The sequence below is a fragment of the Magnolia sinica genome, chromosome 12 (genome assembly GCF_029962835.1).
Source record: "Magnolia sinica isolate HGM2019 chromosome 12, MsV1, whole genome shotgun sequence".
In the NCBI taxonomy this organism is placed as follows: domain Eukaryota; kingdom Viridiplantae; phylum Streptophyta; class Magnoliopsida; order Magnoliales; family Magnoliaceae; genus Magnolia; species Magnolia sinica.
In genome coordinates, this window is record NC_080584.1 from 74,535,080 (window position 1) to 74,679,258 (window position 144,179).

Below are 144,179 nucleotides of genomic sequence, written 5' to 3' on the forward strand. Positions count from 1 at the left end.
CCAAAAATAAACCAGACCAAGCTTTTGTTTCTCATGTACTCGTAAATCAACATCTTCTCATCTCCTTCAATGCAGCAGCCCATAATCTTAACAAGATTCCTATGTTGAAGTTTCGCAATCAGCAAAACTTCGTTTTTGAATTCTTCACTCCCTTGCCCGGAATTCTTAGAAAGCCTTTTCACTGCTATTTCCTGACCGTTCATCAGCTTACCCTAAAAATTACCATCCAACAAATTTGGGTTTTGGTTAGAATAAATCCACCCATTCTTAAAAGCGATAACAGAATAGCATTATACTAAACTTTCACATATAGTGCCATCTTTCTGTTAATGTGTCGCTTGTGTGGTGTTGCATAAAAACACCTACATAAAATCAATGCAAGCAAAGGAAAACCATGATGCTATGGTCCTTTCTCTCAGCCGGGGCTATTATCAAATTATTCTTGAATCTGACTCTAGATGTGTGGTGGACGCTTTCATTGGCAAATCCTCCCCTGCTTGGAAATGGAGATATTGGTGGACGAGAATTAATAGTTTGAGAGATAAGGGATGTTTTGTGATTCTCCACTCCCTGAGAGAAGGTAACGGTCCGGCAGACGAGCTGGCTAAGGAGGGTGCAACGTTCCAACGGCAATGTACATATTTCTCTGTTTCAGACCTTCCTTTCAGCGTCAGGGGGCTGTATAGGCTGGATAAGATGGGTCTGGGATCCTTACGGGAGAGATAATAGCTTGGCTCGTCAGGTTTTTTCCTATATAGTTTTTTTTTTTTTTTTTTTACCTCGCTCTCTTGGCCTCCTTTTTTGTCCCCAGGAGTCCCTCTTGTTGGTAGATAGGCTGAGGAGGTTTGTTTCCTTCAGTTTGTTGTTTCTGCCTCGGTGGGGTTAGTCTCCTTTTGTCGAATCCCATCTCTACGTCTGTAAATTTTGAGAAGTTCAGATTTTCTTTTGAAAAAAAAAAAGCAAAGAAAAACCATAGAAGAAAAGAGGTAAAACAAAACCTAAAAGTCACGCACACGCGCACACACACACTTTTCTACTATACAAGGAATATCTCTCTCTCTCTCTCTCTCATCATGTGTTTCTCTTATTATAAAGAACACATCATATAGAAAGCCTTACATAAACCTAGGAAACTAGGCTTCAAAGAGAAGGGCTTTAGTAAGGAAACTTGTATATGCGTACGCTGCCTCTAAGGCAAACAATGAAGATCAGTCGAGGGAAAATCAAACCATTCTGCTCTTCGTATGGGCCACACCTTCAAAATCAATTGACGGCTGATGGTCTGACTCAATATGTACAGGTGATCTTACCAACTTTTGGGAAAGGAGACCTTGTCCTGGACAGAACGGGCCTAAGTGCGGCTAGAATCAGCCTGAATCAAAATACTCCTTCTTAGTCTTACCTTATGAGGGTCACAATAGGCTCCCTGCCCCCCCCCCCCCCCGGTTTGTGAAGGGTAACCCGAATACAAAATGTGTATCAATGCTGTATAGTTCCCTCATCAATCAACTTTTGTATGTGGTGTGGCCCACAAAAGTCATGGATTGACTTGATTTTTAAGCCCGAGGCCCACCATGGAATGGTGCATTTGATTGATGGGGTAGATGTTCGATTAACTTGATTTTTAAGCCCAAGGCCCACCATGGAATGGTGCACTTGACTGATGGGGTAGATGTTCCACACACATCACAGTGGGCCCACACAACTCAACCTCATGGGAAGTTCCCATGAGGTCGACTGGATAGAACCATTTCCCTATGTGTGTGTGTGGGCACGCGTATTAGTTTAGAATCATCCAGTCATTGTGATTTTTGGTCTATTGTCTATCGTTCACTATTGGAGGGAACAAATTAAAGTAAATATGATATAATAAACTACCATCTGCATGTGTGTAGGAAGAAATCCGGATCCTCTGCTTGCCCTGGTAGGAAAATCTTGCTTTTCTTCAGCGTGATTGCTCTCATCGCTAACATTGTTAGCAAAGTTGCATTAAATGTAGTGTGTGATAATATGGTCCAATTAGATTGCAACAACGTATCCGGATTCATGTAGGAATGGTTTAAAACTCAAAATTGCCAAAATAAATAAATAAGTAAATAAAAATCAATGTGTGGATTTCTTCCCCTTTCCTCCTTTCCTAAAAGTCATCTATGCTAACGGGTAGGTCTCGGCCCAGACTTTGTACTGTTTTGGGTTGAGCTGTTAAGCAGGCCCTATTCAAAATTCTATTTTTTCAGGCTCGAGCACAGCCCATTGACACCCCTAGCTAAGTGGTTTTTTGTTTCATGTTTTAAGAAACATGAGTTTTGACTTGCTTCCCTACAAGTCACTAAGCTAAACTATCATGTAGTTCATCTTTGATAGACATTGATCAAGAATGAAAACTTGCACTTACATATCTTATCAAATTCTGTGAATCGTCACTGAAACAGATGTTGTTCCTCTTGCCATTAATGACCTCTAGCAGTAAGACTCCAAAGCTAAAGACATCTGATTTATCTGAGAAAAGCCCATCTATAGCATACTCTTTAGACATATTACCATTGCATTCAATTTTTCTCTGTAAGGTTTAGAGTCTGCTGGAGTTCTCAGTATGGTGAACCAAAGATACAACAATGGGTCTAACCGTGGATGGCTAGTGCACCGAAAAATTCCAAGACAGGAAAATTCTAACCTTTCAACTGGTGACCAGAAAATAATTAATGGTTAAAATGGAACAATGATCTGCATAACAGAAAGACAACATGGATTTGATGACTCGAATAGGTGCTTTTGTTCCATGTATAGGCCATCCATGCTGAACCCATCATATCCATATATTTGGACTGCTAAGTCACGAGTCCAACTTTCGCAAACTAAAAATCAAGCAGATCACTTGAGATATCCTTAGTCACTCATTGTTAAATACCTAAAGTTTTGAGTGTTCATCGATCATGGGTTTTGAAGTGCTTACAAAGTCCCAACAACTCTATTAGTACTTACGTGGGTCTGATTTCCACTAGTTATCCTTGCCAAACCAAAATCTGAGATTCTAGGGTTCATCTCATTGTCTAGAAGAACATTGCTAGCCTTTAGATCCCTATGAATAATTCGAAGTCTAGAATCTTGATGAAGATAGAGAACCCCATGAGCAATCCCCATGATAATCTTAAACCGCTGTCTCCAATCCAATAGCACTCTCCTTGTTTCATCTGCACCAGATTTTAATCTAGTTATAGGAAATTAATGTCATGTGTGTATGTACATGCATGTGTTTGTGTTCCACCAGAATTGAGAAATTACAATAAGGGAAGAGAGTCTTGTAATGATTTTGATGCTTTTTTGTGTAACAATTTTTTTTCCCCACATATCTATACACCAAGAGTAGGTTTATAAACCATATTTGCACATGATCAATACAGATTCTAATCAATCAAAACTGTTCATACAATGGGCCATCTCTTGTATTGGACATAACCTAAAACAGGGTTGATCTAATGTTCCAAACTGTAAGATTGGTATGGACTGTAATGATTAGGAGATTCAGTTTGTGTTTCTGCAGCCGACAACCTATGAGAGATGGCCCACTAATTTGATGGTGCTCTGGATCAATATGCACGCATGCATCAATTTGGCATAGAGATGGTAATTTTGTTTATAACTTAAGCTCAAGATCATTCCACAATTAATGCATACGCATAAAAGAATCAAACAAAGAGGGCTAGTAGTGATATGTAGATTTTTAAGTTCCCCGATCAGTTATCTTGATTTTGTCAGGGACTCATACAAATCAGGTGGGTCCCTTGTCATCCTTGAATGGAATCCGCCAATTATACAAATAAAGATGAGTAATCAGGCATTAAGAGAGTCAGACCGAAAATAAACCAGTCCAAGCCTTTGTTTCTCATGCACTCCTAAATCGGCATCTTTTCGTCTCCTTAAGTGCAGTGCCCATAATCCTAATAAGTTTCCTGTGTTGAAGTTTTGCAATCAACAAAACCTGATTTTTGAATTCTTCATTCCCTTGCCCAGAAATCTTAGAAAGCCTTTTCACCGCCATTTCCTGACCGTTCATCACCTTACCTTGAAAGTAACAATCCAATAAATTTGGGTTTTGATTACAATCAAGAAGCACATGAATCCACCCATTCTTAAAATGATCATATAATAGTACTATGCACGAACTTTCACATAAAGCTCCATCTTTCCCATTTAACAATCTGAAATTTTTATGCAAGTTTACCCATACATAAGAATATACTATTACACTTGTTTAACTGCATACTTGTAGATCCATTAATTTTAACTGTCTATCTGTAGTTAGCTTGATTCTAAACCATATGGAGTACTTTTCGACCATTTATTGATAGGACAATCCGTCAAATACACTAGTATTACTCGTACATTAAAACTAACAGTGATATAACCTATCATTATCAGATAAAAATATTTGACCGTCCACTTTGAATTTGGACCACCCAATCAAAGTAAATTAACTACCAGATCTTCATATCCACTCGTTCACACATCAAATTAAAATTTAAATCTACTCATCTTGTTTGTCACTTATTAATATACTTAACTTACCGTAAAAAATATGATATAAGTATTTTACACCCGTAACTAATCACTTGAATCTAATAATATACATTTGTAATATGAATTACTTCAAAAAATTACTTTATACGGATCATTTTATAAAAATGACCATACAATAACCCGTAAACATGATTAATATCCTAATCATCTAATTACTTAAAATTTAACCCTTCATCTGTCTGCTTATCATATTTGTATATGCCAAACGGGTCATCTAAATATCAAAATAAACTATTCAATTAGAAGATCATAGAGTATACATCAAAATTATCGGTTAATTTTCATTTAGTATGTTGATACATATTATTTTGAATTATGGATATGTGTATGCCATTAAAAAGGCATCTTGGCCATCCTAGTGAGATCAAGGCCCAAATTTAACCCATTGGTAGAGCACATAAAATTACAAGCCGTGGTGAAATTTCACTCTGAGTGAATGGTCTAAATAAAAGTTATTTTTGTTTGAAATTTTTAATTGCAAAAGTGGGATGTGAGGAGTATGGTCTCTTTTCTTTTTGGAATTGCGGGAATGGCCACCTAGGTTGAATATGTCATGAAATCCTAGCCATTATCATCCCATTCCACCATCTTATCAAGACTACTCACTTAGATATTACCTCAACTACCCATCTGTAGAAATTAAGGACCCAAACTGTTTACTTCAGTACTGCTCTTTAAATGCACCACTTCATATTTGTCAGTCACACCAACATCATTTGAGTAAATCTAAACTACCTATTATCAAGATCAAATCTACACTATCCCTTCATGAATCATCACTTGTGTGCACCTTATAGGTGTTACACCAAGAAACATTGAATTCATCAATACAATTGTGGTTTTGATAAAAGAATCAAAATACTTGTGGTGTTGTAAACTTTTATTTCCTTTGAAATTGGCTAGAATGTTGGGTGCACATCATCGTACCTATTCTTTTGTACGGTGCACCTAAGATTTAGTTCTACCTCATTTTTTAACCCGCATCCTAACATGTTATGACAAAACTAGTGATCGGTGTTGATTTCGTATAAACACCTCAGTGGGCCACACAAGTCCATGTCAATTCACAAAAAAAAAACAACGTATTGGTGAAGAATCCCAAGCCCGGTCATCTCTCCGGCTCCCTCCTTCGCCTCCTTTGATTCGCAACCCAACCCACGTTGCATGCCACCCATCTTTGTGGAGCCTACCTTGTCGATCCGGACTGCACATCATTAGTCACTAATGGTCGACATCCCATATTTGTTGTTTTTTACCGTGTAATCTGTTTTGATGATTTTGATATAAAGTTTATTTATGCTTCTCTCTAAGTATGCGCAATCTGTTTTGAGTAAGTAAAACTAAAGTCGTGTCTCGTTGGAGACATTTGAAAGCTTCAAGACATCTTAAGGATAGACACATGTCATCACACTACGTGTGTAATCCTTATACCACACTTCTTATTTCCAGATTTATGTTATCAAGACCGGTAGTATTTGTGACCATACTTAATCTCAATTCGCTTATATTAAATGTTTTGATGACTACCGTAATCCAATGCTAGTGGTCTTGATGGACCAAATTATTATAGCGTTGCCCGTATTATTCAACAATTGCATTGGTTAACCATCTGGATGTTTCTTCAAATTAAAATATATTTTCAAAAGATTAATCATGGACATTTATCAATGTGGCGCAAGTGAGAGAATGTAAGAATTTTATAAGGTGGGCCTGATTGATCAACGGTCTGGAATGTCCTAAGAGTTGGATAATGTGATCGGGTGTACCAGTGGACCCTACTAAGTTGTGATGCATCCAGAAATTTCGTGTTTGAGGCGAGATGCTAGAACTGTAATACACAATAGTATTCGAGGGGTATTGAGATTACATAATTGGTGTATAACCATAGGGAGAGGAGTTTCGATGAGTTTCAAACTCCTCTGCCATCTATATCTATAAGAAGAAGGGTGGGTTTCTAATCCAACACATCAATAGAAGCAAGAATTCCCATAAGAGCTTCTCCAAGGGTGTAAAGAGAGGAAGACTGCGACATCAATACTACATCGATGACATCCCAATAAGGTATGCCATTTCATTCATCTGATCTTCATACTCAATTCACAACAAGGTTCTTTTTCAATTCCGCATAAAATTTTACATGAGTCTCTCTTGAAAAAAAAAGAAGAAAAAAGCATGAGCATCTTAAGTTTGAATTGCCACATTAAGAACCATTTTAAAAATATTTTATGTTGCATAGGAAAGATAAATGACTACTTTAAAACTTGGTGGAAATGTTGTTCAAAAATAGGAGAAGGTAAATAAATAGTACTAAAGAAGAATGTATCTGGTAAATTATAAATGGGCCTTTCTTCCCCGGCTCAACCGGAGAAGCCGGAAACGCACCGGAACAGCACCGGGAACTCACTCCAGCTGGAAGAGATCGATTGCTAGCAGCCAAGAAAATTTAAATCCCCAATTGGATCCCAAATTGACAGGTTGGTGTGGGCTTGCTTTGCCTCTTATCTTTTCGGGCTTTGCTAATCTTCCCGTGCAACGCGGGGACCAAGCAAGAGGTTCATTTTGTAGTTGTGAAGAAGAAATACAACTTTAGGTAAACGATATCTTCTCGTTATTCGTAAATACAAAACACAATCGCGGTCCACATATGCATGGGTTGGATTTTGAAGATAAATGAAAAGTTTGTAGTTATCCAATGGCAGACTGTAACGTAACATGTAGTCCAACCGTCTGGACAAAAAAGCATGAGCGACTTTAACTCTTCGGACGCAGTGAGCTATTTATTCAGTCTTGCTGGTAGAAACTTTATGAAAGTCCTGTAACTGTGGCCCCCACGGGTAGACTTTTCTCGGAAGCCTTTCTACGGAGCTTGTCATTGCTACTGCCAATATTAATTAGCCATCCATATCCTACTCTTCCAGCTTCCATCAGGCAGATGCGAGGTGGTTGGATCCCGTGAAGTATGATACTTACATCCTCACCGCCCAACCATTTAGACAGCTCGGCGTGACCCAAAAAATATGTAGATCCAAATCTTAGGTGGACCACACCATAGGAAAGAGTTGTGATTGAATACCCAACATAAAAAACATCTTGGGGCGAACAGAACGTTTATTTTCCATCCAACCTGTGGATAAGGTCAAAAATATCGGGATGAATCGACCACACAAATATCAGCTTGATCCTAAACTTTTGGGGCTCACAAGAAGTTTTTAATTATCAGTCACTGCTGTTTCCTGTGGCGTGGTCCACCTGAGATTTGTATCGGCTCAATTTTGGGATCTTGCGTAAAAAGAATCTGTTAAAATGGTTGGATGGCGTGGATGTAAGGAACATACATCAAGGTGGGTGCATCCCCGAATCCACCGAAGCACCACTTAATGCAAATGTCATAAGTGTGAATTCTAGGCCGTTCATCATCTGTGTCCCATCATTAATCTCTATCTGTGTCCCATCATCTGGCTACATACTTTTAGTGTATCACGAGATCAACATCCTGGATAAGGCGAGTAGAATTTGGATAGCCACTCTTGCGTGCAGCAAACTTTTCATCCCTCATTTCCCTCCAACAAAGAAGAAGAACAACAAGAGAACATCCAAAAAAGAAAATCAAAGACATCGATGGAGTGTCCCTTCTCTATTCCACTGCTCATCCTATCATCCTTCTATCTGCTAACCTGCATCGGGGAAGATAGGATAACCCTAGGCCAATCCATAACAGCAAACCAAACCATAACCTCTCAGGGTGGAATTTTCTCACTAGGTTTTTTCAGTCCTCATAATTCCACAAACCGCTATGTTGGGATATGGTATCACAATATTCCTGTTCAAACTGTCGTATGGGTTGCCAACATAGAAAACCCAGTCACGGATTCCTCAGGAGTTCTTACAATTACCCAAGATGGAAATCTCGCCTTCTTAGGTACAACTGAAAACATCCTTTGGTCATCGAATGTGTCGATTCCAGCTCGAAGAAATACTACTGCAATACTCTTGGATGATGGAAATCTTGTTTTAAGAGATGACAGTCAGTCGGTCTTGTGGCAGAGCTTCGACTATCCTTCCAATTCCTTTCTCCCAGGTATGAAACTATCAGCAAACCTAAAAACTGGTGGAAGTACATGCATTTTTTCGTGGAAAGATGCCAATAACCCAACACCAGGAGAATTTTCTGTATGTATGGACCCTCACACACCGCGCCAGCTGATCACGCTGAGAAGATCGGACAAGTACTGGAGAAGTGATGTTGGGCAGCTTGGAGCGGTTGTAACGATGCTTGAGAAAAATATTGTAATCTACCAAGCTACTGTAACTGACGACCAGGAGACCTATTTCACCATTACAATCACAGGCGGTATGATCATGGTAGGGTACTTTTTGGCTCCTACTGGGCTAGTCCAGGCGCTCATATGGGAGGAAGATTCCAGGAAGTGGAAACCGATTATTTCATTTCCGACGATTGGATGTGATTTTTATGCCCCATGTGGTCCATTTGCTAGCTGTGATCGTAGAATGTCACTGACTATCTGTAAGTGTTTGAAAGGATTCAAGCCAAAATTTCAGAAAGATTGGGATATGGGGAAATGGTCTGGAGGTTGTGTGAGGCCGGAGCCGTTGGAATGTAAGATGGGAGATGGATTTATGAAGCTAGAAAATATAAAACTGCCTGATTTTTCGATATCCTTAGGAAACGTGAGTATGAGAGATTGTGAACTACAATGCCACAACAACTGTTCTTGCATGGCTTATGTTCACAGTAATATGACGGGCTCGGTTGTTTGGAGATGCTTGATTTGGAATGGGGATTTGATTGATCTTGTGGAGGGTTCTGGAATGGCTCCGGATATCTACATACGCCTTGCCGGCTTCGAATTCGGTACGTCTGAGATCTCTTCGAGGTGAGGAATGTTAATTCCAGACACCCCAAGTTCTAATACAAGTGCAAACTCATCGCATATGCCAACAAGGGACGTGTGAAGAATCCAGAACGTTCACGTGGCGGTCCCCACATGAAATATTTATTATGTAAAAGATTCATCTGACCCATTACACGGGTTGTACACACATAGCAACAGATGGACAGTCATTCACGTGCATATGTCTCTGACAAGTGGGCCAATATGATTTCAGGATAGAACATATGCACTGAGGGGAAAGTTTGTCCCAGGACGTGCACACGTAGACCATGTTGGCATGTGTGGTGGTACTTTGTTTTTCCACTCACAATGGGGTGGCCGGAATTTTCATTGTCCCTGAAGCTTCTTTTGCACTGTAGTTTAACCTTTTCGTCCATTCATGGGTCGACCCTTTTTTTTTTTTTAATTTTCTTTTATTTTTAAAAAGCTGATATTTTTTTTTCTTTTCAAAAAGGTGTGTTGTATTCATAACTGACAAAATTTATGTTCTTCAGATCTTCCTTGGAAAAAAGGACCAAAGGAAGATCTATTGTAAAGGCCGAACAGAGAAACAACCAGAAAATTACAAAAAATTGAAGGGAATCTTCCTTTCCCTTATCGTACCTAGCCCCACTTTGTCTAGGAAAAGGACTCCCCTGACCTGTCTAGGAAGGTCAGCAGAAATCGGGAAATATAATCGAGATTGCAAAAAACTTCCCATCTGAGCCAGGGCGTCAGCCGTGCCGTTTCCTTCCCTAAAGTTGTGCAAGAAATTCACCGACGCAAGACCCCGGAGCCTGTCTATAAGGGTTCTCCACACTTTCCATACCCAGCCAGTTTGAGCCCCATGATTAAAAATCTTAATCACCATACTTGAATCCGACTCGACAATGATTTGTGAGAAGACTCTCTCCAAGCATAAGAGAATTCCGTCATAAACCGCCCTGAACTCAGCGCCAAAGTTCGTCATTGAATTACCATACCCATAAGAAAAACCGAAAATAAAATCTCCTCTGTCGTTTCTACAAACGCAACCGCCCCCTGCCAGGCCCGGGTTTCCTCTAGAGGATCCATCTACGTTTACCTTTACCCATCTCATAGCCGGTTTCTGCCATCGTATGACCGCCTGCGCTATTTGGTTTGAACAGGTATTTCTAAGGCCGTCCACAGATTGGAGACTCTGGGATAACCTGTTCCTGATGACCTCTTCCTTGGCGGATGCCAACCACCAAGAGACTTTAGCAATAACCGATCGGTGATTCATCAATTTGTCTTCGAAAAATGCCTCATTCTGAGATCGCCAGAATTACCAGAAAATAAAAGCTAGAGTGAGGAGATATCGATTCCCATGGACTCTCCTGTCCGCACATGCGCTTGTCCATTGCACGATTTTGGATTCCACCGTCATTGCCTGCATGATGGAGATCCCTGCCTGCACACCAAAGAAATTCTAGACAGACTTTGCAATCTGTCCGTCCATAAAAAGATGCGAAAAGGATTCTGTAGCTGGGCCTGGTTCAGTGCTGGTTCTGCAGAATAGACATTTGGAGGCAAGGGAAACACCTTTTGCTTGGACTGCTAACTGGAAAGGAAGAGCTTTTTGAAGAAGCCTCCAAAGGAAAAGAGAGATTTTTGGCGAAAATGAACCGTGCCAAACCCACCTTGCCCAGCCATTTCTGGGACTGGTCATCCTGTTGACATCCCACGCCGATTTGATGGAAAAAGAGCCCGAAGAAGTAAAGGGCCAAAAGGGGGAATCGGGCTCAGGAGAGATGCAAAAGCCATGGTGGAAGATGAAATCTGTCACCTCATTGGGAAGCATAGACAGGGCACTTGATGGAGGAAGTGGACCCCGAGGGCCCAACACCTGATTCACCTTTAGAGGATGAATGGTGGTTGCCACCTCAGATGACAGAAAATTTTGAAGAGGGCCAAGTCCCGTCCAATTTGTCTGCCAGAAATTACAATCTCCCGCTCCAACACTCCGTTGAACCTTCTCATGAAGGAAGGAAAGCTTGCCAAAGATCATCTTAAGAAAAGGGGAAGCGCTTCCCCGGATGAGATCAGCCCGCATCGGATCTTGGGATAAATTATATTTCGCTGCTATAAAAGAGGCCAGGAGACTGGAGTCTTTGTTGAAACGAAGGACCCATGCCATTTTAAGATGGAAGGCGTGCAACACATCAGCAAGTTTCCTGATACTGAGACCACCTTCTTCCTTTGGCGTCGTGATAGACTTCCAACTCTTCCAATGTAGCTTTCTTTTACCCTCGGTCCACCCCCAAAAGAAAGAAGCAAATTTCCTGTCAAGATCGGATAGGACTCGTTTTGGAATAGAGGAAGATGCCATAGAATGAATAGGAATGCTGCACAACACATGCTTTATGAGGACCAATCGCCCTGCTTGCAACAAAAATCTGGATGTCCAACCGTTTATACAGCCCCCCACTTTGTCCACCAAAGGCTGAAAAGCAGAAGACCTCAGCCTACCAACGGATAGGGGAACCTCGAGGTAGCAAAAAGAGCCAGTGGATCTGGCAATTCCTAGCAGAGAGGTGAGAGCACGAATCCTGGAGGCAGGGATTTTGTCTGAGCAGAAAAAGGAGCTTTTGGCTTTGTTAATCAGTTGTCTCGACGCTGATTGATATTTCTCCAACAAGTCCACAATCTTACGCATAGATGCTCTCCCACCGTTAAGAAATAGAAGGGTATCGTCTGCATAGAGTAGGTGGGAAACCTGTGGGCAGCCCCTCCCAAGTGAGAAAGGCATACTGCTGCCATTTGACACCAAATGGTGAAGGCTACGACTCAAGACATCAGCCCCCAAAATGAAAAGACTTGGTGATAGGGGGTCCCCTTGACGCAATCCGCAGGATGACTTGAAAAATCCGGTCACTTCTTCATTAATGAGAATGGAGAACCAACATGAAAACCAGCAGTTTTCAACCATGTTGACCCATCTGTCACAGAAGCCATAACGCAACAAGACTTGCTCAAGATAGTTCCAGTCAACTTTATCATACGCTTTTTCCATATCTAGTTTTAGAACCACATTTCCTCCTCTGGTCTTCCAATTCATCTCTCGGAACAATTCGTGAGCCAACGCGATGTTTTCTAAGATAGCTCTGCCTTTGATGAAAGCACCCTGCTCTGGAGAAATGAGGGTGGGGAGGAAATAGCTGAGGCGGGCTGCAATGATCTTAGAGAAAATTTTGTAAAGGCAGTTACATAAACTTATTGGTTTGAAATCAGACCAATTTCTAGGCGCCTCCCTCTTGGGGATCAAAGAAATAAGAGAGGAATTAACTGCATGAGGAATCTTACCACCCTGGAAGAAATATGTTATGGCCTTGTGAATGTCCAAGCCAATGATATCCCAACAAGTGAAGTAGAATATTCTCGAGAAGCCATCGGGGCCAGGCGCACTGTCAGATAGGATGGCATGGATGGCTGCTTTAACCTCTTGAATGGAAGGCGGAGCAGTGAGGGAATTGTTCATGTCCTGAGTCACCAGCTTTGGCACGAAATCCAGTAATTCCAAGTTTGCTGGACTAGTTCTTCCCTTAAAAAGCATCTCAAAATGTTTGATGGCTTCCCTTTTTATATACTCGTTATCTGTCACAACCGCACCTGACTGAAGCTGAATGTTGGATATCCTGGCTCTCCTATGCCGCTCTGTGGCGCTTGCATGAAAGAATTCTGTGTTACGGTCCCCCTCCTTAAGCCAGCTTGATCTGGATTTCTATTGCCAGAAGATTTCCTGTTTGATTTCCAACTGGTTAAGCTGATTTGATGCCTCCCGAAAACTATTGATTAATGATGTGTACTCACCCTAGCTTAAGTCAGACTGTTGGAGCTGCCGATCAGTCTCTGCTACTTCAGCTTCTGCCACCAAAAGTTTCTCAAAGATATCACCAAAATGCTCCTTGTTCCAGATTTTCAGCTGCGCTTTCACGTTTTTCAATTTAGCTTGCACGTTGAAGACTAGGTGATAGGAGTCGACACTGTTCCAAGTTTGCTTTACTACCTACATAAAGGAATTATCCGTAATCCACATCCTCTGAAATTTGAACGACTTTGGCGCACTCGACGGAGGAGGAAGGAAGGAAAGGAGAAGAGGGTTGTGGTCCGAATTAGTCCTCGGTAGATGATCAACTTGAAAAGTCGGGAAGGAGGAGGCCCAGGCTAAGTTGATTAGCATTCTGTCGAGCTTAGCCCAAATTCAAGCAGTTCCAGACTGATTGTTGCACCATGTGAATCGTGTCCCCGAGAAACCTGCATCCAACAGGCTGGCGTTGTCTATTGCCTCACTGAATTCCTTGGCACTAAGCCGATCAAAAGTTCCTCTACTGCGTCTTTCTAATGCTTTAGTGATGGCATTAAAATCCCCGCAGACACCCCAAGGACCCTGCAAGAAAGTGGACAGATCTGCTAGATCCTCCCAAAGAAGTCTCCTGATGAGTCTGGAACAGCTGGAATAGATACATGTTAGATTTATGGAGATCTGCAAGGATTGAACATACATATTTACTTGCTTTAATAATTGAACAGGAAACAGGGTTCTTGTAGAAGAACCAGATTTTCCCCCCTCCTCGACATTCGAGAAGGAGAGGTGAAAACCCAAAGAAAGGCTAATTCTCACACGGCTTGTATCGCTAATCGTAGGTTCCAGAATCACCATGATCCCTAGGTGATGAGCTCTCATCAATCATTTCAGCTTCTGATAGTTCTGCAGTTTCCAACTCTCCTGGCATTCCACACAAGAATTTTATCTATCCGTTACGCATCCCATGTTTACTGCCCTGCGTTTGAGACGTCTTAGTCTGGATTCCTAATCTCCTTTACTGTATAGAATACATTGTCTTCTTGTAGGAACCTTGTTCTGCTTTGTTGATTGCTTTGTTGGAAACTTTGTTTCCTGGGTTGCCTGATTGTTCTGGTTTTCTGTTTCATCCAGTGATTTGTTACGCTCCATGAGTTTGGATTTGGCAACTGAACCAAGTTCCATCCTGAATTTGTTATCTGCTGCACGAACTTCCTTATCATGATCTGCGAAGAAATGAGAGATATCAACCTCCAAGTGCCGATGGAGCTGCCAATCCCTTCTCCATGTCGCCTGAGAATTTTTTTGATAACTGAGAGCCCTCCTGAAAAACATTTGGGAGTCCCTGAGTCATAGTCAGGCCATCTTCTGACTCAGATCCTGTATCTTCATCTTCTGACTCAACTCCCGGGTCTACATCTGAAAGGATAGCATTTTCCTTTCAAGGAAAGATTTGTTCCTCGAAATTAAGGGGGGAATTACCCTCCGATCTAGCACTCCTGCATTCATAATTAATCACCTTATTGATGCTGTGTATTGGCCCTAATTCCACACCTTGTTGATCGTCTCGATGGGAAGCTGCAATAGGATCGGAGTCCACGAGGAACAACACTCTAGAAATATCCATTGTGTCCCTCTGTCGCTGCAGGTTTGACTAGTGCAAAGGACTAAGAGGCTGACACTGTAAGATAGAAGGGCTGGGACATGAAACTGGGTTGTTTCCTGCAGGCCTGCTGTCAGGAAACAGGTGTTGCCTAGGGGCTGCAAGCATAGAAGATGCAGCTCCCGTGCCATCTGCAATACTGGAAGGAGGAAGACAATTTCCTGTCCTGATGAGAGGGTCAAGTAAAGGAGTAGTCCCGTTACCTTGAGCTGAGACTAGATCTGTTCGACAGTCCTGCACTCTTCCAGTCATAGCAAAATCATTCATCCTTTCCTGGCAATCATCTGGAGCTAGATCTGCATCACAGTCCTGGGACTATTGTGAGATGAGAGGTGTACCCATTGACTGAGCTGTTCTTCTATCTGCATTGACCTTTCCACTTTCATGGGTCGACCCTAAATTGATAGGAGTATGGGAAAGACAGCCATGATAATGTTATTAAACAATGGTCCAGAATGACTTCTTAGGTGAAAATTCCATCATGTAGAACACCTATGATGCGTAAAAAGCTATGCTAATTAGATTATTAATGTAATGATCCTAATTTTTAGTACACTTAGAACTAAAATAAATAGTTAAATATTTTTATTTTAATTAAGAAATAAAAGCAAGTCAATATTTAAGTTGGTAGATACATTTTGGTTGAGAAAGTGCTTGAGGATGTGCAAACAAATGAGAGAAAGAAAACCTTATAGAGAAAGAGAGAGGATATTTTAAGAGGGCTTGATCAGGTAAGTTTCAGCCCTTGGATCTTTTTTTTTTTTCTTTTTTCTTTTTGGTTATTATATTAATCTCCTCATGATCTATATAATGGATAATGTGGATCATTCACACAATCATTGTATAGGTGCATAGATTTTTTTTAACAAAAAGATGATTTGTATTTTCAAATATGGGCAGTAGTATTTTAAGAATAAATTTAATTGTTAACATACGATTGTGTTAAGATAAATATGAACCCGTCTTTGATCCTAAGTGGTAAAAGATACCGGTACCTAAAATTTCAAATCAATCCGATCAGTGGATGAACCATTTTTACTAGATTTGACCATACGGATTATTTATACCTTAGATTCTAAAATGGTGATCAAACAGATTAGAGTAGATCCCCACTACATATGCTTATTCTGGAATAGATCTAAATTGTTATCCAGAGAATATGAGTCGATCTAACCATTTGATGGGCCATAAGGATGAAAGGTTAGTATCATACCTATTATACTTTAAATAAGGTTAGTATCATTCTTAATTTAAAATTTTACGATGCCAACGGATGACTTAGCTCTGTACTATATGATCAGTAGATCGTTTAAAATAAGATAAATAATGAAACTTAAAAAGTTAATTAAAATTTTTAATTTTTCTACACTTTAATATTTTAAATTTTGTGAGTTAAATTAATAACAATCATTGATCATATAAAATTAACATGACGATCAGAGCACTTGGTTGATCGAGTGCACCCCACATGATAAGATAACTAACTACTAGTACGCAATCTAAGAGAATTCAGAATCGAACAATTGAATTCTCCGTGTGGACTATCCCAAATTGAGAATTTATTAACTAAATGTGAATTGATCAAATAGGTTAGAAAGATGTAAATAAGGAACTAATTGAACTATGTAATTAGGTAATTGCTAATTGATTGATCTCCATATAACAAATTGAAATCCACATCACTAGATTTCAAGTGAGTGATCCTAATATGTTTCTTCTCCGTTGTGATTAAATTAGTCATTTGATTATTTTTACTGATTGTGATTCTTTGTGTTGAATGCTTGTTTGCTTAAAAATAAAAATGATATTATTGTTATATATGTGACAATTGTCAACATGATATATAAATTATCCTCATGCATCCATGTCATGCATCGCATAACTGCGTTGAATACCTGTGGGCACTTCTCAGATTACCTGTAGGTACTTACAGTACCGGATAACTTAGGGGACTATTTTTAGATGCTCATAATATGTGGAAGCGTACCAAGATGGTAAAAGCCTACCCCAGAAAGGGGGAGATGTGGGATGATGGGATCCAACTTAAGTAAGTGGATTGATTAACCGACTTGATGCATTCACGCATCCATGCATCTCATGACATTCACACATTTCTATTTTAATTATGATGTGCACGAAATATGATGGGTTCACTCACTGGGCTTGGCCAGGTAACATTTTATTAATGGAAAAATCGAATATATTTAGTGGACGATGAAACAACTACTCAAATTTCAATGCAGTAAAGTGAATTGGTGGACGATTTACAAGGGCTATGGCCGTATCTTGATGAAGATGAATTGAATATGTTAAATCACTAACATATCTAGTTGAACTTATGTTATTCCTTGAATTATGTGTTTAAACAAATTTTAAGTTTAGCAACTAAAAGTTATGAATAATTAAAGTTTTTATTAGTAAATGGTTTAATAGAGTCCCAAATCGGTGGGTGGTGGTACCATGCTTAACTTTTGTGAATGTTATGAATATGTAAATTGAATGCCTACAAATGATCCCGATGGTAGATATATGTGTATATAATAAAAATAAATGAATGTGAGATGTTTTGCTGAAGGTTTGAGTTCGGAAACTTAGGGTACATTTTAACTAACCTTCTGGAAAACAGTATGAATGAATAATTTTAGTACACATGGTGTATAAGTCATGTGTCAAAACTCGGGTCTGAAGGTGCACTATCTGCATTCGAATTTTGGGGTGTGACAATTATAAGCATCCAGTTACGACTTGGAAAATAAGTCTTACAATCCCTTTTGCAAGCCCTTAATTAGGTTGTTGTGACCACTTGATCAGGGCAATTCTAGGACCATGTGCAATCACAAGTTGGCGTACTTGAGCTCTAGATCAATATGGACCTGAACACATTAACCGAGAATAATCAGTTAATGTTACCACAACGTCATTTATTAAATGGAAAGCAGGTGAAGATAGGTTTCTAATGAAGTGGTAAATTGTTTTCCCTTTCAATGCAGGTGGAAGCGATCGGATAAGCGACATCTCTAGTAAGAGAAACCGTTTGCTTCGGATTATACTACCCATAATTGCTACTTCCATGGTTGTTTTGGGAATGTTTGGCTATTTTTTATGGAGGAGACTCAAGAAACAAGGTAATTCTAGTATCTTCTGATCACCATTTTAACGGAAATATATGTATTTGTCGGAGTTAATATATATGCATCAGTATGACTAGGCCTTTGGGCAAAAGTGGGGCCAATGGTTTAATGATACAAACAAATGAGTTGTTGGGTGCTACCCAGAAATCTCCTAACTTGAAAGATTCTGGCCACCAATCACGGAACTTTTTTGAAGGTGACATTTACAGCATCTTCCATCCGTAGTTGGGGCTGATAAACGAATGGACTGGATCATTCATCCATGGTTACCACTTTCATGAGGAACTAAATTTCCTCTTCTCAAGGGTCGCATAGTTCCTCAATAGAGTAATTAATCCCTAGGTGTAAAATTTCAAACCTTCTTTGCATCACGGAGCCTTAATTACATTCTTGTTTAGTCTTAAAAGAACTAAACTAATTAGTCTTTTAGGGAAGAGAGATGCAAATACTGCAACATTTGATCAAAGAGCTAATTATTTTGCAACCGAGTTTAGAAGTGATGATACACTTCTAAATGGGGAGTATATTCCAGATCAGGTACCACTATTTAGTTTCGGTAGCATTGTAGCCGCTACAGAAAACTTCTCTTTGGCAAATAAGCTTGGGGAAGGTGGGTTTGGTCCCGTTTACAAGGTAATGTCCAATCACCGTGACTAAATTTGTAAGTTGGGGAAAACAAATGGGTGGTATAAAATATATATTGATGGATGTCCTTCATCTTCTTTTCCTTTTTTTTTCTTTTTTTTTTTTTTAAGCCTTGTATAGTATCTTGTCAGTGGTATAATAAATGGGTGTTTATAAAGTAGGGGTTGAACTATAAGTTACCGTTCACCCAGCGGATAATTCCACCTTTCTTGTGCAGTTAGTTAGAATCATCTTGTGTGAACATTAGCAACATTGACTAATCAAGTGAACCACCCATGCATATGTCTATTCATCAATGGATATATGGAAATTGTATTCTATGTTGTGGCCCACCCGATGATTATATGAGGCAGAATTTTGCAATAGGTGATCCTCATGGGGAGCAAACCCATCGGAAGGGTTGGATGTTGCATGAAAATAATATTTTCTAAGTTATCTGCTTGGTGAACTTTAACTTGTGCTCCAACCAATTGAACTTTAAACATTTCTGTATAAAGAAAGGTTGGTGGAAGTAGTGAAAGCAAAGCGCATTAATAATAGCGATGCTGGTGTTTTCAGGGAAAGTTGCCAGGAGGTTTAGAAATAGCAGTAAAAGCACTTTCTAAGAGTTCTGGGCAAGGCCTGGAGGAGTTCAAGAACGAAGTAGAACTTATTGCAAACCTCCAACACAAGAATCTCGTTAAGCTGTTGGGTTGGTGCATTCATGCGGAAGAAAAGATATTAATCTATGAATACATGCCAAACAAAAGCTTGGACAAACTTCTGTTTGGTTTGTTACTCATCACATGACAAAAGAATATCTCAATTCCATTTGATTTAGGAAAAAATGCTATGGGTGCACAGGTTTATTTATATCATTTTACTTTTAAAAAAAAATTCTTCTTCAATCAAAATATCTAATAAAGAATATCCATCAGATCCAACCCAAAAATCACAACTAGATTGGGGGAAACGCTTCTGCATTATTGAAGGTATTGCTCAAGGGCTTCTTTATCTTCACAAGTATTCGAGGTTAAGAATCATTCATCGAGATCTAAAAGCCAGCAATATTCTACTGGATGGTGAAATGAACCCCAAAATATCAGGCTTTGGTTTGGCTAGAATTTTTGGAGGAAACCAGATTGAAGCGAGTACTGATAGAATCATGGGAACATAGTAAGTACCATTTTTTGGAGACTCACTTGCATTCAAACGTCTGAATGCATATACACCACAAACTGATGCTTATTACTCAACCAATTTTCTAATTAGTTTGGTTGTACTAATTTCTGCAGTGGCTATATGCCCCCCGAGTATGCATTGGCGGGTCATTTCTCAGAGAAATCCGACGTATTTAGTTTCGGGGTGTTACTGTTAGAAATCGTGACCGGAAAGAGGAATGCAGGTTTTTATCCCACCGATCAGTGGTCAATACTTTAGTATATGTAAGTAGCATACAAGAAATTTTTTTTCCGGCCCAGCTTTTGTACACATGATATTGTGCACTAACACATTTTGTAGAGTGGCAATTTGGTTTGGGCTAGCTGAGGGCCATAGCTAGTGTTGGACCTTACCTCATGTTGAACTTGGACACGCCTCGGGGTAGCCCAGTTACAAACCAAACATTAATCCCAAACGGGCACCCATCCCTTTGAACATTAAAAATGGGATTGGAATGCACATCAATCCCAAACCGGCGACAGTCCAATCCAACTTGTTTTATTCATAAACGATTGCCATTTTTCATGAATGAAAATGTGGCAGCATGCCGTGTTTTCCATCTTGGGCTGTTTCTTGTTTTGCATATCCCATAAAGGTGAAATTTATTACGTGACACCAATGGTGGATTTTAATTTCTTCAGGCATGGAAACTATGGAAAGAAGGTAAGATCATGGAGCTGATGGATCCAACGATAAGCAGTTCACATGTCACTCATGAAGTCGAGAGATGCATCCATGTGGGGCTCTTGTGTGTCCAAGAAACCCAGGTGAACGCCCAACAATGTCTTCTGTTATCTCTATGTTGGGAAATGGAACTGTGCTACCACCAATGCCCAAGCAACCAGCCTTTTCAACTAGTAGGGGCTCCATTGCTGTCGATCCATCTTCCAGTGAATCCAGGAATTATTCTATAAATGATTTGACAATTAGCACGGTAGAGGCCAGGCCATAGTTATCACTTTGTCATGATAAGAGGTAACATAAATTTAAATTTTCGAATCATGCATGTATTTTAATCAAGCTTGTTTCTTGAAGGAATTCAATTAGGAACCGATGTCAAACCACAAACTGAAATGTATTTTCTTCCCAGATCAATAAAAGCGTCTTGATAGGGCATATTTGGGTGTATATCCTTGCAATGGAGTTAATTAATAATCAAAGTAAAATAAAATGCTATCGATCAATAAAAATTTATGTTGAAGGAATGCCTCTAGAGGACAAAGAAGAATAGTGGACGTATATAATTGAAAGCGACAGAGAAGAAGGGTGACAAAAAACCCAAATCGGCCACGTTTCCTGAAAGCGAGCGACAAATGAAAAGGAGATAGAAGAAGATAAAGATGAGGGTCAAATATAAGAAGAAATGCATGAGGAGGCTGAAGAGGAATAGCTAAAAGATAAGGCTGAGATCCAAGTAGAGACAAGTCAAGTATCTCTCCTTATGACCCCGTCATCCTTTCATTGGTAGGAAGGGATTTTTTAAATTAATCCTGCTTACTTGTTGGCGAAGGGGTACTTGAGGCAAGAGATGCGTTAAAGGTATCTGACTTTTAGTTTAATGTTTTGCAGGTTTTTGGTCTATGAATTCCTATTGGTGTATCAAGTTTTTTTTTTTTTTCTGAAGAAAAGGACAGGTGCCATGATTCCATTACTTCACTAAAAAATTACAGACCTTCGGGAGGGCCCAGCAAAAAAAGGGCGGGACCCACCTATCATGAGAAATGGACAGGACCAACCGGACACCACTATACAACAAAAAGACCACTATTGGTGTAGCAAGTTAAAATAGTTTTTATGGTTTTGTTTAAATCTTATATTGGTAACTTTCTTTACATGCTTTGGCTTTTTCTGGTGAGTGTATGATGGCATGCTTACATGGTTGATTGAGTTTTAATGTGGCGTTGATAGTTGTTGCTGATATATGGCTATGAGATAGATAATATGATGGGGAATAATAACCTCATTAAGAAAACATGCATCATCGGACCGCTTATTGAATCCATGGATGGATCAATTACTTAATACATGCATCATGACAAGAAAAAGAATCTACCATCAAATTGCTTGATGGATTGATGGTCGTCATACATAAAGTTGTAATCGAGTCAAAATAACAATTGATGAATGGCTTGATAGAAATAATCAATGAACCGACTGTTAAAGACAAATTGATGGCCAAGGATGTGGACAATTTCAGTCATCATGATGAAGATGAACCAAAGTACATAGATGGAAGGCTGGTAGTGACGAGAACAACAGTGTGGCCAGCAACGTTAATCTAAATTAACCAATCACAAATTAATTGTTACAAAAGAGGTAGAAGTTGATTCCATGGATATGAAGGATGACAATGAAAGCAAAGGTGATGTTTTGTTCTCTGAACTTCTACTATGAGTATGCTGCCAAAGATGGGGAAGGCCAATTATAAAGATGGGTCATCACAATGGGCTACTACCGTTCTAAAGTCGGGGACAAGTTTAAATATTTAAGTTGAGGAGTCCCATGTATGACAAAGTAAAGGACAATCATATAAATGGCTAGGATTAAAAGAAATGGAGCTAAAAAGTTTGATAAGCAGCCTAAGAGTGCACTATTAGCTTCCTATAACAATATCTATGATGGACAGAATATAAATGACTAGAAAATGAAATATGGACCAATAAATCAATGGAATGGAAAGTACATGTTTGGAACATAAAAGCTGGACCGCATAGTACCATTGCCACGAACTTGGAACTCATGCAAACTTATCGAGAACTCATCACACATGATCTGAGTCCAAAATCTGAACAGTCCACATGATGCACCACCCCATGAAACCCCCAGGGCTCAACTTTTAGTTTGATTCAAAACTTTGGAAGGCCTGAAAAAAGAAAACAGTTTCCTCCCTTGATTTGCATCTCTCTTTGTTGTGGCCTGCCATGTTTTTATATGAGGGTGAAAATTGTTTCCCTGGTGTTTCATGGGATGCCGCATCACATGGACAGTTCTGATTAGACGCCCATGACACGTGTGCAAAGGTGTATAGGTGCGCAGGTAAGCATGCATCTATATATATAATTCCACGTATAGTTGCACCGACCCATGCGAAATATGGTTGAACATTGGTTGAAATAGCAAAATATGTGATGAGGATTGGAGAGGTCTGAATTATTATGCCAGGCCCTTCGTCTTGTGGTCCGAAATCATGCATTAACTTGTCAGCGTTCATACCAGTTGTTAGGTCAACATCGAGTCCGCTACCCAAACATAGAAAGGAAATTGGGAACGCTTGTTTCCATGTGTTGCAATTTTCGCGTACCCACGTGTTGCAATTTTCCTACTAAGCTCCAGACAGTTCATTATGGAAATTAGGCATCGAGATTAGATAACGATCTATTGGTGACATTTATTGCTCAAATCATCTTAAGTGCTTGTTTGGGAGCGTGGATTTGGAACCCCTTGGATTCAGAACTCCGGGAATTTGAAACCCCTTGGATTTAAAATCCTCCCAGTGTGTTTGGCACTTGGATTGTGCGGCACTTGGATTGTGCGTGACGGCCGTTTCTCCCAGTGTGTTTGGCACCTTGGATTGTGCGTGACGGCCTAAACGGAAAACATCCGCTAACGGATCTCCGCTGGAAGAGCATTTATTGGAAAAAATCAACCGATTAGCATCCACCAACGCCATTTTGCCACATCACTTCAGTAGCCTTTTGGCTGCTGAAGCGTTGTATCCAATCCGCCCCCAAACCCCCGTGGGTGCGTTGGAGATTGCATAAACCGTTGGACCAACAAATTAAACTGGACCTATTTTAAATTATCCGGTCAAGATCTGATGCGTCCATTCCACAGAGGTTGGGCCACTGGGCTACACCCGGGAAAGAGAAGGTCTCAAGTACAACCAATTGGACCACCGGTATCCGTTCACCCAGCGAATGACTTCCAACCTTTAATGTGTGCTTGACATCTGACTTTTAGTTTAATGTTTTGCTGGTTTTTGGTTTATGAATTCATATCGGTGTAGCAAGTTAATATAGTTTTTATGCATGGTTTTGTTTAAATCTTATATTGGTAAATTTATTTACATGCTTGGTTTTTTCCGTTGAGTGTTTGATGATACAGAGATGTCTGTGACAAATTCACTCCGTCCATCTGTTTTTAAAGAAGACAATAGGATTGGAATCTAAAAATCAGGCATATCCAAAACTCATGTCATGTGAGCAATACCATGACAGTGGGGATTGAACACTTAGGCGTGACAGAAGTTTTTTTTATCAGAATGACTTCCAACCTTTAATGTGTGCTTGACATCCAAACAGCGCAATTGGTTGTCCACGTCATGTGGTTCACCTTCGAAAAAGAAACCCTGCCACATCTAATGAGTGGATAAGGCTGATTTTGCTACTTATCAATTGCTAATAATTGTTTTCTATGATATGGCACATCTAATGTGTGGATAAGGCTGATTTTTACACTAGGTGATTCTCATCGTCAGTCCAACCTATTAGAAGGGTTGGATGTGACACACACATCATAGAATGGGATATATTCGTGGGTGGGTAGACGATAAGTTTGGGTCCAAATAGTTAGACTTTAGACCTTTTCCCTGAGAAAATAGTGCAATAAAACCTCTTGAGTAAAAGCAGTGTCCTGATTAATTAAGAGTAATTACAACTACAAATAGTGCATGGCTTAGGCTGTTGTTGGTGGCACCAAATATCATGAAATTTCACTATATTTGGTGCAACCAAACACAGCCTTCCACATACAAACTTCACATTAAAATATCATAAATCTTTGGATTATTTGATGAGATATCACCTAGGTAGATAATCAAAGGTTCTGGAGTGATCTGGAAGAGATTAAGAGCTAGTTTTCGACATGAGACCTTCAACTGCAATCAAATGGGAGCAATGGCTCCATGCTGTAGGGTTGGTTGTCCACGATGTAGGCCTCTCATTAATTAATCTCAGTCAATCAAAAATTGCAGGCTTTCAACATCCCATTCCAAACCACACCCTCCATAGCAGTTCTATAGAATTGATCAATACAAAACTAGTCAAGGAAAATTCGAACTCCTAACGAGCTTGTAAATCTGTAATGCTCACTTCATTAATGGAACATGGGCCAGTTCTGATGGTAGATTTGTCTTTGTTATCGAAGCTTTTCCGCACACAGAATGCAGGTTGCTTTGGGGTAGGCATGGCTGTATCGATGCCAAGCATGAAAACAACAGATGGCATAGTTGGTCTATCCCTTGCATTTTCTTGCACACACAACAGCCCCACTTGAATGCATCTTCGAACTTCATTGGTGGGACAAGAACTCACCAGCGAGGAATCGACCAGCTCCAAACCTCTGCCTTCGTTCCACAGCTCCCATGCCTGGAGTTGTCACCAAAAAATCAGTGTTCAAGGTAGAAAATCCTAGAAGACCGTCGGAGTATTTCGTTACTCTGGCAGGGTATGACATTTGTGCACATTGCACGCATGGCATGTCCCAATCCAAATCATCATATTTCTTGGTCCCCGCTATGGATTAGCAATATATCACCACTATCAGATTAAATAAACAAAACCCTAACTAGGGTGTTTGTTTGATGAATATAGACCATCAAACATTTTTCTTTTTATCCATCAATTTGATGGCTGTGATACACACACACACCAATTCTCATGGGAACTCATGAGAACTTTTTCAGAACTAATCTCCTATAATATGAGCATAAAATCTGAATTGTCCACATAATGCAGCACCCCATGAAACCCATAGGGCCCAACTTTCACCTTGATTCAAATTTCTGGTGGGCCATGGAAAATGAGACATGAAACCCTTACTGCCCAACTTTGACGTGAGATGAGTCGTGAAAAAGTTCTCACAAGTCCCCGTGGGAATTGGTGCATGGGTGAGCATTCCTCTCTCTCTCTCTCTCTCTCTCTCTCTCTCTCTCTAAACTCTATGGGCCCAATTTTCAGCGCAATCCAAAACTCTAGTAGGCCATAGCAAAGAGAAATGCAAATGAAGGGAGGAAACTGTTGCCTGTTGCCATGGCCTACTAGAGTTTTGGATCAGGCTGAAAATTGGTCTGGCGGGGTTTCAGGGGTTGCCACATCACGTGAACTATTCAGATTATGTGCCCATGACATGTGTGCAAAGGTGTGCATGGGTGCTCACCTAAGATGTTGCACAGGTGAGCTTTCCTCTCCCTTTACACACACACACACACACACACACACACACACACACACACACACTCATTATGATTTGTGGTCTATGGCCCATTGTTCACTATTAGGAGGGAACATATGAAAGTAAATATGATATAATAAAGTGTCATCAGCATGCATGCAGAAAGAATCCGGATCCTCTGCTTTCCTGCATCGTCATTGGTCCACATTATCGTTGATATTGTCAACACTGCTGCATTAAATGTAATGTGTTGATGTGGTTTAATTAGATTGCAACAAGCAGGATAGGACCCAAATTCATGTAGAGATGGTTTAAAACTCAAAATTGCTAAACAAAAAAAAATAATAATAAACTCAATGCGTGGATTCCAATCCCTTTTCTCCTTTCCAAAAAATCATCTATGCTTAAGGGTAGGGCTGTCAATGGACCTGGGCTGGGTCAGGTCTTCGCCCAGATTTTGAACTGTTTTTGGCCGGGCTGTCCAGCTGGCCCTATTCAATTTTATTTATTTATTTATTTATTTTTTCAGGTCGTGTCCAGCCCACTGATACCCCTGGCTAAGGGGCTTTTTTCTTTCATGTTTCAACAAACATGAGTTTTGACTTGCTTCCCAAAAAGTCACTATGCTAAACTATCAAGTAGTTCATCTTCAATATACATGGATCAAGAAGGAAAACTTGCACTTACATATCTAATCAAATTTTGCGAAGGATCATCACTGAAATAGCGGTTGTTCCTCTTGCCATTAATGGTCTCCAGCAATAAGACCCCAAAGCTAAAGATATCTGATTTCTCCGAGAAAAGCCCATCCATAGCATACTCTGGAGACATATAACCACTGCATTCAATTTACCTGAGTAAGGTTTCATTGTGATGGGAGAATTTTGGAAGTTACACAGTGCCTGATCATAATATATTTAGAGTCTGCTTGGGTTCTTAGTATGGTGAACCAAATATAAAATGGGCCCCCCCATGGATGGCTCGTGCACTGAAAATTTCCCAGATGGGAAAATTCTAACCTTTCAACTGGTGACCAGAAAGTAATTAACGGTTAAAATGGAACAACGATCCTCATCCAACAGAAAGACACCAGAGATTTGACGACTCGAATGGGTGCTTTTGTTCCATAGGCCATCCATGCTCAACCCATCATATCCATATATTTGGACTGCCAAGCCACAGGTCCAACTTTCACAAACTAAAAATCAAGCAGAGTTGAGATGTCCTGAGTCACTCATTGTTGAATACCTAAAGTTTTGAGTGTTCATCATATGTTTTGAAGTACTTACAAAGTCCCAACAACTCTATTAGTGCTTGCTTGAGTCTGATTTCCACCAAATATCCTTGCCAAACCAAAATCTGAGATTCTAGGGTTCATCTCATCGTCTAGAAGAACATTGCTGGCCTTTAGATCCCTATGAATAATTCAAAGTCTAGAATCTTGATGAAGATAGAGAACCCCACGAGCAATCCCCATGATAATCTTAAACCGCTGTCTCCAATCCAATAACACCCTCCTCGTTTCATCTGCACCAGATTTTAATCTAGTTATAGGAAATTAATGTCATGTGTGTGTACATGGGCGTGTTTGTTTCCACCAGAATTGAGAAATTACAATAAAAAATTACAATTAGGGAAGAGAGTCTTGTAATGATTTTGATGCTTTTTTGTGTAACATTTTTTTCTGCATACCTATACACCAAGAGTAGGTTTATAAATCATATTTTGCACATGATCGATACAGATTCAAATCAATCAAAACTGTTCATACAATGGGCCATCTCTTGTATGAGACATACCCTAAAGTAGGGTTGATCTAATGTTCCAAACTGTAAGATTGGTTTTGGACTGTAATGATCAGGAGATTCAGTTTGTATGTTCTGCAGGCGATGGCCCACTGATTTGATGTTGCTCTGGATCAATATGCACAAGCACTAATTTGGTATAGAGCTGGTAATTTTGTTTGTAGCTTAACCTCAAGATCCTGCCACAATTAATGCATATGCATAAAAGAATCAAACAAAGAGGGCTTGTAGTGATATGCAGATTTTGAAGTTCTGCGATCAGTTTTCTTGATTTAGTCAGTGATTGATACAAATCAGGTGGGTCCCTTGTCATCCTTGAATGGAATCCACCTATTATACAAGTAATTAAATATGAGTAATCAGGTATTAAGAGAGTCGAACCGAAAATAAACCAGTCCAAGCTTTTGTTTCTCATATACTCGTAGATCAGCATCTTTTCCTCTCCTTGAGTGCAGCAGCCCATAATCCTAACAAGATTCCTGTGTTGAAGTTTTGCAATCAACGAAACCTCATTTTTGAATTCTTCATTCCCTTGCCTAGAATTCTTAGAAAGCCTTTTCACTGCAATTTCCTGATCGTTCATCAACTTACCCTAAAAGTAATAATCCAGAAGCACATAAATCCACCCATTCTTAAAATGATCATATAATAGTATTGTGCATGAACTTTCACACATAGCTCCATCTTTCCTATTTATGTGTCACTTGTGTGGTGTTGCAGGGAAACACCAGCACAATCGATGCAAGCCAAGCAAAATCATAGAGAAAAAGAGCTAAAATAAAACCTAAAAGCTTAAGAGAAAAAACAAGAGACAAGAACAATCATTTACATGGTTGGGCACTATGCTTATATCCACGAGGAAATAAAATGGAGTTGTCTTCTTTGCAAGAGAAATCATAGTATACAATACTTACCCCCCCAACTCTCTCTCTCTCTCTCTCTCTCTCTCTCTCTCTCTCCCTCCCTCCCTCCCTCCCTCCCTCCCTCTCTCTCTCTCTCTCTCTCTCTCTCTCTCTCTCTCTCTCTCTCTCTTTCTTTTTTTTTTTCTTTTTTTCTTTAAAGAAAAGGTGGAACAGATCCACCAAAATTTATTAAAGGAACCAAATGTACATCCATTCGTGTGGGTCCCAACAAAAAGATTTGGGCCTCGCCTATCATATACCTGAACACCTACTGCCAACCCCGGAGCGGATCAAGACAAGATGGGGATGAAGCACGGGCGCGGCAGTTAGCACTATACAACACAGTGAAAGGGGTCAAGCACGCAGGATACCCAGACCCGCTTGGTCTAGAACCAAGGAGCCCCTAACACTTCTTGGCAAATCTAAAGAAGACATATAAAACTTATTTCCACACCCCTCACTGGCCATCCTAGCCAACGCATCAGCCACAGAATTGGCCTCTCGGAAAATATGCCTGAAGGAAACCTAGAGGGGCTGGATAAAATGGTGGATGGCCCCCATCCTATACCATATGTTCCAGGGGCAATAAGCCGAGGGGTCGGAGGCAGCCTCCACGACCAGCTTGGAATCAGATTCGACGTCAATGTTCAAGAAACCCAACTTACTATATAAAACTAGCCCGTCAAGCATCGCCTGAGCCTCTGCAATCGAGTTCGAGGCGGGACCGTAATACCTATGAAACGCAAAGATCAGCCGGCCCCTAGCGTCCCTGCACATTCCTCCACCACTGCTTTCGCTTGGGTTTCCACGGGACGAACCGTCGACATTTAACTTGATCCGGTCCCGCGTAGGGTGAAGCCACTTGACTAGCTTGGGTTTAAAAGCAGGAATCACCCTGGGCGTCTCAAGGCGAAGAGCATGGATAGTTGCAAAATGCATGAGAGAATGGGATTCATAATCGGGCATCTGATTTCCCACTTCCTGCAACCATCTAGAAACTCGAGAAATGATGTTGCAAGCAGACATTTTAACTCCTTCAAAGCGAGCCGCGTTGCAGCTCAACCACAGCTCCCAGCATATGAAGGCGAGGGTTAGACCTAGTAACACCCTAAGACGAGAAGAGGTAGATGCCTTCCTTGTCCAGAATCTGATTCGATGTTGAATGGGTTGGTTGGGAATGAACGGAACATCAAAGATCCTAGAGAAATGCACTCAGACTGCAGTCGCTGCGGTCCCCAAACTTAGAAGATGATTAGCATGTTCAACCTGGTGGACGGAGAAGAGATGTTGTTGCCTGGTTGGTGAGGGCTGCTGATGGGTTGGGCTGTTCTGCAGTTGCTGATGAATAATTCCCGGGTCGCAAAGAAGGTGATCCCAGGCCAGGAGAGAGGAAGGGCGAAGGGAAGAAAAAGTCCTACTGATTGGAGGCTGAGGCAGGGCAGAGTAAGCAGGGGAGGAAGAGGACAGCAGTCTCTGATCAACGTCAACAACAGGGGTAGAATTTCCTGTTACCGACAGAATCACGTTCACTGCAGGAGAGAGAGAAGCCACTGTTGGTTCGTTGTCGCCACTACAACATTCACACCTGGAAGCCATACTAACACCAACCTGTTGGACAGCAACATCCACAGAGACAAAATTCTGCATAACTTTCTACAGAAACATCCTAATCTTACGAGGGAGAAACTTATTCCACGCCCACACTGTCCAACTGAGAGTTGGGTGATGAGGCCTAATGCCATGCCAAGCCGACTTCAGCGTAAACCTTCCGAACACTGACAAGTCCCACGCCAAAAGATACTCCTGGGAAGACAGGACGACCAGATCGTCAATCATGGACTGAATGGTGAGAGGAGGAAGGATACCCTGAATGTCAAGCAGGTTGAATCTGTTGGAAGGGGCAAAGAAATCCTTCATTGACGCGTCTCTGAGATGAGGTGGGATAGGGCCTAACGCAGAACCAACCAAGAACCCTTCCCCAGTCTAGTTTTGGGTCCAAAACTGAATATTACCTTCACCGATAAGCCACTTAGAATGAGAGATTGCAAAGGGTAAAATCTTGAGGATATCCTTCCAAATAGTAGAGTTTACTACAGAGTTCATGCCCCTAGAGTGAATAAACATGCCCATGTACTTTGTCGTCATGAGCCTCGCCCATTGAGTTTTGCCCTCAAGCAGGTTTCTGCCAAGTTTGATTCTGAATGCTTGCATCACATCCTTCTTGCGCCTAATTCCAAGACGTCCTTCATCAAGAGGGAGGCAAACTTTCGACCAGCTCACCCAGTGCTTCTTCTTTTTCTCTTCCGCATTTCCACAGAAAAAATTGGCCAGCCCTGATTCCAGAGCCTTGCAAACTGCTTTAGGAATGTTCACAGCCGACATGATGTGGATAGGGATACTAAACAGAACATGTTTGATGAGAACCACTCTAGCAGCCGGGTTAAGAATCCTAGCTTTTCACCCCTCCATTCTGTGAAGCATCTTCTGGGCCAACGGCATCATAAGAGGAGCTCGAACCTTGCCTTTGGTAAGAGGGATGCCCAGGTATGTGTAGGGGAGAGTAGCCTGCTTGAAGCCCATCAAGGTCCTGATTTTTCGAATTTTAGTTAAAGACGCATTCTTAGGAACAATGAAGGAGGTCTTAGCTACATTCACCTTCTGCCCAAAAGCCTACTCATAGTCCCCAATGAACTTGAGGAGGGCACTGACCGTTGTTATCCTACCATTTAGAAACAAAATAGCATCATCGGCAAAGAATAAGTGAGTTAGAATGGGGCAGTGTTGGGGGAGCTTAAATGGCTGACATAATCCTGACACAAAAGAGATTACGGATCCCCCGACTTTGGACTTCCGCTGCCAAAATGAATAGGGTGGGGGACAGTGGGTCCCCTTGACGTAAGCCCCTAGATGAAGGAAAGAATCCAAAAGGTCGCCCATTGATGAGGATCGAGAACCAGCTCCCATTCTAGCAATGTTGCACTTGATGGATCCAACTCTTGTCAAACCCGAACTTCTCTAAAACTTGGGCAAGGAAAGACCACTCCATCCAGTCATACGCCTTCTCCATGTCCAGCTTCAAGATCATATTCCCACCAAAAACTTTGCGGTTCAACTCGTGTAACATTTCTCTAGCAACCGAAATGTTTTCCATGATGGATCTTCCCCTCACAAAGGCCCCTTGTTCATCGGAGATGATGGATAGCATTAGAGAAGACAGCCTAGAAGCAATGATCTTAGAAAAGATCTTCATAATTCTGTTGCATAGGCTAATGGGGCGGAAGTCTGCCATTGTTTTGGGGTTGGACTTTTTAAGAATGAGGCAGATGTGGGTGCATTGGAAAGATCTGGGAAGGGGCCCTCCTGCGAAAAAAATCTTTAGCAGCATCAAAAATATCGTTACCAATAAGATCCCAGCAAGAGGAAAAAAAAGGCTCCACCGAAGCCATCTGGCCCAGGGGCGCTATCGATCGGGATGGAAGAAGCCGCAACCCTGACTTCTTTGATCGAAAAGTGTTAGCTCTTGATTCATATGAGTTGAAATCCTCGTCGGGATACAAGAAAGAATGTTTTCATTGTCGACCGTGGCTTGAGCCGAGAAGAGCTCGCGAAAGTTGTTTTCTGCCTCCCTGCCAATGTCTTCCCTATTTACCAGAATCTCCCTAGTAGACGTCCTAATGTTGTCTGTGGTCATTCTTCTACTCTTTTCCAAGACAAAATCATGGAAGAACTTAGTATTTCGGTCCCCCTCTTGGAGCCAAGTAATGTAGGATTTCTGCTTCCAATATAACTCTTGCTAGAGGGGCGCCAACTTGAGATTAACTTAGGCAAGAGTTCAACCTGCCAACGTCAGCATCCAAGCTTGAGGAGAGGAGGGCAAATTCCACTCTGGTTATTTCATCCTCGGCCTTTTGCACATTGCTGTTAACATCTCCAAACGTGGATTTGTTCCATTCTTTAAGGGCTCGTTTAAGGTGTTTCATCTTGATGAAGACCTTGTACATAGGGGCTGCAGCTACGTCAATCTCCCAGACTTCTTGAACTACCCTCTTGAAGTCTCTATGGGTGGTCCACATCCGTTGGAATCAGAATGGATGGGGGAAGCTAACAGTGCCATCGGTGAAAGACATGAGGATCAGGGAGTGATCGGAACAAGCCCTTAAGAGGTGATGAACTTTGAACGTCGAAAGGGAGTGCATCCAGTTGGCGTTGTGGAGCATCCTATCTAACCTTGCCCATCTATGGCTCCTGCTGCTTCTGTTGTTGCACCATGTGAAAATGGACCTAGCAAAACTAGCATCTATGAGTCTAGAATCCTTAATGGCCTCAGAAAAATCAGACATCGAGGCGGTAAAAGAGGGGCTACCTCCCAGTCTTTCATCGTTGGAAACGGTTGCGTTGAAGTCTCCAAAAACTAACCATGGGCCAATAACCTGGCTAGATATTCTGCGCATTTCGTCCCACAGCTCCTTTCTTCTTTCCTTATCGCAGCTGGCATAGACCGTTGTTATCATTAAAGGGGGCCTGCTATCATAAGACACAAGGACCGAGGTGCTCTGCCTGGAAGCACTAAAAGTGCGGATTTGAAAGCCTTCCTTTGCTAAAATCCAGATTCTGCCTTCAGAGTCGTCCTCCATAAACTAAAACTGAAACCCCAATTTAGCTGCCACATGGTCTTTTTTATTCGCTTTGATCATCGGTTCTTGAAGGAGGAGGATTACTACTCTATGCTTCTTGATTAGCCTTTTTAGTTGGCGGGTAGTTTGAGCATTACCTACGCCTCTCATGTTCCAAGAAAGTATGCTATACATCTGACACCCATCCTTTCACCACCACCCCTTTTCGAATCCTTTTCAGACTTTGGCTCATTCTTTTAAAAGTCAGGAGAGCATTCCTGCCTTTCTTATTTCTGATCACCAATGATGGTGCGTTTTCCATACCTGCTTGGCTATCATTATCAGAGAATTCTAAGTCATTAGCAACTTCCCCACCCTCCAAGTCCACCCATAGAGAGATACCATTGTTGTCCTGGATAACCGTAGAATGGACAATCTGATCTGCAGATCCTAGCCTGTTAGGGGTTAACATGTTGTGGGTGTTAAGGTAGCCTTCTACCTCAATAGGGTCAGCATCCCTGGTAACCTGAGAGATGATATTGGTTCCCTCCATCCACGCTTCCATAGTGTCTTTGCTGAACTCGGATCTACTGTCTCGGGTTTGAAACATCTGATGTTCTTCAAAGTTCGCTAGTGGTGTCTTCAACTTGCTGTGAGCAGATGAATTGCTTTTGTGGGTCACAGATCCTTCTCTAAAAAGTTGCGGGACCCCTGATAACCATTCCTCCCATTCCTCCTTGTCATTGCTTTCCACGAGGATCCGAGGGTGATACACTTGCGAATTAGAGAGGTTCAGGTGGGTGGTCAGCTGGGCAGTACCCGGACCGATGCTGAGAGGTGGTGGAGAGCCTGATGGGGAAGGAGGGGGGCGTGCTGAGGTCTCCAAATGGGTTGGATTGATAGTCTGGGAAGGGCTGGTTAGATTTCGGGGAATGTGGCAGGGCTCTATCTGGCAGGGAGCCCCACATTGATTGCTCTGGAATATGGTAGGACCCATTATCTACAACTCACCTGATCTGTTTGAATCGTGTTGATGGGAAGGAAGGATGCCACCGTGTAGCTGATTGCTCACAGGCTGAATATGTGGTCCAACAGATTGTCCCACAACCAATTGCTGGGCGAGCGGACACTCAGTAACAGGTCCAGCAGATTGCCCCTCATTCAATTACTGGGCGAGCGACCCCACAGTTAGAGGATCAACAACGGCTAGACTCAGCTCCTATTAACAGCCCTGGGCTTGGGGTTGAAGCACATCATGCAAAAGGGGTTGGTTATGGGGATTGATCAACGGGGCTTTTTGACAAGCATGTGGAGGACAATCAATTACCATTGCGATATCTTGCTCATGCGAATTAATATCGCCTCTCCTCTCTGGACTTTCTCCTGATTTCTGATTTCTAAAGGTCCGGACGACCCATTGCTTAGTGCCCTCTGATCTGACTGTCGAGATCAAACCACCTCGTGACTATTCCCTGTTAGTAAAAGCTTTCGTCATTCTTGGGTTCTCGCATTGTATTATAATCTGATGAGTCCTGCCCTCCATAATGAGCTCTACTTGTTTAGTAGAGAACGGAAAATGAGTGATGGAGATTTTGACACGGGCGTATGATCGATTCAGTCCCTTCAACGATCGAGGGTCAAATTCCATCACCTCCCCAACCTGCCCCACAATCTGGCCAATGGTTTGTTCACACCAAGCGTGCATTGGGATGCCTTCAATGCGAATCTACGTCCCTATTCTTGGAACCTTCATGGCCGGCCCTAGGCCCTAACATTGGACAATCCCAACTTGCCCTGAGCGATCTTATCGTGTGAGAATGCCAGGACCGCTTCCCTGGTTTGGAATTTGAAAACATAGGCACTATCAGAGATTTAAAAAATCTCCACAGGGGTAGACCGATATCTGGAAGATTGTAGACCTTTTATCAAGGATTGGGCATTGGTCGCCAAATCGGGTGTTTCCTCGACCAATGCACATGCAAACTCTGCTCTTCCCCTGTTTGAGATCCACTTTGGGACAATGAGTTTTTGGCTAGTAGGCACCGGGGGGAATGGTAGGGAAGTGGCTGCAGCATAGGATCGTGGCCGAGTTCCAGAACTTCTAAGACTGGCAGGGGGTTCCCTATTCTGCCCTAAATGATCTCCTGACGGAGATGAGAGCTTTGGGGGACGGACAGGATGGGGGCGTACCTGAGTCTTCTAATGGGGTTTGCTGTTACCTCCATTAACGGATCTGTATCTGTGAGAGGACCGTTGATTAGCTATGTTGATCACCATCCGACGGCGTCCCAGGAAGCGTCCGTTCTGAAGCTCCATTGCAACCTTGGCCTCCTCCCATTGTTTAAAAGTCACGATGCAAACCCCTTACTCCTTCCGATCGTCGGGAATGTGGGGATGAAAACATCAGCCAGAGCCCTGAACTGGCTAAACCTCGCTTTAACATCCTCCTTCGATGTCGAGAAGGGGAGATTTCCGATGAATAGTCTTCTCTCAGGGTGTTGATTCCTCCTGTGCACTTCGTGCCATTCACCAGGGGGCCCGGCATTGCCGGACCTGATGCGCTCCCCCATTTCAGTCCGACTGGAGAGAGAACATAACGGACACGTACAGAGAAGAAAGACCAGCCTCCTACCTCTCTCTCTCTCTCTATACACACACACACACACACACACACACACACACACACACACACACATACATGCATGCATGCTTACATACATACATAGATACATAAATATATATATATATATATATATATATATATATATATATATATATATATATATATATGTATGTATGTATGTATGTATGTATATATATATGTCACGTCTCTATTCTGTGTTTTTCCTTTTATAGATTGACTTACTTTACTGACTTCCATAAGAATTTCTATTACCAAGGGGGAGAGAGAGAGAGAGAGAGAGAGAGAGAGAGAGAGAGAGAGAGAGAGGTTTCGTAATTTTCTTTTATCTCTCCCAATACAGATAATGAAATTTGACAACAGAATTGTGAAAATATAATGCATGTGATATTTCCATGAATACTCATGTTCAATGGAAAATTGATTGTCTGATTCAATATACAGGTGATCTTACCAACTTTTGAGAAAGGTGATCTTGATTGTGAGGCAAACTTCCTCCATAGCTTAGATGTTTTACAAAAGTTACCCATTGGCAAAAAGCCTATATGTGATCATTTCTTTTTTATAATTTGCAAAACCAAACATTACCTTATATACAGGACCAAACCCGCCCTCACCAAGCTTATTTTCACTAGAGAAGTTATTGGTAGCTACCGCTACAACACGGAAGTCAAATAATGGCAATTCTGATCCCTTTGTATTTTCTTCAAGCTCATTTTCATTGTAAAAGATTTCACGATTTCTTCCATATCTTCTGCTACCTTGATTTCGCATGGTAAAAAAACAGAAAAATATTAGATTCAAAGTGATAAGAATTTGCTAACACTCAATCAAATATGGTTAATATTTGTACCTTTTCCTTTTGTCTTCCACCATAGGAAACAACCACAAAAAGCAAAGAGAATCATCCCCAAAATGATTGTTATTATCAGTATCAATCGCTTCTTCTTGTCAAGTAAGCGTTTGGAATCTGTAAAAAGGAAATCATGCACATTAGCAAAGGAAAACGATGAGGTGTTGGGATGGCTTGTTGATTTAGGATGGGCAGAGGATGACTCAATGGATGCCCAGTATTGCATTAATTCGGGCTAGAGGGCCCCCGATTGGGCAAAAAGGACGTAAACTCGCACAATAGCTTCCAACAGTCATAACTATGCGAATGGTTACTCGTTTTGTGTGTACAATATACAGTTACAAAGCTATTAACGGGCTCCACACCCTGGTTAAGAGCTTCTCAAAATTAAAACAATTTCTCAAGGTTTGTTGGCCTTCAAACAACTTCTCAAAATTCTAACATTTTTAGGAGATAAATTAGATTTTTTGATTAAAATTGACTATTTTTAGTAAGACTGTAGATAAGTCAAGCTAGCTCGAAAAGCTCGCTTGACTTCATTCGATTTAGCTCGAATTGACTCAGCTTGAAAGGCTGACTCAAGGCGAGTCAAGCTTGTTTACTAAAGCTCGAGTTGAGTTCAAGCCAAGTTCGACCATGGTGTATTTAAACTCGACTCGACTCGAACCTCGAGCTCGAGTTCGACTCGGCTCAAGTAATATATTTTAAAAATATATATTATATATATTATATTAATATTAAATATATATAAGTTAAAAAAAAAAGTTAAAACTTAAAAGTTTTTACTAAAAAACCCTACTCGACCCTACCCTTCCCCATTCCCTCTTTTTCTTTCCCTTACCCTACTGAGGTAAACTCGACTCGACTCGAACTACTAGCTCGACTCGAACTCGACTCGAAAGCTTTGGCAAACAAGCCAAGCTTCAATGTTGAGCTCGAGGGCAAGCTCGAGCTCGAACTCGAGTATAACATGGACGAGTCAAGCCGAGCTTGGCCCACCTCGACTCGACTCGGCTCGATGTACAACCCTAATTTTTAGTAAGTTTTGTCTTTGCTATTCTTAGGGTTTAACACCCCTATTATGATGTACAATATTTGTTTTAGTCATCCAAGGGTTATATGTGATGTTTAGTAGGATTAGACATCTAGTAACTATTTTTTATAATTTTAATATTTCACAATAGTTTCTATTTAAACTCCAAAGCTAGGACTTCTTTTAGTTATATGAGCTTACTAGAACACATTACTTTCATCTATAATGACAATTTTACTTCTAGTTTTGTAGAGATCTTTCTCTCATGGATTCAAGGACTATTCTTGAGAAGGAAACAATGACTGTTTTCTTTATCTGCACACCTGCTGTGTTATATATGCAGTATCAGGCGAGGCCCAACTTGTGGAGCCCTCTTGATAATTCGTAACTGTATGTTCTTATTGAGATGTGGAGCCACATCTGGACAGGGCCGCTCGACCAGTCGAGTGCCCTGCTCGACCGGTCGAGTAGCCCACTCGACTAGTCGAGGTCTGGCTCGACTCAAAGTCCAGCGAGCAGCAATTTTTTGGGTCTGAGGTGCTCGACCGGTCGAGGCCTATGCTTGACCAGTTAAGGGTCCGAGGTTACGCAGATTCGTTTTCGGATCTTGCACAGACTGCGGAATTTTGAGACGGTTTCGCAAGAGGTGCGAAAGTGAAGTTGCCTAAACTATAAATAGGGGTCCCTAAGGCTTTTTTAGGGTTATGAGAGTTATCCTAAAGTGTGAGCAAATGGTTTTCTCTATCCATCCAAGGGAAAAGGTTAGTATATTGCTTGTAATCTCATTTTCTTCATTGTTAAAGTTTGCACCCGTGGTTTTTTACCCTTCTTTGGGGTTATTTCACGTATATCTTGTATTGTGGTTTGTTTGGTATGCTTTGATTTTACTTCTAAATTATATTTCTTTCTATTTATCGTTTGTAGGTGAGACCGGAGATTGGATCTCAGTTCACTGCGTTATTGGCGTGCTGCGTAACAACTGGTATCAGAGCTAGTGGTTTAGTTCTATTGGGAGCGATAATGGAAGAAAGGAAGACTAGAATTGAGAAGTTTGATGGTTCAAACTTTGCCCTCTGGAAGATGCAGATGGAGGATTATCTGTATCAGAAGGACCTTTATATTTCTCTATGAATAAAAGAGAAGAAACTAGAAAAGATGACATATGATGAATGATCTTTATTGGATCGAAAGGCTTTAGGAACGATTCAACTCTCTTTGTCTAAGACCACAAAAGAATTCAGTAAATCTATCTGAGGAGAGTAACACAGAGGCGTTGATATTATCTCTTGATGCGAGGAATGAGTCTTGGGTCATAGACTCGGGTGCTTAGTTTCATGCCACTTCATGTAAGAAAGTTCTGCATGATTATGTGTGAGGTGACTTTGAGAGAGTCTACCTGGGTGATGATGAGTCATGCAGTATTGTTGAAAATGGAGATGTTGATATAAATTAGAAAGATGGAACGACTTTGAAATTGAAGGATGTCAGACATATACCGATTTTGAAACGAAATTTAATCTCATTGGGGCAGTTGGCCGATACCGGATATGTGACGACATTCACTAGTAACTCCTAGACAATCACAAAATGTGCCTTGGTGATATCTTGAGGCAAAAAGGAAGGTACTTTGTACATGACTTAAGGATCATATAGTTCACTTGTACTCGCATCAACTGGAGTAAATGGGCAGTTATGACATCAGAGGTTGGCACATATGAGTGATCAATGGATGAAAGTGCTATTGTCAAAAGCAAAGCTACAAGAGCTGAAGTCTATTAACTTGGAATTCAACGATGACTGTGTTTATGGCAAGCAGAAAAGGGTAAGTTTCAATAAAACAGGACATGCTCCAAAGACACATCTGTTGGAGCTTATACACACTAATGTGTGGGGACCGACACAGGTATTATCTCTTGGTGGCTCACGCTATTTTGTTTCTTTTATTGATGATGATAATAGAAAACCGTGGGTCTATTTCTTAAAGCATAAATCTGATGTATTTGATGTATTTAAAAAATGAAAAGTAATGGTAGAAAATGAGACAGGTAAAACAGTAAAATGTCTCAGATAAGATAATGGGGGAGAATACTATGATAAGAAATTCGAGGAGTATTGTGCAACAAATGGAATCAAACATCAGAAAATGATTCCATGGACACCGCAGCAGAATGGTGTGGCTAAGTGTATTAACAGGACCATCCTTGAGTGCGCCAGGAGCATGAGGTTATATGCAGGGTTGACCAAGACGTTTTGGGCAGATGCTGTGAATACTGCTGCATATCTTATCAATAGAAGTCCCTCAGCACCATTGGATGGTGGACTACTAGAAGAAACATGGGTTGGGAAAGAAGTGAACCTTGCACATCTCAGAGTGTTCGTTTGCACTTCATATATTCACATTGATGCAGAGCATAGAAACAAGCTAGATAGGAAGTCCAAGAGGTGCACGTTTTAGGCTACGGGCAGCATGATTTTGGCTACAAGTTTTGGGATACCGAAAATAGGAAGATCATCAAAAGTAAAGATGTAGTCTTTAATGAAAAAGTAATGCATAAGGATAGTGTGTAGTAAAACAAGGCTGAGGAGAAAGAATTCGTAGAGTTGGAAGAATTACCGGACGCGGGTGTTACAGTGCCATAGGATAATCATGTACAAGAGCATTATAAGGCAGAGTCATAGACACCGGTTGTGAGGAGGTCTACTCGGGAGAGGAGACCCACGGTCCGATACTCACCCTCTTTACATTATCTACTACTGACAGATAATGGTGAACCAGAGTGTTTTGAAGAGGCATTACAGTCAGATACACGGGTTAAGTGGGAGCAGGCCATGGATGATGAGATGGACTCTCTTGAGTCTAATCGTACATGGGAGCTAGTCACTCTACCTAAGAATAAGAAAGCTCTTCATAACCAGTGGGTTTACAGACTGAAGGAGGAGTATGATGGTTCAAAACGACACAAGGCTAGATTAGTTGTGAAAGGGTTTTAACAAAATACAGGTATCGACTTCACCGAAATATTTTCACCGGTGGTGAAAATGTCTACGATTCGTATGGTCTTGAGTATAATGACTACAGAGGATTTACATCTAGAGCAGCTAGATGTTAAGACAGTCTTTCTTCATGGTGACCTTGAAGAAGAGATATATGTACATCAGCCGACAGGATACGTGGCTCTAGGAAAGGAGAACAAGGTATGTAGACTGAAGATGAGTCTATATGTCCTGACGCAAGCCCTGAGGTAGTGGTACAAGAAGTTCGACAGTTTCATGTCAGGAAACGGTTTTAGGAGATGTCATGCAAACCATTATTGCTATTTGAAGAAGTTTGATACGTCATACATCAACCTTCTTCTGTACGTTTATAATATGCTTGTGGCTGGTTCAAGCATGAAGGACATCTCAGACTCAAAAGACAACTGTTTAGAGAATTTGTCACGAAGGATTTAGGAGCTGTAAAACAAATCGTAGGCATGAAGATAAAGTGTGATAGGAAAAATAAGAAACTTGTTCTATCACAGGCAACGTACATAGCCAAGGTACTCGATCGATTCAATATGGGAGGTGCTAAGCCGGTTAGCTCTCCATTAGCCAACCACTTCAAGCTTTCTAAGGAGCAAGGTGCAAAGATGCAAGATGAATGAGACTACATGGCTAAAGTCCCATATACATCAACTATTAGGAGTGTCATGTATGCTATGGTGAGCATGAGGCTAGACATTACTCAAGTAGTGAGAGTTGTTAGCAGATTCAGGAACAACCCCGGAAAGGAACATTGGGAAGTTGTGAAGTGGATCCTTAGATACCTGGTAGGTACTGTGGATATAGGGTTGTGCTATGGTGGATCGAAAATCAAGCTACAAGGCTATGTAAATTCATATTTGGCAAGAGATATCGACAGCAGAAAAAACACTACAGGTTATGTCTTTACTCTGGGTAGTACTACAGTCAGTTGGGTGTCTTAGTTACAGAAGATAGTATCTATCAGTACAATGGAAGCAGAATATGTTGCAGTTACAAAAGCGTGTAAGGAGATGGTGTAGATGCAAGGTTTCATGGAAGAGTTGGGTAAGAAGCAAGCAGATTGTAAGCTGTACAGTGACAGTCAGAGTGCAATACACTTGGCTAAGAATCCAGCCTTTCATTCAAGGACCAAGCATATTGACATTAGATATCACTTCAAACGTTCGTTACTGGAAGATGGATCAATTGCTCTAGAGAAGATTCATACAAGTGAGAATCATGCGGATATGCTGACCAAGGCAGTTACACGGGAGAAGCTGAAGCTCTGTTCAGCTTTAATTGGTCTTCAGGCTTGAAGACAGGGAGGTGGTGCAATCCGGATGTAGAAGACGAAGGTTTATGGTGATGTGTCTCCAAGTGGGAGATTGTTGAGATGTGGAGCCACATCTGGATAGGGCTGCTCGACCAGTCGAGTGCCCTGCTCAACCAGTCGAGGGCTGACTCGACTCAAAGTCCAGCAAGCAGCAATTTTTTTTGGGTTCAAGGTGCTCGACCGGTCGAGGGTCCGCTCAACTAGTTGAGGTTACGTAGATTTATTTCTGGATCTTACATGGACTACGGATTTTTGAGACGGTTTCGTAAGAGGTATGAAAGTGAAGTTGCCTAAACTATAAATAGGGGTCTCTAGGTCTTTTTTAGGGTTATGGGAGTTATTCTAAAGTATGGGCAAAGGATTTTCTCTATACATCCAAGGGAAAAAGTTAGCATATTGCTTGTAATCTCGTTTTCTTCATAGTGGAAGTTTGCACCCTTTTTTATCCTTGTTGGAGTTTTTCCACGTATATCTTGTCTTGTGGTTTGTTTGGTATGCTTTGATTCTACTTCTAGATTATATTTCTTTCTGTTTATCGTTTGTGGGTGAAACCGGAGATTGAATCTCTATTCATTTAGTTGTTGGCGTGCTACACAACAGCTCTTTGTTCATATATACAAAAGTTTTCCTTAAAAAAAAAAAAAAAACAAAAAACAAAAAATGTAGTATCAGAGCTACTATCCCACTTGCTATAAAGAACATGGGGCATAAAGTGGTGGTAGACAAGTTGTAGTTGAATATGGATAAGCATCATTCTATATGCATAATCAGATGGCTTAAGAAGGTAATTAGATAAACTAAGATATTGAAGAATTCTTAATTCCATTTTTCGCGAACATCATAAAGAAGAAGTTGTGAGTGTGCCATATGATACTTCAATGATCAGGAAAGTATGATGTTGATTCTACCCGTAAGGTAGAGGACAATATTTATATCTTCTTCAAAGGCCAAAATGAGATCACCATTCCGGCGGATGGCATGGCCAAGTTAGGTTGCGGGTCCCAAGAATCCGCCCTTCTCCCCTCCTTAGCGGCTCTCCCTCAGGAGGTGAGAGGCCACCTGGTTCTTGACAAGATGGGCTTAGGGGCGATCAGGAAGCGTGTCAAAATGTATTGGCTGTAGATGTTGCTGCACATACGGTTTTACTGTGGAGTCCAATTGTTTCTCCTTTTCTTTGTTGCTTCTCTGTCAGTTTTCAGGGGAGTTTTTTTTTTTTTTTTGTTTTTTTTTTTTAGCTTAGAAGTGCAATGTGGATAGGATAGGTAGCCAGTATAGGATCTTGTGGCCACCCGAATGCGGATCATTTTGGGGTGAGGCCTGAGTCTTTCGTGGAGCCCCCTGTTTTTTTGTACAATCCATTTTCGTTGAATGATAGCAGAGGCTCATTTAAAAAAATAAATAAATAAATAAATAAATAAAATAAAATGAGATCACCATTACCTTGAGGAAAACCAACCCAAAGCTGACAAGTAGAAGGGAAGTCTTTCATATTGATGGGTGGCATAGAGCATGTGGTCAGTACAGTAAAATTAAGGCCATTAAAGAGAGAATTGAAGGAGATTATTCCAAAGGATTTCCAGATGGATTATCACGCAACTACCGTAGACATTTCAAGGTTTTAAAGTGATCCAGGAAGGCAATCTAGTGGCTGTAAATTTCGATGATCAATGGAACCCATGGCTATCGCCATTTTTATTTTTATTTTTTTTTAAAGAAGGCAATCTAGTAATGGTTTGCTTAAGCAAGGAGTGATTGCCAATAGAAGCATACAAGTTATTGTAGGGGAGCTCTGGATGGGGCACAACACGTCCAGATTTGATGGCAAGAGGGTGTCAGCTGGTTTTATTATATCAATGTGGAAGGATCGTCCAAGGGCAACCCGAGTCTAGGTGGAGTGGGGGGGTATGTGTAGAACATCGTCTCGAAGGATGATCTTTGCCTTTTGCAATTACTATGGGGAGGTTTCAAAAAATGTGGCAGAAGATCCGTGCTCTAGTGGATGGGTTAGCGAGATGGGTTTAAGCAATGTCGTCATCGAAAGCGCCTCAAGCTTGGTAGCGAACTTGCTGAACTCGGGGGCTACCCCACCATGGGGAATTTGATATTAGTGGATTATAGCACGCGATACTCTCAGAAAGGCAAATTTTGCATGTCTTGCGGGAATCTAACTTTGTAGCTATGGGTTAACTAAGTTGGTAAGCTGTAATAAAAACAATTTCATCTTCTTCGACAAATCAGATCTTCCCCGTGGTAACTGAGGGTTGTTTTGCTTTATAATTTGGGCCTGGGCTCGATTAAAATGGCTTAATGGTTGCAGATTCTTCTCTTCCAAGTGAGTAGTTGAAAATTCAGGTAATGTGTATCAGTGGCAGGTGGGAGGCTGGTGAAGCTGCAAGTGTTTGTTGTTATGATGTTCTTTGGGGCTGCTCCTTTTCCTTTTGTTTGGAGAAGAAGGTGGTGCCTGGAACTATTGTCATCCTGTCTTAGGTTGCTGTTGGATGATGATCATCATCAGATTTATGTCGGGTTTGAATGTGCTAGGTGTGGTGTTGTAGCTAACCAACAGGCATTTTATTGTTATTTCTGTATGCTTGTTGCGGACAACTGTGGAGGGGAGTTTCATCCGGAAATGCCCCTGCCCTTTCCTCCTCTCTTGGCTTGGTGTTTGGATGTTCTGGAAGTGGAATACGAATTTGTATTTGTTCAGACCCAGCCAGTCCGTTTTAGCTGGAACCTGTGGTAACTCCTTCCTTGTTTTTGGTGAGGATGGAAGTAGGACTCGCCCTGCTGAATTTTAGTTGTTGGAAGTTGTAGAGCCTCGAAAGAGGTTCCTCTTAGACTGCTCGAATTTCATCGTTGATGATTTATTTTGGGAGGAAATGGTGGTAGTGATGAAGTCTCGGTGGAGGGAAAGTTCCAAAGCTGTTCAGTCAACGATGGTGGTGGCCGCTGCTTCCCCTTCTTCCTTTCACCCATCTTGGAGCAGCTGGGGCTTTCTTCTTGTTTGGGTCTTATTTCTATCGTCATATATTTTTTTTTAAATTTTATTATTATTATTATTTAAAAAAAAAAAAAATAATCCGATAGTGTCAATACGGGTAGTTGTCCACATGATAGGTGTGGCCTGTAATTGTGTAGGGCCCACCTGAAATCGTTTGTTTCCTTAATTTTCAATATTCAACAAAGGTACATGTGGTGTATTCTCACCTTTCTTGAAAAATAAAAAATAATAATAAAAAAAAATACTAATAAAGAAAGAAAAGAAACACAATGGGCTGAGAGAGGTGATCATGCGTGACCGAGGAAGATAGTAACTCCCTGTTTGAGGCTGTCACTCTGCAATCCCTGAGTTGAAAATGAGGCAATTCTAGGAACGAAGGGAGGATTAAAATCATTAGATGGTGTAGACCGGAGTGGGGGTAGCTTAAAATGAATGTTGATGACTTCTCAAGAGGAAACCCGGGTGATGGTGGAGGAGGGGGTTTGCAGAGATCATCTCGGGGCGCTCTTTTTGCTTTTCACAATTTTTTTGGACGGCTTTCTAATACGATTGCAGAAACACGTGTGCTGTCAGATGGCTAGGAGATTTGTCATAATCTAAGGTTGTTCAACAACATCGTAGAGACCGACTCGTGTTACTCTTGTGTTACAGCGGACGCAGTGTATAATTCCTTAGCCCCAAGCCCTTCGAACATCTTGTATTGATTGAGAAGTATTTGAAGAACGTGGCTATCCCTTAACCTCAAGATATCTCATACCTTACATGAAGGCAACGCAGTTGTGGATGGGCTAGCAAGGATGGCCAGCGGCCGATGTCTCAACGGGAGTTGAGCGGACCTACCAATGTTAATAAGTGGTTCAATAGCCCTAGACAATGCAGGGGTAGTGGTTAGGGAAAAAAGGCCCGCCTGATTGCGGCCCCTTTGGTGGCGCACGGGAAATTCCCGGAATGAAAGTTGTAGGGATTCCCACGCTATCCGTCTTTTCTCCATTTCTCCCGCCTTTCGGATTGTTAGTGGGTTGTGTATTTTGGGTATTTACTTTTTAGGTTGTACAGGGATTGGGCTTCGTTCTTCATGGGTTCATATAATACATGGACCCAATCTTTTTATGCCCCATATGTTTGTAAAACCCTTTCTGAAAATCAAAGTTTCGGGGGTGAGTTCCCACCTTTTAGAGAGAGAGAGAGAGAGAGAGAGAGAGAGCGCGAGTTTCCTAATTAGCCGTCCTGAAATCTTTTGTAGTCGGGCATCGAGTTCTAGAATTAGTTGCATCAAGTCACCGAGTTTTAGAACTATGATTCGCATAACATGAATAGAGAAAGGTCCCGCAATAGTGTATTAAACAATATCACATACCTAGCTCAGAAGCAACCACACGTACGTAGATATCCTGCCCTCCATCAGAATACACCTGAAGATCCATTATATCTCCACCCCACATCATACACCCACTCCCACCTCCATTGATATCAGCACTAGAATAAGCCGTGCAAGAACAATTCTTCAAACACTCATCTGCACACTCCTTCAGGCTAGCACGTGTATCAACTCGAGCTTGCAGAGTATCAGGCAACTTCGCATGTTGCAACTTGAAGAAGCCATCTCCTTTCTCACACTCCAATGGTCTTCTCCTCACACACCCATTCGACCCATCTCTCAAATTCCAGTCCTGAGGTGACCTGGGTTCGAACCCATGCAAACACTCGCATGATGGTGCATGATTCACGTTGCAGCTAGCATACATGCCACACTCACCATATCCATCACAACGTTCCCCCGGAACGGCCCAGACTGTTTTCCATTGATGATTCCTATCTGACCACGTCAGTCGTTGGAATTCACCCGATCTTTTCAACACCATCCTTGAGATGACTGACGCATTGTAGATACTGTAAGTGAAGTAAGTCTCGTGTTCATTGCTAACATAGCTGAAATTGAATATGGAGTGTAGATGCATCTCTCGCACGCCGCTGGGCCGCTGTCCGTTCCATGGCCCACTTCGCCAAACCCGTTCCGATCCCTTCCATAGATTGTACTGGGGCAAGCCTCGTAAATCAAGCCGAAATGAGAATTCCCCTTGTGCCGGATCATTGGGGGACTTCCATGATATTAGGTACCGGTCTAGGCTAGTTCTCTTGTCCACACCGAGTCTCATACCTGGTAACACTGTGTCCGTCGGATGATCAAAGCTCTCCCACAATACCCTTCCCTCATTATCACTTAACACTAAATTACCTGAATCCAGTAGCCTTGCACTCGAATAATTTGTGACATCCGAATCATTCATCGCAGACCACAGGGTGCGACGCCTTGCATCCAAGAGTACTAGATTACCACTAACTATTGTAAGTACACCGGAGGAATTTGCAAGTGCGTTTTCTCTGTTGGCGACCCACACGATCGTTTGCTCCGGGATGTGGTTGTACCATATCCCTACGTAACGGTTCCTCGAGTTGTCGGGGCTGAAGAACCCTAATATGAACTTCTCGCCGGCCGAAACTAGGGTTTCACCATCATTGATAGTGTGAGTTGGAATTATGGTGTCGATTGGGGTGCAAAATCGGAAGAGAAAGAAGGAAATGAGTAATAGAAGTGAAAAGCGGAGAGGAAAAGCCATGTACAAAATGCTTCGTTTCCCATGGTGTTGCCAAATGTATCAGTTTTTGGTTAAATGGTATTCCTTGTTTGGGGGAATATTTACACCATTGCCCTATGTGAAGTTACATGTGTGGAAACTTGACAATAATGTTACAGATTAGAACCGCTCATCCATGTAGTTCGAGAGACAGGAGAAATTAGGATGGGCGAACCGTTTTTGCTTTTCACCGACCATCAGGGTACCTTTTGAAAGTGGAATTACCTTAAATACCTCAATTTGAAATTTTTTGGAACCAAATTAGTTCGTATGCATAACTATGATAGTCTTCTTCATATTATTAGAATATGTACAAAAATAATAATCTACTAAAAATGTTGATTCTCGAACACATGATGGATGAAAAAACTAGACACTGAGATTTTAATATTTGGTGAACTAAGATTTTGGAAAGATAAAATCTATATTACTCTCCTTCATAAGTGAAATCCAATTAGATGTAAAATCTTGTACTTCTCATGTTATGGTGGCAATGAGGTATACTGAATTACCACACTTTTTCCAATTAAAAATCCCAATGTACACCTTTCAACAGGTACATCTAGTGTGGGACCCTTGATGTTATTATCCTTTCTAGTGGATAACATTGCAGTTAATGCCAGTGGACCATACATGATTCGTATAAATTTCCAACCGCTTCTCATCAATCATTAATCTGATCATGCTTAATCAGGCATTGTTTGATCAGGTACGTGCATAAGATCAAATTTAAATACTTGAATCATGATGCACATTTGTTTATTTTTGAGATCGAACAAATTTATGTTTACAATATTTATTGATTAAAATTTTATTAAAATATTAATATAACAATACATAAATATTTTTTTCAAAATTTATTCTTAATAAAATCCAATCTTGCAGAACATGGATAGACACTGATCGGTTCGGTCTGGCTCTGGGGTGAAATCAGAACTAAACCGTTCCCAACAGTTCCAATAAAACTAGAACCAGAACCGGGCTGTTTTCACCCTAAAACCGAATTAGAACCGGATCGTAAAAAATCGGTTCCGCTCAGTTCACCACCCTTTGGTGTTCCCAAAATGATTTTTCTGCGAATGTCTATGGGTGTTGTGATCCATTTGATGAATGGTCTAATTTTTTATATTTTAAAAATAAAATAGAATTTAAATGTTTATTGACAAAAGGGTCCAGTTACAGGTTCAGTTTTATGGTCGGGTTATGTAGATCGAGAAGCCAACTAAACTAACCAGTTTTTATTTATTTATTTATTTAAATTTTCAGAACTAGAATGAAACCGGTGCACTTCAGAACCAGACCAAACTTGTGCCGTTTGGCCGGTTCCGGTCCGATTTACTGGTTCGGTGTGCACCCCTATTGTAGGTGTGGAGAAAAGCAAAAGTCTACCTACGTGAGTGCACTTTGTCAAAAACTTGCCGCCGCACTTGCCAATGCGGCACACAGTTGTAATATCTGACCTTCTCATCGAGCTAGACCCACCTAACAGATGCCCTAAGTAAAAATTGACTCGCAAGAGTTGGCCATGACCCCCCATTGTGAGCGGCAAAGGGCCAGCCATCCGAATTACCAAACCATAGCCCTTTTGTACGAGGAATTCAACGATACCAGGCACCTGAAATGGTACACACAGCATATATTAACTCAATTTAAATGGGCTAAATTTATGGAACACGTTATTTCTAATGGGGCATTTGGATCGTAAGTTAAGTTGCTTATGCCTTAAGTAACTGTTCACTCCCCAAGTATAGTGTTGTGATGTAGTAATAAACTCGGTGAGACCGAGGTCGAATCCCAAGGGACTGAAACCTGTACGTAATCTGAAGCTAACTAGAACTAGAACTAGCAAAAGATGAAATCTAAATCGGGTGTGATTTGAGGAATAATAGTGAAATATTACTCTAAAACTTAAGAAAATCAGAATTAAGAGACTAGGGATTCAGAGGATCCACTTGTAGAGATCAGGGAGATCTTATGCCTGCTTCAAAAATCATGAAAATTAAACTGAACTTCCTCTGATATAATTTTAAAGAGATGAAAGGTATATGAATTAAAATGGATTCCATCACCAAACCATGTCCAGGAGACAAAGTTAACAAAAGAATTAAACTAATTACCAACCAATCAGATGATTATGAAGGTTAGGAAGGGTACCGTCATCCGACCATGCCCATGAGACTATGGTGAACAACAGGGCTTTCTGACATCATAAACATAGAAAATAATGAAGAAACATGCTCAAAGTCATCGCAGACCTATTGTAATTTTAGTCACAACAGACCATTAAAAACTGAAAACATTCCCTTACAATCAACCTAATACCAAATCCATTCAGTTTAAACAAGAATTAAAGGCATAAAATTCTTCTCATCACGCTATAAGCTTCACCCCTTAGCCCTAGCTAAGGGGTTTAGCCAACCCTAAACATGATTAGCAAATCCCTAAAAAAAAGTAAATATACATCCAAAGCAAAAAAGGAAAAAAATACCCTTTGATTCCCAGCCTTCTCTCTCCACTTCCCGTTCCCAGCTTCTCTCCCACGCTCAGCCATGTCCAGCCCACGTCCTTTCCTTCTTCCCTTTGTTCTCTCTCTTCTCTTTCTTTTATAAGCAGAGAAGATGGTGGAGAGGTCGGTTGCAAGGAACCGACCTTGCTTACGCTGAGAGAAATCCAGAAATTCTTACGCACAGCAGTGTCTTCTTTCGCAGCAAAATCGCGAGACCGGTTTGTGTTTGGATACGATCATGCCCGGGCATTCTGTCAATGTAGGTAGGGTCTAAATTTCCCTCCCAACCATTTGGACGGTGAAGATCGGCCATCCGAACACTGACAAGATCACGCAGTGGGTCGACAAAACCGGGCGGTGTCCAGAACTTACGGACGTTGGCTTTGCGCACGGCAGCTACGCTGGACCTTGTGGGGCCAACTCTAGGTGAACTTCCGGTGAATCTGCGTCGATCATCGGATTCATAAGGTTGATTTAGGCCAATATTCCAAATTTGAAGTGGATTCGAGCTCTGGGTGGACCACACCATTTCTCGACATAGCAGCTTATTCCTTACTCCGCGTCTTTGAATGACTGAACGGGTACATTAAAATGACTGGGTTTTGGTCTAAGAACTCCTCTGAACATGATGGACGTCTCGGATCATTCATTTGGTGATCGTGGTGGGCCATCTCGACTCCCAGCGGATGGACAGCGTTCAATCTACGCAATTTGCTTGCGCTAGTTCTTGGTGGGGTCCACATCATTTATCCTTTACAAAATCCATGCCGTCCACCGAATTCTTCTCGAAAAACCGTTTGGGAAGGGACAGTTTTGGATTCAAAACGCAGTGGCCCATGAGATCTTTGCTTCCACCATTCATTCTGCGTTTGATCACATCCTCCTTGTGTGTGCATGCATGGTCACAGATGATCACCATGGATATGGTAAAACTTCTGCTCTGGACGCAATGGACGATCAGGATCAAGCGTTTGGAGCACAATGGTGGCCCACCGAATTTCGTCCGCAGTCTCTGTTTCATACCAGAAACAGAGTTTCTGTTTTGACGAGGAGACGGTCCAGAGGACGATCTCTGTGTTGCCATGCATGGCTTAGTGCAATTGTGTACTATGTACACTTTGCTTAAGTGGGGTCCACTATGATGATTATGAGAAATCCACGCCATCCATCTTGTTTCCCATTTCATTTGAGCCGTGGGGGCCTAAGTTAAGGGGTATCCGGACAGCGGGTGGGCCCCAAATCAGGGTTTTATGGACTGATCTGTAAGTTCAGCCACTTTCACGAGGATCCAATGGCTGAAATTTGACGTATACAGTTAGTTTTTGGTCCTCGAGCCATGTATAAAGTTTCGAGCCAAACAGATGATGGAAACCCAGTGATCTTGCATTCTGGCTGACTTTCAGGCCGCTTGAGCTTCAGTTTCTCAATTTTCGTGGATCCTTGGCGTGTAATTCCGTCGATCTTGGTCCCCTGGGGTCCGTCCCTTGCATTGGTGCATTCTGAACGTTAAATCCGTGCTTTTAGCATCTCGATCCAGTCTCAGCTCGCAATTCCACCTTGCAACACAAACATGATTAAAATGGGCTATTAAACGGTACCAAGTTCATAAATCCAGGCAATAACTGGGTCTGATATGCAATATTTGACCCTCAGCAGTAACTTATCTTGGTTTCTTTCATGTGATAGGATGCCTCCGCCCTTTTTGTATTGGAGGCACAGCCCGAATCTGATTTGCATGTCACTTGTAAATATCACTGTTTATCAATGAAATCTGGCAGGTTTATATATATATATATATATATATCTTATCTTATCTTGGTTTCTACTTACTAAATTGAAGTAATTTAGTAATTTTTAATTAAAAAAGTTTCTTGTAATTGATCCTAAACCAAACTTATCTCAAATAAGTTGTTTATCCACTGCTGCAAGTAGAAATACAAATGTATCCCAACAGGCCCTAAATTTAAATCTAAAACTTAGATTTTTCCGACAATCCTAACTTTTAATCGTGGACCCTTGTTTTTTGAAATCAAATTAATGGATATTTTCATTATAAACCCTTTAATAAATGTTCAACGATCTAATAATTATAAAATCGTATAAAAGTAATTTTTGTTGGGATTTGTGCTGCCGAATCACACAGATCTAGATCTAAGATAGCAATCCAATGACACCAAGCACGCACAGGAGAACAGGCAGATTTAACGTGGAAAACCCTTGCGGGAAAAAACCATGGTACAAAACGACAGAAATCCACTATGAAAGCATAAATTACAAAGAGAGAGGACTTACCCGATTCAAATAACGTCGAATCACACCTTCGCTACACCCTTTGATAACCCTAAAACCCTTTAAAATACCTTTAGGAAGCCTTATAATACCTTAAAATAGCCCTAGGGACCCTTATTTATAGTTTAGAAAACTCCACTTACACTCCTCCTTTGAAAAAGTTCGGAAACTGCTTTAAATTTAGGCAATCCGCGCAAGATCTGTATAACCGCGACTAGTCGAGCCGAGGCCTCAACTGGTCGAGGGACCCCCTCGACCGGTCGAGCCATCCCCTCGACTGGTCGAGCATCACGGACAACCAAAACACACGCTCACTGGACTTTGAGTCGAGCGGGCCTCGACTAGTCGAGCAGCTCTCTCAACCGGTCGAGCAATCCCCTCGACCGGTCGAGCAGCCTTGAAGATTTAAGGCATCAACTCTAACAACAATTTTGTATTTATGATACATCCAGACAGGTAAAAATAATTTAAATGGTTTAGTTTGAGTTCCTTGCATGATGCATGTGCAAATTCTCAATGAATTTGTGTGACCCCAGGAAGTTTTTAATGGTGGGCAATCAATCACCACTGTTTCATGTGGTGTCGTCCACCTCATATTTGGATCTGTTTCATGTTTGGGCTCAGTTTTATAGATCATGCCCAAAAATGAGCTGTAAATCTGAATGGACGGATGGATAAAAAACATATATCATGATGGCCCCACAGATTTTCCAGAACGAGGATAGTACCCAAGGGGTTACCACGAAATCTGAATCCTGATAAGGCTACTGTCCACCTCGACCACGGGTCCTACTCTGTGGAGGAATCCACCTCTGCCACGGGTCCTATTCAATCGTGACAGGTGGGCCCAATGGTTGGATAATTCATACCATCCTATTCAATTGTGACACGTGGGCCCAATGGTTGGATAATTCATACCATTAGCATGCTAAGCGCTGCTTTAAGTAGCTATGTGCCTTGTAGCATGTAGCATATGCCACGCATGTATCTCAGTCTTAGCGCCGTATAAATCTTTTTTTAACACACACAGCCCCATCACATCTACTTGATCTCATGATCTCAATGTTGAAATATAGTATATCGACCAACTATGGATCTGGACTAAATGCCATGTATCTCATGAAAATAGCTTCAGTCGTCTATGAATTTACATATGCTACATGCTATATAGTTTATGCTACTCACTGTATAGTTTATACTACAAGTTAGTTTTAATTAAAATTAAATTAATTTATATTATCAATAATTTATTATATTTTTCTATTTTTCAATAAAAATTAATTTATCTTTTCAACAATTTTCTTTATTTATTTATTTTTAGTTAATTTTTATCTGCTTTTCCTGTTATTTTATATTGTGTTTGGTTGCATTAGATGTTATAAAATTTCATTATTAGTTTGTTTATTTTGGTACAAAATATTATAAATTTTCATGGTATTTGATGTAATTGAGCATAACCTTAATTTAAAAAAATTAAAACTAATGTGTAGCTTACACCACACGCTATGTAGCTAATGCCTCACATTTCATAGCATAAGAGGCTACTCTATGCATTATTCACGAGTCAAGTAACTGATGTTGAATCCCACTATTGATTGACCCAAAATTCTATGACTACACGTTTTTTACCAGTCAAGTCACTGATGCTGAATCCTACTATTGATTAGCCCAAAATTCTATGGCTTTCACATTATAACAACTAAAATTAGGACTTTTATGCATTGATGTGGACTGTCATTGAATTTCGCAACTCTTTCCAAAGATACCGAACAATCTCTCCCGATGACTTTTATTTTTATTTTTTCCAATAAAGATGGGAGCTCACCACCAATAATTTTATCACCAGTAGGAAAATATCCTCACAAACATTCGTCACTGAAAAGAAAACATAGTGCAACCTATCATTTGCCCTTACATTTGTTCTACTAAACAATTACCAATACCAAAAATCACCAAAACCTAACTAACCCTCTGCACCAACCTATACAAGCCAACACAAACCTGTCACAAGCCATAGGGTCGAACACCTTGCTTTCTCTCTGCCTCTGCATTCTCATAGTCTAAGGTAATTAATCAAGCCCTGATCTCTTTGGGGACCTCCTCTTTGCTTCTATATACCCCCATTCATACCCCATTTAGGACCACTCTCAATCTTAGCAGAGGGATAAATTTTAAAGCCTTAATCTAGTGATCAACCATAATTTTAGAGAGGAGAACTCTATGGCAGATGCACTAGCAAGAATGGCCAATGAGGGCTGCTCGGATATGATCTACACGCAAGGTTCCTAGATTCCAAGGTTAGTCAAAGGAGCTTTACTTTTAGATAACGCAGGAATTGATGCTCTTAGACGTCAGTGATTGGGGGCTAATATCCGTTCCATCACCTCAGTTTTTTGTAGAGTTTTTTCGCTTATTTGAGGGTTATTTTAACCCTCTTGTCTTGTTTATGTCACATGATAGGTGAGGCCTCCATCCTTTTTGTTGGGCCCACTCGAAAGGCTGTACATTTTGTTAATCAATGAAATCCCTGGGCCTAGCGCCATCCTTTAATAAAAAAATAATAATAATAATAATAAGTCTTTTTTTAATACACACAGCCACATCTAGAGCTGGGCATTCTTGACCCGATCCGGTGGATCCGACCCGATCAGACCCGATCCTACCCGATCAGAACCGAATCGACAGCCTAAATCGGTGCGGATTGAGTAGGATCAATCAGATCCGATCGTCTTTCGGATCGATGCCGGATCGTGGTCCATCCGAATAGACCCGACCCGAAACCCGAACCGAATGGATCCGACCCGAACCGATCCTACCCGATTCGGAACGGGTACTTCCTGTATATAACTTTTAAGTTTTTTACCTTTATACTTTTACCGCTCTTTCTTTCCGCTCTTTCTTTCTTACCCTACCCATCGAACGAATTTTTACCCTCTTTCTTTCTGACCCTACTCGTTGAACAATCCTCTCTTCTTCTAACCCTAGAGTAATAAGTCCTGCTGTCCCTCGATCTTCTCTTCTTCTAACCCCACAGCAACAAGATCGGTCGTCCCTGATTCGAAGAAGACAGGTACGCTTTCTTTTCTCTTTTTTTTTTTTCTTTTCCCTAAGTCCATAACCAAATAGTTCCAAATCCTAACCTAAGTCAGATAATCAGATCTACTAGGTTGGAAGTTAGAACCATCACGGGGTTCATCTGGTGCAGAAATCAACCCTATCTGCTCCTCAGGTGGGCCACACATGAGAACAATGTGTAGCCATTGATGAATAGAAAAATGTAAATGTGGTCCACCTGATGATTCGATATGGAATTTTTACTTATAAGGTGATCATCATGTTGGTGCCAACCTATTGGATGGTTTGGATGTTGTAAATACATGAAAGGTTGAAAGTTATCTACTAGTTATACCGTAACTTACAGTCCAACCCGCTGGACTTAAGACCTGCATATGTAATTATCAGAAATCGGGTTGCGTACTGAGTTACACCTGTACGCTTTTTTCGTACTGAGTAAACTCAGTTGGGCCCACTGTGAATGTATGTGGTTTATCCACACCGTCCATCAATTTTTCCTGCTAATTTTAAGGGTTGATCCCAAATTTGAAGTAAATCCAAAGCTCAAGTGGACCATACCACAAGAAACAGTGTGAAATGATGATTTCCACCGTTGAAACCTTCTGAAGGCCCACAGTAATGTTTATTTGTCATCCAACACGTTGGTAAGATTACAAAATCACGGATAAAGAGAAACCACAAACATCAGCTTGATCCAAAATTTCCGTGGCCTCCAAGAAATTTTCAATGGTAGAGGTTCAATCACACTGTTTCCTGTGGTGTGGTCCACTTGAGATTTTTATATGCTTCCGTTTTGGGCTCAAGTCCTAAAATTATCTGTTAATATGGATGAACGGAGTGGATAAAATACATAAATAACGGTGGACCCCACAGAGCTTACTCAGTACGCAATCTGCTTCCAACGTAGCTAATCCACGTCCCTCACGCCAGCTGCACTGACACGCTGTACGTGTCATGCGAAGACGACCGCGCACGCGCCTCGAGCTCTGAGTTGTACGAACGGCTCAAATGAGATCAAAGGTATGTGGCCCCACCATGATGTATGTATTGTATCCACGCCGTCCATCCATTTGGAGAGATCATTTTAGGGCAAAATCTAAAGAATGAGTTAAATCTAAAGTTCCAGTGGACCCCAGCAAAGAAAACAGTGGGGCAGTGACGCCCACCATTAAAAACTTCAAGAAGTCGTAAGCATTATGGTGGGCCGTAGGATATTTGTGTTTTCCCTTCTTTCATACCCTTTTTAACTCCTGAACAGGTTGGATTTCAAATAAGCATTATAGTGGGCCGTAGGATAGTTTCAACGGTGGGAATCACTCTCCCCATTGTTTTATGTGGTGGGGTCCACTACAAATTTTCATCTACTTTATTCTATGATTCATATTTTAAAAATGATATCTCAAAATGGATGGACGGTGTGGATACAACACATACATCATAGTGGGCCCACAGAACTTGGTGACGTCACTCCAGTAGCTTCATCAACCGCTGGCCGTTCGTACAACTCGGAGCTCGAGGAGCGTTAGTGCTCGTTTTCGAGCGACACGTGCCTAGAGCTGCTTATAGCTGGTGTTAGGTAAGCTGTATGTTTTTTTCTTCTTTTCTTTTCTTTTGTCAGCTTGTCATACCTGATTGATAACACTATACTTGAAATTAAAATTTCTTTGAAAAGCCAACTTGAAACTTCTTTGGGAAGCCATGAGACGTGCTATCTGGTGTGAGCTTGTGTGAGGGCTGTTTTGAATTTTTTGGTTCATCCACACCGTCCATCAGTTTTTCCATATCATTTTAAGGGTTGATATTAAATTTTAAGTAAATCACATCGTAGAAAACAATGAGAATAATGATTTTCGTACCATTGAAAAAATGAATGATTCGAACCTTTCCCAATCCGATCCGACCCAGTTTTCCTAACCGGGTTGAACACGGATCGGTTCTAAGTTAGCAGAATTCAGGTCTGTTCGACTCTGATGATCCAGATCCGGTACCGGTTCTGATCGAGTTCGGGTCGCACCTTACAAATTTCGAATCAAGTCGAGTTGGACCGAATCCGATCCGACTCGGTCCGATGCCCAGCTCTAGCCACATCACATCTACTTGATCTCTTGATCTCAATGTTGAAACATAGTATATCGACCAATAAGCTATGGATCGGACTAAATGCCATGTATCTCATGAAAATAGCTTCAGTCGTCTATGAATTTACATATGCTACATGCTATATAGTTTATGCTACTCACTGTATAGTTTATACTACAAGTTATTTTTAATTAAAATTAAATTAATTTTTATTTTCAATAATTTATTATATTTTTCTATTTTTCAATAAAAATTAATTTATCTTTTCAACAATTTTCTTTATTTTTTTTAGTTAATTTTTATATGCTTTTCCTGTTATTTTATATTATGTTTGGTTGCATCAGATGTTATAAAATTTCATTATTAGTTTGTTTAATTTGGTATAAAATATTATAAATTTTCATGATATTTGATGTAATCGAGCCTAACCTTAATTAAAAAATTAAAACTAATGTGTAGCTTACACCACGCGCTATGTAGCTAATGCCTTGCATTTCATAGCATGAGTCAAGTCTCTGATGTTGAATCCCAGACCCAAAATTCTATGACTACACGTTATTTACCAGTCAAGTCACTGATGCTGATTCCTACTATTGATTGGCCCAAAATTCTATGGCTTTCACATTATAACAACTAAAATTAGGACTTTTATGCATTGATGTGGACTGTCATTGAATTTCGCAACTCTTTCCAAAGATACCGAACAATCTCTCCCGATGACTTTTATTTTTTTTCCATAAAGATGGGAGTTCACCACCAATAATTTGTTGGAATATTTAGTTGAATTAAATAGACTATTAAAAATCGAGAACCAAAAAGGGAAAATAAATTTTGAGAAAGAAGAACTTATTGAATGAGTCGAGGCGTGACTGAGTAACTCGGCTTGAAATCGAATTTGCTCCCCTTGGACAGCGTCCCAAGTGCAACAGGTATCGCGTCGCGCACGCACACGCACACGGACTCGGACTCGGACTCGGACTCGGCTCGGCACGGCACGGCACGGCTCGGCTCGGCTCGGCGCGCGCGCGCGTGTGTGGTCAATGGCATAGATTAGAGCTATTGGCATAGCCCCCCCACAGGACCAAATTCACATGCCCCCTGAAAGGGGCTCAAGCCCTAAGCAAAAATACTATCTTATATACAAGATAGTTTACCTTTTCAAATCCGATGTGGGACAAAACCCACAACACAAAAATACTACAACTTTTCAAAATTGGAGGGAAATTACCGAAAATTTGAAAATTCAAATTTTAATGCTATTTTAAAACAAAATACAACAATCCCCCACATGTTTTAAAATAAACCTTTTCGGATTAAAGCGTAATAGTTGTGCAATGGTGCCGGTGTCACCATAGACTTGAACCGACATTAGAGTAAGCAAGACAGGTCTACAGGAATCAGGTGACACTATAGTCTTGAACCTGAATCCTTTTAATGTAGATCGCAAGTACATGCCACTCACACAACTCTTCCTCTGCAAGTGATTCTGCGGTTCGGTGCGTTTCGGCCATACACCATTACCTGGATTTCATGAGTGCTCTAGAGAATTCGCCTAGATTCTCATAGGAAGCGGCCTCCACCTCCACACCCATATAGGTGAATTCCATCAAGTGTATGCAGCAACTGTATACACCACCAAATATATGGCTATGGATTCATTAAGAGTTCTAACAACTCATCCTTCTGCGTTGCTGCTCGCACTGTACACCATAGAAGGGGCTCATACAACTCAGTGCAATCGTCTACCTCGTGTCTTGTTGTTTACCCATTGAACCTATCTCATGGGATCTCCACTTGTATAGGTTGGGTTGCCGACACTGGCAGCTCATATATTAGGCTCAGCCCCATTCCCTTTGATGTATCATTGACTAACCTTTTAGATAGTCCTTTAGTTAGAGGATCTGCTAGATTCTTTTCTGTCCTCACAAAGTCAATAGATATGACTCCATCACGCAACATATGTTTCACTATGTTGTGTCTGAGTCTAATATGCCTGCTCTTTCCATTATATATTTTACTCTTTGCTTTCGCTATAGCTGCTTGACAGTCACAATGAATAGATACGGCCGATACAGGCTTTGGCCACAATGGTATATCAGCTAAGAGATTTCTAAGCCATTCGGCTTCTGATCCAGCCTTTTCTAAGGCAATAAACTCGGATTCCATAGTAGACCGAGCGATACATGTCTGCTTAGTAGACTTCCAAGAGACTGCTCCTCCACCTAAAGTGAAGACATATCCACTCGTGGATTTTGTCTCATCTGAATCACTAATCCAGTTAGCATCACTGTATCCTTCTAATACAGCAGGAAAACCATTATAATGTTTTAATTAGTCTACATACTTTATTTTCTTTTCCTGATATCTTATAACCCTTAGGTTGTTCCATATATATTTCTTCTTCTAAGTCTCCATTTAGGAAAGCTGTCTTTACGTCCATCTGGTGTACCACCAGTTTATATATGGAAGTTATCGCTATTAAGACCCTGATTGTTGTAATTCTAGTTACAGGAGAGTATGTATCAAAGTAATCTATTCCTTCTTTTTGTTTAAAGCCTTTCGCTACCAACCTAGCCTTAAACTTATCAATAGTCCCATCTGGTTTTAGTTTCTTTCTAAACACCCATTTACAACCTATTGGTTTATTTCCAGGTGGTAGGTCTACAATTTCCCAAGTGTTATTAGATATAATAGATTCTAATTCATCATTTATTGCTTCCTTCCAAAAGGTTGCATCTGGAGAGTTAATTGCTTCTATATAAGTTGTAGGATCATCTTCTACTAAGAAAGTGAAAAAACCATCTCCTAGGTTAGTTTCTCTTCTAACCCTAGTACTTTTTCTTGGTTGTATCTCTTCTACTACTTTCTCGTATGCATTTTTACTAGTAGATGCAATATCTGATTCTTTGACTTCCTCTATTCCTATAGATTTAGATTTCATAGGGAATACGTTCTCAAAGAACTCTGCATCCCTAGCTTCTATAATTGTATTAGGATCTAGAATATTATCCTTAGTTTTTAAAACTAGAAACCTATAGGCCGCACTGTTTTGTGCGTAACCTATAAATGCACAGTCAGTCGTTTTAGGACCTAACTTTCTTTTCTTAGTTTCAGGTAATCCTACTTTAGCAAGACACCCCCACACTTTAATATATTTGTAACTAGGAACATGATTCTTCCATAGTTCATATGGTGTTTGTTCAGAAGATTTAGAAGGAATCCTATTTAGAATATAACAAGCAGATAGAATTACTTCTCCCCACATATTTGAGGGTAAGCCTGAACTATTTAACATAGCATTCATCATCTCTTTTAGAGTTCTATTCTTACGTTCTGCTATTCCATTCTGTTCTGGTGTATAAGGAGCTGTAGTTTCGTGAACTATTCCATTCTTTTCACATAATTCTCTAAATTGAGAAGATTCATATTCACCTCCTCTATCTGTTCTAAGTCTTTTAATTTTTATATTTAACTGATTTTCAACTTCAATTTTGTATTTAGAAAAAGCATCTAAAGCTTCATCTTTGTTCTTTAACAGATAGACTCTAGTGAACCTAGAGTAATCATCTACAAAAGTTATGTAATATCTTTTTCCACCTCTAGACATGTGATTTTTAAAATCACCTAAGTCACTGTGTATTAACTCTAATAGAATAGATGATCTTTCTATTTGTTTAAAGGGTTTTCTAATGAATTTTGATTCGACACATGTTTCACATTTGTCAAATTCTTCATTAGATATATTAGGTAATAAACCTAATCTTTTCATTTTCTTCAAAGATGTTATATTCACATGACCTAATCTACTATGCCATAGATAACAAGGTTCAATGGTATAAACAGAACTGAATGTCTTCTTATTATTATCATTGGATACATTTATAATGAATAAGCCATCGCTACAAATACCCTTACCAACAAAAGTTTCATTCTTAGTCATTACAAGCTTATCTCGAATCAAATACTAACTTAACACCACCTTATTGAGGAGTGAACCGAGACCAAATTTCTTCTAATGTCGGGCACATGTAGGACATCATTCAACATCGGAGTCTTTCCGTGAGTTTTAGAAGTACTTTTCCTTTCCCTACAACCTGGAGACGTTCTAGCATTACCCATGAACACTTGTTCATATCTCCTGATACTTGATAGGAGGTAAACATGCTACGATCTTTGCACACGTGCCTAGTTGCACCAGGTCCAGTACCCACTCCAAGTTGTTTACAAGGAAGACTTCGACACCACGGCTACTACCATGTCAGACTCATTGCATGGATGTATAAGATTAGCCGGAGGCTTAGCTTTGTTTTTCTTAAGCTGACGCAGGTTTTGACATGATGCCCGGGCTTTCCACAGTTGTAGTTTCCCTTTTTCTTGAATTGATTGTTTGCATTCTTCTTTTTGAGTCTGCATTCATTTGCATAATGTCCAGGTTTGCCACAGTTATGACAGTTGCCCTTTTTCTTATTATTTGCTCGACTTGATTCCACAAGATTCGCCTTTGAATCTATCTCATTTTTATTTTCTTTTTGGTCTCTGATTCTATTGGCCTCCTTTATTCGTATGTGTACGATAGTGGTTTCCAAAGAAATACCGTTCTTTTTATGTTTCATTCTATTCTTATATTCTTTCCAGGAGGGCGGTAACTTTTCTATTAGTGCTCTTGACAGAAACACTTCATCCAACTTAATTCCTTCTGCTGATAGTTCATGAACTAGACTTTGAAAATCATGAATCTGATTTGTGACAGGTATATCATCTGTCATTTCATAATGAAGGAAATTGGCAATTGCATGTTTCTTAGCGCCTGCATCTTCTAATATGTATTTCTTTTCCAAAGCAGTCCATATGTCTTTAGCAGACACGTAAGAAGCATACACGTCATATAGTTCGTTGGATAAAGAATTTAGAATATAATTTTTACAATTATTTTCATCTGTTACTTCAGTTTGATTTGCTGGATCTATAGTAAATGATTCAGATAATATGTATGAAACTTTCAGGGTGGTCAGAGCGAACATCAGTTTCTGTTTCCACCGTTTAAATGATTGTCCAGCGAACGGTTCGATTTTGGCTAACTCAGTAGAAGCATTTACTGTTACTGTAGCCATAGTCTATGTAATTCAACAACTCGATTTCAAGATTGTTGGAATATTTAGTTGAATTAAATAGACTATTAAAAATCGAGAACCAAAAAGGAAAAATAAATTTTGAGAAAGAAGAACTTATTGAATGAGTCGAGGCGTGACTGAGTCACTCGGCTTGAAATCGAATTTGCTCCCCTTGGACAGCGTCCCAAGTGCAACAGGTTTCCAGAGCAATCGACCTCCAGGATACAACGACTATGACCCGGTCCCAGCGGTGCACTCACTGTACACGGGCTCGAACCACAGCAGTCCTGCGAGTACCCATACACACACCCACGCGAGTATACACACACCGCACCCGCACCCGCGCCCGCGCCCACGCCCAGCCCGTCCCGTCGCGTCGCGCACGGACTCGGCTCGGCTCGGCACGGCTCGGCTCGGCACGGCACGGCACGGCTCGTGGCATAGCCCCCCCACAGGACCAAATTCACATGCCCCCTGAAAGGGGCTCAAGCCCTAAGCAAAAATACTATCTTATATACAAGATAGTTTACCTTTTCAAATCCGATGTGGGACAAAACCCACAACACAAAAATACTACAACTTTTCAAATTTGGAGGGAAATTACCGAAAATTTGAAAATTCAAAATTTAATGCTATTTTAAAACAAAATACAACATAATTTTATTACCAGTACGAAAATATCCTCACAAACATTCGACACTGAAAAGAAAACATAGTGCAACCTATCATTTGCCCTTACATTCGTTCTACTAAACAACCCTTACCCAAAATCACCAATACCTAACTAACCCTCTGCACCAACCTATACGAGCCAACACAAACCTGTCACAAGCCAATATTAGGGTCGAACACCTTGCTTTCTCTCCGCCTCTACCTTTTCATAGACTAAGGTAATTAATCAAGCCCTGATCCCTTTGGGGACCTCCTCTTTGCTTCTATATACCCCATCCATACCCCATTCAGGACCACTCCCAATCTTAGCCAGACCATCCACTTCAAAATTACCTTCTCTCAAAGTATGCCCGATCCTGAAATTAAAGTCCCTTTCAGTACTTGAACATGGACCGTTGTTATATTTCTCCTTTTGCTTCTTAACCATCTGTCTACTAGCAGGACAGAGTCAAAAGGTCATTTTTTTGTAGGGAGGAAATTTTAGAGGTATGCTCCATTCACAGTTGGACAGACAAATGGATTGGTTTACCTAACCATGGCCCCACTTGCCATAATTAAAAGCCGGTCTAGTGGTCTATGGTGTGCAAAGATACGTGGCCAACTATAGTACACTTCCTTTTAAGGTTGTCCGTGGGTCTGGCTAAGAGGAAAGAAAGTATGCTTCACTAGTACTTGTGGGGAGCCAACAACATTTATGTATCATATCCAACCCGTCTATCCACTGAATCTCCTCAGTTTATATCCGATGTCATGAATATTAGCTCAATACAAAGCTTGGGTGGACCACAACATGGGAACAAGTTGGAAGGGGACAATCACCATTGACTTTATCTAGAGCCCACATGAGTTGCAGAACAGCTGATTTTTGGTCCTAACTCTTCATCGGGGGAAGATGAAGCATCAGGACTGGTTATAGACAACATGGTGGCCATGCACTCCCAACCTGTCTCCTGTGCTATGGGACACAGCTGATGGATCCTGTCGTGAATGGGAGGGAATTAGATGTGGCCCTGGCCTCACCCAAGTTCGTGCAGTCCTTGCTGTGGGCGCCACCTTGATTATGTAATCTATATCCACACCGTTCATCTGTTTTATCAGATCATTTTAGGGCATGAGCCCAAAATGGTAGAAGATCCAATTCTCAAGTGGACATACAATGGGAAACAGTGCTAATTTCACCTCCTACCATTAAAAAAAATAATAATAATAAAGAAAAAATAAAAAGAAAAATTGATAGGGCCATTGTAAGGTTTCTGTAATGTTCATCTGTCATCTAGACCTTTTTAAAAAAATATATAAAAAATAAAATAAAATAAATAAATAAAAATTATTTTTAACTTCTTTTCCTTTTTTCCAACTTCGATCCCTCATGTCATAGAGATGGGATGATGAAGCTCAGTTCCACCTAGGAAAGCTTAAGGTTGACATATGTCATCTAGCCTGTTGATAAGGTCATATAAACCTAGATAAAGAGATAAAACAAATATCATCTTGATCCACAAAATTTTTTGGCCCATTACTGGCCAATCCCACCTTTTCCTATGATAATATCTATGTGAGAATTGAATCTGCTTCCTTTTTGGGCTCGTGCCCTAAAACGGATGGATGGCGTGGATATAGAATACGTACATCAAAATGAGCCCCACAGTAAAGGCTGCACAGTCTTGGGTGAGGCCGGGCCACTCCCAAATCATGTGTTCCCACCTGTTGCCTTTATACCTCCGGAGTACAATCCAGATAGAAATTGTATAATGCCGAGAAATTTTATAGAAAAAACTGCCTGACCAATACAGAATTTACAGTTTGGTCTCCTTTCAAAAGGTTTCCACTGAGCTGCCTCAATCCCAATAATTATCAATAGAGTACCTTCTATTAGATTTTTATTATTGACAGGTTTGAGTCAGCTCATGCAAGCAAAAGAGATAAGCTGATGGGGATGTTTACGTGAAATCCACAAAAACTACTAGGTGAGTCACTCCCGGTTAGGCTCAAGAACCTAAAAATCCTATCCATGATTTAGATGGGCCTATTCGAAATAATGTACACGAAACATTCGCCCTCCGAAATATTTAAATGTGGTTGTGAGGATACATTTAATACTTTTGGGAGTAAAACAGTAACACTTACAAGGCACAAGAAGGCTGGAACCTGGAACCACCGATGTGGGTGATACCCTGACTATGAGGCCCACCTAATTTCATGGTATGAGCCCAAAAATTAGGCAGAAACAACTCTTAGGTGGACCACACCACAGAAACATTGGTGTATGATTAATTTTTTATTTTTTTTATTTTTTAAATAAAAAATTCATGAACCACAAAAGTTTCAAATTAAGTTGATATTTGTTTTTCCCTTCATCCAGGTTTGTGTGACCTTATCAACAGTTTGGATGGTAAATAATCATTACAATGGGCCGTAGGAAGTTTTTAATAGTGTGATTCAATGATCATTGTTTCCTATGGTGTGGTCCACTTGGATTTGCATCTACTTCACTTTTGGACTCATGCGATGAAATGAGTTGGCCAAACGGATGGATGTCATAGATATACAACACACATTCACAACGCTTGTTTCAGGTCCCAGCCAAGTCGCACCACATTTACACAAAGATAACGGTGAAAATAAATGGCAGTTGTTTACTTGGTGAATCTGCGTGGTATTGTAAAACAGAGGGTAGGCATCTACAAAATCATAAATAGAAGGGAGACTATTACAACTTTCATAAGACATAAAGGATGTGGTTGCAATTATCCCACCATATACATGGTTTTTTAGTTCTAACAATGTCAAGCCCGTGTTGTGGTAATCTATACCCTTGGTCCACGATGTTCCACGGTAGATGGACTGTTAGTTTGAAATCTGGCAAAATTGATGGCGGGATTGACCTCTCGATTGGTGGATCATGGATAAACAGTTAAAAAGAGAAATGAACAACAGTCCTTAATCAGATGAAATTTTTTTTAAAAATAAATAAATAAATAAAATAAAATAAAATCCTAAGGTCGGTCGCTGAGATATTAAAATAGAGTCCGGTTTGCCTTTGTCCCCACTTAGGATGCAGCTTCGGCCACCCGCTAAGGCCCGCACGCTGAGTGGTCTGATGTTTGCAGCCGTCCGTGGTGTGAACTCTAATACTTATGTGAGCGACCAAATCATCATTTCAGGCAGTTCTTTGGGGATGATAGTCTTTGATAAGAAGTCAAGAACTCGTGCCCAATAGCTTTAAAAATGCAAGACTTTTTTGTTAGTTTTTCTTAAGTTTAGAAGGGGGTGGTCATTTCTTCATATGGGAATTTTTTTAATTTTTTTTTCTTCAAACTACTTTTATTTATTTATTATCGCATTAAAATTTACAATTGGGGCTCTCCAGGAGAAAACATGAACCTGGGTCCTCATATGGGAAACTGATTACAGCTGTCTGCACTGTACAACTTGTGGGTCCCGTGTGGATAACGTAAAACAGCATTTATCAAGAAATTACAACTATCCAAAAAATGATTTTATTTTATTTTATTTTATTTTATTATTTTTTAATGCATTACTAAGGTAAATGGTGATGGTCCAAATTCAATGGACAAAACCATATTGTTAATTTTATACCATCAGACTGTTTTTTTTTATTTTTTCGCCATGCGTGGTGATGGCGTCAGATTTGAAAAGTCAACACTATTTGTCGATGATGGTCTAGATTACCATACGACTATACGGTGCATGGATTTGAAGCGTTAACACCATTTATCAATGATGAATAAGAAACAATGGATGCCACCGTTTACCTCTCCCCGCAAGAGCGCGTTCAATAAAAGAACTTGATTGCCCAACTGGATATATATGCGTATGAAATCCATGACATCCATTATTACCTTGATATGATGTAAGGGCTTGAATGTGAAAATTAGCATGGTCCAAAACTCAAGTGAGCCACACCACAAGGATCAGTAAGAGTGAGGATACCCACAATTGAAAACTCCATGGGGCTCATATAAGGTTTGGATCAGGCCTATTCTTCATTTGTGCCTTTATCTTGGTGCAACTAACCATATGAATGGATTGGATGGGTCTCGGAAAGATTTCAATGATGGGTGTTACCATTCCCATGCATTCCCGCTGTTGGCTTTGTTGTGACCTAATTAAGTTTTAGTTTAGCCATCTTTTTTATGACGTCCAAACATCTATAATATCATGATGGGCTCCATGTGATCCGCCACACTAGCTTTCATTTCTAACATCATACTAACATGTATTCTTTTATTTTACAGGAGTTATTACAACTACAAATATTATATGATTTAGGATGTGTTTGGTGGCGCCAAATATTGTGAAATTCCATGATATTTGATGCCAAATATCATGTCAAATATCATGAAATTTCACGATATTTGGTGCAACCAAACACAGCCTTCCACATACAAACAGCACCAGAAAATAAGATAGATCTTTGGATTCTTTGGTGAGATATCACCTAAGTAGAGGAGACTCAATGTTCTCGAAAATGTAATCTGGAAGAGATCAAGGGACAGTTTTCAACATGAGACCTTCGACTGCAATCAAAAGGGAGCAATGTATATATCATGTTGTAGAGTTGCTTGTCCACGATGTGGGCCTCTTATTAATCTCAGTCACTCAAAAATTGCAGCTCTCGAACATCTCATTCCTAACCAAAACCTAGAGAACAGTTCTATTCAATTGATCAGTACAAAAAAGGATATTTCTAACCCCTACCGAGCTTGTAAATCTGTAATGCTCACTTCATTAATGGAATATGAGCCAGTTCCGCTGGTAGGTGAGCCCTCGTTATTTAATCTTCTCCGCACACAGAATGCAGGTTGCTTAGGGGTAGGCATGGCTGTATCGATGCCGAGCATGAAAACAACAGATGCCATTGTTGGTCTATCCTTTGCATTTTCTTGCACACACAACAGCCCCACTTGAATGCATCTTCGAACTTCATTGGTGGGACAAGAACTGACCATTGACGAATCAACCAGCTCCAAACCTCTGCCTTCATTCCACAGCCCCCATGCCTAATTGTAACAAAAGTCAAGTGTTCAAGACAGAAAATTCAAGAAGACAGTAGTTGGAGAATTTCAATACTCTGTTCAAGTATGACAGTTTATACACAATGTACACATGGTATATGTCTCAATCCAAATCATCGCATTTTGTGGTCCTCACAATGGATTAGTTATAAATCACCACAATTATGTCAAGTAAAAAACCCCCTAACTTAAGGAATTTTGTTGGATGAGTATATACTGTCAAACATTTTTCATATTATCCATCATATTGAGGGCTAGGAATAGTTTAGGATCATATGGTCATTGTGATTTTTGGTCTATGGCCCATCTACTATGGGATCCACAATTAGAAGGGAACACATTATGTAGGCTATTATAAAGTTCCATCTGCATGCATGTAGATATTTATGGTTCAAAAAATCAAAATTGTTAAACAAAGAAAGAAACATGAGTTTTGACTTAACTTTGCTTCAGTAGGATTCGCCGAACTTGTCGAACTAAACTCTCATTATTCTCTGCTAAACTATAAACTAGTTCATCTTGCTTTGATGTATATTGAACAAGAAGGAAAAAACTTGTACTTACATATCTTATCAGATTCTGCGAAGGATCATCGCTGAAACAGCTGTTGTTCCTCTTGCCATTAATGATCTCTAGAAGTAAGACCCCAAAGCTAAAGACATCTGATTTCACTGAGAAAAGCCCATCCATAGCATACTCTGGAGACATATAACCACTGCATTCCATTTTCCCACATAAGGTTTCATTGTAATGAGAGAATTTTTAATTTAAACAATGTGTGATCAGAGTACATTTAGAGTCTACTTGGGTTCTCGGTATTGTAAGGCAAAGATATGATGGGCCCCACTGTGAATGGCTCTTGACTGGAAAATTCTAACCTTCCAACCGGTAACCCAAAAGTAAATGGGTAAAATGCAGCAATGATCCGCATAGAACAGAAAGACGCCAGAGATTTGATGACTAGAACGGGTGCTATTGTTCCATAGACCATTATCCATGCTGAACCCATCATATCCACAATTATTGGACTGCTAAACCATGGGTCCAACTTTCACAAAATGAAAATCCAGCGGACTCAAGATATCCTGGTCGCACATGGTTGAATACCTTAACTTTTCCGCATTCATCACATGTTTTGAAGTACTTACAAAGTCCCAACAACTCTATTAGTGTTAGCTTGAGTCTGATTTCCACCAAATATCCTTGCCATACCAAAATCTGAGATTCTAGGGTTCATCTCATCATCTAGAAGAACATTGCTGGCCTTCAGATCCCTATGAATAATTCGAAGTCTAGAATCTTGATGAAGATAGAGAACCCCACGAGCGATCCCCATGATAATCTTAAACCGCTGTGTCCAATCCAATAACACTCTCCTCATTTCATCTGCAACAGATTTTAATCTAATTATAGGAAATTAATGTCATGTGCATGTGAACTTGCGTAATTGTGTTCCACCAGAACTGAGAAAATGCAATCAGGGAAGAGTCTTGAAATGATTGTGACACTTTTTCACCTAACATTTTTCTCCCACATAACCTATATGCCAAGCGTAGGTTTGTAAACCATGTTTGCACATGATTGATACAGATTCCAATGAATCAAAGCTGTTCATAAAATGGGCCATCTCTTGTTTAGGACATAGCCTAGGGTTGATCTAATGTAAGAATGGTTTTCGAGTGTAATGCTCAGGAGATTCACTTTGTGTGTTTTGTGGGTGATGACCTATTTAATAGATGGCCGAGTGATTTGATTGTGATATGGATCAATACGTACGTGCACCAATTTGGCATAGAGATGGTATTTTTGTTTATAGCTTAAGCTAAAGATTGTGCCACAACTAAATACATAAGCACAAAGACTCACAGAAAGAGGGCCAGTAGTGATACGCAGATTTTGAAGTTCGGCTATCGGTTTTGTGCATTTAGTTAGTGACCCATGCAAATCATGTGGGTCCCTTATCATCTTTGCATGGGATCCGACTAATATACAAGTAAAGATGAGTAGTAAGGTATTAAGAGAGTCGAACCAAAAATAAACCAGTCCAAGCTTTTGTTTCTCATGTACTCGTAAATCAGCATCTTTTCATCTCCTTGAGTGCAGAAGCCCATAATCCTGACTAGATTCCTATGTTGAAGTTTCGCAATCAACAAAACCTCATTTTTGAATTCTTCACTCCCTTGCCCAGATTTCTTAGAAAGCCTTTTCACTGCGATTTCCTGACCGTTCATCAGCTTACCCTGAAAGTTACCATCCAGCACGTTAGGGTTTTGATTAAAATCAAGAAACACAAATCCACCCATTCTTCAAAATGATCACGTAATAGCATTATATGTGAACTTTCAGATATAACTCCATCTTTCCCATTAATGTGTCACTTGTGTTGTATTACAGGGAAAAAGCCTGCACGCAATGGCTATAAGAAAATCAAAACCATAGCTGAAAAGAGAAAGGAAAGCTTAAAAGCTATAGAGAAAAAATAAGAGACAAGAGATAATGATTTATGTGGTTCAGTAATATGCATACATTGGGGCAACAACTTGGAACTTCCTTCACAGGCAAAGAAACCTCTCTCTCTCTCTCTCTCTCTCTCTCTCTCTCTCTCTCTCTCTCTCTCTCTCTCTCTCTCTCTCTCTCTCTCTCTCTCCATGTATTTCTCCTTTCATCTCCTTTCATAGAAAACACGCTATATGGAGAACGCTTGCTTAAACTTAGGAAACTAAGCAACTGCTTGCCCCTGGAACATTTGGTATAGGTTGGTCTCTATCTTAGCCAAGCAGTTTTTCATCAATCTCAAAATTTCTCTTACTTTTCGTGAAGGTAACTCAGTGGTGGATGGTCTAACTAAGCTAGCTAGTGGTGGCCATCCCAATGGACTGCATAGAAGTCGATGGAAGCTTCCCATGCTTGTTAGGGGTTCCCTAGCTCTGGACAATGTGGGGGTTGATTTGATTAGAAAAAGGAAGATCCAAGCGAAGGGAAAAGGATGATGTTTTGTCGATTAATGTTGTCCTTGTTTGCTGTGCTTGGGTTAGGTTTGTTTGCTTGTATATGGGCTCGAATGATCGGTGGGCTCCGGATCTTTTTGTGGGATCCCTCCCAAATGTAAGTTGCCTCTCCACCAGTAAACTTTATTTCCTTAAAATAAAATAAAATAACATAAAAATAAAAAATTGGAGGAAAGGCCATTCCACTCTTTGTGTAGGCGACACCATCAAAATCAATTGAGCGCTGATTGTCTGATTTATTGTAAAGTGATCTTACCAACTTTTAAGAATGGTGATCTTCATTGTGGGGCCACACATTCTGCATATCTCAGATGTTCTACAGAAGTCACATATTGGCAGGAAGTCTGTTTGTGATCATTTCTCTTTTATAATTGCAAAACGACACATTACCTTATATACAGGACCAAATCCACCCGCACCGAGCTTATTTTCACTAGAGAAGTTACTAGTAGCTGCCACTATAACACGTAGATCAAATAATGGCAATTCTGATCCATTTGTACTTTCTTCAAGCTCAATTCCACCGTAAAGGATTTCATGGTTTATTTCATTTCTCCTGCAACCTAAATTTCACATAGTAAATTTTAAAAAATATATATATCAGACTCAAAGCAATTAGAATTTGCTAACACTCAATCAAATGTGGTAATTTCTACCTTTTCTTTTTCTTTTCCTCTGCCACAAGCAACAACCACAAAAGGCAAAGATAATCGCCCCCAAAATAACTGTTATTATCAGTATCATCCGCTTCTTCTTGTCAAGTAAGCGTTTGGAATCTGTTAAAAGGAAATCATGTACATTAGCAAAGAAAATGACCAGGCGTTGGGATAGCCTGTAGATGCAGGATGGATAGTGGATGACTCAATGGATTGCTAGGATTGCATAAATTCATGCCGGAGGGCAAAAATAGCCTCAAAGCTTACTATAGCTTCCTGCAGCCATAACTGTGCAATCAGTAATTCATTCCATGAGTACAATAAACTGCTGAAAAGTTATTGACAAGCTCTACATCTTCGTCAACTATTCAAGGTTTGTTGGCCTTCAAACAACTCCTCAAAATTCAATTGCTTTTGGGGGTCTAATTAGGGTTTTTAGGGACCATACACATGTCAGGCGACACACAATGTGCTGCCTACCATGTGGACGACTTCACAAATCAAGGTCCGCTTACATAGAGGAGAGAATTTTGTCCTCACATCAAATGTTGTGCCTGGATTCTGGAAAGACCAAAGTGCCCTTGATACTTAAAAAATTAAATTAAATTTATAATAATTAAAAAAACCTTGTATTCAAAAATACTTTTTTTTTTTTAATCACAAATAAAATTCAAGCCTCACCTATCATATAAATTGACTTACAACACGAACTAAATAAAATTTACATATTAAAAGTCAAGGAGCCTTGCTTGCTAAAAGGACAAGAATCAGCCAATAACTCAAGACTTCACAAAATAATGAAAGCATGACCGTGAACCAAGCCCCTCAACCTGCACCTGACTTAGCAGGCATAAGTGCGATAAGAGAAGCCCAGTAGGCACACAACCAGTATGGCAGTACAACATATGCCACCCTTTGAAATTCGCACCAGCTAGCCCAATATCCATTCACCTCCATATCTATCATGCATCCCTAGAGAACATTGCCAGGAGAGGTCAACGTACCTGAGGGAATTGACACTGCAGATACCCATTTTGTGGCATAATATTTTTTTTCCGGCCACAAGCAACATGTTGATCACCATACAAGCACAATCGCCCGACTAACAACATGAACAAATACCCTCATGAGAACCACCCGAAGCATGAAGCCCAACATGAACGGAGGGTCAGAAACTGATTCAGGATTTGGAGGAGCATGAGACCTGCTTAAATCTGGTATATAGCGGGCCTTCACAGTAGCCATACACTCCATCATGCCACCTACCAACCAGACCCACTACCAGCCTTACAATCTTGGTAATTAACCTGCAGCTCTCCAAGTCACCATTTACCCTTCAAGTTCATTAAAATAACCAAAATTCCATGAGCTATACCTATTAATACCCTCACCTATTTCATTACCAATACACCATAACTTTAAGGGGGGAGAGCAACCACCCACTCCACCCATACACTGAGGGAGGAGGGAGAAGGCTCTGATCCTTCCCTACCATGCTTAGCCCATCTAATGCATGCCAAATCCATCCTTCCCTACCAACCTAGCCACTCCTACCCAACCAACCTTGCCCATCTTGTCCATTCAATCCATCCAAACTACATCTAATCATAGCCATCCAAATTATCTAAACCATCAAAACCATCCAAACTGTAGTTCATATCTAAGTCAATCCAACCCATTCAAAGTTATCATCCAACAAGTACAAGTTATTTCAATGATCTAGATATTGTCGAGTAAGATTAGGATTGAAGATATCCAACCATCTCTTCCACGAAGAGTGTTAGGTCTCTTATTCCTTCTTTCACATATCTATTTATTGGTAATTTCACATGACACATTTACTCCCTTCTTTCACTTATAATCAGTTGCAATACCTATTATCTTTCAACACCCCAACTTGTCTAGCATGTTTGAGTGTTTGCTCTGTAGTTTGTTAGTTGCTCTAGATCTTCCCACATTAGAAACTCGAATCGACTATAGATCATGTTTTGTCCTTCTTTCTCATCTCTTCTAGGTAAACAAGTGTTGACGGATCGTCTTGACGATCTCTCTCTCATTCCTAAATTAGACACTAATGTGTTTCATTATTTTGCATCTTGCATATGCATCATTTCATCCCTTCCAATCCCCTACTTCTCAGGTTTGTTCAAGCATATGCTTTGGGGCTTGTAATTTGTTTTTGAAATCCTACCACATCAAAAACTCGAATAGGCTAGATCATGTTTTCTTTCGCCTCTCTTGGATAGATGGGTGTTGGCAAATCACCTTGATGATCTCTCACTTTCAATCATAAGTTAGTCACTCATCATATTTTTCCCTTTTCTCTCTTCGATAAATGGGTGATGGCAGATTGCCTTGACCATCTCTCATGCCTAATCCTAAGTTAGTCACTCATTATTTTCCTTTCCTTTTCTCTCTCTCTTAGATAAATGGGTAGAGGAAGATTGCCTTGACAATCACTCACTCCCAAACCTAACATAAATATTAGAGTTGGGCAGGATTCGACCCGAACCGATGAATCCAACTCGTTCGAACTGGTCGGATCCGATCTGACCCGAACCGAAAGCTAGGATCGGGTCGGATTGAGTAGACCCACTCATATCCGGCCGCACATTGAGTCGAGTTTGGGTCAGTAGCCAATTAGATCCCATCCGATCCGATCTGGTCGAGTAGTATAAATAAATTTTTTAAAAGAATTTTTAATTTTACCCCTCTTTTACCCGAATGACAAACCCTAAACCGTCCCTACCCAAGCAGCGCTGCACGAGGTTCTTCATTCTCTCCTCCTTTCTCTCCCGATTTCCCTCATCTCCTTCTTTCTCTCCTCCTTTCTCTCCCTCTCTTTCTCGATTTCCCTCCTGTTTCCTTCCTAGCGTAAGAGTCTCCAGCTCGGCTCGACTTAGCCCAGTCCGAATCAACTGGATAGACTCAACTCGATCCAACTCGGTTTCCTTGACCGAGTCGGACTAGGTTCAGGTCAGGCCAATAAGGATTCGGATCGAATCAAGTTAGCCCTACTGGACTCGGTCTCGGATTGGATCGAGTTCGGGTCAGGTTCTGGGAAAAATCGAATCGAGTCGAGTTGGACTCAATCCGGTCCGACTCGACTTGATGCCCATCTCTAATAAATACCCACATTTGCAGGATGCTAGCTTGGGGCTAACTGGTTAGTAAAAAGGTCAATTTATCATTTCTTTCCAAATATATAAATGTCAGACTAATCAATCCCTTGAGATCTATTCAATCACATAAAGTAGATACCACAATCATATGAAGGTGGAGAGAGTGCCTAACACCTTCTTTCTCCATCATCGAGGTCCCTTACTCAAAATTTAAGTCACAGATCATGAGTCATTCTAAAATAGGGGATCCTCATATTCTTTGGTTTTTAAAGATTTTGAAAGGTCTACGAACTGTAGAAATTGAGTTATTGGCCTAGCTGTTATGACCATGAATTCTTGTACATATTCATGTACAAGGATATATCTACAGTCATATTCATCTAAGCATACACAGGATCCTTACTCTTGCTTGGGTGGTAGACTCTTAGGAGTTTCAACACCCGGTCAAGGGTTCGAGTATCCATAGGTGGTGAAATCCCACTATGGCGTGAGTGTGTTGGGATGTGTGTGCATGTGTAAAAAAATATTTTAAAAAAATAAAACTATACACACACACACACACACATGTTCATATGCGACCACCCATGCATCCATCAATCTGTATAATGTCAACCATTTATTCGTGTATTGAAACAACCTAGTCCTGACCATTCTTTACATATTAAATTTGTTAAATGTGGGACAATTGATATGTAGGTTACGTACGTTTAGTTTTAACTATTGAATTATGTAGAAATTTTCCCGCTATGACCATAAATCTAAGTGCTAAACTACCCCGACTGTGACCGTTAGCTTGTACATTAAATCAGCTCAGTTGTGACCACAGGCTCATGCTGTGAACCTACCCAAAGATGAGCATTGATCCAAGCGTTAAACTATCCCAATTTCAACCGTTAACTTTGCATTACACTCATCCAATCTTGATCACTGGGTTATGTCCCAATCAAACTACTTTTAAGCCATTGAATCACGACAAGATGTATCCAAGTAGGACCATTGAATTGTTTCTTAAATCAACCCATGCATTGCCATTGATTTTAAGACTAGTTTGGCTAAGTTGGACTGTTAAAGTGCTTTGTTAAATCGTCCATCCTAAATTTCATTGGTTGTGGTACTATTGTTCAAATATCAGAAACCTAAAAACTCAACGCGACTCGTTTTCCAGCAGACTTGGAGGCTCGACATGTTTTTCATTGATTCGACTCTGTTCTTAATAACTAAAATAATAATTATTATTATTAATCTACATTTAAAATAGTTATTCTTTAGAAAATCATGTAGAGTAGGTGAAATATGTGAGTGATTTTGCTTGTGACACCATGTCGGGTGATTTTGGATGAGTGGGAGTGACGACTCAATGAGTCGTGACAAATCAGGACCGAGTAACACAATGGAGCGAGTTTCCTAAATATTAGTCGTACTAAAATCTTTTCTAGTCAAATCAACGAGTTCTAGAGTAGTTGTCTCAACTCGACCGAGTTTTGAGTCAACTCACCGAGTTTAATAAGTATGGTACGCGTAACATTAATAGAGAAAGATCCTGCAATAACGTAACAAACAACATCACTTACCTAGCTCAGAAGCAGCCACACGTACGTAGATATCCTGCCCTCCATCGGAATATACCTGAAGATCAATTAAATCTCCACCCCACATCACACACCCACTCCCACCTCCATTAATATCGGCACTACAATACGCCGTGCAAGAACAGTTCTTCAAACACTCATCTTCACATTCCTTCAGGCTAGCACGTGTGTCAACTCGAGCATGCAGAGTATCAGGCAACTTCGCATGTGCCAACTTAAAGAAGCCATCTCCCTTCTCACACTCCAATGGTCTTCTCCTCACACAACCATCCGACCCATCTCTCAAATACCAGTCCTGAGGTGACCTGGGCTCGAACCCATGCAAACACTCACACGACGGTGCGTGATTCGTGTTGCAGCCAGCATACGTGCCACATTGACCGTATCCATCACAGCGTTCACCTGGGACGCCCCAGAACGGATTCCATCGACGGTTGCTATCGAGCCACGTCAGTCGTTGGAGTTTGCCTGATCCCAACACCATCCTTGAGACGATTGACGCATTGTAGAGATTGAACATGATGTAAGTCTCGTTTTCGTTGGCAACGTAACGGCAATCGAATAAGAAGTGTTGATTCATCTGTGGCACGCCGCTGATCCGCTGACCATTCCACGGCCCGCTTCGCCAAACCCGTTCCGATCCATTCCATAGAATGAATTGGGGCATGCCTCGGGAATCAAGACGAAATGAGAATTCCCCGCGTGCTGGATCATTGGGGGACTTCCATGATGTTAGGTACCGATCTAGGCCGGTTCTCCGCTCCACACCGATTTTCATACCTGGTAACACTGTGTCCGTTGGATGATCAAAGCTCTCCCACAATACCCTCCCCTCATTATCACTTAACACTAAATTACCTGAATCCAGTAGCCGTGCACTTGAATAATTTGTGGCATCTGAGCCATTCATTGCCGACCACATAGTGCGACGCCTTGCATCCAAGAGTACTAGATTGCTGTTGATGATTGTAAGTACACCGGATGAATTTGTAAGTGGATTTTCTCTGTTGGCGACCCAAACAACTGTTTGGTCGGGGACGTTGTTGTGCCATATCCCAACGTAACGGTTCCTTGAATTGCCGGGGCTGAAGAACCCTAATACAAACTTCTCGCCAGACGAAACTAGGGTTTCACCATCATTGATGGTGTGAGTTGGAGTTATGGTGTCGATTGGGGTGCAAAATCGGAAGAGAAAGATGGCAAAGAGTAATGGATGTGAAAAGCGGAGAAGAAAAGCCATCGGTGAGTTTTGTCCAATGTATCAATTTTTTATTAAATGGTATTCCTTGTTTGGTGGGATATTTACACAATTGGCTCCTGAGAGTTAACACATGTGGAAACATGACAATCGTGTGCCAAATTAGAACCACTTGTCAGGCAATTCACACTGTAGATTGCAGACATCAGCAGAGTTGAAAATGTGCAAACCCTTGTTTCTTTTCTCAAACCATCATGGTATTATTGAAAGCAGAAGTATTATAAATACGCTAATTTAAAAAATTTTAGAAATAAAATTACTTCAAATGTGTAATTAGTTTTCTTCACAGCAGCGAAAAGCTTAAAGACGAAGGATGTCTTCTAGAAATGTTGATTGTCAAGAAAAATAAAATGGATTAGAACCCCAGACATTATGGGATCTCGAGATTTGGCCAAATAAGATTTTGAAAGGAAAAAAATTTCTCTAGGTCTGAATTTTGAAACAAGATCCAGTATCTCTTACACTACGGTGATAACAAGGTGTATTGAATTATCACACTTCCTTTAAAAATAAATAAAAATAAAAATAAAAAATGAAAAAATGAAAAAACTTAATTTAAACGTTTTGATAAGATAAATCCAACGTGAGACCCTTAAGTCTATTATCCTCCCTAGTGAATGACATCGAGCTTTATCCACAAGTAAAAATTATTAATCTAATCACATTCAATTAGGCATGTGTGATTCCATATGTGCAAATGAACGATCAAAAAGGCTTCAATTTAGATGCACAATTATTTATTTTGACATTGAGTAGATTTCTATTTACAAACTTTATTGATTAAAAACCTGTTAAAATATTAATATTATAATGTATAAATATTTTTCAAAATTAGTAATAAAATAATAGTTAATAGGTTCATATTTCCTAATGCAGGCATATAATATTTAATAGATTCATATTTCCTAATGCAACCACTTGAAATGGTACACATGGAATATATTAATTCAAATTAAACATACTGGGTCCTTACTCTTACTCCGGTGGTAGACTCTTAGGCGTTTCAACTCCTGGTTGAACCCAAAAAATAAAAACAATAATATTAATAATTAAACATACTAAATTTTGGAACCTACAATCTCTAAGTTTAAATCTTAAAATAAGATTTTATGGACAGTTCTAACCTTTGAATGGTGGACTGTTGTATCTTTTAAGTATGACCATTTGATATTTTTCATTATTAGTCATTTAATAAATGTTCAGAAATCTAATAATAATATAACCTTAAAAAATTAATTTCTGGTTCTTAATACATCTAAGCAAATGACAATAGTTTGAATAGTTTAGTTTGAATTACTTACAATATGCCAATAATTTCTAACTGCCAGCGTATTATCCATCTCACCTTGCCTGATTGTCAACGCACGTCTCTTCCCGTCAAGACCAAGGCCCTCTGTTCCAACACGTGGCAGATCCGCGGAATTTCATTCATTGCGGAAAGTATGCCTTCTTGATAGATTTTTCTTTGGTCTGACACCGTAAGATGCGCGATGGACGCGGATTGGTAGTAACCCGGTTACGAGATGGACGGTCTTGTGAGGGGATCTGTGGGGCCATTGTCCATTTATTGGGAGAGATACTTGAAGGCATGAGCCCGCAGAGTGGGCTACACTATTCAAGCAACGAGGATTGAAAAGATTATTGTTGAAAACTTCTTAATAGGCATAGAAGTTCTGGATCAAGCAGATATTTCATTGGGTACAGTGGCTGCCGTGATCCAGCTGGGGCTCGTCTCCTCCTCCCACAAGTGTGCTGGACCACATTTTGGATGAGGGGACTTGTACCTCTTTTGAGGAGGATAAACAAGCTTGGATTCACTCTTTGTTGGGTGAATTTCAGGTGAGGCCAGCTTGGCAGATTATCAGACCACCAGGGGACAAGAAAACGTGGTCCAAATAGGTTGGGCACCATAAGCTTCCACCGAAAATCTCACTTCTGGTATAGAAGATCATTTACAAAGTGATTCTGGTGGGCACTAGAACTCAAGCTAAAGGGATCCACATGGCTTCCAAATGCTACCCTCCGCTTTCGCCTCATGCGGAGACAATCGACCATGTCTTCTCCTCGGGTGACATAGCGAGGAAGGTGTGGGATCATTTTCAGCCCCTATTTAATATTAATTTTTCAGCCCATGATAGCTTTCGGCAGAGCAACCAAGTGGTGGGCATCAATTACCCCATCTGACCGTCTGCATCTCTTGAGGGGCCTCACCCCTACTTTCATGTTCTCTGGGAAATCTGGAGGTCTAGAAATGCTGCTCACTTCAAGAATTCCTTGATTTGCGCAACCAAGGTGATTGCAAGGGTTTATCACTGGATCACCTTGCTTGGCCCATCCCTTCCCATTCCTAAAGCGGTTAAGCATACTTCGGCTACTACCCTCGCAGATTTCGGTATTGATAAGGCGACAATGTATCTAAAGAGTGTCCAAGTTGTGAAATGGATAAGACATAAAAAGGGTTGGGTTAAAATCAACATTGATGTCTCTTCTCTTAGGAACCCTGGCTCTTTAGCGGGTGGCGGCATTGGTAGAAGTATTGAAGGTGACTTCGTGTTCGCCTTCTCATCCAATTATGGCTTAGGTTCCAACTCTCGAGCCGAGATCAAAGGCGATTTGGGAGAGCCTCTTCCGTTTCCCGGAGTTGGATTTCTCCAAGGAAGAGGTTGTGAGCGACTCCAAATCTGTTGTAAGGATCCTCTCCATGAAATAGTCTACCTCATGGTCCTTGTTCTACTAGGGGCCAGGGTAAAAACGCTCATGGAAATTATGGGGGTTTCTATCACTCATACCCCTAGGGAGGCAAATGCCATAGCTAACTACCTAGGTCGGAGGGTAGTGATGGTCAATCTCGTAGATTTTTTTCAATCTCAAGCATAGCTCCACTTTATCATCAGAGGCCTTTTATTTCTAGACAGGGTGGGATTGGGTAGTTTGAGGGACGGATAATTTCTTTGTTGCCTGTTTTTCTCTTCTCATGATAGGTGGTCCTATCTATTTTGTTGATAGGTTTGCAAAAAAACTCTTTTGTTTAAAATTTTTTTTTTTTTAAAAAAAAAGAACATATAAAATTAATGATATTTTGAGATTATATAAACAGATATTTATGTTTTGCCCTTTATGTCAATGTGACCTTATGAATAGGTTGGATGACAAATAAACATCAATGTCGGTCCTACAAACTTTTCACCCATAAAAGTTCAATCCTTATTACTTTTGGTCTACTTGAGTCTTTATTTTGCCTTTTGGGGTTCATGTCTTAAAATAAAATTTCAAAATGAACAGACATTAGACATTATAGATAAAACATAATTAACATCATGGTGGGCACCGTAAATGCTCTGAAATGTATCTCTAGTTAGGTATGGAAGGGGTAGTACCCAATCTGCCCCCATCCAGGCTGCTGTAGTTGATGTGGCATTGTCACGTGACAACCAACTTGAGTTTGCCAGTTTGATTTAGTTACTACCTCCACCATGACCTAGGTAGAGACCAATAGTCCTATCAAGTACCATTTGGGTCCAATGTGATGCATTTGTTTTATTCATGTTAATCCATTTACCTTTGTAGGTCATTTAAAGAATTTTACAGATTATTTTATCCATGTTTGCCTGTTTAATTTTGGATGCCGATTGGGTATTTTCCCACCATGGCCTAGCTAGAGTCGGACAAACCTGGCAGAGACTTTGTGGGGCCAATGTTTTATATATGTTTTATCAATGTTGTCCATCCATTTTGAAAGATCATTTTAGATAATAAGTAAGAAAAGAGGAAAAAACGAACACTCAAGTGGACCACACTACAGGATCAACCGTTATGTTTATTTACCATTAACAGTATGTGTATTTTAGTGGCGAGAATGACACCCACTGTTGAAACCTTCCTACGGTCAATTGTGATCCAACCTATTCATAATGTCACATAGACCTAGATGAAGGGAAAACATACATATTGACTTGACCGGAAACTTTTGTGACTCCTAATAAGTTTTTAAGCACAGCCTTACAATTCCTATTGCTTGGGTACAATTTCCATTGCTTCCTACAATGGTCCACTTGAGCCTTTGATTGGCTTCATTTTTGGGCTCATGCCTTAAAATTATATTTCAAAATGGACGGATAGAGTGGAAAAAATACATAGATCACGGTGGGTCTTCAAGAGCACCCAGCAGGACCTTCCCTCTCTACCTAGGCCCTAGGGGGGGTAGTACCTAATCCACCTCATTTGATTTTGGGTAGTGATCCCTCCATTAACAACCACCATACTCGCCAGTGTTGTGTGTGCCCCACAATGATGTATGCATTTTATGCATGTCATTCTCTTATTTTCAAGCATAGGACAAAATTTTAGGTTGATCCAAATCTCAGGTGGACCACACCATAGGAAATAGTGGTGATTGAATGCCCATCATTAAAAACTTCCTATGGCCCACCATAATGTTGAGGGTTCAATCACCACTGTTTTATGTGATGTTAGACTTAACACTATCTAGATCATGAAAGCTGGGTTTTTTTTTTTTTTTTCTTTTTTCTTTTTTCTTTTTTTTTTTTTTGGTGAAATTAAACCTTTTATTCACATGGAAAAATATTATATTAATAATAGCCCATATAGGTCTCGAACCTGGACCTTGGCGTTATTAGCACCATGCTCTAACCAACTGATCTAATAGGCCAATTGCTTTCCATTAAAAACAAAAGTTAATTTATGTTTTCAATTATTTGTCATAAAGTTTTAATAAAAAATAGTTTATCTTTTCAATAATCTTAGAAGAATCAATAAAATTAGCAGTATTAAATCAATTTTATTGTTCTCTCTGTATCTTTATACTTTTTTTTTAAAAAATAATAATAATTTTTATCCTTTTTATTTTATATTGTGTTTGGTTACATCAGATATAATGAAATTTGATTACTAGCAGGTTTAATTTGGCACACAATTTCATGACATTTGATATCGCCAAGCACAACTTTAATTAAAATTCCAAAAATAACGTGGTGCTTAGGCCTCATGCTTCAGATGATTTAATGCTATGCCATACACTGTTCACTATTTAAGTCAGATGTTAAATCCCATGTTTGAATGACCCAAAATTCTTAGGCTGCTACACGCTATTCACTATTTAAGCCATTGATGTTGAATGCCGGGGTTGAATGACCCAAAATTCTAAGGCTGCCTCATCATAGCGACCAGAATTCGGACCTTTATGGGTTGACGAGGACTTTATTGATACCGCACAATCCCTCAGATTATAAGATCGTAATGACGAAAATTAAGTCATTTTCAGTTGAACGTTGGTGGACCGTTGTTATATTTCTCCCTTGACTTCTTAACTGTACCTACCAACTGGATACAATTAAAAGGTAAGGCTCTTGAATGGCAGAAATTTTAGAGGTATGGATCCATTCACAGAAGGATATTATAGACAAATGGTTTGGATTACATATCCATGGCCCTACTTGCCCTAATCAAATCCAGTCTATGTTTTTATGGTGTGCAAAGATATGTGACCAGCTATGGTAGCGGATTACTTCGTACAGCAACCTCTGTGGTGTGTTGGTATGGCAAAGTTCTATAGGCGCCACACCATGATGTATGTGTTATATCCACACCATCCATCCAATTCGAAAAGTCGCTTTAGGGCATTAACCAAATGAAGCAAATAAAAAGCTCATGTGGACCACACCATAGAAAGTTGGGATTGGACACCTACGATTGAAAACTTCTTGTAACCATAGAAGTTTTGTATCAAGCTGATATTTTTATTTATGTACATCCAACTTTGTGCGAATGAACTTATCAACGGGTTAAACATCATGGTGGGGGCCTACAAAGGTTTCATTGGTGGGCATCATTGTCCCCACTTCTTTGTGTGGTGTGGCCCACTTGAGCTTTGTATCTGCCTCATTTTGGGATCATAACCTAAAATGATCTCGCAGAATGAGTAAATGTTGTGAATATAATACATAAATCATCCACATGGGGAGCAAATTAGGTGTTACTTACCGTGGGGCCTACCTCAATAATGTGCTGCATATGAAGGTCGTCCATCTGTTTTTCCAGCCCATTACAGAACGTGGTTCCAAAAATTAAGCAGATCCAAATCTCAGGTACACCACATGGATGATTGAACGCGCACCATTAGAAAGTTTCAATGGCCCACTGTAATGTTATTTGCCATCCAACCTGTTGATATGGTCAACTAGATCCGGATGAAGGGAAAATATAAGGATCAGCTTGATCCAAAACTTTTGTAGCCCACAAAAAGTTTTTAACGGTCATTCAACACTGGTCCACCTGAGATTTGGATGTGCTTAATTTTTGGAATATATATATGGATTGAAGGTGAAAGTGTACGCCTGGTATTGGTGTGGAGCCCATATTGTGTATATATTACATCCAACCGGTTCAACTGACGCATCTTGACAGGTTACATCTCATGAGGTCCGGAAAATTAATTAATTAGGTCAATAGAAACTTGTGTGGACCACAAAAGGAGGAACAAGTTGGGAGGGAATGCTCACCCTTGATTTTATTGACGCCAACTTGAGTTGCAGAACAGCTGAAACATCTGGATCGCGTATACACAGCATGGGACTCGCTGATGGACGGTAACGGATTGGCTACTTCCCCTGCCACTAGACCGGTGACCGGTGCTCTGTGGGCCCCACCATGACATATGTGTTTCATCCATGCTGTTCATTCATTTTTGAAGATCATTTTAGTGGTGGATCCCAAAAATGAGAGGGATATAAATATCAGTGGACCACACCACAGGAAAACAATAGTGATTGGATATCCACCATTAAAATCCTCCTCAGGCTCACTGTACTGTTTATTTGACATTCAATCTGTTTATTAGCTGATACAGACCCAGATGAAGGGATATAACAAAGATCAGCTTCATCCAAAACTTTTATGGCCCCCAAAAAGTTTTTAATTATCGACATTCATTCACCACACGTTTCATGTAATGTGCTCTACTTGAGATTGGGATATACCTCATTTTTGTTCTAGTTTCATAAAATGATTTATAAAAATATATGGACGGCATGGATGAAACACATACATCATGGTGGCCACAGTAGGGATTGAATGCTTACCATCCAAAACTTCTTAGGGGCTACGGTAGTTTTCGATCAAGCTGATATGTGTGCTTTCCCTTTATCCAGGTCTGTGTGACATTAAGAACAAGCTGGACGAAAAATAAACATCATGCTGATCCCTAAGAAGATTCTGACGGTTGGTATCATTGTCCCCATTTCTTTATGTGGTGTGTTCCATTTAAGGTTTGTATCTGCCTCGGTTTTGGAATTATGCCCTAAAATGATCTTGCAAAATGGATGTACGGTGTGGATATAACATATGCATCACGGTGGGCCCAAAATACTTTGCCACGTCCACAGACCACCAAGGTGAAGGTGTGTGTGGGAAAGACGAAATCCGTTTCTCTTGTAGTTAACTTTACAAAAAAAAAAAAAAAAAGTGATCGGATTGTATGGATGGACTTCTAGGACCTTGGCCCTCCGTATGATCGTCTCTGATCAGGGTTTATGGCCCATGATCGGATGGTGTGTTTGCTGGCCAGATGGGGATGATAACTCCACCGTCAATGGAAAATTATCAATGGGTGGATGATCTTATGATCTGATGCTTTTGGAAGGTTCAGATGTATCATAAATACCTTGTGGGAACCACCGCTTGTGCAACAACCCACAAAATCTCGGTGGATTCCGAGTCTGTTGAGTCGCGGCGGCTTTTGCTAGGAAAAGGAAGCCCTAAATGGAGGGGAGAGGAATGGATGATTGGGATTTTCCTACAGAAAGGGCTAGGATCGGTGGCAGCAACGGAAAGTTTCCGTTTTCGGAAACCACAACACGCGACATGTTTGAAACAGAAACCGTGCACATGCACTCGTGTTTCATGGATCGGGAAAGGCCCAAATTTCGTCGGATCTCTGATCTGAACATGATAGACGGTTCAGATCTTTCTTATGGGTGATGGAGGTGGGCCATTGATCAACGACACGAACATTGTCCGTTAAAACTTCTGCTGGCGGGAGAAAAATGAAAGAAAGAGGGACGTGCAGCGAGTGAACGTGCTCTCGTGCAAAACCAACACGAGTGTGGGGCCCACATCGATGTTTTGAGAAATCCACTTCGTTCATGAGACTCCCTGTGTTCAACTGGGTTATCTGACTGGAGACGCGGTGAATCCAAAGTTGAACCCTGATGAATAGTGAATCTGGTGATCTACTACTCCAAATTGATACTTAAGATTTAGTTTTAAGAGAACATGATTATCCATCTTAAGAATCAATTGTTGAAATGGGCGGATTTAGAATTATCAATTGCTTGTGAACATCGCAGGTTGGGTATACCTTCACACAAGTTTACTAAATTGAAATACAATGGTAACACTTTGGTATTGAAAAGTACAGTGTGTTACAAATATGGCTCATCCACTGAACAAATCGACCTGAAAATTAGGGCTATAATATATGTTAGCCCTTAAAATCAAATGATCCATTTAGATCCATCCCAATGCAGCCGAATGCAAGCAATTTAAGCCATTCCTCAAAATACTATGGTCCATATTTGTATTTCCAAATCATCTCTGCATAAGATTTATCTATGCACGCATGTAATGACCGTGTGGTTGATCAACACCGTCCATTGGACAGATCAAGAGGAGAAAAAAAAAAAAAAAAGTTACATGCATTAAAATGAAAAAACTTGAAGGGCTAAGACTTACCTGATCAATCTCTCCAATGACTGCCTCTCTCTCCCTCTCTCACTTTGGGGTTTTTACACATTTGATTTTTTTATTTTTTATTTTATTTTATTTTATTTTTATTTTTTTTGCAGGAAATAGCCTCTCCTATATATATATATAAGAGAGTATTTTCACATTTTTCTACTACATAAATTTTAATTTTTCTAAAATTTGGTAAAAAGTTATTTATTTATTTATTTTTTAAAAGAGGCAATGCACTACCCTTTTAGTAAGATCATCTGTCAATTTGTGTGATTACATTTTAGCATGGCACGAATGGATACGTGACAAAAACGAACATATTTTTTGGAATTTAGCAAAAAGTTATTGATTACTACCACACAAATTGATCATCTACCCGCACCTGTAACTGAGAGTTGCAACTGCAGGAGTCAGTCCCTTGACATCTATCTCAACTAATAGTATCTCTATTAACTCAACTATTAATTTATTTTTATTCTTAATTTAAAAATTAAAATTTTAACTACCAATAACAATTCTGAGTGTACAAAAATTCATGGTCATACAGTCTAGCTTTGATGTTTATCCAGCAATGTCCATCCATATCTTAGATGAGCTGTTGCCCTTCATTAACAGTAGCAGTTGCCACTCATCTACACCTTGTTACCACCGTTCATCAGGTGGGCCCACGCACCATAGAATCATCTTCGATGCCAGTCAGCGAATAATCCATCTTACACTCTAAGGCCCACCTAATGTGGTCACGGCCCTTTCATATGCTCACAGTCACATTATGGCCCATGGCCTATTAACACGATCACACCCCACGGCCCACAGCCTACTCATGATCTATTCACATGTACAAGGCCCACTCACTCACTGTACAGCACAAAGCCCACATCTATATAGTCCAGATTTATAACCAATGTCCAGGTGAATGCCCATTCAATAGTGGGAACTTTATAAGATAATAGACATTTTGGCTGCCCCCGAACAGGGGAAAAAAAAGAAGAAGAAGAAAAACCAGTGTGGCCTGTCATATCCAAAACCCTATACACGGCAACCAGGGCCTAATCGAACTACCCTCCTATGGAAGGTTCTCTAATAGAATCCAGCCCCACTTTATCTAACAAAAATAGTCCCTGAATGGGGAGAGGGAGATCCGAAACCTGCATGAAGAAGAGGTCCACCAGAAGCTCGCCCCCTAAAGGGGCCAGCCCATTCAATAGTTTGACAGATGACCCAGTCTATGGCCCAGTTGTGATAGAAATGTAGGCCTAGTTGCGGAGGCAGGCCCAGTCCCGCTGTCCATCAACGGCTTATGCACTGTCGACATTGTGACCCAAATCAGGTCCAGCGTGATGTATTATTAGTTAATCATGATTTGTTTTATGAATTACACTTTGGTCTATTCACAGCCCAGACCCTGGGCCCACTCGATTAACATATAACCCATTTTAAAGCCTACGGCCAATTTAAATTGGCTGTGGTCCATTCGACGACCAATAGCCCATTTGTTTAGCTTATAGTTGATGACATTATCCTGACTGCTGTTTATGATGATATCTCTTATCTCTAGAATTATTTTCATATCCATTGCTATGCATAATTATTCTATTATGCATCTTACGCATTGACATCTCATTACATGAGACGGGGATACAGCCCATGAAAAATACTTATATCCCTTTTTACCTCCATTATAATAAAAGCTATAACTTTCTCCATGGAGTAGTAACATTTCCAAATAGGAAAATTGCTGAATCATGTAAATCTTTTATTATTATTAGTAACATTTCCAAATAGGAAAATTGCTGAATCATGTAAATCTTTTATTATTATTATTATTATGGTTTGACTCTCCTTTATAAGTCTTTTAACCCGTATCAGTAGAGTTTTCTCAATTGCATTTCAATGACACCATACCATATAGTTTTATTTGTTTCTTGTGCATTTCAATTATTTACATTTTCTTGCTCATGTTAAGCTTATTTCATATATCACTTTATTTATATATTATCTTAAAATCAAGAAAGAAGTAATTAAGAGCAGGCGGTATGTTACGGACCGAAATATATTTCAATCCTGGATATAGTGAAAGTATTCTAAGTGACCATAGACACTCTGCTAACTATAGTGCACGAGAGCATAATGTGTAACTTGCAAGCATTCTCAGGATGGCCCACACAGTGACGTGCACATGAAATCCTGTCTTACCATTACCATTGGATGGTCAACTCATGTTGGGTTCAAGGACCAACGTTCAGCACAATTCATGATTCAAGTGAGCCCAACATGATAAAGAATACTATATACGCTATTAGATCTTTAGATTTGGTAGATTAGGATTTTCGGAGAGAGGATTTCTTTAATACCTGGGTTGAGACCATAAACACGGTCCATGCAAGCAAAGTGGTCGACAGTCTCAAGTGGGCCGCTCTAAAACATGCTTCTAAAATCCAGTCCAATAACTAGGTGTGTGACCCAATTGTAGGCCTAAGGATAAAAAAGTTACGTTCATTCGCAATTTAGGTGGGCCATATCAAGGAAATCAGTTGGAGGGGAACAGTCACCCTTGATTGTTGGTGGGCTAGGGCCCACCTTGATGTGTATTTGAAATCTACACTGACCATTACATGTGTCATCTCACGTGAGACCTAGGGCTAAAATATCGATCTAGCCTATGATTCAGGTGGGCCACACTAAAGGAAATTGTTGGGAGAGATATGTCTACCATTTACAAGGTCCACTTGAACCATTAGACACCATACTAAAATTTAGGACTGGGCCCAAAAATAAAGCCCATTCGTAATTCAGGTGGACCATACCAAGAGCAACACTTTGGAGGATGGGCATTGCCCTATACATTGTTTCCAACTCTGTGGTCTACTTGAATCACAAATGGAGCTAGTTTTGAGTGATAAGCCTACATTTGGCTCACGCACCTGGTGGTCAAAGTCCATTTGGAAAACACTTCATGGTTGGCCCATGCCATCCAGCGAAACCATTTACTAGCATGAAGAAGATATTTACTAGATCGATTCTCCACACACACGCACACACACGTAGTAGTGCTCCCATGTGATTTGTAAAGAACAAGAGCTTAATGGGTGAACTCTCGAACATTCTTAAGATGGTTCACACCGTGATGTGCACATGAAATCCGTTCTGATTGTGCTCAATGTTAGGTTCAAGAACCAAAGTTCTGTAGGGAAGCATGGAAGGTGAGCCCTTAAGATCTGACGGTCTACACAGAGTTTGGAACCCTCACAAAGCAGAAGAACGGTGCTTCAACGACCCGCCTATCTACTACTAGAGCAGATGGAACTATTCACACCTCTGATCCTATGGTATATAGTGGCCCTAGATTGCGATCTATGGATCAGATCGTCCCAAGGATAAGCTAAAATGGACAGACTATAGCGCACACAATATTTCTCTATATACTCTCAGTTTATTGTATGACTCAATTGCTTTACACGAGAGAAGCGCATTCCTTTTTATAACAGAGGAAGGAGAGTTTGGGTGGGATTGGGATAAAGCCAAATAATCCGATCAAATCCCTATCTTCAATTAAAAATCAAATTCATATTTGAATTTGAAATTTAATTCAAAGGAAGAGACCGGAGAAAACATGGGACGTACCCACTAGTAATTGCTCACAAGTGGGCCCCACTGGCCTACATCCAACATCTCTCATTCAATCACATTGTGGGATAGGCACATAAATTTGTCCATCTAACTTGCCTAATAACAATCAAAGAATTAAACATCGCGATCAAAAGAATCAGAGGCGTGGGACCAGCTGGATCACCATAATCTTCTCACAGGTGCTTAAGTACTAAGTGACCACCTGACTAGTGCTCAATAACTCAAGCTTGCAATGTCTGTCCTATTCCGCATGACCACACCGGATGGAGTTGACTCCCGACCTTGAGTACTCGGCCAACATACGCACTTATCCAACTTATCGAGTTATTCTGAAAACTTAATTTTTCACAAACTTCGACAAAAACCAATTCAAAGCAATATATATATATATATATATATATATATATATATATATATATATATATATATATATATGCTTTTTAAGAAAAATACTGTTTGTTAATAAAAAACAACTCGATACTGCCGGCGGATAAGTCTTCAAGTGCGTATTTATAGTTCTAGAAACTTGTTGTAGCTGTCACGGGATCTTCCCCACGCAGATGTGTAATTTAGAATTAATCAAGCTGCTTTCCTAGCGTAACTGAGTCTGGCCAATCAAGGACCTTTCGTCATAGTACACTAAAGTAGCAACACTCAATCTCATCCTCATATACACAAGAGGAGGGTAGCTAAGGACACAAAGAGTCACCTACGGGACTAGCTACTCGCACGTTGTAGTGATTAGATCGAATCAAACAATCTGTAGGTAAAAGGTCCCTGCACGTGGCTACAATCCACGTCGTAAAGTAGACAATACTAGGTGAATGTCGGGTCTATAATACGCAGGTCATTCTACATGAGGTACGACTCATCTCATAACCTCATAACCTCATAACCTGGCTTTAATTTCAGGCCATAATATTGATCGCATGAAAAGAATGGTGCGATTATATTATTCGACTTTATCAGTCTCATCTTCAATCTTAAAAAATTGTAGGCGGATACGACTCACTCATATCATCATCCTTTATTATTCACAATAAAGGGAAGTTCATACCTCAATGTATAAACATAGCCGCAAATGTACCTCTCTTGTACATTTAAGGTTGGTTAGCCCGTGCAAGTGGGTGACCGGCCTGCCGACAAAAAATAGAAATCTTACATGATCTCAAGGTAAATGTTGATGATCTACTTACCTAGTTTATATTAGTGTTTAATATTGAATAAAAGGAATATATTATTCATGAAAGATCGAATGTCTTACAAAACAAGTACATCATTCAAACTTTCATCAATTCCATCTGCCTGACGTGAACATGAAATAGATCTCTAGCTATAGGTTTCGTCATGGGATCAGCCATCATCTCCTTAGTAGGAATGTAGCTGAAGGCGACCTTTTTATCTCTCACTTGATCACGGATGTAATGATACTTGATTTCAATGTGCTTAGATTTCTGGTGGTGTTTAGGGTCATTTGCCAAGTCAATGACAGAAATATTGTCTATCTTCAGCGATATAGGCTGACGAACACTTAGTACAACACCCAGATTCAATAGAAATCTGTGAACCCATGCACACTCCTGAACTTCAGCACAACATGCAATGTACTCGGCCTCCATAGATGAAAGAACTGTAGATGTCTGTTTCTTACTCGACCATGAGAAAGTTCCTCCTCCAAGTAAGAATACATACCCTGAAGTAGACTTTCCCTCGTCGGCATCATTACTCCAAGCAGCATCTGAATATCCTTTGAGCTCGAGGCTTGTGCCTTCATAACACAACATTAGGTATTTTTTTCCTCTTAAATAGCGAAATATACGTTTGACGACTTGCCAATGAGACCGTCCTGTGTTACTCTAATAACGGCTAACTATGCCAACTGCATAGCTAATATCCGGTCTGGTGCAAAGCATAACAAACATTAAGCTCTCTACTGCACTTGCATAAGGTACTGAGGACATAACTAATTTCTCGGCTTCAGTCTGGGGACACGATTTCCTGTTTAACTTGGTAGCTTTATCCATAGGGGTTTCAATAGCTTTTGAATTTTTTATCTTGGACCGCTCTAAGATCTTTTGTATATATGTTATTTGAGACAAGCCTAAAAATTTCTTAGGGCGATCCCTGATATTTTTACCCCAAGAATAATGTTGGCTTCACCGAGGTCTTTCATCTCAAAGTTCGAGAATAGTCAATCTTTAGTCAATATCAATAATTATATGTCATTACCAGCTAAAAGGATATCGTCTACATATAGAGATAGTATCAGAAAAGATCTTCCAAACCGTTTCTTGTATACATAATGATCTTCTTCACTCATCGTGAATCCAAAAGTGGTGATGGTTAAGTGGAACCTCATGTACCACTGTCTTGAAGATTGCTTCAGCCTATAGATAGATTTCAACAACTTGCAGACTTTCTTTGGATGCTCTTTGTCCACATAACCATGGGCTGTTGCATGTATATCTCTTCATCCAAGTCACCATTTAAGAATGTTGTCTTTACATCCATCTAATATAACTGTAAGTCTAAACTTGCGACAATGGACAAAATCATGCGGATTGAGGAGAACTTTGCAACAGGTGAAAAGATCTCTTCGTAATCAATGCCTTCTTGTTGTGTAAAATCTTTAGCAACTAATCGTGCTTTATATATGTCCACTGTACCATCTGTCTTTCTTTTGATCTTAAGTACTCATTTATTACCTATCGCCTTACGATTGGAAAGCAGATCAACAAGTTCCCAGACTTTATTCTTCTCCATAGAAGCGATCTTTTCATCCATAGCATTCACCCAATTGGCCAAGTTAGAAGATAATAATGCATCCTGATACGAATCAGGTTCATCATCATCAATTGCAACGCAAAAGAATGTTTGCCCCTCAATATCGAAGTATCTTCGGAGAATTAATCCTCTTTCGCTTCAACGTAACTCAGGAGCCTGCTGAGATGTCCTCCTACCATCCTGACGAACGATAGGAGCATCATCATCGTGAGAAGCAGAACTCCCACTCTCCTGAGATATATCGGGGATTTCAAAAAATTCTAAAGGAACCTTTTGCTTCATTCGGCTTGGGTATCTATCTTCAACGAAAGTCACGTCTCGAAATTATATCTCAATCCATCATCCATGGTCCTCATAAACTAAAACATATCCCTTTGAATGCATAAGGTACCTTACGAACACGCATTCAATGGTTTTACTATCAAGTTTACCTTTATGTGGAGTAGGTAGTAAAACATATCCTAAAGATCTCCAAGGGCGTAGGTCGGCTAAAGGAGTCCTCTCAGACCACATCTCATATGGAGTCTTAGGAATGGATTTGAATATGACTCTATTAAGGACGTAGACGGCTGTTAACAGTGTGTCTCCCCAGAATGTGGTAGAGAGATTGGCTTGTGCCATCATCGATCTTACCATGTCCAATAGTGTCCTATTCCTTCTCTCTACAACACCATTTTGTTGTGGAGTGTAAGCCATTATGTACTGCTGAACTATTCCAATGTTTTCACAATATGACGTAAACGTTTCAGATGTATACTCGCCACCTCTATTAGATCGAAGGATTTTAATCTTTTTTTCAAGCTGATTTTTCACTTCAGCTTTATATTTAAGAAAACAATTAAAAGCCTCGGATTTGTGTGAGATGAGATACACATATCCATAGTGCAAGTAATCGTCAATGAAAGTGACAAAATATTGACATCCGTTTCTGGTATGTACATTAAAGGATCCACAGATATCTGAATAGATTATCTCTAATGTGCCCTTCGACCTAACCACTTTGGAAAATGGTTTCTTTGAAGTCTTCCCGGACACACAATGTTCACAAAATGACAAATCAACTTTGGATAAGGAGTCTAACAGACCAGAACGTACTAGTCTTGTCATATGATCCTTTCCGATGTGACCTAACCTCGCGTGCCATTTTTGAAATTCAGATACTACATTTTTATTCGATATAGCAGATAAAACAAGAGAGGCATTATCACAATCTACGTCTAGAATAAATAAATCTGAAATTAAATTTTTTCATACAAAGATGAAGTTTTTCAGTTTCAAAGAAACTCTCGTCTCGAAAAATCGAATATCAAAACCATGAAATAATAACCTAAAAACAGAAATTAAATTCCTACGCATCCCCGGTGCAAAAAGAGTGTCACGAAGGATTATTATTTGCCCTATGCGCGTACGGAGATGAAGAATGCCAATCCCTAGTACGTCTTCAATAGCGTTATTGCCCATGTACAGCTTGTAACTTTCTTTGGCTACAAGCTGGAATTTCTCGAGTACTCGACGACTCTGTGTCATGTGCTTTGTTACACCTGAATCCAAAATTCACTCATTAGATATAGTATCAATGGAAAGGATTTCAGAACAAGTTCAGCATCATCCATGAGCGTGGCAAATGGTTGGGAGGCGTGAACCCATCATTGATTATATTCAGGGCCAATTTTGATGTCCACGTTACATCCACTTCAACCATCATATGCGTCATCCCATGACCAAAAAACTAGGCCCATTTATATTTTAGGAGGGCACAACAAGTAAAATAATTAGGAGAGGAACAAACACCCAACCTTAATTTTCCATGGGACCCAGTGCGTTGTGTATATAACATCCATTCTGACCACCAAATGAGCCACCACATATTAATTACTAGGTCCATTTGTTATTCAAGGGGAACAATTGGAATGATGAGAGTTGTCTTATTTAGTATTCCCTTGTGGCGAGACCCACTTGAATCATGGATCGAGCTGAAGTTTGGTCCCTGGGCCTAAATGATCTAAAATATTTATTGGTCAGAGTGGATTTCACATCCACATCACGATTTGGGTCACCCCAAGAGTGCTCCGGAGAGTTTGCACGTTATATTCCCTTGGGCTATAGTTCACAATGTAGTGTACTGAATTATTACGCTCCCTCCTGTTAAGAAAACCTAATTTATACTCTCCAATCAACTAGGTATAATATGAGACTTTTAACACTATGAGCCTTCTTAAGCTGACATTACACCAAATTTACATGTGGAGTAGAAATGATTCATTCTAATATCTAATAGCTTGTTTTAGACCGTTGATTTAATCACACTCAATCAAGTGTGCTTCACTCCATCTATGCATGTGCACAAATTTCAATTTTCTAATGTACATTTATTTACTTTTGAGATTGAAAAGATTTTATCTTGACAAATTTGCTCCATAAAATATCATTGGAAATTTTAATATAATAATATATAAATATTTTTCTAAAACTAGTTTACAATAAAATTTGACCTTTCATTCAATATGTTATCTTAAATAAGTATTTAATTAGGCAAACTAGATAGACATGTTAGATATAATATACAAACCATGGTGTATCCCGCCGTTAAATCATTGAGAGGCTTGTTCTTTTGTTGCCTAAATTGTAAACCAATGATTATGGGCCACGTCGAAACAGGTCACAAAGAAGGGCTTCAGTTTTCACGCCATGGCCAAGTGGACGCTAATTCTCCCCTTCAACTATACCCAACTTCCCTCCATACGAAGCACCTTTTTCTACCTCTCTGTTTCTCTATTCTCTCTCTCATTTATTTTTATTTTTTCTTGCTATATCAGGGGTTTGTATTTTTATCTTGCAGTTTCAATTAGTATTCCGCTTCTATGAAAATTTTCAGTTTATTTATTTATTTTTCTATAAATAAAGCTATATGGAAATAATTCTTTGATCTAAAGAATTGATATGGTCATTTCTAACCTTCTTCTGTTTTTTATTTTTTATTTTGCATTTCTTTGATGAACTTTGAACAGGAAGTTAATCTTTTCTTTAGAATAATGTACTACGGTTTTCCTTTGTCATGGTATGGATTCTAAGGGCTCAGATTAGCAAATCTTTCTGATGCAGAAATTCTCGTAACTAGCTGTCTCTAACGGCTCAGATCTCAAGTCCAACCAGTTGGACCACACGAAAATGTCCACCCAGCTAATGACTTCCAACCTAATGAGCGGATGAGGCTGATTTTTACAGGAAGTGAATCTGACGATCGGCCCAACCTTTTAGAAAGGTTGTATGTGTCACGCACATGATTCTCATGCAATTTATTCACCTTTTGGAAAGAGGACAACACTTCAAACAACTAATTACAAGATTTATTACAGCTACAAATAGTTCATGATATTTGCTGCCAAATATCATGAAATTTCACTATATTTGGTGCAACCAAACACAACCTTCTACATACAAACATCACCAGAAAATAACATAACTCTTTGGATTTTTTGATAAGATAACACGTAAGTGGAGAATACTCAATGTTCTGGAAAATGTTATCTGGAAGTTTCAACATCAGACCTTTGACTGGAATCAAATGGGCACAACGGCTCCATATTGTAGAGTTGGTTGTCCACAATGTCGACCTCACATTAATCTCAGTTACTCAAAAAATATTGCATCTTTCGAACATATCATTTCAAACCACAGCCTTAGAAGAGTTCCATATCATTGATGAATACAAAACTAGTCACCGAGACTTCCAACCGCTACCGAGCTTGTAAATCTGTAATACTGACTTCATTGATGGTACATGAGCCGGTTCTGCTGGAAGATGAGTCTTTGCTGTTGAAGCTTTTCTGAACACAGAATGCAGGTTGCTTAGGGGTAGGCATGACTGTATCGATACCGAGCATGAAAACAACAGATGCCATGGTTGGTCTATCCTTTGCATTTTCCTGCACACACAACAGCCCCACTTGAATGCATCTTTGAAGTTCGTTAGTGGGACAAGAACTGAGCATCCATGAATCGACCAGCTCCAAACATCTGCCTTCATTCCACAGCTCCCATGCCTGGAATTGTCACAAAAAGTCGGGAGTTGTTACAAAAGTTAGTGTTCAAGGAAGAAATTCCTAGAAGACGGCAGGAGAATTTCGATACTCTGGCAGAGTGTGACATCTATACACATGGTAGGCATGGAATAGGTCTTGATCCAAATCATCATATTTTGTGGTCCCTGCTATGGATTAGCCATAAAGCACCACAATCAGAGCAAATACCCAAAACTCTGACTAAAGGATGTTTATTTGATGAATCTAGACCATAAAAAAAATTTCATATTATCTATTTTCATATCATCCATCTATTTGATACCCATGATTAGTTTAGGATTCGTCCAGTCATTGCAATTTTTGGTCAACGGCCCATCTACTCTGGGTTCACAATTTGGAGGTAACAGATTAAAGAAAATGTATGATATAATAAGATATCATCTGCATACTTGTAGATACGGTTCAAAAAATCAAAATTGTGAAACAGAAAAAGAATCAATGTGTCGATTCCAGCTCCTTTTCTCCTTTCATAGCAGTCTCTCTCTCTCTCTCTCTCTCTCTCTCTCTCTCTCTCTCACACACACACACACACACACACACACACACACACACACACGTGCACGCGCACGCACACACACGTGGGGGCTTTTCTTCCACTTTTCAAGAAACATGTGTTTTGGCTTGAGTTGCTTCTCTAGAATTCACCAACTAATTGAACTAACCTTCATTATACACTTTTTTTTTTCATTATACACTGTTGAACTATCAACTAATTCATCTTTGATATACATAGATCAAGAAGGAAAACTTGTACTTACATATCTTATCAAATTCTGCGAAGGATCATCACTAAAATAGCTGTTGTTCCTCTTGCCATTAATGATCTCTAGCAGTAATACCCCAAAGCTAAAGACATCTGATTTCACAGAGAAAAGCCCATCCATAGCATATTCTGGAGACATATAGCCACTGCATTCCATTTTCCAGGGTAAGGATTCATTCTGATGAGAGAATTTTCGAGTTACACAATGACTAATCAGAATATATTTAGTCTGCTTGGGTTCCCAGTATGGTGACCCAAAGATATGATGGGCCCCACCGTGGACAACTCATGCACCCAAGAACTCCCAGATGAGAAAATTCTAGCTTTCAACAGGTGATCCACATCCAACAGAAAGAAACCAAAGATTTGAAGACTAGAATCATCCAATATGGGCAATTTTGTTCCATGGGCCATCCACGCTGCACACATCATACCCACAATTTTGGACTGCTATGCCATGGGGCCCAATTCCACAAAATGAAAATTGAGTGGACCCAAGTTATCCTGCATCACTCATTGCTGAATACCTATACTCTTGAGCATTCATCGCATGTCTTGAAGTACTTACTATGTCCCAACCACCCTATTAGTGTTTGCTTGAGTCTGATTTCCACCAAATAACCTTGCCATACCAAAATCTGAGATTCTAGGATTCATCTCATTGTCTAGAAGAACATTGCTGGCCTTCAGATCCCTATGAATAATTCGAAGTCTAGAATCTTGATGAAGATACAAAACCCCACGAGCGATACCCATGATAATATTAAACCGCTGTCTCCAATCCAGTAACACTCTCCTTGTTTCATCTGCACTGGATTTCAATCTAGTTATGGGAAATTAATGTCATGTGTGTGTGTATACATGCGTGTGTTTCAGTTCCTCAAGAATTGAGAAATTACAATCAGGCAAGAGAGTCCTGGAATGACTGTGATGCTTTTTCACATAACATTTGTTTCCCCACATAATCTATATGTCAAGATTAGGTTCATAAACCATGTTTGCACATGATTGACACATATTCCAATGAAAAAAAAAAGCAACAAAAAAGAAAAATAAATAAAAATTTGAAAAAATCAAAGATGTTCATAAAATGGGCCATCTCTTGTATAGGACAGCGCAAAATAGGGTTGATCCAATGTTCCAAACTTTAAGAATGGTTTTTGACTGTAACGTTCAGGAAATTCAGTTTGCATGTTCTGTGGGCGGTGACCTGTGGGTGGTGACCTAATTAAGAGATGGTCGAATGATTTGATGGTAATCTGGATCGATACATAAGTGCACCAATTGAACATTGAGATGGTATTTTTTATTATAGCTGAAGCTCAAGATCATGCCATGATTTATTCATAAGCATAAAGAATCAAACAAAGAGGGCCAGTATTGATTTGCAGATTTTGAAGTTCGGCAATCAGTTTTGTTGATTTAGTTAAGGATTCATGCAAATCATGTGGGTCCTATGTCATCCTTGAATGGGAACTGCCTAATATACAAGTAAAGATGAGTAATATGGTATTAAGAGAGTCGAACCAAAAATAAACCAGTCCAAGCTTTTGTTTCTCATGTACTCGTAGATCAACATCTTTTCCTCTCCTTGAGTGCAGCAGCCAATAATCCTAACAAGATTCCTGTGTTGAAGTTTGGCAATCAACAAAATCTCATTTCTGAATTCTTCACTCCCTTGCCCAGAATTCTTAGAAAGCCTCTTCACCGCTATTTCCTCACCATTCATCAGCTTACCCTGAAAGTTACCATCCAGCAAATTTGGGTTTTGATTACAACCAAGAAGCACATAAATCCACCCTTTCTTAAGAACGATCACTCGTATAGACTTTCAGATAAACACCCACACAAGATCGATGCAAGCAAAGCAAAACTATAGAAGAAAAGAGCCAAAGCAATACCTAAAATCCAAAGAGACAAAAGGAGAGACGAGATGCAATGATTTATACAATTCGGCAATATGCCAACATCTGTGGGGGCAACAACTTGGTGTTTTCTTCTTCACAAGAGAAATCATAGTATGCAAAGACTTACCATCCCTCAACCTCCCCTCTCTCTCCATGTGTTTTTCATTGCATAAACTAAGGAAACTAGGATTCAAAGGAAATCTCTTCTATGTTCATGCATTTCCAATTCGCTTGCTGCCTCAACATGTGGGACAACAGAACTATCAAAATATAAGGCAAACAATGAGCAGCAGTTGGGGGAAAATCATGTTATTCTGCTCATTGTATGGGCATGCCATCAAAATCAACTGACAGCTGATGGTCTGATACAATTTAAGGTGATCTTACTACCTTTTTAGAAAGGTGATCTTCATTGTGTGGCCCACCTTCTGCAAAGCTTGGATCTTCTCTTTTATAATTAGTAAAATGAGGCATTACCTTATATACAGGGCCAAACCCACCCTCACCAAGCTTATTTTCACTGGAGAAATTATTCGTAGCGGCCGCTACAACATGTAGATCAAATAATGGCAATTCTGATCCCTTTGTACTTTCTTCAAGCTCAATTTCATTGATTCCATGGTTTCTTTCATTTTCCCCGCTACCTAAATTTCACATAGTAAAATTTTGTAAAATATCAAATACAAAGCGATTAGAATTTGCTAACACTTACTCAAATGTGGTCATTTCTACCTTCCCTTTTTTTCTGTCTCCGCCACAAGTAACAACCACAAGAGGCAAAGAGAATCGCCCCCAAAATGATTGTTATTATTAGAATCATCATCTTCTTCTTGTCGAGTAGGCGCTTGGAATCTGTTGAAAGGAAATCATGTAAATTAGTTAAGAAAATGATTAGGTGTTGTGATGGCTAGTAGATGGAGGATGGGTAGCCCGATGGATGGCTAGGACTGGACAAAAACATTATAAACGTACACTATAGCTTCTAACAGTCATAACTATGCGATAGGTTATTCATTTTGTGCGTATAAATACCATTGGAAAGCTATTGAAAGTAGCTATTTTTACAAAGTATTGTCGTTGATGTTCTTAGGGTTTTAACAACTCTATTATGGTTTAAAATATTTGTTTTAGCCATCCAATGTTGTATGTGAGTTTTAGTAGGGTCAAACATCCATTTTTATTTTTATTTTTGAAAAGAAAGAGGTGGAAAATCCCCACCTGAGATATATTGCCAATTGCAAGTATACATCCTAGAGTTTCGGGTGGGCTCCACAAAATATAACAGGCCTCACCTATCATATAGCAAAAAAAAAAAAAAAAAAAAAAAGAAAAGGAAAAAAGCGAGAAGAGGGCCAATCTGAGACCAGTTACAGCCTGTCCCATTTTAGCTCTGAAGACGGGGAGAGAAAGAAAAGGGGGAGATGAAAGATGCAAACTGCTAGACGGAGCATGCTAATCAATTCAATGGCGCCAGCCTGCTCCAAGGAAAATCTACCAGAGAAAGCATAACAAGATGCCGCTCAAAGCACCAAATGCCCAGCCGACCAAGAGTAAAGCATTCCTACCTATATATACTTGCCCTGCAGCCAATTCTAACAACCAACCCCTGTATAAAATCCCCGTAACTACCACCTCAAGCATTCAATCACCGGGCAACATATACTACAAAACAGCCTCTCCATAGGGACAGCTGCATCACAGTGGTGAAACAGGGGTCATCACATGAGTTTCTTTCCTAATTCTCCCCTATGAAGAACCAAATAATCAGCAGCAATGCAAGATATACCACACTACCCACATATAGCCGGATATGAAAGACTACGACCAGCCATAATCCTATCCAAATCATCTGCATTTCAACATCCACATCCAAGCACATCGGACTGCCAACACCGAGCAAGGAGAGAGGACAGGCTACCCCAGACAGAGGCTTATCCCATCCCTTTCTTGAGTTTTCTTGGACGACGAAGCGACCAATGCCCACGTTATCTAGATTAAAAAGACCCCGGATCTCCAGCGGCAGATCAATTTTTCTGTAATAGATCATGTTTGGGCAACCGTTGTTGGCCCTCTTCTCTAGAGCGTCTGCCACCGAAATAGGGGGGATGGAGCTTGCCTATCGTTTCCTCTATATCTAACTAGGAAAGACTGGATTAAGAGTCCTGAACTATTCCTATCCCAGTCCGGTCTAGGACGACCTCCCCTCGGGTAAGGAGGGGAAGGTCAGAGACCCTTGAGAAGAGTATATCTGACTGATTGGAGCTACCCATTTGGGTGAGGCCGTCCACCACACTGTTTGCCTCTCTCGAAATATGCTCAATCAAGATGTTAATGGAGGCCCAAATATAGTCGAACCTTTTCTTGCAGTAGTAGATATTTCACGGGATTCGCTCATTTGAGGATAATAAGGCGACCGCCCGCTGACGAGTCGCTTTCTACTTCCAACCTTATGAAACCACAGTCCAAACAGAGGTTAAGCTCGTCCACTACACTTTGGCTTCAGCCTGGAAGTTAGTACCAACACTACATCCTCTACGAAAGGCGAAAATGAGAGCACCTCTCTCATCTTTACAAGCTCCCCTACTTCCCGAAGGGCCCAGAGTTACTGTTGGAGGAATAGTCAACATTTAGTTTAACCCATCACGCCTTTGGTCTTTTCCATTTTGCTATAGAGAAGGTCAAATTATAGCTGATGGCGGGAGATATCCCTAAATCTTTGACTGCCTCCTGGCTGGTTCGATCTCTGCATGGCGGGAGCTAGAACGTGTTGGTAATGAGGGAGAACCATCTCCTAATTTTGGAAATTGTGAGGTCCTGCAATCCTCGAAATGGCTATCATTTATGGTTTGCCAAATTTCCTAGAAACTGAGGGCTAGCGCTAGCTCGCAAAAGATGCCAATGCTGGATTTGTCGCCGGCCATCAACCAACACTGGGCCGTCCTCCCAATTGTTGTTTCACCTTTTAAGAAGGAAACGAGGAGGAGGGAAGTGAAATAGAGTCACAGGGCATTCACCAATTCACCTTCCGTACAAAGGTGATCTAATGACTCGTCCTGGCGATTGTTTCCTGCTCCACAGCAGACAAGACATAAGGCAAGAGACGCCCCTTTTTTCTTGACGTTGACTTCGATTGGGACTACTTTGTTGAGAATTTTCTAGGCGAACATCGCTATCTTGGGAGGCAGCTTGGTGTGCCAAACCCACTTGGCCCAAACCCGTCTGGGGCCCGATGGGTGAATCAACCCCCAAGCTGATTTGATCGAGAATCTCCCCAACAATTCTTCGGTCCAGACATAGTGTCTTCTCCATAGTGCAGTTATCCCCTTCCAGTGAACATGCTCGAGGAAAGGGGACGTGAGGAGCAAGGCCACTGGAGTTCTCGAAAGGATTCCATTAAGGCCTAGAATATCCTTCACCTACAGTTGCCGCAGGTCAGTTGGGATGTGGCCCATGGTCCTACCAAGGAGAGGACCCAAACCTGACTAGTTGGAGGTCTAGAATTTGCTGTAGCCCTCCCCCAATAATAGGCAACAATTCTCTTTCAGTTGATCAAGCTTTTTTCTCATGACTTTCCAGTGTGAAGAATCCGAAGCTCTTTAGGGAGGATTATCATTTAGTTCTCATGAAGCTTCCTCATGTGTTGTTTTTGTGGTCGTAAAGTACTGTCCAGGCCATCTTCAATCTCATCGCCTTCATTATGTCCCTGAGCGCTATGAGACCCAGCCCAACCTCTGATTTAGGGGCAGCTTTCCTCTTCTTGCTGAGCTAATGGAGATTCTTCTTTCCTTCCATCTAGTTGTAGAGGGAATCTATGAATCCCTTCTCTATTTTGGTCAGCGTTCCTTTCAGCACCTCCACTATAGCTAGCATATGGATGGGGAGGCTACTCAGAACATGTTTTATTTGCCTTGTTCTGCAAGCCCAGTTGAGGTAGCAACCCTTATACCCTGAAATGTGGTTCATGACATTTTCTATCATGGGTTGGAATGGGGCAGACCTTGTTCAGCCAGTAATCAAGGGAACCTTGAGGTAAAGAAAAGGGGTAATGCTCTCCTAAACCCTGTCAACCTTTCCACTTGTCTAATGCGCCCTTCTGCCATCTGGGAGGAAAATAGAAAACTTCTCTTTTCTTTGTTTATCCTCTGCCCTGAGATTGCTTGGAATTTGATTAGGAAATTCAACATAACTATAAGGGATCTTCTGCTGCCATTTGTGAAGATGATGGTGTCATTGATGAAGAGGATATGCGTTGTAATTCGGTTGCCTCTTGTGGTTTTAAATGGGGTGCTGAGGCTTCTTTCTGCTAGAGATTTAAGACCACGACTTAGAGCTTCCATAATCAGGATGAACAAGTTTGGGGAGAGAGGATCCCCTTGGCATAGACCCCTCTTAGATTTGAAGAAGCCATTTGCTTCACCAATGAAAAGAACTAAGAACCATACTTCAGACCAGCATTTCTCCACCATGTTGACCCATCGTCGACTAAACTTGAACCAAATCAACACTTCTTTCAAAAAGTTCCAAACCACCTTATCATATGCTTTTTCCAGATCTATTTTGAAAATGATGTTGTTACCTCGCACTTTCTTGTTGATGTCCTTGAGAAGCTCTTAGGCGAGCGCAATGCTATGTGCGGTAGACTTACCTTAGAAGAAAGTCGATTGCTCCTTTGAGATCAATATAGGCAGAAGAGAGTTGATCCTAGCTACAATCACTTTAGAGAATATCTTGTATACATAGTTACATAAGTTAATGTGGTGGAATTTCAAAACAAAAGTTTAGAGGAGATTTTTGAAATAAGGGAAGGAATGGAAGCAGAGAAAGCCCGAGGGATGTCCCCGCCCTCCTCCGAAAAAGGTACTTGATTGCGTTAAGGATGTCTATCCCCACTATGTCCTAGCAGGTTTCGAAGAAGGCTCCTGAGAATCCATTAGGGCCAGGTGCCCCGTCGACTAGCAGATTAGTGACTGCCAGTTTGATCTCTTTTAGAGAAGGGGTAGAGAGGAGAGCTACATTATCTTCTGACCTCACTGCTGTGGGGATGGAGTGGAGGAAGTTGCTTATTGGATCCGGGGGGTCTACTTTGAACAAACTCTCTAAGAATCGCACTGCCTCTTCTTTCATCTCTGATTGGTTTTTAAAGGGAGTACCATTTTACAGCTCTATTCCTTTGATGTAAGACTTCTTGACTCACTCTTTAATTACTGAGTGAAAAAACTTGGTATTTCTATCACCTTCTACTAGCCATTTGTAATGGGATTTTTGTTTTCGAAAAACTTCCTCTAATCTTTCTAGACAAAGGAGTTCGCTTTTCGCCGCCTTGAGTCTTTTCAGATTCTCATTGTTTGGGATGACTTCGGATTCTTCTTCTATCTAATTCATGGATTCTTCTTCTATCTAATTCATGGATTCTTCTAAGATCTTGATGAGGGAGAATATATTTTCGAACACCTCCTTGTTCCAGATTTTTAGGGCAGCTTTTGTGTTCTTCAGTTTGCTAAGGAGGTATATCATTAGATTGGTGATTGGATCAGATTTCAAGGAGGATGAAATGAGGTCATGGAATCCCTCGTGCATAGTCAACATGCTATGGAAACGAAAGGGTGTAAGGGACAATGGGAAGGCCTGTGGGTGATATAAGAGGAGGTGAGAGTGGCATGAGTTCACCCAAGGTAAATGTTGTACATGGAATTGTGGGAACAATTGAATCCAAAGAGGAGAACATAACACCATGTCCAATCTTGCCCATTTACAATTCCTCCCTAATTGGTTGTTACACCAGGTGAATGCGCTCCCAAAAAAACCTGCATCTATCAACCCTTCTTTATTTATGGCTTTGACAAATTCCTTTGAGCTTTGATTTGCTAGATTGTTTTCCCTGCCTCCCTCTGACTGAACTGTAATCGCATTGAAGTCCCCGTAAACTGCCTAAGGCCCTGGTACCATGCTTGCTAGGTTCACCAAATCTGACCACAAATCCCTTCTCCCAACAATGGAGCATTTGGCATAGACTATGAAGATGAAGAGGTTTAGAACGTCTCCTTGAAACTCCACCCTTAGGGAGATCATCTGGTTTGGTGAGGCTATGAGATCCACTGAGAGAGCAGAAGAGAAGAATACCTAGATTTTTCCCCCGAGATCGCATTAGATAACGAAGAGTGGAATCCCAGCTTTAAACTTGTTATAATTCTTTTTGAGTCTGGGAGGATTGGCTCCAGAATGGCTACAATAGTTCGTCTATACTTGTTGATGATTCTTTTGATAGTTCTCACTGTGGGAGTATTTCCCACCCTTAGAGCGTCCAGATCAAGGTACTATTTATTTGAGAAACTTCCTAAGTTCACGGCCTTGTCGAAGAGTCTTCTCGTTTTGTCTTTCCAGTAGTGTGTGTCTCTTGTTAGGACTTGGACTTGGGATAGGAGGTTGAGGCCTTCGACGACAATGTTGGTTCGGTAACGATCTAGAATGATTCTGGGGTCCTAGACCCTAAGCTGCCTTTCCCTCATCTCCTCCTTACTGATTACTGTGGGTGTTTCATGGCCCTTAGTCCATGGTTTGCCCTCGGATGACTGATATGGTGGCCGGTCTTGAAGAGGAGAGCTTTCTAATTTTGTTTCTATGCCTTGATTTCCTACCTAGGAGGGGTGATCAATCCCCCCCCCCCTAAACGAGACAGTTGGAGGAGGACTTGACCTCCCCTGGATCCACTATTGGGGGATCCTGTGCAGGAGGGAGGGGAAGGATTTCCCCTCTCTTTCTCAATCTGACTCAATCTGACAGGGATTTCGAGCTCATCTTAAGAGTTTCCAGATTCTGATGTTTGTTTTCCCTCTTTGCACTGACATTGGTCACCGAACTTCGGCCTATTTGCTCTGGGGCAAAGAGTTTACCCTCTCTTGTCCTCTCTGGCTTATTTATGGGGAGAGGTGGGGGGTCTCCTAGTAGTGGGTTCGGCTGAAATAAAGGGGGAGGGCCTCGATCATTCATTTGAGTCTCCATGATTTGAGTTTCTCCCTGTTTAGATGCGGTTGAGGCATTTTCATAAGCACCGAGCATGCTTAAACCTGGGTCCCCTTCTAGTGAAGCTTCATCGTTGTTTTGCCGAGGGACTTTTCCACAAACAGTTCTAGGGTTCACTAATTGGGTATCTTCTACCTATTTTGAGGGGGATTTTGCCCTGCACCTAGTAGAGAAATCTCCTTCTAAGAGTACTAGGGTTGGGAAGTGGGCCTGTTCGGAGTGGACGTAGCTTTACGAATGGGGCCTCTATAACCGCAAGGATCTGGTAGTTCTACCCATCCACATTTAGGCCTAGGACCATAAAACAAGTCTCTGCCAGGGTGAAGGATGACTTTCAATCAAGCAAAGACTTGGAAGATACCGAACCCGATCACTATATCAATATTCACGACTCTACCTAGGTGTTGGTCGAGGTCGATAATGGTCGAATTAAACTAGGCGTGGGCTGGGATGTCGTACAATCTAATCCAACATCGTCCTTTCTCCAATACTGAGTTTGGATGCATGATTCAACCTTTGTCAGGCCCATGGTCGAGTTGAGTGCGTGGTCGGTGAAGAAGTCCGAGAGATCCTCCCTTGTCTTGAATAAAAGCAAAAAGCTACTGGGAGACAGTCTCACAACATCCACTATTGATGCTATGAATCTTGAATTTCTTAGAGCCTGGATCAGGTGGGTGATAGATGTATGATGGCTAGCCACATGACCCATAAGCGCTATGCTAGGTATTTTCTTTTTTCTCTAACTACCTCATCATCATCATCATCCAGGTACAGGTGAGTTTGCTGTTTTGTCCATAATGTGTAGTCCTTAGTTTCTATTTCATATGATAGGTGTGGTCCAATCCTTTTGTTCGGACCTGCCCGAATGGATGTATATTTTGTCAAATCAATGAGAACTTGATGCAGTGTTTTTTTTTTTTTTTTAATTTAAAAAAGCTATAGAGGTAAAATATTATTCAAAGGTTGGTAACGATGTGGGGGAGGGGATGGGGGGTCCCCGAGCAACCTGTTCATAAGAGAGTTTAGGGCAGGTGAATTGGTGGTTGGGTTGGTGGGTTGTGTAAAGCCCGTATCTTAGAATGTACCATTCTGTAGGCTCCGTGGTCCTTCCAGTCGAATTCTGACAACCCTCGACCCGTATCCGACGTTTGCGCGCGATCCTAAGCCGAGTCCTGCATACAAGAGTCGACTCAACCCAAAACTTGTATCTTAGTGACCGTGCCGTTGCCGTAGTTCCAACGCCGCGACTCGCGCACCGATCCGATACCCAAGACAGGAGATGTGGCCCAACATTCATTTCGAGGAAAACGTCGCGCGTTATGAATTTTGAGAGAATCTCTACAACTTATCTTATCAATCAATTAATCAATCAATGTCAAGTACAAGTCAAGTACACTCCATACCCCAAGTACAACAACCCATCCCTTCCCATTCCCAAAGTCAACTCTCTCTCTCTCTCTCTCTCTCTCTCTCTCTCTCTCCACCCATCACTTTCTTACAACTCCATCACTCCACCCATCACCCATCACACCTCATCCCATCCCTTTTCACCCATCACTTCTCTCTCTCTCTCTCTCTCATTCCCTCTCTTCACTCCTAAGCAACCCAAAATACCACACGTCCAAGCCTTTCCAAGTTCCCTTCCAAGACAACAAGTGTGGCCCACTTTCCCACCCTCTCATCTCCCATCTCAACCATTCATCTTTCATCAACCTCCATCAAAGCTAAAGGCAAAGAGCTAAGGAGGCTAAGGGATCAAGGAGGATTGCAATAGGTGGGTGATCCACTGTTAAATTTCTTTTTTTTGGGACCAAATATGGTGGGACCCGTTTGAAGTATGTAATACAAGAAATGGAGGGCCCATAGTGGTGGGGTCCCTCCTCTTCATCACGATTTCTCTCTCTCTCTCTTTGTCTCTCTCTTGCATGTTATATAGATAGGTGGCCCACCTGGTGTGTGTGTGCGGCCCACCATGAAGTATGTTGTATATCCATACCGTCCATGCAGTGGGCCCACCTTGCTGGACTGTCCAGCAGATGGGATTGCTACCCGTCCCTCTGGACAGGCCCAGGTGTAGGAAAAACGAAAATGTCAGCTTGATCTTGCATGGGTGGGCCACATCTCGTGAATCCACCTTGATGATTACATCATCCAGTGGGACCCTTGACACCGTCCAACATCCAAATGGCTAGACGCCGATACCTTTAAGCACGCGCACACACACACGGATATGTATAATATATGTATATATATATATATATACACACACACACACACACTATGCATATGGGCCCCACATGGGACCCACACTAGATACGGTGTCTTGCATCCAGCTGTCCGTCCAAGTCTGGATGCTGGACGCTGGACCATCCTTAAAACAAATATATATATATATATAATAAATTTTAGGTGGGCCACACTCGTGGAACCCACCTTGATCTATGTGTTTCATCTACACCGTCCATCCACATTACCAGCCCATCTTATGGCATGGTTCCAAAAAATCAGGTCAATCCAATGATCAGGTGGGACACACCACTTGAATCAGTGTATAATGTAATATAATATATTATATTATATAATATATATGTACTGAGAATGGAGGGAGGTGGGGTGGCTGCAAACGTGGGAGCCACCGTGATATATATCTGCTGCATCAGCAGTCGTGGGACCCAATCACCATCAGCTACTGGATGGCTGTGGTGTGAGGTGAAATCCATGCCGTCCATCTATCTGGTGGGATCCACCACTGTATGTGCTTCATCTGCATCGTCCATATGGATGGTGCCATGTTCGGCCACACCTTGATGGACGTTTTTCATCCAACCGTCCATCCTCTTGGCAGCAATCTGGCTGTCCATCTGCTGGACGGTCAGTGGCCTCACATTGATGGATGTATTCCGTCCAGCCGTCCACCCGTCTAACGTGCTGATCACGTGCGTGGTCCCCACCATGATATATGTGCTTCATCCATGCCACCCATCAGTGGGCCCCATGACGTCAGTAATCTTGTGGGGCCCTGCTCTATGTGTTGTATTTAAACCGTCCACCCATATAGTGAGCTCGTCTCAAAGCTTGAAACTAAAAATTAGATGGATCCAGTTATCATGTGGACCACACTGCAGAAACAGTGGTGTTGAACATCTACCATTAAAACCCCTTTGGGTTACAAAAGTTTGAATCAATATAATATTTGTTTTTCCCCTCCCTCTGCAGGTCCTTGTGACGTTATGAATAGTTTGGATGGGAAATAGATTTTATGGTAGGCCCTTTAAATCTTTAATTGTCGGAGCCATATCACCACTGCCATTTGTAGTATGGTCCAGATGATCCTTTGGATATAATTCATTTTATTTCTTTTTCTATATATGTGCTCTATAATGATCTTTAACAATGGATGAATGGCCTATTGGAATCGGCCCATTAGATTGGCTCATTCAAACTCGGCCCATTTAAATTGGCCCATTTGATTCGGCCCATTTGTATCGGCCCATTTAAATTGGCGTATTTAATTCGGCCCATTTGTACCAGCCCATTTGATTCGGCCCATCGATTCAGCCCATTTGATCTGCCCTATTGACTTGACTCATTCGACTCGGCCTATTTGACTTGGCCCATTCAACTCAGCCTATTTGATTCAGCCCAATGAATCGGCCCATTTGATTCAGCCCATTAAATCGGCCCATTTGATTCGGCCCATTGAATCGACCCATTTGATTCAGCCCATTTGATTTATATGAGGCCCAATGAGACGTACATGAAGCCTTTGTGTGGGCCGAACGTGATGTATATGAAGCCCATTTCGATGTGTGATTCCACCATGGTTTACGTAATGATGTCTATAGCGGGTTATGCCTTAGGAGCAATGATGGTTTGGCGTTCACATTGTAAGAATAATGTTGGTTAAATGTCCGCATTATAACTCTCTATAGAGCCCATTGATAGGCCCATACTTGTAGTGTGCAGGCAGTCTAGGCCCATCTTCATTATGAGCAGAGTCCATCACCATATAACATGTTTAGTATAGATCCATAATTCATGCTCATATGCATCATATGTATGCTTGATATGAGGAGTGACTAATCATAGTATATGTCTTCAGGCAGATTGTTTACGGGCTCTCTGATAAGCGGAGTTGCCCCTCATGAGTGCGTGGTACACGCGAGATTGTTGCATGTCTGGTAGAGTAATTTATGCACTTACATTTGTGTGATTGTGATTATTATATGCCTTAGCGATATTAGGGCCATAGCCTCCATATACACATCGTTGATAGCTGGATTGGATACCGAAAATACTATTTTTAGCATCGGGGAGCCATAGATGTCCTTGGGTGAAAATTTCTAAACCCGATGGTATCAGAGGATGACTCCAACGTCGAGACCGAGTGGATACATGAGCGCGCGAGGGCCGTATACCAGTAGGCCGCGTCTCTCACTATATCGTGGTCAGTTGGAAAGGGGTGTGACCTTACCTGCCTGAGTGAGGGGACAATTTCTAGGTTGAGTTTGATCAGCTTGAAGAATATGTTTGCTATCGACGAGCCGGGCCTGATATTGGCAGGCGGATGGGAGGTCTCTTCCACTCTTCCAGTTGTACGTTTGGATAGGGGCAGTAAGCTGGCGTAGAGTGTACTAGACCTCGGTGATTATCCAGAATAAGAACTGTACTGATATTTGATGAGTTGTATGAGGATTTGGATGAGGATTGATATGCTTGAGTTGCACTCGCATTGCATGGTCTTGATATGGCCGATAGCATTGATATATTGCACCGCAGAGTCTTGGTACGACTGCTTGCATTCATGTACCCATCAGCATGATTCCGCATTACTCTGACATTATATTCTGAGCACATTCATACTACGCACACACTTACACTACCCTCTAAGCTTTCTATAAGCTTATGTATGATTGATGCATGCAGGTGACGCTATGATATAGTCATAGCCTCGCCGTAGTTGGAGTGTGCAGTCGAGCTTCCGGAATTTCTGTTATTTTCATTATCTTGTATTTCCCTTTCATACACATTGTACTCAAAATTTTTAATCATAGTGGATTTTGTAATAGTGTTCTTGTGGTTATTGTTCGTGGGTTATGCTTATGGTTATGCTCATTACGAATCAAATCATGTCTGAAATCCTCCTTATAGGATCCCAGGATCGGAACCTGGTGTATGGGTACTGGGAGCCGAGAATGGGGTATTATGGAGGCTGTCAGTGCCGGATTCGGCGATTGAAAATTTTGTGAGCCCGGTTTCTAAGTTTGGGGCGTGACAGGTTGGGAGGTTTTCCTTATCCTTTTAACCTACTCCTATTTGTTGGGGATAACAGGGTTTTGGCTTGGCAATCTTGACCTGTACTATTCTCCGTCCATTCTCTTACCATCCAACACCCCTTTAGCTACCCTAGCTTCATCTTCATACAGGAATCAGACAAATCCAAAACCTTTAGGTTTGATCATCTCGGGGAAGGTGGGGATGAATATATTAGTCACCTTCTCGTACTTGTCAAAAATGTCTTTAACATCCTGTGCAAAAGTAGTCATACGGGAGGTTTTCGATGAAGAGGCTATATCCTGGGTCTTTCAGATTTGGTCATGGTACCCTAAACTTGTATTGAGGGTTAGCTAAAGACAATATTCCTCTCTGCTCTATTGCTCTACTATAGACTGAGAGCAATTGGGAAGGGGGATTTCTCTAAGCTCTCTTTCTCTCATATACTGCAGTCCATTCGTATTCCCTTTCTCAGAGTCTTGTTCTTCCTCAATCTCTCCCATCGGGGTAATGAGCTCCTGGAGGTTCAGGTTTCTGAGAAGGAAATCCTAACATCGTATCTTGAATCTGAGGGTTTTAGTTATGGATAGGGCTGTACACGAATCGGGCTAGCCCGGTTAACTCGCTCAATTCGGCCCGAAAAAGCTCAACTCAGCCCAACCCGAAACTGAGTTCAGGTCGGGATGGGCTATTTTCTTCGCCCGAAACTGAGTTCGGACCTAGTTCCGATATGTCCCAGTTCGGCCTGACTCAGCCCAAAACCTAACTTGACCTAGCCTGACTTGATCAAGTGGTGTGTGTGTGTGTGTGTGTGTATTTCAAAATCCTACCCGTCCCTTTCCCCTTTACCCTTCTGGGATAGTTCACCGCCCATCTTTGAAGTGACAATGACTCATCCACCTTACAGACGTATAACTTAAACGGCCTAGATTCATCCAAATACAAAAAGGAATTATAATGTCCTGGCTAATTAGATTTTTTGTGGAGTGTGCAGTTCAACTATCTAAATGGTTGATCGAGGGCCTTGTAATGGGACGCGGATTACCTGCCAAAACCCTTCCCCTGAACTTGCTGTAAGGTCCGAAACTGGCCTGAACTCGGCCCGAACTTACTCGATTGCTGACCGTGCTGAGTTCGGACTGGACATATTGGCTCGGTGACCGGGTCGGGCTGGGTTTGGGCTCGATTTGGCTGGTGACTGGGCCGGGCTGGGTTGAGCCCAATTCGACTCGTGTACACCCCTAGTTATGGATATGCTTCGTTTTTAGGCTTAACCCCTAAATTTTTAGTATAAAGAATATGGTGTATAAAGTAACAGTAGACAAGTTCTAGTTTAAGATGGAAAAGTACCACTCTATATACATAATTAGATTGATTAAAAAGGTTAGCCAAACCAAAATATTGAAAGACTCTTAGTTCCATTTCAGTTGGTTAACATTATAGAGAAGTTGAGTGGCCCTTCCTTAAAAAAAATAAAAAAATAAAAATACAATAAAATAAAATAAAATAAAATAAAAAGAAGAAGAAGTTGAGTGTGACATAGTCATTATAGAAGTATGCCATATTATTATTATTATTATTATTATTATTATTATTTTGAGTTAACTTGTTAATACACACTCAACTATCAGTTCATACTTCACTGTTAGCCACCCCCACTAGGGAATTGATACCAAGATGTCAGTGTTGAAACGAGGTATCTTCACTTAGTCTACCACTTGAGCTATGGATCAAGGTGCCTATGGAAGTATGCCATGTGACACTTAAATGACCCTGAAAGTATGATGTTGTTATGCCCATAGAGGTAGGGAACAATATTTTATACATTCTTCAAAGACGGGAAGGAAATTACACACTAACCCCTTTGAGTGAGTAAAACTGACTTGTAGCTTACAAGTAGAGGCTGGTAGTCTTTCCTATTGAAGGATTGCATCAATATTGTGATTAATATAGAAAAATTAAGGCCATTAAAGAGAAAACTCAAGGAGAATATTCCTAAGGATCTCCTGATGGATAGTCACCTAACAAGTGTTTCAAAGTGATCTAGTCATTGTTTGCTTAAGATAAGGACTGTTTGTCAGCGAAGGCATCCATGTGGAAGGACAAGAAGATCAAACTGTCTCATATACTCATGAAGACCACCATACCTATGTTATTGATCTTCTTGAGGGCATAATATGGTCAGTGTTCCTTGTTGCAAACAATTCTTTGGGTATAATACACCAATAGGCCATATGCAACCATTGTTGTATTCAAGGACGAGTTCTCTTCAAGTGGATGAGACTTAAAATAAATAAATAAATAAACTCAGCAAATTTTCGTTAATGGCAACTATGTTGTACAGCCATAAGGAGCATTTGGGAACCTTGCAGTAGCAAAAAAAAGCTGGAGGCACCTTTTGTAAACACAGCCAAATAAACTGACTACCCCTATACAAAAACCTCCCTAGGGACCCTCCGGGACGACCCAGATAGAACCTAGGCCAACTCTATCCAAGAAAACCAAGCCCCGAATCTTAGACGGGAGGTCATTTGCAATGTCGAAGAAGATGGACGATTGCAACTCACTCCCCATGCAGGCCATTCCGTCAGCCGGGTTGAGAATGATGTATGATGGGTAGAGAACGATTCAATGCATGGCCAAGAATATACAAATTTAGGGCAGAGGAGCTGGATTGGGCCAAAATGAGTAAACACACGCTACAACTTCCCTCTTATGGTCATAACTTTGTGCCCCTCTTATTCATTTTGTGCCTATATCAATGCTATCGAGAAGCTCCACGCTCTCGCCAACCGCCTAAAGAGTGACTCATGGTATCGATCCACCAAGTTCTGGTTGAATTGTCTGAGTGGCACCTTATTTGAACTTGTTTTAAAACCATGGGTCAATATTGCAATAAAAATAAATAAATTTCAATAAATTAGAGATTAGAATTTTCCAATTAGTACTATGTTGGGTTTATTTCCTATCTACAACATACTCAATGGGCTGTTTAATTTGAGTAACATATATGCCATGTGTACCAATGCAAGCGCACGTGTATCATCCATCACACTACCCGAGCATAAATCCTATTTGGTATTGCCAATCAATAATGGTGACCACAGAGGTGGGAAGGTGTGCATTTAATATGTGTAGGTACATGTATGCATTCATGTGTTTTCTAAGAGTAGACGGCGATTTATTATATCATTAATGGTTAGCGATGAGATTCTTGTAATATTTCATTCAAATTCATCTTATAACTTGATTTTATCAAGCCCATCCACATTTTAGGTGGACCACATGTATTCTGAGTAAGATCACTGGCCGTCCTTTGATGATCTAGCCCTCCTGATGATTAATCATCATGATTTTTGAGCTAGGTGATCTTCGGAAATACCATAAAAAGATTTGGATCAATAAAATCATCAAAGATTTGAGGATGGAGTAGCGAAACGAAATTCAGGCATGAGGTCCACTGCAACCCATTTCATTAAGGTTGTGTTTGGATTCTTCATTATTGGATTGCCATATTTCAGTTTGATAACATGTTAATTAAAGCAATTAGGTCTAGCCCCACTTACTTTAATACAATGGTTGCAATCACTTTTTCATTTCGTCTGTTGTAGATTGAAAAATTGCAATTGGTTTGAAAACGATTTCAAAGGCTCTCTCTCTCTCTCTCTCTCTCTCTCTCTCTCTCTCTCTCTGTGACAATGTTCTAGATTTCATTAGCTGCTGTACCATAGTTCGAATTTCAAACTAAAACTAATAAATTTATTATTAATCTACATTTAAAATAGTTATGTTTAAGAAAATCTTGTAGAGTAGGTGAAATAAATAAATGTGAGTGATTAAGCTGTTGTCACAATTAATGTGTCTGACGGTTTTGGATGAGTCCACGTGATGACTCGATGTGTCTTGACAATTGAGGACCAAGCAACACACCAGAGCGGGTTTCCTACTTTGTCATCCTGAAATCTTTTCTAGTCCAGTCACCGAGATCTGGAACGAGTTGTCTCAACTCGACCGAGTTTTGAGTCAACTCACCGAGTTTTATAAGTATGGTACGCCTAACATTAATAGAGAAAGATCCTGCAATAGCGTAGCAAAGAATATCACTTACCTAGCTCAGAAGCAGCCACACGTACGTAGATATCCTGCCCTCCATCAGAATACACCTCGAGATCAATTAAATCTCCACCCCACATCATACACCCACTCCCACCTCCATTAATATCAGCACTAGAATAAGCCGTGCAAGAACAATTCTTCAAACACTCATCTTCACACTCCTTCTGGCTAGCACGTGTGTCAACTCGAGCGTGAAGAGTATCAGGTAACTTCGCATGGGCCAACTTGAAGAAGCCATCTCCCTTCTCACACTCCAATGGTCTTCTCCTCACACACCCATCCGACCCATCTCTCAAATACCAGTCCTGAGGTGACCTGGGCTCGAACCCATGCAAACATTCACACGACGGCGCCTGATTCGCGTTGCAGCCAGCATACGTGCCACATTGAGCATATTGATCGCAGCGTTGCCCCGGGGTGGCCCAGAACAGATTCCATCGATGGCTCCTATCTAACCATGTCAGTCTTTGGAGTTCACCGGATCCATTCAACACCATCCTTGAGATAACCGACGCATTGTAGAGATCGTATGTGAAATAAGTTTCGTGTTCATTGGCAACGTAACGGAAATTGAATATGAAGTTTAGATTCATCTCTGGCACGCCACTGAGCCGCTGCCCGTTCCATGGCCCGCTTCGCCAAACCCGTTCCGATCCCTTCCATAGAATGAACTGGGGCAAGCCTCGTGAATCAAGCCGGAATGAGAATTCCCCATGTGCCGGATCATTGGGGGACTTCCATGATGTTACGTACCGGTCTATGCCGGTTCTCCTGTCCACACCAACTTTCATGCCTGGTAACACAGTGTCCGTTGGATGATCAAAGCTCTCCCACAATATCCTCCCTTCATTATCACTTAACAGCAAATTACCTGAATCCAGTAGCCTGGCAGTTGAATAATTTGTGGCATCCGTACCATTAATTGCAGACCACAGGGTGCGACGACTTGCATCCAAGAGTACTATATTGCCGTTGACGATTGTAAGTACACCGGAGGAATTCGTAAGCGGGTTTTCTCTGTTGGCGACCCACACAACCGTTCGCTCCCTGATGTGGTTGTACCATATCCCAACATAACGGTTCCTTGAATTGCCAGGGCTAAAGAACCCTAATACGAACTTCTCGCCAGCAGAAACTAGGGTTTCACCATCATCGATGGTTTGAGTTGGAATTATGGTGTCGATTGGTGTGCAAAATGGGAAGAGAAAGAAGGAAATGAGTAATGGATGCGAAAAGCGGAGAAGAAAAGCCATGATGCAAAATGCTTCGTTTCTCATCGTATTGTCAAATGTATCAATTTCTGGTTAAATGGTATGCCTTGTTTGGTCGAATAGTTTCACCATTGCCTTATTTGAATGTACAAGTGGAAACTTGACAATCATGTACCAGATTAGAACCACTCATATTTGTAATTCGAGAGACAGGAGATATTAGGATGGGCCAACCCTTTTTGCTTTTCACTGACCATCGGAGTACTTTTTGAAAGTGGAAAAGTAGGTTAAATACCTCAGCAACAAAATTACTTAGTATGCATAATTATAATCATCTTCTTCACACTATCGAAATATATACAAAGATAAATGATAATCTAATAAAAAAGTTGATTCTCCACAACATGCTGATGAAAAACTAACACCATAGGTTCTTAATATTTGGCCAACTAAGATTTTGAAAGGATAAAATTTCTCAAGGGCGGGGAAGAGAGAGATGTCTCAAAACAAATCTTACACTTAAAGAGGCGTCTGTCATAAGTGAAATCTAATTAGATACTAAATTTAATATTTCTTATGTTATGGTGATAATGAGGTGTACTGAATTATCATGCTTTTTCCAATTAAAAATTCCAATTTACACCTTTCAACAGGCAGATCTAGTGTGAGACCGTTGATGTGTGTTTTTTTTTTTTTTTTTCAATTACACACACACACACACCTCACATGGGTGGTCGAACCCGTGATGTTATTATCCTCTATAGTGGATGACATTGTACTTAATGCACCTGACCCATTCATCTGGTGGGTCCTTCATATTCCTTGAATATGCACTATTGAATGTGGAAAAGTGTGACTGGCTGTTTCGACAAGAAAACAAATGCGTTTTGATTTGAGGGATTTATTCAATGATAACAAAGAAAGAATGAGAGAACAATGATCACATTTATTTGAGTTTATTTATATCCTCGGATTTCCTTGATTCTGAAAACAAAGCACAATTAATGCAATGTAATGAATGAAAGAGAAGACAGTCCGATAGAAATTTCGGCAGCATTCCGACGCTTGTTTCAGTCATTTCCTAGTACTTAGGAGGAATGTCGATCTGATCAACCAGTCTTGGGCTTGAAATCAGTCCTGAACATCCTTCCAGTTATTCTTCTTTGGACCCTCCTTGAAATGGGAAGCGGTTTTGTTAAATGGGCTTAAGAACTTGTCCAGAGTGTATGATTATAGGGTTGCCACCATCTGATCAGCTTGAAAATTTACACGTGGTCTTGGGACCACAAACTAGCTGTACAAATCAAATTTCAACTCTTGAATCTCTATAGAAATGGCCAAATTGATAGATCAACCCTTGAAATCCTGATTTGGGGCCCGTTTAATATCTGGATATGCTTCAAACTCGATTTTAATTCGTTAAATAAGCTGACAATGTGGATAGGCAGAGCAGATTTCTCACGAACATCATGCTGAAGTCCATATGCACGTCGCATGTACATCATTTATAAGTGCACAAGCCGTGTACGAGATTTCCCGAAGTCAGTCAGCGCCTGCTGACCGACGTCTTCTTCTCAAACTCAAAAAACTCTAGCAGCGTCTTCATTGTCCCTCTGCAATTTTCTCAGTGTGGCCCAATCCTCATCCAAATAATTAATCTGGACCGTCCATTCACTCCAGAGTGTGGATATTACCCTCTCCTAGGTGAGATTTTGACCCCCATGAAAAGTGTTTCAGAATCTTAACCGTTGAGTGTAAGATGGACGGCGGAGTAGATAAGCTCGTGGGCCACACCGTTTTTTACTCCAAAAGCACTCATTTCTGGATGGTTTTTCGTCCTGAATCTAATGGACGGAGTGGATTTTCCAAAAAACTTCAGTAAGTGAACCACCAAACCTCATAGATTCGACGTACGTGGACTCTGTTGCAAAACAAAGGTTCCCTCTTTTTACTGTGGGCCACTATCATGCAGTAAAAGGTGGATCTGAACCATTTATCAGGTAGAGGGGGAAAAACTCATCAAAACCATGTTGATTTTTCATGGCCATCTTCTTCCTTATGATTGTTACATCGATCACAAAGAGACCGTTCGGCTACTGTTTCAGTTTGATTGTCTCAGTGGACCACGTCATCGAATGATCAAAGTTCACCATTCATGGTTAAAATCTCGAGAGAAATCTAGTGAATGGTGTGGATTTCTCAAAAGATATCTATACTGTGCATCACTAACAACACAGTGAAAGGCAATGGAATCCTCTGTTTACGCCCAACTGAAAGTCCGGTCGGTTGCGCGTTCCGCGCAACGGAATTCTTCTGTAAGGTGTGTGATAAAGTGAAATAGATAATCAGCCACTTCGAGGGGGCTAAATCCTCTAACACATAAGTTCTAGAAAAATACTCTGATCCTTTGCATTAAAAATGAGAATATAAATAGACTCTGACGACCAAACAACACCTGTAATACTTGCTAACTTTAAGCAACTAACAACCCACTACCTCAGCACATCTCCTACTTATCCCAACAGACTCTGACTACTAACAATATTGCCCAAGACTCGAACTGCTAACAATACTACACAGACTTATTCAAACATAAAATAAATAGACTAAGCCCACACAAGGCCTCACATAACATAAACCTAATAACTAAATCAGAAGGCCCAGAAGCCCATAACAATCCCTCCCCCATTAGAAGACCTCGTCCTCAAGGTTTGGAAATTCTTTGGACAGCTTCTCGTACTCCACCCACGAAGCATCTTCAACTCCAAGCCCCTTCCATTGGACCAGCAACTCGCTCACTGCCGTACTGCCATTCTTGCGCATTCGGCGCTGTAAAATTGCTTCAGGTTCTGCTTTGAAGGCGCCACTAGTGTCGCATGGAGGAAGTGTAGGGCTCAGCACATTTTTATGCCCTAGTTTCCTCTTCAAACAAGACACATGGAACACGGGATGCACGAGAGAATCAGGAGGAAGATCTAAACGATAAGCTACACTGCCAATCTGCTCCAAAATCTTGAAGGGTCTGAAAAATCTGGCCGAAAGTTTCAAATATCGGCGTTGAACAACTGATTGCTGTTTATATGGCTGAAGGCACAGGTAAACCATATCACCCACTTCAAAACTTCCCTCAGTTCGCTTAAGGTCTGTAAATTTTTTCATCCTCTCCTGGGCAATGTGCAGATTTTCCCGCAAGCGTCGCAATACTAAATCCCGAGATCGAAGGGCTTCTTCAACTGACTGTACTGAAGCTGTTCCTGGGGTATGTGCCAACAAGGCTGGCGGTGAGTACCCGTAAACCACTTCAAACGGAGTAAGCTTTGTTGAGGCATGCATATTCGTATTATACCACCATTCCGCCATAGGCAACACGTATACCACTCCCGCGGTTTGTCACCTGAAAAGCACCTCAAATAATATTCCACACTTTTATTCACTACCTTCGTTTGACCATCCGTCTGAGGATGGTAGGCAGAGCTAAATTTAAGCGTCGTTCCCTGTAACTTAAATAATTCTCGCCAAAACTGACTAGTAAAGGTAGGGTCTCTGCCACTTACAATCGAATTAGGCATCCCATGCAGTTCGAAAATATTCGCAGCAAATAACTGAGCTATTTTGAGAGCTGTATAAGGGCGAGATACTGGAATAAAATGGGCATATTTACTCAAACGATCCACAACCACGAAAATCACACTAAACCCATGGGAAAGGGGCAACCCTTCAATGAAATCTAGGGAGATATTAGACCATACCTTCTCAGGAATAGGCAAAGGCTGAAGTCAACCTGCTGGATGTAGAGTATCAACTTTATTCCTTTGACAAACTTCACACTCCTTAATAAAATTGCGGACATCACGCTTCATACCCGTCCAGTAGAAATTTGCTCGAGCGCGATGTAAAGTTTTGTGCAAACCGGTGTGCCCAGCTTGAGGGCTGCCATGAACCAAATGTAGTAATTGATTCTTAAGATTTTCTGATGTGCCAATAAATAACCCATCCTTGTAAAACAGTAGCCCATCTTTCTTCTTATATTTTGTCTCGTCTAACAGCTGGTTGTCATAGTCAGCCAACAACTTTTGCAACATAGCATCTTCTAAGTAGGATGCCCGTAGATCAGTGAGCCAACCTGCTGCTGGAAAAGATAGTGCAGCCAACTGTGGTTCCTCCTCCCACTTCCTGGATAAGGCATCTGCCACCAAATTGTCTTTCCCCTTCCTGTATTCAACTAAAAAATCAAATCCCAGCAATTTAGTGTGCCATTTTTGTTGCATAGGTGTATCGAGTTTTTGCTCCAGTAAATACTTAAGACTTTGATGATCAGTTTGTATGCGAAAAGTCTGGCCTAGCAAATAGGAACACCACTTCTTAACAGTCATAACCAAAGCCATCAGCTCCTTCTCATAAGTAGATAGATGGAGAGCCTTGCCACGGAGAGCTTGACTTATAAAAACTAGGGCGATTCGTCTAGAATTTCCAAAGTTTAATGGAGACAATCCTCATGGCTGGATCTATCGCGCACAACAATTTTTTACATAGCATTAGACCAATCCTCACCATAGGGTCCTTTTGGCCTCTTTCCATATGTAGGGGAAGGCACTTATTTGGTTTCAGGATTTGGAGGCATTTGGAGGGATTACTAGCTGGGAAGGATTCACTACAACTCTCCTCACACGGTTTGGCCCTACTATGTTCGATGATCCTATGGAGGCCATAACTCGGTTGCGGCAGACTACAACTGTGGAGGCCTATAAAACAGAATTTGAAATCCTATCTAACCAACTCAAAGGATTAGCTGAGCCTTACAAGCTCAGTTGCTTCTTAAGTGAGTTACGTGAGGATATCCGGTTTATGGAACGTATGCTTAATCCCTCGAATCTTACAATGGCTTTCGGTATGGCTAAGATGCAGGAGGAAAACATTGCTGCTTTTCGCTGAAATAACCGTTTTGGTTTTGCTCCTACTCGGCCTATTGTTACTTTACCTTCACCCGAGGAGAAAAAGGCTATTCTTTCAGTTCAGCGATTAACACCAATACAGATGAAGGAAAGACGAGAGTGAGGACTTTGTTATAACTGTGATGAAAAATGGGGGCCAGGTCATAAGTGCAAATCTGCTCACCTCTTTATTATGGAATGCACTGAACCTAGCGATGATGAGGAGTTTCAGCCCAGCACAGAACTTCTTAATGAGAATGATATCTCTAATTCTGGAACCCCTGACACCGACACTGCTGTGCCCATACCAGGTATTTCCATTCATGCATTATCTGGATCTCCTAGCTCTAAAACCATGCGCATTTTGGACAAAGTCTATGGCTGTCCAGTGGTGATTTTGTTGGATACGGGCAGTACTCACTGCTTCATGGATTCATCCATTCAACAACGAGCTCAGTTACATTTAGAACCAACAGACGGACTTCAAGTTAAGGTGGCTAACGGTGACATTTTATTAAGTAAAGGCAGGTGCTCAAATATTCCATTTGTTATGCAGGGTAACACTTATCACACTGATTTTATCTCTTAATGCTGGGGGGTTGTGATATTGTGTTAGGTGTCCAATGGTTGAGTACATTAGGACCTATCTTATGGGATTTTAACAAATTACGAATGGAATTTACTTTGTTTGGCCATAAGAATGTTTTGCAGGGCATCACACCTACCGAGGTATCTCTAATGGAGGGAGATGAGTTTGGTCGGGCTTTGAAACAGGACAGGAAGGGTTTGATTTTACAGCTTCTTGAATCTCATGATCATACTACTTCTTACTTGGATACTAACCCCCTCATTCTTCCCTTGTTGGATCAATTTCAGCAGGTATTTCTGGAACCTCTTAGGCTACCTCCTAAGCGTGACCATGACCACCATATTACTCTTCAACCAAATGCTAAACCAGTTTGTGTTGGTCCTTATCGTTACCCATATTTTTAAAAATCTGAAATTGAAAAACTAGTCAATGACATGCTCAAATCTGGAATTATTCAACCTAGTCAAAGCTCTTTTTCCTCACTGGTGATCCTCGTGTGTAAACAAGACGGCAGTTGGCGTCTTTGCTTGGATTATCGAGCTCTCAATAAGGAAACAGTCAAAGCTAAATTCCCAATTTCTATTGTGGACGAACTTCTAGATGAACTTCATGGTGCGACTATTTTTAGTAAATTGGATCTCCAATTCGGTTACCATCAAATTAGGGTGTACCCCGAAGATATTCCAAAAACTGCCTTCCGAACTCCTGAAGGTCATTATGAATTTTTAGTAATGCCCTTTGGTCTCACAAATGCCCCCGCAACCTTCCAATCTCTCATGAACCACATTTTTAAACCTTACTTGCGTAAATTTATATTAGTCTTTTTTGATGATATTCTTATTTATAGCAAGAGTTTCAATGATCATCTTGAGCATTTACAGGTTGTTTTAGAGATTCTGCAACATCACCAGCTTTTTGCCAAAAAATCCAAGTGTTCATTTGGGAATCCTAAAATTGAATACCTTGGCCATATTATTTCCAAAGATGGTGTTCAGGCAGACCATAAAAAAATTGAATCCATGCTATCTTGGCCATTTCCTATGAACTTATGTGTTGGAGGATTTAGCCCTCTCGAAGTGGCTGATTATCTATTTCACTTTATCACACACCTTACAAGTGGTATCAAAGCCGCGGTCCATATGGCTGACGGACAGGGCCATAACACACGTTTTTCCCAACTGGCTGACTCAGTGGCATCATTGCGTACCACCCAGGAGACTCAAAACCAGAATCAACAGCTATTGCAGTGAAAAGTAGCAATGTTTTCCTCCTGCATCTTAGCCATACCGAAAGCCATTATAAGATTCGAGGGATTAAGCATACGTACCATAAACCGGATATCCTCATGTAACCCACTTAAGAAGCAACTGAGCTTGTACGGCTCAGCTAATCCTTTGAGTTGGTTAGATAGGATTTCAAATTCTATTTTATAGGCCTCCACAGTTGTAGTTTGCCGCAACCGAGTTATGGCCTCCATAGGAACATCGAACATAGTAGGGCCAAACTGTGTGAGGAGAGTTGTAGTGAATCCTTCCCAGCTAGTAATCCCTCCAGATGCCTCCAAATCCTGAAACTAAATAAGTGCCTTCCCCTCCATATGGAAAGAGGCTAAAAGGACCCTATGGTGAGGATTGGTCTGATGGTATGTAAAAAATTGTTGTGCACGATAGATCCAGCCATGAGGATTGTCTCCATTAAACTTTGAAAATTCCAAACGAATCGCCCTAGTTTGAATGCCTCCGTGCTCCTCAAATAGTGGGTTCCCATGTGAAGTTGAAGCTGAGTTTGAATCTTCTTTGGACTTCCGCTGTGCATGGACCAACGTCTCCATATTAGCCACAACAAGTTGGAGTTGTTGGGCTAAACTATCCACGGCTTGCTGCAATAGTTGTTGATTCTGGTTTTGAGTCTCCTGGGTGGTACACAATGATGCCACTGAGTCAGCCAGTTGGGAAAAACGTGTGTTATAGCCCTGTCTGTCAGCCATATGGATTGCGGCTCTGATACCACTTGTAAGGTGTGTGATAAAGTGAAATAGATAATCAGCCACTTCAAGGGGGCTAAATCCTCCAACACATAAGTTCTGGAAAAATACTCTGATCCTTTGTATTAAAAATGAGAATATAAATAGACTCTGACGACCAAACAACACCTGTAATACTTGCTAACTTTAAGCAACTAACAACCCACTACCTCAGCACGTCTCGTACTCATCCTAACAGACTCTGACTACTAACAATATTGCCCAAGACTCGGACTGCTAATAATATTACGCAGACTTATTCAAACATAAAATAAATAGACTATGCCCACACAAGGCCTTACATAACATAAACCCAATAACCAAATCAGAAGGCCCAGAGGCCCATAACATCTTCCCTCGGACAGCATAACGTTGCTATATGGTGGCTTGCAAGAATCATCACTTGGACGAACTCCCGCTTTTGTTGCGTAGGTCACACAACAGGCAAACCGCGCAACAGCAGTCTTCTTGCGTAGACGGTAGAATTGCAGTATTCATTGCACGGGTCGCGCAACAGTGAGACTTCTCGCTCTTTCCTCTCTTCTTCTTCTTCATTTCTTGGCCCACCAAAATGGTCCAACCCTTCAACTGAAGCAGGAGAAAGGTATTTATAGGCCCCACTACTCTTACAAAGTGATGATCACCACTACTTATCCCTTTACATATGGACATCTTCTTTTCTTAAACCATAGTTTCCACCAAGCTCCCTCTTAAATGGTGGTGTATAACCTCTCCCTTAAAATCACACCTATCCACCCCTTTTTACCAAACTACCCTTTTCAATCCCTTTTACCAAAATACCTAAACTACCCTTAGACATGGAATTTTACCAAAATACCTCCGAAGTTGATTTTTACCAAAATACTCCTGAAGCTAATTTTTACCAAAATATCTAAAATACCCCTGAACATGGATTTTTACCAAAATACCTAAAATACTTCCGGACATGGATTTTTACCAAAATACCCCCGAAGCTGATTTTTATCAAAATACGGAGTGCACAACCTTGGAAAAGATCCGCACCATGGAATTCTTTGACCACTGCAATGAAATATTTTTTTATGCCTCAACATTGGTCTTTACGTGTAAGTGGTCCAACACCATAAAAGTGCACTCGCAGGAGTTGGGCATGACCCTCCATTCTAAGGTGCAAAGGACCAGCCATCCGGATTACCAAAAGCATAGCCCCTTTGTACAGGGAATTCAACTATACTCAGGCACCTGAAATGGTACACAAGGCATATATTAACTCTAACGGGGGTTTTTAGATAGCAAGTTATTTAAGATAAGCTGCTTATGCTGTAAATAGCTTATATTGGTTTCTACTTAATAAGGTGAAGTGATCGAGTATCTTTAAGAAAATTACTTATAATTGATCTTAAATTAAACTTACTTATCTCAAATAAGTTACTTATCCACTGGTGTAAGTAGAAAAAGTAACTTATTTAATAGTATCCAACTGGACCTAAATTTAAATCTAAAACTCAGATTTTTCAGGCTCCTAACTTTTATTCGTGGACCCTTGTCTTTTGAAATCAGATTATTGGATGTTTTCATTATAAACTGTCTAATAAATGTTCACCAATCTAATAGTTATATAATGGTATAAAAGTAATTTTGCATTCATGATACATCCAAACAGGTAAAAATAGTTTCAATGGTTCAGTTTGAATTACTTGCATGATGCGTGTGCAAATTCTCAATAATTTTTATCTTCTTGTGTTATTTTCATCCGGTTCTGCCTGAGTATTGAAGTATTTCTCTTTCTGTATTTAGGTCAAGATCAGGGCTCTCTTTTGGAATTTCATGGGCCCATGATCACCACTGATGAAGGGAAAACACAAATATAGGCTTGATCCTGAATTTTTGTGGCCCCAAGAATTTTTTCTTTAATGGTGAGCGCTCAATCACCACTATTTCATGTGGTGTGGTCCACCTCAGATTTGGATCTGTCTCATTTTTGGGCTCAGTTTTACAGCTCATGCCCAAAAATGAGCTGTAAAACTGAGTGGACAACATGAATACAACACATATATCACGGTGGGCCTACAGATTTTCCAGCAACAAGGTCAGTACCCGAGGGGTTACTACAAAATCTGAATCCTGATTTTGGAGACTGTGTGATGAACGGTACGGCTACTATCCACCTCCACCACGAGTCCTACTCTGTGGATGAATCCACCTCTGCCACGGGTCTTATTCAATTGTGATAGGTGGGCCCAATGGTTGGATAATCCATACCATTAGCATGCTGAGGGCTGCTTTAAATAGTAATGTGCCATGTTGCATATTCCATGCATCTATCTTAGTCTTAAAGCCGTATAGTTTTTTTTTTTAATTGTTATTAAAAATTTTTTTTTTTAACACAACCCACCACAACGAGCTTGATCCCATGATCTCAATGTTGAGACATAGTCCATCTACCCGCTATGGAGCTGGACCAAATGCCATGTAGCTCATGAAAAGAGCTTTAGTCGCACATGAATTTAGGTATGCTACATGCCTATAAAGTTTATGCTACATGCTACATAATTTATACTACAAGTTATTTTTCATTAAAATAAAATTAATTTATTTTTTCAGTAATTTATTATATTTTTCTATTTTAAATAAAATTTAATTTATCTTTTCAACAATTTTCTTTATTTTTATAGTTAATTTATCTGATTTTCCCTGTTATTTTATTTTGTGTTTGGTTGCACAAGATGTTATAAAATTTTATTATTTAATTTGTACAAAATATCATGAATTTTAATAATATTTGATGTAATCCAGTGTAACCTTGACTAAAAAATTTAAAAGTAACTGATAGCTTATGATACACGCTGGGTAGCTTATGCCTCAGGTTTCGGAGCATAAGTACACCACCCATTATTCACTTGTCAAGTCACTGAGCTTGAATCTCACCATTGAATGACTCAAATTTCTATGGCTGTCACGTTATAACAATCAAAATCAAGACTTTTATGCATTAATGTGAACTGTCATTGAATTTCTTAACCCTTTCCAAATACCCAGAACAATCGACTTTTTTAATTTTTTTATCTCCAGAAAAGTGGGAGTTCAGCCAATATGAAAATATCTATACAAACATTCATTCTACTAAACAACCAAACACCAAAAAGAAAATATAGTGCAACTTATCATTTGCCCATACATTCATTCAACTAAACAACCGATACCCAAAATCACTAATACCTAACCAACCCTCTACATCAACCTACACAAGCCAACACAAACCTGTCACAAGCCAATATTAGGGTCGAACACCTTACTTTCTCTCTACCTCTACACCCTCATAGTCTAAGGTAACGAAACCCTGGTCCCTTTGAGGAGCTCCTCTTTGCTTCTATATACCCCATCCAGGACCAGTCCCAATCTTAGCCAGACCATCCACTTCAAAATTACCTTCTCTCAAAGAATGCTCCATCTGAAATTAAAGTCCTCAGTTGAATAGGGACCCTTGTGATATTTGTTTTTTTGCTTCTTAACCATCTATCTACTGGCAGGACACAGTAAACACGCGAATTTTTGTTGGTTTGGCTTACCTAACCATGACCCTACTTGCCATAATTAAAATCCCGTCTAGTGGTCTATGGTGTGCAAAGATATGTGGCCAAGTATGTTACACTTCCTTCTAAGGTTGTCCGTGCGTCGACTGCCTAGAAGGAAAGAAGTATGCTTGCACTAGTACTGGTAGTACTGTTGTGGAGTCCACATCGTGTATGTATCACATCCAACCCGTCTATCCAATGCATCTCCTCAGGTTATATCCAAAGTCCTGAATATTAGCTTAATACAAAGTTTGGGTGGGCCACAACATGGGGAACAAGTTGGAAGGGGACGCTCACCATTGACTTTATCTAGAGCCCACATGAGTTGAAGAACAGCTAATTTTTGGTCCTAACCCTTCGTCGGGGTAAGATGAAGCATCTGAACTGCTTATAGACAACATGCGGCCTTGCCCTCCCAACCCGTCTCCTCTCTCCTGTGCTATGGGACTCAGCTGATGGACCATGTTGTGAACGGGAGGGGATTAGGTGTGGCCCCGGCCTCACCCAATATTTATTGACGGGACCACGGGAGCACACAGAGATGGATCGAGGATAACATCCAATTGCACCTAGTAAACACAAAAAGAACATGGAGATTTTAATGTGGAAAACCCTTTACAGGAAAAAAAATCATGGCACAAAGCGACAAATATCACTATGAAAGCAAAAAATTACAAAAAGAAAGAGATTACCCAATTCGAAGAACCTCGATTCTCATCATTGCTGCACCCTTTGAAACCTTTAGATAATTTAGAAACCCTTAGAATATTCTCCCAATCCTGTTTACATTCATATTTATAAGCCAAGACGGAATCCCAAACAAAACCAAAAACGAATCCCGTTAAATTACAACTCAGCATATTCTGCCCAAAATCTATGGATGGCATTGAAACTAATCCTTTGATGGCATCGAAGGTATGTCGATGGTTTCGAACACTTCAAATGTCTAGAGACAAAATAAGATTTTCAGAAAATTCTCGATGGCATAAAAAAGGTGCCCAGTTAGTCTAGTGACCAACTGAAGAAAATCCAGAAAATTAATCTCGACGGGATTGAGTACTATTCGATGCCAGTGAAGGTGACATTGAACAAATTGTAGATGACATCGACAGACCCTCTATCTGACTCGATTTACGACATCAAATACAACAATTTTCATTATGTCTTCAATCATCAAACGTGTTGCTTCTTGTCCTCTTATCTTATCTTTGTCTTCCATTATAGCTCCATCAACACTTCTCGTGCATACTCTATCTTCATTTTATGTCATCGCCAAGCCTAGAGAAGTCATACAGAACTTGTACTTGTCTGCAAGAACTACCTTAGTGAGCATGCCCACTGGATTCACGCTGGTGTGAATCTTCTCCAGAGTCACGCTTCCTTGCTCAAGCACCTGTTGGATAAAGTGGTGATAAATATCAATATATTTAGTACGAGATTAATAAACAGAATTTTTAGCCAAATTGATAGCGCTCTCACTATTACAATTAATCAACATGACCTCCTGCTGAAGCCCTAACCGATTTATCATGCATCCTAACCAAGCACCTTCCTTAAATGCTCCTGTCAGTGCCATATAATCAGCTTTGGTTGTGGAAAGAGTTACCACTGACTGAAGTATTGACATCCAACTAATCTCTCCACCCGCTAGTACAAATGAGTAACCTAAAGTAGATTTTATGGAATCTACACTGCCTGCATAGTCATAATCCACATACCCAACTAACTTTGCCTCTGTCTTCCCAAAAGGTAAGACGTAATATTTTGTACCTTGAATGTATCGAAATAACCATTTCACCGCTTTCCAATGTTGCTTACCGGGGTTTAACATGTATCTGTTCACAACATCGACTGCCTGTTAAATATCTGGTCTCGTGTAGACCATAACATATATTAAACTGCCAACAACATTCAAATAAGGCACATGAGACATAACATGCTTTTCCTCATTTAATTTAGGACATTGTTCCGAGGAAAGCTTGAAGTAAGCTACATGGGGAACACTCACCGACTTTGCCAAGTCCATCCCATTCTTGATCAACACCTTTTCAAGGTATTTTATACGTGATAACCAAAGCCTGCTCCTTTTCCTGTCTCTATTAATATCTATGCCGAGAACCCTCTTTGCAACCCCCAAATCATTTATCTCGAATGTCTATGATAACTGAGTTTTCAGTACATCAATATCAAATATGTCATGACTGAAGATCAACATATCATCAACATATATTGCCAAGATGATGAACTTGCCATCAATTAGTGTCTTGTAATAGACACAGTGATCGTATTAACTCTTACTATATTTCTGATTAAATATAAAAAATTTAATTTTTTATACCTCTACCTAGGCAACTATTTCAGGCTGTACAATGACCTCATTAACTTGCAAACTTTGTTCTCTACCCCTTTAACTTCGTAGCCTTTTGCTTGTTTCATGTGGATCCGCTCTTCCACTTCCTGACGTAGGAATGCAATCTTCACGTCTATCTATTCCAGCTCGAGATTGTATTGGACAACTAGTGCTAACATGAATCTATAAATACTTACTTTACAACGGGTGCAAATATATCTATAAAGTCGATTCCTTCTCTCTGAAGGTAACCCTTCGCTACTCGTTTCCTTTTGAATAACCACTTGCATTCTATCACTTTTCGGCCCACTGGAAGCTCCATTAGTTACAATGTTTTGTTTTGTGTTCCCAAATGATGATGGGAGGGGCCAGGTCGCGAATCAGATACCGATAGGAGGAGAAGGACGCTAGTAATGTCCATTAATGGATCTGGGCATGGATGGTCTGATAGTGATCGAGGGGGATAAGCCATTTATTGGTGAAATGATCCTAGACAAGTGATGCTATCTTGCTATGGCAGAGTAAGTGGTTGAGGTCTTCGACTTGGGGGCCAATGGGCTGAGATGCAGATATGGGATGGGGGTTCCTGGGGTTATTGGAATTGAAGTGGGGAACAAATATCTCTCTTGGAGTTGGTTGGCTTTCCTGAAGGTGGGACGAGGCAGCTGTGGGCAGTGGGTTGGGAGTTCGAGGACAACTAGATGAGGGTTGGATGGAGGGCTGGTTTTCTATTACATAGTTTGAGGATGACTAGAATTGACGTGAGGAACAGATATCTCTCTTGGAGTTGGTTAGGTTTCTTGAAGGTGGGACAAGGCAGCTATGGGTAGCGGGTTAGGATGGGAGTTTGGCGACGACTGAGAGATCACAGGTTACCAGCAAAACACAAGGACAACTCTAATATCGCATAAGTCCTCATTACAGATGAGGAGGACCCGTCTACTATTCAGGAGGCTCTTGATAGCCTAATGCAAAAAAGTGGAAGGCGACCATAGACGATGAGATGGACTCGTATTGGAAGGAACAATGTTAAATATGAAAATTGCCAATTTACAACAGCCTCCATTATCAATGGAGTGTCCAACTGGCTCCTTGAGATCGGCTCCCAGCTTCCAGACATAGACATGATTTCCTAGTCAAGGCTTATCCAACAGGGATTTGTTATGGCAGCTCCCTCCCATCTTTCGCCACCCAGAAAGGCTTTAATAGTCAGATGGATAAAGCCTACTAGGAGCTAGTTGAGATTGAATGTTGACGGCTCTGCACGGGGCAACCTAGGAGCTGGTGGTGGTGGAGGAGTACGCCGAAACCACACCGGTATTTTTATCCTTGCCTTCCATAATTCCTACGGTTAGATCTCAAACATGTTAGCAAAAGCTCGTGCAATGTTCGATGGCCTCAATTTATGCAAGAATTTGGGGCTCACTTCAATCATGGTTGAAACTGATTCCCATGTCCTCTTTAATGCAGTCTCTAACCACTAGGCCGCTGGCGGTTGGAAACTTTGGTACATTCTTGATTCCATTCATCAGCTTGCTCACCTTCTTAACCTCAGATTCAGCCACACCTTTCGGGAAGGTGATTCTGTGGTGGATGGTCTCGCCAATATCTCTAGCGGCGACGCCCTAGAAAAAGTCTTCCTCATTCCACTGAGCTTCTCAAGCACATTAAGGGTTCTCTGATTCTTGAGAGAGCATGTGTTGGTCAAATTCGGCTCAGCAAAAACAAGATAGGTGTTGGCTGATTCCTATGTTCAGGATACTCGCCTCGTATGCCTCGCTAGCCAGTGCATCCTCTATTCCCCACAACCTCTTCCTTCCTCGAATTGCTAATCGAACAAGCATTGGTGGAACTCTAATTTGGTCCTAGTTCCTTTTCTCCTAGTTGGTTGGTTTTTTTCCTCTCTAGCTCCCGGCTGGAAGCTTTGTGTGGTGGCTGCCAACTAGGTGGGCCGTCGCTGGATTTCTAGTTTCCATGCGCTGTCGCATTTGTTTGGGTAGCGCAAATTACTCCACAGCCTTGTCTTCCTCCCTTTGCCTAGTGTTAGTTTGGGAGGCTCCTGGGTCCATCTTGCCTTCATCTTTTCTTTTAGTCCCTCAGTTTGGCTCGGCTTGAGGGTGCCTGTTTATCCCGAGGATCCGCAATTCTCTTAGGGATCTCCTTTCTTTAGCCCCTTCTTAGTTTTTCCTATACATTGTCTAGGTGCTCCACTCGATAGGCTTAGCCTGGATCCTTATTTTCTGTTTGGACCAACTCGAATGACTGTACATCCTAATTTTAATAAATATAATCCAGTTATATATATATATATATATATATATAAAAACTGCGACCTCGCCATGGGTTTCTTCTCACAGGCAGCTGCTCCACCTGTTCGTATCTCTGTCTACGCATTTGTCTCTGCCTGAGTATCATTTTTATCAATCTGGACTTCAACAATCTATGGTTCCTCTAGCTCTTCATTAACATTCTTGCGGAATAGGGAGTTTTCATCGAACCTGATGTCACGGCTAGTGATGACCTTACATGTGACCGTGTCATACAACCTGTAATCTTTCACACCAACACCATATCCAACATAGATGTACTTTTTGGCTCTTTGGTCAAGCTTATCTCGCTTAACTAATGCTACATGAGAGTAAGCCTTACAACTAAATTGCATAAATCTGAGTAGTCTACCTTATGACCACTTCATACTTCTTCTAGGATCTTACAATCTATTGTCGTAGAAGAGTACCGGCTCACTAGATATCAAGTCACGTTAACGGCCTCAGTCCATAGGTCCTTGCCCAACACAGCATTACTTAAAATCCATCAGACCCTTTCCAAGAGAGTCTGATTCATCAATTTAACCACACCATTTTGTTCAAGTGTGTGGCGCACTGTGTCGTGCCTGATGATCCCTTCATCTATACAATATTTATTGAATTCATTAGAAGTAAATTCACCACCATTATCAATCCTTAAAACTTTTATTTTTCACCGTGAATGTTTTTCCACCATTGCTTTCCATTGTCTGAATATGGTGAAAACTTCGGATTTACATTTCATGAAGTAAACCCAAACTTTTCAAGAGTGGTTGTCAATGAATGAGACAAACCATGACAACTCTCCAACAGAAACCTTTAACGATATCCCCCATACATCAGAGTGCACATAATCAAGTACTCCCTTACATACATGTTTTTTCATATTAAAAAGATAATCTTGATTATTTATCATATATAAATGTTCGCATATATCTAAATCAGAATTCTTAAAAGTTGGAATTAAACAACGATCAGAAAGTACCATCATGCCCTGCTCGCTCATGTGGCTCATACAAGCATGCCACATACGTGCAGACATAAAATCTGTAAAAGTCATTGTCACTTCACCTACTGAAGTGTTCCTAATCAACCTGTGAAGGTTTTTGTGCTTCTGCGCTCTCATAACCACGAGTGCCCATTTTGAAACTTTAAGGACACCATTAAGACCGATGAACTTGCACCCTATCGATTCGAGTGCACCGAGAGAAATCAAACTCTTCTTCATATCAAGAATATTCTTGACATCACTCAAGGTACACTCCATCTTATCAAACATCTTGATGTATACCGTATGAAGAGCTACAACATTATAAGCATTGTTGTTACCCGTAAAGACCTGTCCACCATCGCACTCTCTGTAACTGGTGAACTAACTTCGATGAGGAGTCATGTGATATGATGCTCTTGTGTCAAGGATCCATTCATCCCTACGATTATCGTACAAGTGTCCAATTATATACACTGACAATACATTACCTTCACTTGTCTCTTCATCAGATGTGACAATATTGGCCTCTCTAGAAGAAGCATCTGAGTTTTCTTTTTTTGACTTAGGATTTGTACAATTCTTCTTCATGTGTTCTATTATCACATAATTCCAGCACTTTAACTTGTCTTTGCCCTTGCCCTTGGATTTGGATCTCGCTTGGTATTTTTGACTCTCGTAAGTAGTGCATCAGAAAAGGTCCCTATGCTACTGTTTATCTTTCTCATAGCTTTCCCCCGAAGGGATGAGATAACAGTGTCCATACTCAGGGATGATTTACCGGTGCACAGTGAGTCCTTAAATGACTCATACAATGGTGGAAGAGAATTCAACAAAATACATGCCTGCTCTTCATCTTTGACCACTTCCTCCAGGTCTAGTAACTTATAAATCAACTTATTAAAATTACTGATATGGGCTTTCACATCTCCACCCTCTGCTATCCCGAAGTTGAACAACCACAACTTCAAGTGTAGGTGATTCTCAAGGGAATTTTTCGCATAAACGTCCACTAACTTCTTTCATAAACTCACTGCGGTTTTCTACCTCAAAACATTGTAGAAAACCTATCCATGAACACAATTAGAAGAGGATTTAACCTTCTATCAAGAGTATTAATTCCAATCATCATCACTCACAGACGGTCAACACTCCTTAAGAGCCCCATCTTCGCCTTTCTTAGTTAAGAAGCTAATCATCTTTACCTTCCATAACTCAAAATTATTTTTACCTGAGTACTTCCTAATATCATACTTAGGGCTTCCCATTGGTACTAATCCTTTAAAAAAAAAAAGTCTGCACCCTAACGTTATCTCGGATACCACTTGTTGGGGGACCACGAAAGCACACAAAGATGGATCAAGGATAACATCCAATTGCACCAAGCAAACATGAAAAGAACACAAAGATTTTAACGTGGAAAAACCCTTGCGGGAAGAAAACCACGGTACAAAGCGACATATATCACTATGAAAGCAATTCGAACAACTTCGAATCTCACCCTTGCTGCATCCTTTGAAACCCACGGACAATTTAGAAACCCTTAGAGTATTCTCCCAATCCCGTTTACATCCATATTTATAAGCCAAGACAGAATCTGAAACGAAATCGAAAACAAATCCCACAAAATCGCAACTCTACATATTCGACGCAGAATTAATCGATGGCATTGAACACTCATCAAAGGAATACAGACTCATCCTTCAATGGCATCGAACTAACACCTCAACTATTTAAAGACAAAACATGATTTTCAAGAAATTCTTGATGGCATCGAACACCTGACGATGGCATCAAAAAGCTGCCCGGTTAGTTCAACAACCAACTGAAGAAAATCCATAAAATGTCGATGGGATTGAGCACTATTTGTCATGCCCCAAACTCGGAAACCGGGCTCACAAATTTCTAATCGCCGAATCCGGAGCCGACAGCCTCCGTAACACCTCATTCTCGACTCCCACCGCTTATACGTCAGTTTCCAATCCTGGGATCCTACAAGGAGGATTTTCAATATGAATTTGTCTCGTAAGAAGCATAACCACAAGTATACCCAAATCACAAGAACAACATCATCACCACATATCTACTAATATAATCATTTGAGTACAATGCTAAAAGAGAAAAATACATGTATATAATAAAATCTTCACAAGGTTCAGTTGTATGCTCCTACTCCTGCTCAGCTACGACTACGTCCTAGCGTCACTTGCACGCATCTATCATGCACAAGCTTATAGAAAGCTTAGAGGGTGTGTAAGTGTATGAGCAGTATATGCGTGCTCAGAATATAATATCGGAGTAAATAGAAATACTGGTAAGTCCACGAACCATACAATATCAGAGTAAGTAGAAGTACTGACAAGTCCATAAAAATATCATCAACCTAATCCAGGATATGCGATGAAAAGACATAGTAAGCCAATGTCATATACTGAGAAAGTAATGTAGGTCAGTTATGTAATGCGGAGACACAATGAGTCAAATATTAGATATCGATGATCCAATACCATATGCAATTCTGAAGAGCTACGAATACCATCAGCCTCATCTAAGTCATATGAATGCAGAAACATAGCAACCCAAAATACCATATGCCGAGGATATAATGCAATATGCAATATGTGGTGCGAATGAAATGACCACGCTACAGTGTGAAGTTGGGATGATGGTACGTGATATCGCTGGCTATGGGGCCTATCAAAAAGGACTTCTATTTAAACCAGTCTCATACCTTAATTTGGATAGATAGACTCAATGTGGTAAGCTTCTGACCTCAAGTTAGTCTCGCGCCCCAACCGAAATCCTAACCATTGTGAAAGTACACATAACAATTAGTTGCGCACCACGAGCCTGAGTGGATAGTGAATGAATGAATGAATGAGTATAATGTTGAGTATACAACTCCTACTCAATTGGTCCACAAATCAGTACTGTACATCTATGGGATCATCACCAGGGTCTAGTACACTCTACATGCAATCGCCGCTCACTAATGCTCGACCATGCAAGTGGAAGAGACCTCATCATCCGCCTAGCTAGTAGTTAGCCAATATCTACCCGACACGTCGATGGCGGACCCAATCACGAGCTGGTCAAACTCAGCCTACTAGTATTCAGCACTCGAGCGCTCATGTATCTACTCGATCTCAACGTTAAGGTGTCTTATGGCCATAGAGGTTTAGGGACTTTCACCCACAGACATCTAAAGTATCCAGATGCTCGAACCAAACATTTCCAGTATCCCATCTAGCTATCTACGACATGTCTGTGATGGCTACGACCCTAATGTCGCTAGGGTATACAGTACTCACAACACACAATGTAAGATGCATGAGTTATATAATCTAGTCATGCATCGATCCTACACATACCGTGCGCTCATGTGATATAACATCCGCCTATCAGGGAGTCTCATAATAACTTACCCAGTGACATATGCAATGGTTAACAAACATGCAGATGATGCATATGGGCATGTAACAAGATGCTATGCTGTCACATACTCATAATCAACATCAATAATTGGTCTTGATATCATATACTTATAATCAGTATTGGTAACTAGCATCGATAATCGACCTCGACAATCGGAATCAGCCTCGATAATCGAATCGGCCTTGACAATCGGAATTGACAATCGGAATCGGCTTCGACAATTAAAATCAGCCTCGACAATTGAAATCGACAATCAGAATCGGCCTTGACAATTGAAATTGGACTTGATAATTGAAATTGACCTCGACAATCGAAATTGGCTTCGACAATTGGAATCGTCCTCGACAATCAGACTCGGCCTCGACAATTAGAATTGGCCTAATCAATCAGAATCGGCCTCGTTAATCGGAATCGACAATTGGAATCGACCTCGACAATCGGAATCGGCCTCAACAATCGGAATCGGCTCATCAATTAGAATCGGCCTCGACAATCGGAATCGGTTTTGACAATCGGCCTCAACAATCGAAATCGACCTCGACAATTGGAATTGACAATCGAAATCAGCCTCGACAATCGGAATCAGCCTCGACAATCGGAATCAGCCTCTACAATCAGACTTGGCCTCAACAATCAGAATCGACCCCAACAATCGGAATTGGCCTCATCAATCGGAATCGGCAATTGGAATCGGCCTCGATAATCGACCTTAACTATCGACCTAACAAAGGGGCCTAAGGGAAGGTCAAAATGAGGATATTTAACCATCATTACCCATCAATGTGGACATTTAACCAACATTGTTCCTAAGGAGTGACCCACATAGAGTCAAACATACAGTGGGCCCAACGCCTCACACAAGGGCCTAATATACATCACCATGGGCCATAATTACATCACATCGGGCATCACTTGTGTATACATCACCATGGGCCTTGGCACAAGGGCCATAAATGCATCACATTGGGTTACTCTCACGGGCTTTAAATACATAACAGGTGGGCCCTTCACATAGGCCATTAATACATCTCAATGGGCCACAACCCATGGGCGTCAGCACATCACAATAGGCCTCAACCCATGGGCCCCAAATACATCTCAATGGGCCTTACCAAATGGGTTGAAAATACATTATAATGGGTCTCTTCACACGAGCCGAAAATATATCACAATGGACCGCACCAATGGGCCTCATGTACAACAAGTCGAGGTGCATCATGTGGGCCTCAAATACATCAAATCGGGCCGCATCATGTAGGCCTCTAATATATCATAAAGGGGCTCTCAAATGGGCCCAACATACATCACATCAAGGTGGGGCCCCCACATCAATTAAAGGTCATTTTAGAGCATTACCAAAAATAATTCCTATAGAAAGATCAGCTGGGCCATACCACAATAATAGTGGAGATAATGATTTTCACCGTTTAAATTCATGGGGCCCACCATTTTATTTTCCATCCAACCAGATCATATGGTCACAAAGACCTGAGTTGAATGGAAAAACAAATATCATACTGATCCAAAACTTTTGTGACCCAAGAAAAGAGGGTTTCAATGGTGGACATTCAATCTCCACTGTTTATGCAGTGTGGTTCACCTAACATACCAATCTCCTCATTTTTATCTCAAGCCTTAAGGCAGGCTCGTCAAATGATTGGACGGTGAAGATATAAAAATACATTAAGGTGGGCCACATTGAAATGGATGGACGGTGGATATACAATACATAGAACCAAGGTGGGACCCACTATCCCAATCTAGTGAACGGTGTGGATAAAATGAATGCATCAAGGTTTGGCCACCGTCCAACAATCTGCTGAACGGTGCAGATATAAAAATTACATTAAGGTAGGTCCCAACCACTCGTGTGGGGTGGGCCATGCCATATGGATAGACGAAGTGATATAACATACATATCAAGGGACCCACAGAATTTGTCGACGTATACATCAGTGGGACCCACAGAACTGCTGACGTCAATACATCAGCTATAGGCTGGTGTGAGGTGGACCAGCCAATCACCGTCCAGAGTTTGGATGGTGATGATACAGGGGAGGGTCCCCCCTGTCCAGGGTGTTGGACAGTTTGGATTAAACACATAACTCATGATAGGGACCACAGAACCATCCAGGCACAGACGACCTGGATATGAAACACATATGTCATGGTGGTCCCCACCAACTGCTGACGCCAGCTGCTGCTGCTGCTGCCAAAAATAGGTGCACGGCGTGGATGAAACCCACATTACGGTGGATCACGTCCAGACGGACGGGCGGTTGATACAACACATTCATCATGGTGGATCCACACGGGTGGACGACTAGGGCAAAACACATATATCAGGGTGGGTGGTTCTCCATCGTCCAGAGACTCTGGACGGTGCAAATATAATAAATACATCATGATGGGTCCACATTAGCGTGGCCGGTTTGGATTATCCCATGCAGTACCATGGGCCACACCATCAGATGGGCAGAGTAGATATAACACATATTGTTGGGGCCCACTCCATTATAAAGGAGAGAGAGAGAGAGAGAGAGAGAGAGAGAGGTTAATCCCACCTTCCAACAAGAGCAACATCGGGATGGAGAAGTGAGAGAACTTGGACTTGATTCCCAACTCTTTTAACTTGCGCTATCATTAGTTGAATATCCTTTCTTCTTAAGAAATAGTCAAACATCAATCTTTTCATTGAGCAGAAAGGAACTTCCAATGTTAAGGAATGGAGAGAGAGATACATCCACAAAGTACGAGATGGTGCATAAAGGCATGTCAACGGGGCCTGATATGAGAACTTATCAATTCCACAACCATCGTAAATTAAACAAGACTCCCTATTCATGGCATGAAGGTATGAGAATTCCCCTCCATGAGATTCAGTCTAGTAGCCCAAATTCATGTGCTGAAGAACCAAGCCTTCCTTAATGCAGAATTCCACAATTTCACGGTGGTTGCCCTCTGCAAGAACCTGAAGGCATTGAATTGCACAAAGCATTTAGAAAACAGATAAGAGACTTGTCAGCTTCCTAAAACTGAAATACCAGGCACCTAAAGCATTGCCTCTTCTTTCACAAACCTGATTGAGCCTACCCGCATAAGGACACGATATGGTACGCACAGCAACCTTCGCAACCAAATATCTGTGATATGCATACAGTTATACAGTAATGCAAAAAGGTATAGTAGTGTATCGATATCAGGGTTTTAAATATTGTCCAGAATGACTTGGTATCATCCGAGTTATATGGGTTTCAGTCCACAACAAAATGAGTCACCGGTCAGTACAAGACTGACAAGACAGAAACCAACCAATACAGGCAAGTCATACGAGTTTCAGTCCCCAGGTAAGTTGCACTCAGAAATTCAGAGTCGGGATCCTCTGTTATCAAGTCAACAGAGAATTCCTGTTACCCTAATGGTTTGGCGTCCGAAGCTGTTTTTTATTTTTTTTATTTTTTTACTGAGTGGTGACGTGGACCAATGAGAATTAGGGTATCAGGAATTCTCTGTTGACCTGATAACAGAGGATCCGGACTCCTGATTTAAATCCTTTAGTTTTCATGAATGAATAAAAGTGGAATGATCACCTACAACTAAATGCACGTGAACTTCATGTGTAACCCAGCTCACATGCCTACATGTCATCCATAGATAGCATAGATCTGACCTATCCATAAGGCAGGCCCTACCATAAGTATCAGCTGGAGCTAAATACAGGTTAGTCCTGCTGTGCACATCCAATCAGGGTGTTGGTGGTAGGACTGGTTTAAACCACCAGCTGTCTTCTTACACATGTTGGCCCACCCAATGAGTGGAGAGTGGGCAAGTTGGGGAGCTTGTAAGGCTTCCGTTTAGTAGATTTTTTCCAGCTGCTCAAGTAGGCTTACAATAGTGAAAATTGGCAACAACACTAAACCAATAACCAATCAATATTTTCCATTTATATCAATGGATCAAATGTATCTTAAGTATTCAGAGGTCTCATAATGAAAATGCCAAACATGATCCATTTCATTCCACAGAGAAAAACCATTTTAGCTCGTCGATAGCGGACCCATTCTTCGAGCTGGTCAAACTCAGCCTAGCTTTGCCCCCTCCTCTTGGGCAGGTAAGGCCGCACCCCCTACTAACCGACCACGATACAGTGGAAAGCGCGACCTCCTGGTATTCAGCACTCGGCGCTTATGCATCCACTCGGTCTAGACATTGGAGCAACTTCCTGCTACCATAAGGGTTTGGGGACTTTCACCCAGGGACATCTATAACACCCCAAGTAGAATAAGATTTTCGGTATCCAATCCTGCCGACCACGATATGCCTGTGGAGGCTACGGCCCTGATATCTCTAGGGCGTATAGTATACATGTCACACAATATGAGATTCATGAATCATGTAATCCAGTCATACAACACACATGCACATACCGCGTGCTCATGTGGGCAGCTCCCCTTACCAGGGAGTCCCATAACAATCTGCCCAATGGCGTATGCTATAATTAATTACTCATCTCATCACAAGCATGCAGATGATGTGTATGGGCACGTATCATGATGTTATGTTGTCACATACTCATAATTAGTATTAATAACCGGCACCAATAATCAGCATATATGATCAGTATCGGCCTCGATAATTGGCACCAATGATTAGTATTGATAATCGGCACCGACAATTGGCATATAAACAAGGCGGGTCCATAAATGAACAGCCGAACAACCATAATATAAATTTTGACCCTCAACCGTGGTTACATCAAATCCGATAGCACGAAACCACTCGTCTATAGCGAATGAGGCCCACTTATTTGGGCCAACCCATAAGAGAATGATGAGAATGGGCCTCATAAGAGAATGATGAGAATGGGCTTAACAAGGCCTAAGGGAAGGTCACAATATGGACATCCAACCATCATTGCCCATCAATGTGGACATTTAACCAACATTGCTCCCAATGAGTGGCCAACATTGAGCCATACGTATAGTGGGTCCATGGCCCCACACAAGGGCCTAATATACATCATCATTGGGCCTCACTCATGGGCCACATATGCATCAAATTGGGCCACTCTCATGGGCCTCAAATACATCACAATTGGTCTCACCCATGGGCCGTGAATACATCACAATGGGCCTCGCCCATGGGTCTTGAATACATCACAATGGGCCTCGCCCATGGGTCTCATCACTAGGCCTCATATGTCAAGTGGGCCACATCACATGGGCTACTTTATATGGGCTGCACCAATGGGCCTCATATATATTAAATGGGCCGCACCAGTGGGCCTAATACACATCACAAAGGGGGGCCTAACATACGTTAAGTGGGTCTTACCATCTACACTATTCATCTATTCTTAGGGATCATTTTAGAGCATTTAAAAAAATAAGTAAATCATACCAAAAGATTATCTGGACTGGACTCCAAATAATAGTGGCAAAAATGATTTCCACCATTAAAATCCCTAAGGCCCACCATAACATTTATTTTCCATCCAATTTTGTTCATAAGGTCACACAGACCTGGATTAAGTGGTAAAACAAATTTCACGTTGATCCAGAACTTCTGTGATAACAAGAGGATTTCAATGGTAGACATCCAATGCTCCATTATTTTCAGCAGTGGCCCACTTGATAAATAGATCTGTCTCATTTTTGCCTCAAGCCTAAAATGAGCTTGCCAAAAGGATGGACGGTTTGGAAGGAACACATTTATCAGGGGTGGGGTGTAACGTCTCGAAAAAATCCGTAGACCTGAGTACCACCTCAGGCCGAAATCCCTAAAGACCGTATACTGTGGAAATTAGACGAAAATTAATTAAGTACTAAATTAAATTAATCAGTTGATTAGCTTGAACCACTATCTATACAAACTGCAAGACCTAAAACCATTAAAATCGCTAACTTGACATTACTTGAAAACCTCGAGGAAATCCTAAAACCCAGTTGCTCTCGGGAGCACATTGAAACCCTGAATCGGACCTGGACCGCACGTCGAAAGTTTGATGATTGTGAAACTATAGGATTATGTCAGTCCTACTGGGCTTAACAACCATTGATGGAATCAAGCCCAGCTAGTACCCAAAAATACACAACTTGAGCCCTGAACAAAGTGTATGAGAAACGCGAATATCTTTAG

The 144,179-nt window shown here is 40.8% G+C and overlaps 2 protein-coding genes and 1 pseudogene across 11 annotated transcripts; 1 reads left to right on the forward strand and 2 right to left on the reverse strand.

Annotated features, from left to right (window-relative positions):
* Positions 1-8,073: 8,073 nt before the first annotated feature.
* On the forward strand, positions 8,074-20,842 carry LOC131221733 (G-type lectin S-receptor-like serine/threonine-protein kinase SD1-13). Of its 3 annotated transcripts, none has more exons than XM_058217048.1 (7): positions 8,074-9,451; positions 17,947-18,081; positions 18,518-18,720; positions 19,291-19,501; positions 19,650-19,887; positions 20,007-20,116; positions 20,574-20,842. In XM_058217048.1, exons 1-7 carry the CDS (start codon positions 8,197-8,199, stop codon positions 20,597-20,599), a joined length of 2,178 nt encoding a protein of 725 aa, XP_058073031.1. In that variant the 5' UTR covers positions 8,074-8,196; the 3' UTR covers positions 20,600-20,842. The 3 variants fall into 3 exon arrangements, with proteins under 3 accessions (XP_058073031.1, XP_058073032.1, XP_058073030.1); XM_058217049.1 differs by having other exon boundaries at positions 18,518-18,624; positions 20,007-20,156; XM_058217047.1 differs by having other exon boundaries at positions 8,075-9,451; positions 20,007-20,156.
* Positions 20,843-24,548: 3,706 nt separating this feature from the next.
* On the reverse strand, positions 24,549-48,063 carry LOC131221732 (receptor-like serine/threonine-protein kinase SD1-8; annotated as a pseudogene).
* A 20,034-nt stretch (positions 48,064-68,097) lies between these two features.
* LOC131221728 (G-type lectin S-receptor-like serine/threonine-protein kinase At1g11410) lies at positions 68,098-117,944 on the reverse strand. 8 transcript variants are annotated; one of them, XM_058217030.1, is made up of 7 exons: positions 77,052-78,554; positions 72,359-72,478; positions 72,093-72,265; positions 70,724-70,934; positions 69,843-70,080; positions 69,259-69,409; positions 68,098-68,679 (listed from the first exon to the last, which is right to left on the reverse strand). In XM_058217030.1, exons 1-7 carry the CDS (start codon positions 78,307-78,309, stop codon positions 68,374-68,376), a joined length of 2,457 nt encoding a protein of 818 aa, XP_058073013.1. In that variant the 5' UTR covers positions 78,310-78,554; the 3' UTR covers positions 68,098-68,373. The 8 variants fall into 8 exon arrangements, with proteins under 8 accessions (XP_058073013.1, XP_058073012.1, XP_058073011.1 ...); XM_058217029.1 differs by lacking the exons at positions 70,724-70,934; positions 72,093-72,265; positions 72,359-72,478; positions 77,052-78,554 and adding exons at positions 99,865-100,075; positions 100,722-100,888; positions 100,977-101,096; positions 116,647-117,944 and having other exon boundaries at positions 68,133-68,679; XM_058217028.1 differs by lacking the exons at positions 68,098-68,679; positions 69,259-69,409; positions 69,843-70,080; ... (2 more) ...; positions 72,359-72,478; positions 77,052-78,554 and adding exons at positions 97,034-97,535; positions 98,333-98,483; positions 98,906-99,143; ... (2 more) ...; positions 100,977-101,096; positions 116,647-117,944.
* Between the last annotated feature and the right edge of the window lie 26,235 nt (positions 117,945-144,179).

Bases quoted from the DNA above. Each gene is read 5' to 3' on its own strand.
- LOC131221733 (XM_058217047.1), top strand. From the start codon at position 8,197: ATGGAGTGTCCCTTCTCTATTCCACTGCTCATCCTATCATCCTTCTAT. The intron at 18,082-18,517 runs GTAATTCTAGTA...TTAGTCTTTTAG, and splicing joins GAGGAGACTCAAGAAACAAG to GGAAGAGAGATGCAAATACT. The intron at 19,502-19,649 runs GTTTGTTACTCA...AATATCCATCAG, and splicing joins CTTGGACAAACTTCTGTTTG to ATCCAACCCAAAAATCACAA.
- LOC131221728 (XM_058217029.1), bottom strand. From the start codon at position 117,931: ATGAGAAACGAAGCATTTTGCATCATGGCTTTTCTTCTCCGCTTTTCG. The intron at 69,410-69,842 runs GTAAGTACTTCA...AATGGAATGCAG, and splicing joins AATAGAGTTGTTGGGACTTT to TGGTTATATGTCTCCAGAGT. The intron at 68,680-69,258 runs GTAAGTACAAGT...TGTTACAATTAG, and splicing joins CGCAGAATCTGATAAGATAT to GCATGGGGGCTGTGGAATGA.